Here is a 142,151-nt window from a genome sequence, read left to right as displayed (position 1 = left end):
TGTTACGACGATAACGCAGAAGAGAAGAAGAAGTGACAGTGAGGACACAAGAACAGGAAGTTGAGGCCACAAACTTCAGCACAAAAAGACGCGCAACACACACAATAGACACACAAGACGCGGTTTAAGTGGATTAAGACGACGACGAGGGCGACCTGTGAGGATGGACGAGGACATAAAGAAAGAAGGAAACGTTTACCTTCAGCACCACAGGTTTGGAAAGGTAACACATGCTAACTCAAAGCTAATGCTAAGATGGAAATAACAAAAAAAACCACATCAAAGCAAAAAAAAAACCAAACATGTTTCTGAACATTCTGATTCTTGACAATCATTTACAACAAAAGGCTTGTTTGCAGCAGCAATAGCATGATATTCTCGTAGTTTGCACATCTCCTTCCCTCTGAGATTCCACGTTTGAATCCTAACTGGCCTTCCTGTGTCGAGTTTTCTTCTATTTATTAGCATGATGGCTTAATTGAAGACCAACAAGTTGTGTCACTGATTGGGAATGGAAAAGTGACGTTGTCTATATGCGCTCTGATGTTGACAGGTGACCACTCACTTGTTTGTTCCAATTGTGATTTTGCAATTTTGACAGAATGAGCATTTATTGTGTTACATGGATTTTGTGTCTCCTTCATTTGTCATACTCATCAGATGGTCAAAAGGTTGAGACTGGTTGGGTGTTGTATTTCCTTAGTGCTACTCTACCATGCTGTTTTATGGGATTCCACAGGGTTCAATTCTATGGCCCCTGCTGTTCTCTCTGGGTTCCAGTTTGAGAACACATGGGATTTACATTCCTAACCATGCTTTTGGGAGTCAGATTGATATGCCACTGAAGAAAGAAAATGAAAGTGTTGCGTTTGTGTTACCCGGTTGACTTGGGCCCCTTGGCACACTTTGTGAAGGTAACATTCTCCAACTTGGCTTTTAAGTGGGAGAGTGATTTGAAATTGGATGGGCAATTTGTGCAGTAGTTCAGTCCATCTCTTTTCAATCCGGGCAGCTGGTAAAGGTTAAGCCTTTTCTTTCACACTACCACTTCAGTTATCCGTGCCTTCATCAACTCTCCACTGAATTATTTTATGTACTAGACTTTGGAGTAAGCCAGCCCTCTCTCAAACGTCTCCAGTTGATTCAAAATGCCGTTGCTTGCCTCTTAAGTAAGTGGGAGCACATACAATAACTTCTCTATGTGCCTCCCTCAAGTGGCTTCTTGTGCACTTTAAAGTTGTGAAGATTCTACTGACCAGTTGTTTTTGGAGGTAGCCAAGTCTCAAGACTGTATTGGGGTTATGCCATTGCTGGTCCCAGACGCTGCCCTTGTTTTAGTGTTCTTTTTGTTTTGATGTTGATGTTATGGTCTGTCATGCGGGTTACAACTGAACTTAGAGAAAAGGCATTTAAGTTTGGTGAAGTGATTTGTTTTCCAGTACGGCTGAACAATAATTACCATACATTTTCTGTTTCACAAGACCCAGAGGCAAATATTTAACATTTTGTTAAAAAAAACATTTTGTTAAAAAAATAGTAATTAAAAAAAAAATCATGGCAACCCTCCTACAAAGTTGTCAGTGGTTACATGGAAGAAATTATTCAACTCAAAAATATTTTTTGGAAGAATATTTTCTGTGGAGGCCCACTAATTGAAACACATTCTGATTAATATTGTGTTTGTGGAATATGAGTTAAGCAGCAAAATCCACCCCTTTTTAGCCATCTCAGGGGGCGGCCATTCTCACTTCTGTCGACTGAAAATGACATCACAGATGCTCAGGGCTCAGCTAACGACCAATCATGGCTCAGCTTCAGGGAACAGGCGTCCTTGCTCCGACGAAAATGATGCTGAAGAAAATTTGTCTCGACTGTAACCAGTCAACTTCAATCATTACCAAAGTGTGTTTTCAATTCAAAATCGACACCAATCAGGCCACAATCCAGATGACACCCCATTTTAACACTGCATCAGTGTTACATCTTAGACTACACAGGCTACCTTATTAGTAAGTAGTATTAATGCAACACCGACATTCTGTTTTTAACACTTTCCCTGAACTTTTAATTCGGGCCGATTTGCAGTGTTTGTTGCACCACTTCTGGCTTTTATAGCAGCTCGCGGTCTCAGAGGCATGGACCTAATGAGAGACAAACAGAACTCTTCATCAATCCTGCTCCGACTTTCTTTGATTGCTTTTGTCTCATTTCCAACTGACATCTCTCGTGCTGAAGCTATGATTGATGTCAGTCCACTTGGTGCAACAGCTCTCCAAGATGTGATCACTCCTGTTTAACTGCAGATCTAATCTGATGCAGGTGTTGGTTTTGCGAATGGAAATTTACTAGGTGATTCCATTTTTTTTTCTTCCTCAGAATTGAGTGATTCCATATTTTTTTTCCCATTGCTTGGTTTAAACAAGTAACTTGACTACCACATTTCTTCCTTGATTTTCCTTTCGTGTTTCTTAAAGCCAGAAAGTTTGCCATTTGAAATAACTTTAGTTTTGTGTCCTGTCAAAAATCTGCTTTTTTTTTTTACAAAAAACAACTGATGACAACAAAATGATGACAACAAACGAACATCCTCTGTGACTGGTGATTCCATAATTTCTGCCAGGTGTTGCACTTATTGAACAATAAAAGCTAACAAAACTAAGAGTGACCTTTGCCTTGAAGCTTGTTTGTGTGCGTGTGTGTGCAGAAGTGGAAGAGCATGTGGTGCGTGCTGTTCCGTGAAAGTTCTTCTTCCATCTCCCGTCTGGAATTGTGGGAAATCAAAGATGGCGGCAGTAGTGAGAAGAAGCAGAGAAGCGGACGCAAACACAGCAAGGTCTGTCCGGCTGTGTGCTTGTCCCGTAGCCGCGGTGAAGCGTCCCTCATTCATTAATGACGTCACCGCATCCATTGTCCACCCTTCAGGTGATCCGTCTGTCCGACCTGGTTCGCGTGAGCACCGAGATCCACGTGGAGGCGTGTCCCGCTGACTCTGCCCCCTTCCTGTTGGAGACTGTCGACAAGGTTGTGGTGCTGGCGGCCCGCGCTGACCATGTCAGCGACTGGGCCACAGCGCTGTGCCAGCTCGCCTTTCCTGTACGTTTTTCGGCTGTGCAGATTCGACTTAAATGTGCTACTTAGACACCTTCTCGAAATGTACGCGCTCTGGGTGGAGTGACCTGGAAATTGGGGTGTTCCCAGACAAATCCGGCGGTGCACGCATTCTCCCAGAGACTTAAGCATCTTTTCTCTCCGGAGGCTGTACCGGTACTAAGGTCTAGCGCCTCTCGAAGGTGAAAAATCATATTGCACGTGGCGGGGGTGGGGCGCATCTGTCCCAAATACACAAAAAGACTGCACAACAGCTGCATTTGTGCCCCTACTACATTACAACGACGACCAAACATTGACATATCGTATTAATCAGTGAAAATAAGGATCAGCTCTAGCCAGTGGACTTTTTTTTTTCGTGTGTGTGTGTATACACACACTAGGGATGGGAAAAAATATCATATTGTGATCGTTTTTTTGCTGATACCAAGTATCAATACGTTGATGAAGTATCGATACTTTCGCTACCTTATGTTATGTTATGTTTTGCACGTTCTATAACATACTTTTGGAACATTTGAGGTCCTTAAAGTTGAGCTTTATGAATGGAGTTTTATTCATTGCACTCCTGTGTATCAGGCACAGTTACTGGAGCAGTTTATGCACTTTTCAATCGTGATACTTGAATAAAGGTCAAATGGCTCTTGAAACCAACCAATTCAGGGTGTCCCCCCCCCTACTGCCCGAAAACAGCTGGGATAGGGTCCAGCGCGCCCCCCGACCCTTGTGAGGATAAGCGGTATCGATAATGGATGGATGGATGGATGGCTCTTAAAACAAAACTTTGGAAACACATGCCTCAGTTTAAAAAAATTAATATATATATATAATTTAGTATCGCAATACGTATTGGATCGCAACCCAAGTATCGGGTTACGTATCGGATTGGGACAAAAGTGTATCGTCCCAGCCCTAATAGAAATATATACACACACACACATACCGAGTGTATATATATACGCATTCTCCAGTACCATATGCTAATTATTATTGTTACTATTATTTTATCATGGTTGTGATTATGATTGGCTGCATGCAGGTGAGCTGGGACGAGCATAGCAAAAGCAGAGAACAACAGCAACAAAAACAAGAACAAGGTAAAGACCAAGAAGGAATGGAGGACAACGCTTTGTACAGCACCACCACCAACACAGGTACTGTGCGTGCGCGCGCGCGCGCGCTACTTTGTGCTTCAAAGTATGCAACAGGAAATGAGTTCTCCAGACAGTAAAGCCAGCTTTTGTTGTGATTGAAGCCAAATGTGGAGTCGATCAAACAAATATTAAAACAAGCATAACATACAGTGAACTATGTCGGCATCAAAGAAACGCATAACAAACGTGCAAGAAACGTAGCGTACATAAAGGAAACAGATGGAACACAGCGAGAACATCATACATATAAATATCACAAAACAAAGTACGTAAACTGTAACTAACAAACATACACGCATGTGTTAGACATTTACGGGTACATGCGTGTTTTGTGGATGTGATTGAAAAGCGGAGTGAAAACATCGCAAACACCTTACAGAAAGATTCCGAGGTATTCGTGCTTACCACGAGCCCCACCATGTTGCCTGCACGGAAAGTCTCAAATAAAATGCAGTCACAGTGGCCTCTTGGAGCTCAAGTCCGAGGGCGGCCACCTTGCGCTGCCACTGTTATTGAGAATTTCTCTTCCCTTTTCGCTGAAAGCGCTGTTATCAGTGCATGTTTTACGCCAAGGTCCCTGTATTGAGCAATGAGAGCCTCGCAAAGAACGAACGAACGAACGACAGTTCGGAGTATATTAGCTGAGTATCGTAAATTATGACTCAGGGGTGGGATTTACATTTCACAGCGACAGCATCCTATTAGTGGTGTGCAAATAAGATCAATTGGATGTTGTTGTTTTTTTATTCCTGATGGGCTTTGCTTTCATTTGATCATTTATGATGCAGGCGAATACTTGAGTAGTTCAATATACAGTACTGTATGTATACCTTGTGAGAGAACATTTGTGCATGTGGAGCTTCCCCCAGACTTATTTGTACAACCGTACACTACGAAACCGGGACAATCCGAGGGGGACAAATCCGACTACCCACCTTCCTCGAATGCAGGAACGGTTCTAGCTATAGCGAGTAGGCGGTACGCGTCCAGGTTATTTTTAGACGTGTGTAGTTGTCAGTAACTCTCTGAGCATTAACTCTAAAAAGATCACACAGGAAATGAGCAACTCAGACAGGAAGTCAATCTCTGTGTAACTGATGGCGTGTGGGTGTGTGTGTGTGTGTGGGTGTGTGTGGGCGGTTGATGGTGTGTGCGTGTGGGGGTGTGTGTGTGTTTGTGTTTTTGCATGTGTTTGTGTTTGGGCCCACGTTTTGTGTGTGTGTGTGCATATTTGCATTTACATGTGCGAGTGTATTAATGCAGGTGTGTGTGCGTGTATGTGCATCTGTAGGGCATGCCTTCCAGGTGCATGTGCGTAGAACTGCGTCATCTGAACGTTGCAGTTTAAAGGGGGGTGGCGTCCTAAGAGTGAGCGTGGACGCACTCCACCTGCTGGACAGTCAAGGCGTTACACTGATGTCTTGGCCATACAGATTCCTTCGCCGCTTTGGGCGGGACAAGGTTACACGCGCGCACACAGTAAAGCCAGCTCTGAAACACACACACGCACACACACACACACAAGTAGTGATGCATTCTGTATTTGTGTGGGTGTGTGTGTTTCAGAGCTGTTTCTCAGTGGAGGCGGGTCGTCGTTGTGCATCTGGTGAAGGCAATTTTGAGTTTGACACCAAAGAAGGTCACGCCCTGTTCCAAGCGGTGGAAGCGGCCATTAGCATTCAGCGTTCCCTTCAAAAGTCAGGAGACTTCCCCATGAGACGTGGCCCCTCCCGGAAGGGGAAGGTCAACCTGCCGCCCTTACCGCCCACCCCGCACACCCACAACTGGCCACCTTCGGCCGCTCGGGTCAGTATAATATGATGTCACAACATTATGACGTCATCACGTTACATGATCTTGAGATTTGTTGTTGATTGGTGTGTCAGGTGGGCGTGGCCTTGGCACAGACGGTGGTTGGGGTCAGCGGGTTGACGCTGGACGACAGCGGGGCCACGGCTTCCGTAAAATGTTGCCCCCGCACCTCTGAGCAGCCGTCCATGGACTCCACGTACTCACAGGTGTCCTTTCCCGCGAAGGGCACACCGCCCGGCACGCCGCCGTGCACGGCACCCCGCCGTCAGCAGGACGGTGAATACTCGGAGGTGACGCTGAATCCAACCCGCCTCTGCGACGAGGCCCCGGAGGGCCGCGCCACTGCGCCGCTCTATGGGAAAGCGGATCACATTTATGACGAGCCGCAAGTTGAGGACCCGTGGCCCCAGCAAGCCCCGCCCTCTGAATACGACATCCCTGAGGAGCTGAGGGGAGATGCGTGGAGGGTCATGGCCGCCCCCGCCGACCCTCGCAGTCACCTCTACGCCACCCCCAAACGGGGACGCGGGGCTCTTCATGTTGCAGTGCAAGAAGTGCCGAAAGAAGACCACAAGTTGTATAACAATGTGACGGCGGCGTGTCACCACGACGACAGTGACAACGACATCTGACCGTACCTTGATGGGCCGTGCACTATACAGTGGGAACCTTGACTTACAAGTTGACTCACTCATATTAAAAATCGCCCCCTATATAAATGATGGAAATGCCATTAATCTGTTACAGCACCGCCCACCCCAAAAAAATGTAACGTGTTTTTTTTTTTTTTAAAAAAAAGAAAAAAATTATTACTCTACACCAGGGGTCTCAAATGCAACTTATGTGGGGCTGCTGGAGATAAAGTCTGGGCGAGTCGTGGCTATATCAAATAGCCCACAAAAAAGGTTTTCCGAGTATTCCCTTTTTTCAATCTTGATTTATAACAGTTGAGAACGGTTCTTCAGAATATGAAGATTGGTAACCAGGTCATCTCGCTAATCTCCCTGGTACTTTGCATACTCCTCAGTATGTGTCGTTGAGTAATGACGTCTGCGTTGTTGAGCACTGCAACTTTTTCTGTGCATTTGAGATACGTCGGGTTGCCCCTGTGTGCAACATAAAACATTCCATCTAATGTTTTTCTTTAAAGTGTCTTTTCTCGACACCAACATTTCTCTTCACTACAGGTTTTGAAAGACATGACTGGAACTGGGTGAAAGGATAATTTTCGCTGAAAGATGCCATGAACCTGAGCTATGGTAACACATAAGGGATTAAGAAAACAACCGCATTTCGAGGCAATGGTTCAACATAGGGTGGACCTAAACGTTTGACTCCGCCCACACTGTTTCTAAACGCCTTTTTTTCTTTTGTTCAACTACAGTATTTCCTTGGTGGTTTTAATGATGCGCCGTCTTATGACATAATGCTTACTTTTTAACACTTTATTGAACATCAAGAATTACAAACTGTCAACCCTCAGTCAGTCGGGGCGGAGCTATGAACTGTGATGGAAGTGGGTCCACCCCACGTTGAGTCGTGCTCTGCAGGTCGCTGGATGATTTCCGAGACATTGTGCAAAGATGAGTGGTCAGAGATCCCTCTTTCTGTATTCTCCATCTTGTGAAACATCATACAAGAAGGTTAGGTTCTGTTTTTTTGGCAAAAAGAGGTTGAGCAAAATATTAACATCAGGGATGAAAATAATTGTCGCTCACATGATTTGATGGAAAATAATTATTTTTGAATGTGGGATTTTTTACCCCACTGAATAAATGCACTTGAAATGAAGATTGGATTTCCCTCTTGAAAAAAGGGTCCTATATCATTTTGACAAAAAAAAATAATTTATTAGAAGTGTTATGTCTTCTACCGTTATTTCAGGCAGGTATTGATGATGACGCAGGTTAGAGAAGAAAATATTTTAATCGGCTACGGAGCAGAGCAGTATAACATGGAACTCACATTTACATTACACAACGCACACGCGTTGCGTGATGACATCACACGCAACTACGCGATTCAATACACCAAAATGCATTACAATAAGCAAAAGAACACATCTTAACCAAAGGTGACAATATTTATGCTCATCCCTGATCGAAAAAGGTGGTGGAAACTTAAGTGTCTTTATCAAGACTTATCAAAACATGCCGGAAAAAAACAATCAGTAAGCTTCCTGCAAAAAAACAACAACAAAAAACAGCATAAAACATGTTTTTTTTTCAATAGAAAATGAATGTGTTTTTGTTCTTGCTGGTGTCAGCAAGAGCAGCGGCAAAAGCAAAGGAAAACAGCCAATATTTGAATAGCCAAAGCTTCGGTCACTGGACAACCCGCTTTATAACAGCATGTTGCTCTTGCTGGTGGCTGTGCCTCGTGGAGAGTGTACCCACTGACCAAAAGTTTGGCTTTTCAAATCTTGGCTGTTTTATTTTGCTTTTACTGTTAGGTTGCTCGCTGGTGACACCAGAACAACCAGCACAAAAACACAACAAAACAATGTTGGTCAATGCTGTTTATTTTTATTAGATTTTTTTTTTTTAGCAGGGCTATGCTTACTGCCTGCCTCCGAGTAAGGCACTATTCAAGAGATGAACGCTTGATTTGGAACCAAAAGCTGCACAAGGAACCATTTTGAATTTTGTCTTCAAAAGGATAATTTTGTTGTATTGTTCTAACTCATAATGACACTCTAAAACAATAGGGCCCGGTTTGTTGGAGCTCACCCATTCAACCTGAATCCTATCAATGTATTATCCAAACCGCGTATCCTCACTTTAAAATAAGCAATTGTGCCACCCAGTGGCCAATATTTTGTGTTCAAGTCTGCACACGAGTGCTGTCCAAGAAGTAATTAGAGAAATGGCAATAATGAATAGACAAATAAACAATTAAAATGAATATGAAGAAAACTACATATGAATTAATTAAACTAAATTATATGATTTTACTTTGTCCAATGACCCGTATTGTGACCAATTCAACAAAACAATGAAAATTAACTAGGAAAAAAAAATTTAACATGAATTTGATTATTATTGTGTTTAACTCATTAAAATGTCACTGTCACTCATTAACATTCAAACATTGGCTTTTATAATTTATTGATAACTCATTGAACGTTTTAAATGTGGTCAAATGTGACTGAGCTTGGTGGTCCCATTTTCTATCCATTTATTCAATTTTAAAGCCTTTTTGTTGAATGTATTTGAGTTTTGCCGTATAATTTATTGAAATGTTTTAATCCCTATATGAAATAAAATACAGTATTCATATTTTGTGTCCGTGTTTGAGATTTGTAACATCTAACAGTGTTTTATTATCTAAATTTGGTAACATTAATGGATGGTAACAATTACAAAATTAAGGGTCTTAGTAATTTTTATGAATTCGTGTGATATTGGAAAAATTAAACATTGGTGTAAAAATGCGATCAATTTATGATTTGAAACCTTTAAGGCAACCTGGGGGCAATTTGTGCATCCACTTTTTCACACTCAATACACTAATTCAATAATAAAAGGGTAAAATCCCCAGTAAGATTGATGTGTAGAGTTCAGGCCTATAAGTAGCGTTCAGAGACTGACTTATAAAAAGTAGGGGCGGGAGTACGAATATATTTTTACAACAGTTTTTGGAACGCTGACAGATGAAGATTAAGCCCACCTGACATTCAAATTCATTCAAATAATTGTGCAATGTTGCTCTAAAGTCACATGCAAAATTTTTGTGATGAAGATGAGATCATCAAAAAGTCCAGTGAGGTGCAAATTTGAGGTTGTCACTGCTTTCCATTGTAATTGAGATTGTATGAAATTACTGTATAACCTGACCTGTCCAAAGTACTGAGAGGCTCTTGCGCCTGTATATATCTTAGCACATCTGCAACATTTGTAAAATAAAAAATAAGACATTTTTGGATTTCAAACATATTTTCCTAAAGTATTTATTTGCTTAATTAGCATGGACACAACCATGATACAATTTAAGGACAACTCAAATTGAGCACTGTCACTTCATTAGTAACACAAGCACACTGTAGTGAGCTTTTTGTCTGTTCAACTAACTTCAATTACATTATTTGAAACGAACAGTAACAAAACAACCTTTCAAACTTGAATATCAAAACACACTATAAAGACTGTCATCCTGGAAAAAGAAGAATATTCAGTACTGGTTCAGATTCAGACAATTTTATAAATCCTACCAGATAGATAGATAGCTAGATAGATAGCTAGATAGATAGATAGCTAGATAGATAGCTAGATAGATAGATAGATAGATAGATAGATAGATAGATAGATAGATAGATAGATAGATAGATAGATAGATAGATGTACTGCTTATTTTTTAACAATAGTCAACATACTTTTAATAAATCTTATAAAGTGTCTTCGCACCATTTTACACCAGACGCTATCTCAAGACACCGAACACACTCATTGAAATGAATGAATGCTGAGATTATACTAACAAGCAATGGAATGATCAAAATTCTTTTTGATCTTGCAGTGATTAATACACAAGTAAATATGTAGAAAATCTTTGAAAAAGAATTCTGTTCCTAATGCTAAAATGTGAACCAGAGCCCAAATAAAAGCATGCTAGAGTATTTTGGCATCCCTGGAGCCAGGCTTAAGGATCTGAAGCGTGACGATGAGTTTGATGCTCTTACGGAACCACGGGTAGAAGAGCACATAGACGATGGGGTTCAGGCAAGAGTTAATGTGCGTCAGCCAGATTTCGAAAGCGGCCGAGGTGGCGTCCACCAAGGTGTCCTCGCCCGCCAAGGTGGGCACGTAGTAAGGAATGAAGCAAATCAGGAAGACCACCACCACGATCCCCAGAGTCCTGGCCGCCTTCAACTCGCTCTTCTTCACCATGCGCAGGGCCCCGCCGCCCACGCGCGAGTGCATTCCGCGCGCCTGGCTGACGGCGATCGCAAACACCCTCAAGTAGAGGATGACAATGACAAAGATGGGCAAGACGAAGGTGAACACCAGGTCCACCGTGCCCGCCGCTTTGCCGATGACGACCACGCACTCCCCCAGGCAGGAGATGGACCTGCCCGGCTCTCTCAGGTGGTCGTGGAGTAGCAACAGCCGGTAGACCAAAGAGCAGAGCCAGCACAGGCCCACCACGACCTGCACCTTCGTCTTGGTGACCCGGCTCAGGTAGGAGAGAGGCTCGCTGATGGCCACGAAGCGGTCCAACGAGATGAGCACCATGTTGGCCACCGAGGCCGATGTAATGACGTAGTCGGCCACATAGTACAGCGTGCACGCCACGTCGCCCAGGAGCCAGCAGGCCTCGATGTAGATGATCTCCACGGGCATGAGCAGGAGGCCCACCAGGAGGTCGGAGACAGACAAAGACAGCAGGAGGAGGTTGGTGGGTGTGTGCAGCTGCCTGGAGAGAGCAAGCGACATCATGAGGACGCCGTCCAATGCGAACAAACAACGAATGAAGCGTGCCTGAAGTACGAGATGGCGAAGATGACAAGCAGGTTGAGAGCCACGGTGAGGAGCGAGATAGAGGACAGCAGCGCGTAGATCAGCGTGGCCTGATTGGGCGGCTGCTTGGGCGTCCTGCACGAGGCATTGACTTGCGGGTAGCAGAGTTCCGACAACTCGCCGCTCTCCATCGCTAATCGAAAGGAAGCAGAAGGACTGAGGGGGTGGAGCCACACACCACTCTCTGGACATGTCGGGGTGTTAGTTTTAAGCACTTCAGGAAGCTCACGTGGTGGCATTCGTCCACTGATTGATGGATGAACGCCCGCCCTCTTCACGTCATCATCTTACATTCACTTTTTTTTTTTTCTTCATAGTGTAAAAGCCTGTTGACTTTGAACGATATGAGATGTCCCAAGTCACTGATGGTTGAACGGTCCACTTGGCTGACTTTCACGCAGGTGGCGTGGCATCAGTTCCCACGTATGCTTGCACCAAATCATTTTCACAAGCTCTAAAAACTGAAAGTCAGAAGAACGTTTTAGAGTGATGCTAGAGTAACTCCGGTCATCTCAATCGTGCAGTGAAAGGTGGTCATCTCAGCCTTTTTAGAGAGTTTTTTTCTCCTGGTCTTGGCTTGACAACAATATCAAACGTGTTTGATATTAACATGAGTCTTTCAGTCTTTGCGGTGAAGTGACACAACTAACAACCAATAGATGAGCACTAACAAAACCAGAAGCGGGAAACGTGGCAATCAATCACGAGAGCGGCATGGACGAAGGGGGAAACACCGGTGAAAAAGCGATGGAGCATGATGGGGGAAAAACATGCAGTGTGGGGAAAAAAATATGAGTTAAGCAGCAAAATCCACCCCTTGTTAGCCATCTCAGGGGGCGGCCATTTTGTCACTTCCGTTAACTGAAAATGACATCAGAACTGCTCGGGGCTCAGGTAACGACCAATCGCGGCTCAGCTTCAGAAAACAGGTCAGCCGTGATTGGTCGTTACCTGAGCCCTGAGCAGTTCTGATGTCATTTTCAGTCGACAGAAGAGACAAAATGGCGGCGCCCAGAGATGGCTAGAAACGGGTGGATTAACCCTTATTCCACAAATGCAATATTTATCAGAATGCCTTCTTTCAACTAGTGGGCTTGCATAGAACATATTCTTGAAGAAAATATGTTTGGGTTGACTTCCACTTTGAGATGTATAGATTGTTAAAAATAAAAGGATCAATTCGCAACGCCATGTTAACCATCTGCTGTAAACAAATCGGCATACGCACAATGCGTAACTTGACACGCTTGCGCCAAACATCATTGCGTATTGCGTTTGTGAATGGCTGCAGCACCTCACTAGCGCACAGGGACAAGCATGGCAGCGATACACATCGATGAGGACTTCCCGTTGCCCACGCAGCGTTAGGCTTTTCCGATCACTGTTTAATACACTTATTCCCGTCATACAAGCATAGACTCAAATTTGCAAAACCAGCTGTAAAAACTACAAAGCGATGGACTGTTGAAGCAAAGCTGGCACTACGGGAATGCTTGGACTGCACTGACTGGGGTGTCTTTGAAACTTCTACTGGCAGCCTGGGCGAGTACGCGACAGTGTAACATCATACTGTACATCAGTTTTCTGTGTATATCAACAAAGATCTGCCGCTCGTTCGACAATAACAAGCCATGGTTCACTGCCAAACTCAGTCAACTTAGAAAAGCAAAAGAGGCCGCCTTTGAAGTGGAGAGAGGGCACTGTACAAATGGGCCGGAACCCAGCTGACAAATGAAATGAAATTAACATTGCAAAGTGAAGCGATGCAGAAAGGCTGAAAAACACTTTTCTGCTAATGGCTCTGCGTTCGTGTGGAATGGCCTGGAATCAGTCACAAACTACAAGGAGACCATCCACCCCCCAAGCAGCGAACAATAAGGGACTGCCTGACGATTCAAACATGTTCTACTGCAGACTTGAAAAGGACACCTAAATCCCCTAGCCACCCCCGCCCGGCTGGATGGGGTACATCATCATCAACATGCACTATCGGCACCGGGGTCCCTCAAGGATGCGTCTTCTCTCCACTGCTCTTCTCCTTCTACACGAACGACTGCACCTCAACACGACCGTCTCTCTCAGGACATGAAAAGGGAGGCCGGCATCAACTCCATTCCGAAGAAGGCCCGGCAGAGGATGTACTTCCTGAGGCTGCTGAGGAAGTGCGGCCTGCCACAGTCGCTGTTGAGACAGTTCTACACAGCATTCCTCCATCACAGTCTGGTTTGGTGCTGCCACAAAAAAGGACAAAATCCTACTGCAACGGACAGTTAGGACTGCGGAAAAAAACCCCTCAGCACCCCCTACCCACTCTTGAGGACTTGCACACTTCAAGAACCAAGACTAGGGCACAGAAATTTTTCCTGGACCTCCCCATGCCCTGGTCACCACCACTTCCAGTTCCTCCCCTCGCCATTAATGCTCTAACTGGTTGATTGAAACCCTATAGTGTCACTTTGCAAATGTTTGCCAATTTTGCGCACCCCTGTGGGACAGTATAACCGCACGGATCATTGTAGCTTCGGCTCTCTACATACTTTTTGCTTTTACATTTTGCTTGGGGTTGTACTCGAAATGACAAAAACAGCACATCACACAAATAAAAATCTCCAGCGATTGTGATTGTGTTTTTAATGCGGTGCAGTGCTGTTGTTCGATTCAGCTTGTTTCATCTTAGGCAAGCTGGCTAACATGAAGCCCTTTAGTTTCTCAACATCACTTAGAAACATTAATCCATGCCTTTGTCACATCTTGGCTACTGATTACTGTAATGTACTGTAATGCACTTTATTTTGGAGTCAGCCAGTCCTCCTTCAAGCGTCTCCAGTTGGTCCATAATGCTGCTGCTCGCCTCCTAACTGGAGCACGGAAGAGGGGGCACTTAATGCCAATTCTGGCCTTGCTTCACTGGCTCCCAGTTCATTTCAGGGTTAATTTTAAGATGCTTCTTATTTGTCTTCAAATCTTTAAATGGCCTGGCCCCAGCATACCTCTTTGAGCTCCTCCACACCTGCGCACCTTCCCGGTGCCTCAGGACTGCGGACCAGGCGTTGCTCGCGGTGTGCTGAGGACTAAGCGGTGCCTCAGAGGGGCTCGGGCCTTCTGTTGCTGGTGTTCCCCTTTGGGATGACCTTCCATTAAATGTTAGGCAAGCCTCCTCGCTGTCCATTTTCAAAACTTGTTTGAAGACACGTTTTTATTCTTTGGCTTTCGACCTGAGGTGAGACTGGCATTTTTCTGCTGTTTCAAAGCGTCTACTGTAGATGTTTTAGTATCCTTAATTTGTGTTTTAACTTATTGCTTTCACTGTCTTTGCTGTTGTATCATTGCTATTGTGTAAAGTGCTTTGATACAGCTGAAGCTGTTAAGAGATGCGCTAAATAATGTTGTATTGTATTGTATTATTTTTTCACGCATTAAAAAAAAACAAAAATTGGTTGGTTGTTTCTGATGCCCCGAGCACCCACCAGACGGGGGCTTCCAGCGCTGTCCACTAGCAACGAACGTTGATGAAAGAACATCCCAAACTGGAAGGTTCATCCAGCTGTGCTTGATGGCTATACAGTTTGAAAAAGTTGACATCTGATAATCAGGCCTTTTGTAACGGTGATTGGAAGAGTGACTCCGGCTCGATTAAGGCCCCATTATCACTATGTGCAGCCCTATCTCAATGTACTGTAATGCTTGGAGGAGAAATGGATAGATAGGTAGTTACTGGCAGTACGAAGATAAGTACGCAGGGAAGTAAGGGTGGACAGATGGGTTGGCAGATGGACAGATAGATAGATAGATTTGTAGTCATTCATTCAATATGTATTTTTTTTAATAAATACATATTTATAACATTGCATGTTTTGGAAGAATAGAAAAAAATGAATGATTTGAAGAGGATGCACTAATGAGTGTACGCATGTGTACACGTGTCGTATGTAGGCTTTATAGTGTAGCAGTTGTTGTACCGATGTGCAAAGGTTATGTCACAAACGTCCGTGAGAGGAAGAACAAGCAGTTGTTTATTTTGTTTCATCATGTGCGGTGTGACTCTGCCACTCTCGCGCGCACGCGCACGCAATCACGCACACACAGGTTTCACACCTGCTCCATTTAGTGCCCTGTAATGATGTGGCTGCAATCAAAGGTGTGAAACAAACAGGTGTCATGATGCAAGCATTGCAATAACAAACAAGTCCAAGTTAGCACAACAAGTGTTCCTAATAACTCCCCAATCAACCACCTAAATGATGCATTCAACTTTAAACAAACACTAAAAGTTGAAATGTAGGTGCATTTGGTATTATCTGACATATTGTGTGAAGTTAAAGTACAGTAAAGTTATTTCAAAATGACACATTTACTGCTGAAATTACTTTCATCTTGCTGTACACCGCAAATTGTGAACAAGAAAAAAAACTGCTGAGTCCCATTCAAACTAATGTGTTTGTGAGCTTCCAAAAAAAAGTTCTACTATTATACTAGTATGCTGTCTCAGAAACAAGTGTGGAAATGTTACACCTTTTCCTGTAAAGAAAACAAAAGGCTTACAAGGCAGCCATTGATAGAGCAATGTACAGCATATACAGTACAATAAAATAAATAAAATACGACACAACACAACACAATACAATAGCATAAGTAATGTTATATTGTGGGCGGCACGGTGGACGACTGGTTAGCACGTCCGCCTCACAGTGCAGAGGTTGCGGGTACGATCGGGCCTGCGTGGGTTTTCTCCGGGTACTCCGGTTTCCTCCCACATTCCAAAAACATGCATGGTAGTTTAATTGATCACTCTAAATTGTCCCTAGGTGTGATTATGAGTGCGGATGTTTGTTTGTCTCTGTGTGCCCTGCGATTGGCTGTTCAGGGTGTACCCCGCCTACTGCCCGATGACTGCTAGGCTCCAAGCACGCCCGTGGCCTTTGTGAGGATAAGCGATATAGATAATGGATGGATAGATGGATGGATGTTATATTGTATATTATTATTATTATTGTATTATGTCAAATTGACATGTTTGTATTGTGGGTCCATCTTGAGGGCATCATCACATTTCATGAGGGTGCAAATGTGTTACGCAAATATATGGACCGAAGGTACAGTGTTTGCTATATGGATGTAAACACAATGGACAATGAATGTAACCAGTGTATTTATTGGATGTACTGTATCGTATTATATTACCAGTTAAAGCATCGTTAACCAACAGCAAACTAGTCCTAGCCATTATTTAAAAAAAAAAAAAAAAATCTTTCATCGTCCTTTCAAAGTGCTTACATCCTTACATCCCGCAGCCCCAAAAAAATATATATATAAACAGCGTCCGTGCACTCAGAAACATTATTTAAAGCTCATTAGCTGGCTAATTTCACATCCACTTTCCGGCAGGGAGTATCGTGAGAGGATTGAATTGTTTACAACAGTTTAACCAAGATAGCATTTAGCTGCCAACACAACCACCGTTGGTCACCAGACTACGAAGCGCGCCAGGGGATATTACGTGAATATTTAAGATTGTATCTGCAAAACTTTTTCATTATAATGCAATAAGTTTTCAGTTTTTATTGCGTTATTTCACAATAAAATATTTTTTGCAAAATAATGCAATGTTATTTTAAGAGGAGAACGAAAGACTTCTACTTCTGGGTTGTAGGTAGTAGCTTTATGTGTACGGCGGCGCTAGCAGAGATTTTTACGCTCTAGAGATGTCCCAGACAAGGACATACTTCGCATGCTAAGGGATAAGGTATGTACTAAATGTTAACACTTAGTTAACAAAACAAAATAGCTTTCCACCTTTTTTCCCACGCACCCATACATACCTTATCCCACAAAACAGGCTGGGCGTGTTTCTGTCAATCGTCAGTGAAATGGGCATCCCGTGGCGTAATCCATGGTATTACATGTGTTGAACCACTAGAGGGCAGACAGTACTAGACGCGGTTAGGGACGACAAACACCCACTTCCGTCCTTGCTTAGGTCCTTTTTTAAAAACTTCTCATCCTTTGTCCCCAAAATGGGCGTCCGTCCGTTCTGCCCATCTCTGTGTACTTGTATATTTTTTTTAATTAAGTCACAGAAAAATAGTGTCAAAGATATCACCAATGCCTATTCACCACAGTATTTGTTACCTAAATATTTACAAACAGTGTGATCAAGTTGTTTAACATTCTCACAAGATCCAAGTATTAACGCGATCGTGAATATAAAGTGTTTCTGGGAGTATAACAGACTTATCAAACCAGGTGTAAAAGAAGGTATCAATGACACAGGACACATAGGATGTCACCATGGCAGGAGGGTAATGTGCTCTGGTGTACAGTTTGACCCGGATCATCATCATCGTAAAGATTACTGGACTGAGCCAGCACTGATTAACACACACTCAAAACCACTTTCGGGTGACTTGGGCGGAGTAGCGTCAAAGGTCATAAATAGCCTCCTTGTAGCAGTCGTAGCACCCTAGGTGGAAATCACCAGGTAGTCCAGCAGTGAATATAAAAGTGCACATAGCAACAACAGGTAGTTTATGAAGAAAATACGGATGACCAGTGAGAGGAGAACAAATTTGTTGGGGTTGTGCAGTTCCTGTGGCGCAAAAAGAAAAAAAAGTTGTCAAAGTACCAGTAAACAAATACCATTGAAAACAATGATCGCTTGAAGTAAATAGTGACGATTAAGCCATATACGATGCAACAATGGGCATCTTAACTTTAGCAGTAGCAGTTTCCTACATTTTCAATTGTTTGAGGCAACCCGTAGATGTGGTAAAAGTTGCTCACTTCTTAAGTCCAGGCCATGGTGATGATAGAAGGACCTCCATCATCAATAGTTGTAGGCGCAGACCTCCGCCTCCTTCCTGCATGGTTGCACATCTGAAAAAAGTGCTTTAATCAGTGCCTGAGTTTAATGGCTTATTTTTGTTAATGGGTGCAAACTCAAAATTACCGGATTGCAAGAGTCTTCCCGTTGGACGCACAGCTCTACCCTGCAGTGCAGAAACATTTCATTGTTGCTGTCCGAGAATTTGAAGGCATTGAAGGAGAAGTAGTTGGATGCTCCTTCTCCATTGCCTTCAATCTTGATCGTTTCATCTGCAGGGTTGGGACATCTGCTCGGAAACAGTATCGCAGACATGACATGGACAGCCAGTCACGACATCTTTGTTGACATTCAGAGTGAGACTCACCCTCCGCTGATGAGGTCATATCGAAGACTTCCGTTTGAAGCTGACTGATTGGTGGCCCAGCATGACTCTGTCACCAAAGAAATTGTACTTCCACCCAGTCCATGTGCCTTGATCTCGACCCAGATCTTCTGATTTAGCTGGATCCCGGTGCTTAACTCTATGAATTGTGTTCTGTCAGGGTCGGTGTATGCCGCCATGGTTAAGGTGTAATTCCACTCTCCCGACGTGAAGTGTTTAATTACGGGGCTGAAAAGAAAAAGCAACAAAAAATAGGGTAGCTGGTTAACATATCTCATACACTGTAACTCAATTTAGGTAGCATAGATGCAACGGCACACCGGCCACTCACCTGTCTATCATTTTGATGGCCATGCCCTCGAGGTCTGGTTGGTCAAAATGGCAGGAAAAATCCATGACCAATTTGTTGGAACGGGTCACGACAGTTGAGATGTTAGGAGTCGCAATGATGTTTTGGTAGGTTATTTTGGTGCTGTTTGCCTACAGGGTCACATACAGTACGCACAGATTTTATTAGTACCTTTGTCAGCCGAGATACAACCAATCAAACGGTAGTAAAAGGAAAAGTGTGTTTTCTCCAGGGCTACACACCTTAATGACTGCGCCGCAAGTGTTGTCCCGAGTGAAGTTGAATTTCACCATGTGGCTTTCATTGTCTATGACACCTTTGCATTGCTCATCGTTAAGATGCAGCTTCGTGTAGTCGATGCCTTTCTCCGCCAAAAGGCAACAGAACATGTCGATCGATGCAGACGAATGGCTGCAAACCATTGGCTCACCTGAACATAGATTTGACAATAGTTCCTCAGCAAAAATTCCAAAACAATTGTCATTTGTTGTCGACGACATACCAAACTTGTCCATGGATCTGTAGTTGGAGGCGAAAATGGCTCGGCATAGGCAGTGGGTCTCTCCGTCGTAGCCTTCGCCACAGAACTCGTGTTCGCTACAGTACTTGTCTTGGCAGAGGGCCTGAGGACCAGCATCTGGATACAGTATCATGATGAAATCAATGTCATGAAACTCAATGTCATTAAACCATCGTTCCAGATAATCCCCACAACAGGTGAAAACCAAGCTAAATGGATGGGGTTCTTGTTAAAAACTAGAGCAATAATCCCCAAAAGTAAGAAGTTGATCTCGCCCGTATTTGACTGCCAAGAAATCTGTATAGACCTAGATCTCTTGCTGTGAGGAAACACGTTCTTACCGCATTTAGCCATTGACCTCCAGCCGTCAACAATGACATTGCTTTGGTTGTGGCAAGCTCGGACATAAGCCTCCATTAAGTTGCACTTGAGACCGTCCACTGCAGGATACTGGCACAAATTATTGACACAGGCTGATACAAACGGCTCTGGGTCAATGTGCACGTGGCACTGGGTGAAGGGATCTTGCCACATGAGATGACACCTGTTGTGTGTCAAGAAAGAAGCCATGGAAGATAGGCGTTATACTGGGAACTAATTGCTTGTCCAAGTGTAAGTCTAAACTCTAAACATCGGGTTTACCATTCAGTTGTAGCTTTGCAATTGATCATACGATCATCAGCTTCTTCGTGTTGCGTCTCACACCTGTGTGGGTATTTGACACCAAACACTGAGCAAGCAATCCATCCAGTTAAATTGTGCAGTGCCAGCTCACGAGGTTGTTGACGTACCCTGTGACGCTGTGTTCAGCGACTCTCTCTCGGTTAAAATCCAAAGAGGAGTTGCCACATAGTCCATGCACAGCAGCTCCATTTTCCCCTGTCGATATTGAGGGGAAAATATTAGTTAGGTCAGGCACAACATTTCCAACATGGTTCAGTGCTAAAAAATATTTCAGAAAAGGGAAGCTGTAGCAATGAATCTTCCAAAAACAGAAGATTTTGTGACTTACACACTTTCACTTTTATGACCATAGAGCTATCAATGAGAGTCATCAATGACCCATTCTCAGCTACCCTGGGATTAAAATTGGACGCAATCGATAATTCTCCTGATGCCTACCATAGACCACATAGGCTCGGTCTTCCACTCATGGGGAACTGCAACAGTTTTAGCAGATGTGAAACAAACACAATTTTTGTTAGTCAGGTCTGACAGCTGTTTCTAACAAATTTTAGGGTGCGGAATCTAAAACTGATCTCAGTTTTTCTCTGTCACATTAAATTTGTGAACTATAGGATCCCTGTTTGTTTAATAGATATGAAATAAATGTGTGTGTATGTAAATAAAACAGTAATATGAAAAAAAAAATTGTAAAAACTGCATAAAACGAAATAGAATTTACAACGGTATGGCCATGCTTACAAGGTTAAAGTTAGGTGGTGAAAGTTAACCCCCAATTAATTTTTTCCAGGATATGTTCTATGCAGGCCCACTAGTTGAAAAAAGGCATTCTGGTTGATATTGTGCTCGTGGAATATGAAAAATCCACATGTTTTTCGACATCTCAGGGGGCAGCCGTTTTGTCACTTCTGTCGACTAAAATGACATCGAAGTTGTTCAGGGCTCAGATAACGACCGATCATGGATCAGTTTCAGAAAACATGTGAGCTGTGATTGGTCGTTATCTTCAGTCGACAGAAGTGACAGAATGGCCACCCCCTGGGATGGCTAAAAGTGGGTGAATTTGGCTGCTTAACTTATATTCCACAAACACAATATTAATCAGAATGCTGTATTTCAACCAGTGGGCCTACATAGAACATATTCTGGAAAAAATATATTTGGGTTGTCCTGCTATTTGAGAGAAAATCCAGTACTAATCCTCTTAATTCCTGCTATGCTAGCATTTAATCATCATGCTTTCTACTTCTTGCAAATATTGATAAGATGTAAATGTAAGACGTAAATCTTTTTTCAGTCCATACCCATTAGGTGTATCTGTGCTGTGTTGCCATCAAAGAAGGTAGAAAGTGTATAATTGGAGCCTAATATTTTGGCAGTCACTCCGCTCTGGCTTTTGCAGAGTTCCACTCCGTGTATAACCTTCGCTGTAGCGCCGACTTCCTGCAGCTCGCCGTTGATCTTTAAACCATGAGAAGAACAAATATGAATAGGTCAGAAATCCACCATAAAGCAAATCATCTTGGTTGACGACAACAAAGGCCTTGGGTATTTGTGTCATCTATGTTCTCTCTTGCGTACTGTTAACCCATGTGTGTGATGAATCCTTAGTGTTTTGCATTCTTAATAGCTCAAAAGCATAATAGTGCAACGCTAAATAAAAATAAGCCTAGTTCTGATTTCAATTCAAGACTATGTATTACCGACTGTCACATTTCTGGATCCTTGACGTCCACTTACTTCGACTCTGCCACCTTGCAATAGCTTAACGAGAACATCTTGGCTGTCCAGATGCAGGATCACGTGGTCCAAGAAGCTGACATCTTTACGGCGTCGTTCCCGGAAAACTCCATGGATTCGGACACTTGGCATAGCGTCTGATGTAATTAGATTGTATCCACAGCGGCCAGGGACTGTGTTAACGCGGCCAATGAAATCAATGACGGTGGAGCCGGTCAGAGTGCACATGGTGTTGAAGGCACAACTGATGGAGTGGATACAGGCGCATACAGTGACAAACAATACCATCATTAGGCGGATGGAATATAAAGCAGCTGGCCGGTAGATTGATTTACCTGCCGTTGCCCTGGCAATGGTGCATGGGGGGACATTCACTAACTGCTGTAGTGACTCCATTTACATCGCAAGTCACCGTAGAGCAAATGTATGGGTCGCTTATGGTTGTATTGGTCATGTAAACAAAACCTGGGATTTGGTAAGGTCAGATCCATGTGAGGGAGTTATCGTGTACATATGGACCTGTTTGATCAGCTTACCTGCCATTCTGCATCCACTCATGTCCCTGATGATACCCATGCTCGTTTCATTGGTTGGAAATACGTGTTTCGAAACCGTTTGGCCATTTACCTGTATGTCTGCCACCTGTGACAAGGACCAAAGATATCCATGAAGAATATATCAGGTGTTAATTGAAACAAAGACTGATGAAAAACAGGTTTCTAAAAAGCGGGACAATGAGCCTTTCTTCAACTACCGTCAAACTTTCCTCACACTATTTAATCTGTGATGGGGTCAAGAATGTTCAAGTATGTTCTCAATTTGACACTTGAGTTTGAATGGACTCAGTTTCTCAGCAGCTAGCATCATTGAGACCAGTCTACAGAAACCCAAACTTGATCATGATCCCTCCAATTACTGCTTTCCCTCAGACAGTCTCCTGGCTCACCTTTGGAACTAAATATGCATACGTTCGACCTTGTTTATTATTATTTTTTTAAAACATAGCTAAAGTTGGCAGCTTCTTCTCCTATCCCCTTACAAGCTTACAGGCTCACCTCACATATTGAATAAGGTCATTAGGTAGTGATTTTGTTCATTTAGATAGTGATGGGAATACTTACAAGATCAATATTTGTGTACCCCGAATATGTCTTGATGGCCAAAATCGCTTGTTTTCCGAAGTTTCCTAGTTCAACTTGTTGAATCTGTTAACACACAATGTAAATTAAACACGTAAAAAACATAATAGTCTAAAAATAATAATAGTATAATAATATTAATCATTTTTTTGTCTGGTAAACTAAATAAGAGACCCACCTCAGAATGGTGACTGTTTTTCAAAGGTATAACGTTGACACATTGTCCCTTATGCTTCAGGCTTGGTAACATTTGATGGATGCCGGATCCGGTGGGGATTTCTTGCGTGAGTACAGACCAGTTGCCGTTGTCCGCTGTTCCTCCCGATACAAGTATGCAGTCGTTTTGGTCGGCAGCTTTATATGCGCCGGTGAAGCAAAGTGCAAATTTGCTATTGTTGAATGCCACCTGACATTACAGGATGAAAATGAGAAAGGAGGCTAGCATAAATGTTCAAGAAACAGCAGTTAGCGATGTCTTAGCCTAGCAAGTGCATTAGAATGTTATCCAGAGTTGCCATGTGGCAAACAGAAATGCTATTCTTCTTATGAGTCAATGTACCATTCACACCATTGTAAGTTGTTATTCAGCTAAATGTATATTGTTTAATATTCATCATAACTTTATCACAATGGGAACATTTCTTTATTTTCAAGCATAAACAGATTATGCTGCATCTTAATATATTTTCTGACAGTTTTTTTTTTTTTTTTTGCAGGAAAGATTTACTTGTGTAACTTAATGTTACGTACATATACTTTTTCATATTTGTGTCCATAGTACGTGATGGGACACGTGGTGATGTTTATCTCGCCAGAGCTGGTGAAAGTCTGGCTCATTGTAGCAGCGCCTGAACACAGGGACATTTTTTAAATATATTACTATAAGCATTACTGTAATACTTTTATACAGTTGCAAGATGTGTGTTCAAGTTGCGTCACCATCTTACCAAGAGTGCCAAGCACTGCCAGGTACAATATGAACATTTTGGAGGTCCACCCAGTCACTCACAACAAGCTGAAATAAACAAAATGCGTTTATTTGAACACTCATTTCAGGCACAAATGCTCCACATTGTCCTTATGAACGCCAGGATGAGGATTAGCCATCATTGGTTGGCGGGCCCTTCAAAACAGACACCCAACATTTAGTGTAATGAACTTTGTGTATTTCAAATATCATTGTAGACCGTTTTTGCAGTCCATCCATTTCCGAGACTGTTTATCCTCATTTGAGTCGTGGCTGAGCTAGAACCCATCCCAGCAGACTATTGGGAAAGAGGTGTGCTATACTCGAGTCACAGATTAATTGCAAGGCACATACAGTAATATTACTGTACACTAAAAAGTACGCAATCTTGGGTTGCACATGATTCAAATATATTGAAGGCAGAACAACCCCCACAGCCCCCCACCACCACACACACACACACACATGTTGAACTGATGTACATGTTTGAATTAAGTAAATCCAATGGATTTTATTTTCTTCAGTGTAGTACAAATACTTTGTTACTGTATTTAAGTCAAATTTTGATGTATCTGCATCCGGTACGTTACTTAGTTATTTACATTTGTGGCAACTTTCACCATTTCCTAAGTAAAAAAAAAAAAAAAAGTATACTTTCACATTTTCAAAACATTTCCTATATCTCACTATATATTCATTACTTGAAAATAAAAGATAAAATAAAATCCAAAGAAATGTTTTGTTGGCATGATTAAACTATCAAATTAGAGTTATTAACTTTTATTTGTAAATGAGAATCTGTGGGTTAATGTCACGCTTGTTTAATTTCTGACTTCTCATAGCAGCCCAAAGAGTCAATCCCAATTTAGGTGGAAAAAAGTAGATGCAATTTGATGTTCCTTAATCCTGTCTAAAATGCTCACTGAAACTGAAGCGGTCCACTTGTTGATGCTGGATGATCTCTACTCAAGTAAATTAACGTATCATTAGGAATATTGTGTGTGTGTGTGTTCTTACCTTCTCAGCTCAGTCTGTATGTTGTACTTTGCTCGGCTTCCTCTAAATCACTGTCTCTGTATCTGTCGTTCGTGTCTTTTTGTCACAGACAGATGCTAGGAAACTGTCTTGTGTCACTCAGCATTCCATTGCAAAAGTCATTGTCATTGTCATTGCTGTCTGGTGGTGAAGCTGCCAATTATGTCTGGAGTGGAAGGTGAAAACACATTTTCTTCAGCAGCACTTGTCACAAGTTGTAATCATTACGTAACTTGCATAATTACTGTATTTGATTGCGTGACTGCCAGTGTTGAGCAAGTTACTTCCAGGTAAATACTGTCAATTCAAGGTAATTTGTTATCTTACAATATTACTCTGAATTTGAATTTGTTAAACAACTTCTGCAATACTTTCGACATACTTTAATCAGAAAAACGACATAAATCTGTATAAAATGTACCTTTCGTCACACAGGTATGTGCTACTCAAGCTACAGAGCGTTCAAGCCACATATAGACATCCATCCATCCATTATCTATACCGCTTATCCTCACAAGGGTCGCGGGGCCTGCTGGAGCCTATCCCAGCTGTCTTCGGGCAGTGGGCGGGGGACACCTTGAATTGGTTGCCAGCCAATCGCAGGGCACACAAAGACAAACATCCACTCTCACAATCACACCTAGGGGCAATTTTAGAGAGTCCAATCAACTTACCATGCATGTTTTTGGAATGTGGGAGGAAACCGGAGTACCCGGAGAAAACCCACGCAGGCACGGGGAGAACATGCAAACTACACACAGGGAGGCCGGAGCCAGGATCGAACCCACGACCTCTGAACTGTGAGGCGGATGTGCTAACCAGTCGACCACCGTGCTGCCCACACATATAGACAGAGCTACCCAATTACTTGTCAGTCAATATAGGGCGCTAGAGCACCTCCCAACCACGCACGGTGGTCACCGCATTATTCTCCTTGAAGGCAAAAAGATTAAAACAATAATAATATTGGAATACAAATATTTCAAATTATATGTACAGTGGACTCTATTCGCGGCAGATAGGGGCCGGGCGATACTGTGGTCTTAATACATTTAGCTGGAAATGTTAAATCCATTTTAAAATGGAACCAACAACTACTGTGTACAGCAGAGATGGGAAATTCAGGTCCATAAAGTAAAAACCCTGCCACAGTTTGGATTTAGCCACAGGTGCTTCTACTCAACCGGCAGGTAAATGAGCTCAGTTGATTAGAAGCACCAGTGGCTCAAGACAAACAGTGGCAGGTTTTTTACTTTCCGGACCTGAATTTCCCATCTCTGCTCTATACACTATGTATGCACAGTTGCACTATGAATGCTATGAAATTATCCATAAATATACAAATAAATTGTTGTAAACATATTTCACTCTTTTCAGGTATCAAGCATTTTTTAATTCTGTCGAGGCGCGCCAGAAGCGGCGTCGTCGGCCGAAGAATGCAGCCATTGGAAAATGTAGCCTGTGAATTTGGACACAGAAAGATATAGAAGTGGGCATCTTTGTAAATGTATTGGTCCATTCATGGCTCAAACATCTGTTGTAAGTTTTGCCTTTTATCTCCTTATGAGAAAATAGCAAATTGTGCAAACTGAAACACTGAAAAGTTGGACATGTGAATTCAAATGTTCACCCTGAAATTCCATTTTTGCACAGTTCAAAAACAGTTCTGAATAACGAAGTCTGTGCTTTGCTTGTGCGTTTTGTATGAATAGCTGCAACGCCGCATGTTTCGAATGTCTTGACACAAAAGAAAGAACTCCTAAAGTGTTTAGGCTCTAATCTCAAGTGACACGTAGAATACAAAAGGCCAAGACAACAGTTGACAGTTCAATGAAGACTTGTACTTGCAGGGATCAGCTCCCACACATAGTTGAGTATAATATAAGTTCACATGCGAGATAACTTGTCCGCTGCTGCTGTCTCTGCTTAAAGGACCTCAGCATCAAAACAAACATTGGCATTTACTTCATACATTTATTCTGGACTCAAAAAGAAATAAGAAAAATACCCCTGCAAAATGACCCAATAATGATTTTAAAAGGGAAGTAAATCCCCCAAAATTCTATGTAGGGCCCACTAGTCGAAACATGGCATTCTGATTAATATTGTTTTTGTGGAATAGGAGTTAAGCAGAAAAATCCACCCGTCGACTGAAAATGACATCATAGTTGCTCAGGGCTCAGATAACGGCAAATCATGGATCAGCTTCAGAAAACAGGTGAACCCAGCCTCTGATGGATGAAGAATGACAGACCAGCAAAATTTAGTAAAATACACACTTCTGCTTATTATACTGAGCAGCCAGGAAAGAGAAGCAAATAATTTTGTTGCGACATTTTTATTTATAAAATATCTTTATTATTTTCAATTCTAGGATCGTTTCATAGGTCTCCTCTTTGTCATGACTTCCCTTCTGAGCTGCATAGCATCATTAAAAAAATAAATACAAAAAAAAAAACAGTTTGCCTAAACGGTGGCCTTGTTGTTGATGTTTTTTTTAAAAGGTTTTTGAGGGGGCTGTGTCCTAATCCTATTCCTCGTGGCCCTCCGCGCTGTTGGCCGTAGCACTACACTTCTTTTCCATTTGTTTTGTTTTTTTGTCTCGTAACCGCTGGCCCAACCGGCCGCAGCCCACCGGGTGAAGCCCGGTGCATGGTTTCAGTGCTGACATTGTGTTATTAAAGTGGAAGTCAACCAAAACATTTTTTCCCGAAGAATATGTTCTATGCAGGCCCACTAGTTGAAACACGGTATTCTAATGAATATTGCGTTTGCAGAATATGAGTTAAGCAGCATAACCCATTTTTTAGCCATCTCAGGGGGCGGCCATTTTGTCACTTCTGTCAACTGAAAATAACATCACAGTTGCTCAGGGATCAGTTAATGAACAATCATGGTTCAGCTTCAGAAAACAGGTGAGCTCTGATTGGTTGTTACCTGAACCCTGAGCGACTGTGATGTCATTTTCAGTCGACAGAAGTGACAAAATGGCCCCTCCCTGAGATGGCTAAAAAAAGTGGATTTCTCATATTTCACAAACACAATAATAATCAGAATGTCGTTTTTCAACTTGTGGGTCTGCATAGAACATATTCTTGAAAAAAAAATATGTTTGGGTTGACTTCCACGTTAACCCCATGAACACACTGTGCACGCCGAGATGGACATGATTTGACTGAGCTAAGAGCATCCACAGACAAATTGTATATTGGTTTGGAAAGTACAACGGTGTGATTTGCAGTTTCTTTGGCCCCCAAAGAATATTGACGTCAAAGTATGGGAGGATTATGATGATGAGGAGGAGAAAGAGGCGGAGCTATTGTCATATGTTATGGACCTACAGTATGAATATCATCACGCCAAAAGAGCAGTTTGAGTTGAGGGCCAACTCACCTTCTGCTCTCCTCGATGATGGCGATGCAAGAGGAACTGTGTTTCCCTCTCCTCGTCAACACTTCCTGCATGAAGGCGCAGCGTCCTCCCTCGGTCGCCGCCCTCTCCTACATGCTGCTGTCAGCCATCTCTCTGATCACCTTCACTCTGAACCTGCTGGTCATCATTTCCATCTCACACTTCAAGTGATGCATTGCGATTATTTTCATCTTGTACTTGTTCACGCTTTCTGTCCAAATCCGCACATTCTAAAAAGCGTTTACCTTTTTTAGGCAACTGCATACTCCCACAAACCTGCTGCTGCTTTCGCTGGCCGCCTCGGACTTCTCGGTGGCCTTCCTCATGTTGTTTCAGATTTTCCTTCTTGACGGTTGTTGGCTTTTTGGTGACCTGATGTGTGTGGTGTATTATCTTCTGGATTACGTGATAACGTCTGCCTCAATAGGCAGCATGGTGCTCATATCGATCGACCGCTACATGGCTATCTGTGACTCTCTGCATTATCCCATCAAAGTCACTCAAACGAGAGTTACAATCTGTGTTTTTCTGTGTTGGTCTGCTTCGTTACTTTTCCACTGCCTTTGTTATTTGGACTCTCTGAAACAACCCGGCAGGTTCAACACTTGTGTAGGCGAGTGTGTGATTGTGGTCACGTACGCCGTAGGAATGACAGATCTCTTTTTCTCCTTCATCGGCCCGCTCACTGTTATTTTGCTTCTGTATATGAGAGTGTTTGTGGTGGCTGTGTCTCAGGTGCGTGCCACGCGCTCCCGCGTGGGGATCAGCACATTGCATAAAACAACTATCAAGAGTTCTGAGCTGAAGGCTGCCGGGACCCTGGGCGTGGTGGTGGTGGTGTTTATTATGTGCATCATGCCATATTTCTGCATCGCCATCTCGGGCCAAGCTGTTATGCTCAATGCGTCGTCTGCAGCTTTTATCATCTGCTTGTTCTACTTCAACTCTTGCCTGAATCCGCTGATCTATGCTATTTTCTATCCCTGGTTCAGAAGGTCCATCAAGCTCATTGTGACACTGCAAATTCTGCAGCCTGATTCCAGCCAGGCCAACATAATGTAGACAAGCCAGCATACTTTCCACCCTTCATGCTGTGCAGAAGAGAATCATTTCTCTATTGTTTCAAATGTGAGTGATGACATTGTTTTGCCCTGAGAGTAATTGGTGTTTTAGTGATCGATTTAGTTTGGACTGCTGACAAACATGCATGATTTCAAACCTTCAAGCTTTCCATTTCAGAAAATATTCATCATTTAAAAGACCTGTACTGATTTGTCTTTGAAATGTATTGATTTTGTAGTGTTTTTGAATCAGTGTGGAGAAAAAAAACATGCACACAAAAAAAGGGTGAAAGCAACATCACAAGATGTGGTTTTTGGTGTCCCAAAGAATTGCAAAAAAAAAATGCCTGTAAGACAAATTTTGACTATGGCATGTTTTGATTGAATATTTTAGTCATGTCATTCTGTACTGTACAGTTCTGCCATGTCGAGAGTTAGAAATGCAAATGCATTCTATCTTGTAAAATACAGTTTTCATACTGTATTTTAAACTAAAATACTGTTTTTATAATATGCAATACTATGAAATTACTATGAAATTATTATTAAGTTTGACCGAGAAATGCTTTTTTATTATTCTGAAAACCTGATGTGCTAAAGAAAAAAAAGAGGGCAGACTCAGAATCAGAACAAAAAAAAGCATCTAGAAAAGTTCACTTGCGTCTATGATTAACACATTTTGTCAGATTTTTTTGACCAGTGTTTTATTAGATCAAAACTTGTAAAAAAAATAATAAATAAATAACATAGCACATCCATGTATGCTTTAAATCATTGTCGGAGAAAGAAAACTGACACATGGCGAAGTTACTTACTGATAATTAGTCAATTCTTTGCATGATGACACATTCTTGTCCACCGGAGTGTTAACATTTACTTATTTAGAAATAACTCACCACCTTAACATGGTGGAGGGGGTTGAATGACTGCTTCAGTTTGTGACTGATGCATGATGTGTTTAGTAAGGCAACACAGGTTATGCCAGACAGCTCAGAAAGGAAGTAAGTGATGGCAAAGAGGAGACCTATGATGACCATGCAATCGGAAATAATAAAGGTATTTTATGGCTAAACATATTGCAACAAAATTATTTGTTTTTTTTCCTGGCTACTCAGTATTAATTAGGCTAATAAAAGAACTAGAACAGAGTGTGGGTGTCCTCTATTCATTCGCAGCTAATAAGGGCCCAGCCTGACCACGATTAGCGAATTTTAAGTGGGGAAAAAATCTGGAAAAAAATGCAAATAACTGGGTGCGCAGACAAAATAAAAATGCAACTAAGCAGTGACTCAGGCTAAAAACATAAAAGTGACTAATAAATGGTCCATGAGTAAGTGTGGACAAAAAACCTGGGGAATTTGCAAAGTCAAACTGTGAATATGTGGGAGGCCACTGTGCACAGTAAAGTGTCCTGTATAAAAGACAGCGGTGTCCAAATTACAACCCGGGGGCCATTTGCGGCCTGCCATCCATTTTTCAGTGGGCTGCGGCATATGCTAAAAATTACATTTATCATGTCCTACATGGCTAGTTAGAAAAAAAAAGGTAGAGGAGGGCAGAGGTGCCACAACTATGTTCTATGCAGGCCCACTAGTTCAAACACGGCATTCTGATTAATATTGCGTTTGTGGAATATGGGTTCAAGCAGCAAAATCCACCCGTTTTTAGCCATCTCAGGGGTCGGCCATTTTGTCACTTTTGTCGACTGAAAATGACATCATAGTGGCTCAGGGCTCAGGTAACGACCAATCACGGCTCAGTTTCAGAAAACAGATAAGCTGTGATTGGTTGTTACCTGAGCCCTGAACAACTGTGATGTTATCTTCAGTCGACAAAAGAGACAAAATGGCGGCCCCCTGAGATGGCTAATAACGGATGGATTTCTCATATTCCACAAACACAATATTAATCAGAATGTCCATAAAAGTTCTACACTCTCATAGTAGAACAGAGCATAACACTCATGAGCCAATCACATTCATGTGCACTTCAGGGACCACTCGGAAAACATAAACTCTCAGAATACAAAGAAGCATTTCGAAAGAAGGCAGCTTTAAATCTCAGAAATGTGAATAAATTGGTTTGCCTCAGCTACTGAGGATGAGTAGAGAAGAGGGCTGTCTTGTTTTGTGTTCATAAAGTCAGTTTAAAGGAGGAACACACGACGTGCTGATGTCTCCAACTGACTCTATTTTAGAGTGGCAAGGTATGAATGTGGGTGCTCCTGTCAGAAAACACAGGCCCGTATTCCACTTGACACATTGGAATGTTGTGGTCTGCAACAACACAGACAAAGACTAACCTAGCAACATCATCCGATGCACATCCATTAGTTAATAATATGCCTAAAGATTACAATTCACTGTATTAAGCAATTAAACAGCCAAACAATATATACAATACACATTCACACATTTCATCACTAGAATAGTTAGCATACTAGCCGAAATATCGAACTAGTGTTCATCAACGTGACATCACTCACGAGAACACATCTAGGCTATTATGTACAGAAGTTACCTGACATGAACCTAAATGATTAAACTCACATTTTAACATTCACACACAACAACAAACGTGGTGAAACATGGGACATCTGCAACTTCTGAGTTTGCTGGCATGAACAAACTACTAGCTAGCTGTGTCGAAGGAGGACAAAGAAAAGAAACCACAGCTCTCGCTACCAACACTTAGCGCTCGAGGAGCGTTCAACACCTGGTCACAGTGTGGGACATCTCAGCACTACATCAAAACTCAATGAATTTATCAAATGCCAACAATTACTAGTAATAAAATGTGAGATTTCTAACATGAAGTATTTGTTAATAAAGCGTGTTTTACTCCGAATAACTTTTCACCACAATCCGATTCTGAAAGCCACGAAAAGTGAGGTGAAGTCTTGAGTCGGCACGTAGACGACCGAAGGACGATCCTCCAAAAGTAGCGGTAATAATAACAACATCCAGGGGGGTGGCAAACATAGATGCAAAGAAATATATTACAGAAATAGTGTAACGAATTGGGTGCATGTGAGCGAGGGTAGCGGAGGACGAAGAGGAGAGCTTGACTGAACGGTTGTCGTACTGTATTGGCGTCAGCTGCGGCCCAGAGTAGCCGGTTGGACTAATAAAAATGTTATAGTTAAAATACGTCTGTGTTCTTGGAAGACGCTACAATATATTTTAATGTTATGTGTATAATGTTAATTGATATTTTAATTTAATGTCATCGGCAGGCGCAAAGGACCCAATCACATCTGCTCCTCACACCAGCTTGCTGCAGGCTGCGGGCCGGATCCAATCAAATCAAATCAAATTTATTTATATCGCACTTTTCATACAAAAAGAATGCAACTCAAGTGCTGTCCAGTAAAAATGTCCAAAACACAACATAAAAAGGAAGACCCTCCCTCCCAACAAACCCAAAGATATATATCTGCCAGTACATCAGCACTCGCACCTACACACACACACACACACACACACACACACCCAACACATACACAAAAAGCACACAACCTGATAAACTTTGTTAAAAAAGAAATGACAAGGCACAGAGGAACCATATGAGGAAAGGGTACCCAAGGGGGGCTCGTTCACGCTGAGGGGAATGACAGCCCACGGGCCACAGGGAGTGCCTCCATCACAGACACCCCCGGCTCAGATTAGCCGGGCAGTCCCTACACTTGGTGTAGAGGTCCCGGGCAACTTGGACCTAAGAAGCCCCTGCGATGACGCCCCTCGGGGGAAGGGCAGCCACCCCCCCAACGCAGAGGCCCCCCCCATGAAGAAACACTGGAGCTAAAAGCTAACAACAACAGAAAGCAACAAAACTAAAAGACAAAACAATAATATAATCTAAGAACTAAAATCAGTATGATAAAATATGATTAAAAAAATAGTCCCCAATAAAAAGAAAAAGATAAATTAATAAGATTAATTAATAAGTTGCTTGAATTATTTTAAATGATTTAAAAGCCAAACTAAAAAGGTAGGTCTTGAGCGTCCTCTTAAAAATATTAACAGTCTCTGCGGACCTGACGTCCTCTGGCAGGCTATTCCAGAGTTGAAGACCAAAATGGCTGAATGCAGCCTTGCCATGGGTTTTGGTCCTCACCCTATGAGTAATTGAAAAAGGCCGGCACCAGAGGATCTCATGATCCGCGAGGGTTGGTATGGTAAAAGCAAATCAGACAAATAAGATGGCCCAAGACCATTAACACATTTATAAACTAAAAAAAAGTACCTTAAAATCGATCCTGAAGCACACGGGTAGCCAATGCAGTGATTTTAAAACTGGTGTAATGTGCTCCCGCCCTCTGGTTCTCGTCAGCACCCGAGCGGCTGAATTCTGGAGTAGTTGTAAAGAAAAGAAAGGATACTCTTTTTGGGGAGGCCAGAGAGCAGGGCATTACAATAATCGAAACGACAGGAAATAAAAGCATGCATCAGCACTTCCGTGTTAGCCTGAGAGAGAAACGGGCGGACTCTAGCGATGTTCTTAAGGTGATAGAAACCTATCTTGGTTACATTTTTAATATGAGGAATAAAACTGAACTCAGAGTCAAAGATGACGCCCGGGTTCTTCACACAGTCTGAGGGTTTAAAATCTTGTAGTTTTGGTAAAAGTTTCTCTCTCTGACCTTCAGGGCCGATAACTAAAACCTTAGTTTTGTCCTGATTGAGCTGTAGGAAATTCTCTGCCATCCATGACTTAATATCTAAAATGCAATTTAAAAGGGTATCAATGGGTCCTGTGTCATCAGGTAACACGTCAATATACAGCTGTGTGTCATCAGCTTGGCTGTGGAAGCTGACGTCGTGTCTCCTGATGACATCCCCAAGGGGAAGCATAGGACATCCCCAAGGGTAAGCATAGAAAGATTAAAAAGTATTGGGCATAAAATTGAACCTTGGGGAACCCCACATTTAATTTCATGGGTTCTCGAGGAACAAGCATCCATACTTACAAAGAAAGATCGGTCTGTGAGATAGGAATAAAACCAATTAAAAACAGTACCAGAGATTTTAGGTTTTTAAGTCTATTTAATAAAATTTGGTGATCTACTGTATCAAAAGCAGCGCTTAGATCCAGTAGCACCAAGACTGTGAGTTTTCTCACGTCTGCAGTATATCTAATATCATTTAAAATCCTTAAAAGAGCAGTCTCAGTACTGTGGTTCCTCCTAAAACCAGATTGATATTTCCCTAAAATATTATTTGTGTTTGAAAAGTGATTTAACTGGAGAAACACCAGTTTTTCTAAAATCTTACTTAAAAATGGTAAGTTGGATACAGGTCTGTAATTATTAAAAACGCTGGGGTCGGAGTTCCTCTTCTTCAGAAGGGGCTTCACCGCCGCCGTTTTAAAGGCGGCAGGGAAGACACCCGTCTGGAGAGAGCAATTGACTATGTTTAAAATTTGTTCCTCAAAGAATCCATAAAATGTCTTAAAAAGAAATGTGGGAATTGAATACAAAAGGCAGGTTGTTGGATTTACCTGGGAGAAAACTCGACCAAGTGTCCTTGCGTCAACCAGGGCAAAACTTTCCAGTGTTTCCTTTGGTAAATGTAATTGTCCAGGTTTACTGAAACTTATAGTGTGACAGGCTAAAAAAATGGATCTTATGTTATTGATTTTACTTCTGAAGTGGTCTGCAAAGTCCTCACAGAGAGCGTCTGTTGGCCTCTGTGGGGACTTGTTAAAATCAGAGCTAGTTAAAAGTTCAAAGGTGGAGAAGAGGAACCTGGGGTTGTTTCTATTAACTGTAATGAGGTTTGAGAAATAGGAAATTCTTGCCTGTTTGACTGTTTTATTGTAGCATTTTAGTTGTTCACATAATATTTCGTGGTGTACTGTAAGTTTACTCCTTCTCCACCTCCTTTCTGCACTCCTGCATTTTCTTTTTGAAATTGTGATTGAATTATTTCTCCACGGGGGTACAGTCTTTGCTTTTGCCGTTTTTATTAAAAGTGGAGCTACTGAGTCCAGGGCTGATTTCAGGTTCTGGTTAAAATTGTCAACAATAAGATCACAGGGTGCAGGTAAAATGTTGGCAGGAGTGCACTTTAAAATGTCGATAAAATTTGCAGCCACCTCAGAAGATAGGTAGTGTTTACTCACTGTTCTCACCGGGGCTGCCAGATGGTTAAAACCGGCGATGTTAAAATACACACTGTAATGGTCTGACACAGCCGGGTCAACAACAACAACTAATAATAAAGCAGTATCATCCCAGGGGCCGTAGAAAACCTTCTCGCGGGCCGGATGTGGCCCCGGGCCTTGACTTTGATATTTGCGATTTACAGCATAGCAAAGCATAACATCAGCCAATCACGTTTGTGTGCACTTCAGGGACCACTCTGAAAACATAAACTCTAAGAATATTACAAGTACCACATATAAATGTGTACATTACACACACACACACACACGCACAAACAAACACATTTGAAATATTTCTGTCACTGTTCTGAGGCCCTTTTGCATTGTTCTTTTTGTAGTGAATAAAAATACTATCTACTACAGAAAGAATGTTAATAACTTTAATTTAAAACATTTGATTTTCATCTCATGAGGATTTATTGTAATAAAAAAATACATTACATATGAACAGTATGTTGAATGTATATATCCGTCTTGTGTCTTTTATCTTTCTATTCCAACAACAATTTACAAAAAAATATGGCATATTTGGAGATCAAATTGCGATTAATTACGATCAATTATTTTTTAAGGTGTGATTAACTCTATTAAAATTTGTAATCGTTTGACAGCTCTAGTTTGGGTTGACTTTCTCTTTAACAAAAGCACATAAACACACTGCACGCCGAGATGGACATGATTTGACTGAGCTAAGAGCATCCACAGACAAATTGTATATTGGTTTGGAAAGTACAACGGTGTGATTTGCAGTTTCTTTGGCCCCCAAAGAATATTGACGTCAAAGTATGGAAGGATTATGATGATGAGGAGGAGAAAGAGGCGGAGCTATTGTCATATGTTATGGACCTACAGTATGAATATCGTCACGCCAAAAGAGCAGTTTGAGTTGAGGGCCAACTCACCTTCTGCTCTCCTCGATGATGGCGATGCAAGAGGAACTGTGTTTCCCTCTCCTCGTCAACACTTCCTGCATGAAGGCGCAGCGTCCTCCCTCGGTCGCCGCCCTCTCCTACATGCTGCTGTCAGCCATCTCTCTGATCACCTTCACTCTGAACCTGCTGGTCATCATTTCCATCTCACACTTCAAGTGATGCATTGCGATTATTTTCATCTTGTACTTGTTCACGCTTTCTGTCCAAATCCGCACATTCTAAAAAGCGTTTACCTTTTTTAGGCAACTGCATACTCCCACAAACCTGCTGCTGCTTTCGCTGGCCGCCTCGGACTTCTCGGTGGCCTTCCTCATGTTGTTTCAGATTTTCCTTCTTGACGGTTGTTGGCTTTTTGGTGACCTGATGTGTGTGGTGTATTATCTTCTGGATTACGTGATAACGTCTGCCTCAATAGGCAGCATGGTGCTCATATCGATCGACCGCTACATGGCTATCTGTGACTCTCTGCATTATCCCATCAAAGTCACTCAAACGAGAGTTACAATCTGTGTTTTTCTGTGTTGGTCTGCTTCGTTACTTTTCCACTGCCTTTGTTATTTGGACTCTCTGATACAACCCGGCAGGTTCAACACTTGTGTAGGTGAGTGTGTGATTGTGTTCACGTACGCCTTAGGAATGACAGATCTCTTTTTCTCCTTCATAGGCCCGCTCACTGTCATTGTGCTTCTGTATATGAGAGTGTTTGTGGTGGCTGTGTCTCATGTGCGTGCCACGCGCTCCTGCGTGGGGATCGGCACATTGCATAAAACAACTATCAAGAGTTCTGAGCTGAAGGCAGCCAGGACCCTGGGCGTGGTGGTGGTGGTGTTTATTATGTGCATCATGCCATATTTCTGCATCGCCATCTCGGGCCAGGGTGTTATTCTCAATGCGTCGTCTGCAGCTATTATCATCTGCTTGTTCTTCTTCAACTCCTGCCTGAATCCGCTGATCTATGCTATTTTCTATCCCTGGTTCAGAAGGTCCATCAAGCTCATTGTGACACTGCAAATTCTGCAGCCTGATTCCAGCCAGGCCAACATAATGTAGACAAGCCAGCATACTTTCCACCTTTCATGCTGTGCAGAAGAGAATCATTTCTCTATTGTGTTTCAAATGTGAGTGATGATATTGTTTTGTCTTGAGAGTTAATGGTGTTTTAGTGATTTCTATATCAGAAAATAGTCTTCATTTAAAAGACCTCAACTGATTTGTCTTTGAAATGTATTGATTTTGTAGTGTTATTGAATCAGTGTGGAGAAAAAAACATGCACACATAAAAAGTGTGAAAGCAACATCACAAGATGTTTTGCATCTGTTTTGATTGAATATTTTAGTCATGTCATCCTGTACTGTACGGTTCTGCCATGTGGAGGGTTAGAAATGCAGAAGATTGCTGTCAAATGCGTTCTATTTTATAAAATACCGAAGATTCCTCAGCAATATGACTGTTTTTATAATATGCATCCATCCATCCATTATCCATACCGCTTATCCTCACAAGGGTCGCGGGGCGTGCTGTAGCCTATCCCAGCTGTCTTCGGGGCAGTAGGCGGGGGACACCCTGAATTGGTTGCCAGCCAATCGCAGGGCACACAAAGACAAACATCCACTCTCACAATCACACCTAGGGGCAATTTTAGAGAGTCCAATCAACTTACCATGCATGTTTTTGGAATGTGGGAGGAAACCAGAGGACCCGGAGAAAAGCCACGCAGGCACGGGGAGAGCATGCAAACTCCACACAGGGAGGCCGGAGCCTCTTTATAATATTCAATACTATGAAATTACTTACTAGATTTGTTATCAATTTTGCCATTGCACCCCTTTCATTTTTACATATCATATACAGTACTCACTCAGAAACAATCGATCATCATGACATATTTTCAAAAAAGCAAATTAACAAACAAAACAAAACTCATGGTATATGTTCGCTGGCTGAGATGACCATTACACCTCTTAGTCATTGCCCGCCTTTCCAATAACCTGCATATTTTTAAATTATTAAACTGCTCAAAAGATAATTTTAATCTGAGATTTAGATCCTTATGTGTCCCTAAATGTCATTACTTTTTTCTCTAGCACACCATGTTTTGGAGCTATGTTCTTTCATTTTTTTATTTTTTTTTATTTTGACCAACAAACACTTTTTTAATTATTATTATGAAAACCTGATGTGCTAGAGAGAAAAAAACGAGGGCAGATTCAGAATCAGCACAAAAAATAATATGGAAAAGTTCACTTGCATCTATGATTAACACATTTTGTAAGATTTATTGACCAGTGTTTTATTATATTAAAAAGTTTTGGGTTTTTTTAAATGAAGACTATGTCCATTGTGGCACATTCGTGTATGCTTTAAATCATTGTCGGAGAAAGAAAACCTACACACGGCGGCATTCCTTACTGATCAGTAGTAAATTCTTTGCATGATGACACATTCTTGTCCACCAGAGTGTTAATATTTAGTTATTTAGGAATAACTCACCACCTTAACATGGTGGAGGAGGTTGAGTGACTGCTTGAGTGTGTGACTGTTGCATGATGTGTTTAGTAAGGCACAGGTTCTGGCAGACTTTTTTTTTTGTCATGCAATGCAACTCAGAAGGGGAGTAAGTGATGGCAAAGAGGAGACCTATGATGGCCATGGAATCGGAAATAATAAAGATATTTTATAAATAAAGATGTTGCAACGAAATTATTTGCTTTTCTTTCCTGGCTGCTCAGTCTTTATAAGACTAATAAAAGAACTAGTACAGAGTGTGGGCGTCCTCTATTCATTCGCAGCTAATAAGGACCAAGCCTGAACACGATTTGCAAATATTGCAGGAGAAGTGGAAAAAAAAATCTGGGGAAAAGAAATGCAAATAACCGGGGGAAGCTCTGGGGATGTGGCTAAAACCAAGCCCTGCCTACAGACAAATACTCTTTGCGTTTCGGTTTCGGGTGTCCCCCGCCTACTGCCCGATGACAGCTGCGATAGGCTCCAGCATGCCCGTGACCTTTGTGAGGACAAGCAGTATAGATAATGGATGGATGGATGATCTATGTACGCCCACTAGTTGAAACGCAGCATTCTGATTAATTTTGCGTTTGTGGAATATAAGTTAAGCAGCAAAATGCACTCGTTTTCAGCCATCTATGGGGGCGGCCATTTTGCCTTCTGTCGACTGAAAATGACATCACAACTGCTCACAACGACCAATCACGGCTGACCTGTCCTCTGAATCTGAGCCGTGATTGGTCGTTGTGAGCAGTTGTGATGTCATTTTCAGTCGACAGAAGACAAAATGGCTGCTCCCAGAGATGGCTAAAAACGAGTGGATTATTATCATTCCACCAATGCAATATTTATCAGAATGCCCTATTTCAACTAGTGGGCTTGCATAGAACATATTCTTGAAAAAAAATGTTTGCGTTGACTTCTCCTTTAAGCAGTAAAATCCATCCGTTTCTAGCCATCTCAGGGAGCGGCCATTTTGATGCTTGTTGTCACCTGAAAATGACATAAAAGTTGCTCAGGACTCAGCTAACGACCAATCATGGCTCAGCCTCAGCAAACAGTTAAGCCGTGATAGGTTGTTACCTGAGCCCTGAGCCACTGTGATGCTATTTCAGAAAAATGTTTCTTCAGTACACTGCTCTATCTGCTTGGCATAAATATTGACATATATAAAATGCACTTTTCAGAACTGTTTGTATTGTTAACTGCCATTTTTATATGTACATTCAAATGCCTGAGTGTACTGTATACTGTGTGGGATGATGTTTTTTTTCCTGGTTAACCAGTGTACTATGTACTTACTTTCACATCAGTAAAATGTAAGTAAACAATTTTACTTTTTTTTTTTTATTGAAATGAAAGCATTGGTTCCATCATATTGTGTTGCATTTCATGTGAAGGTGTTCAACATGATCCTATTATTATATTGCAGGGAACATTTAGAAAACCAGTCATCAAATACAGTGAAAGAAATTGAAAAGTAATAATGAATAATAATAATGAATAATAATGACAATAATAGCAATAATAATAATAAATTAAATAATTTTTAAAAAGTAGTTATGTTAAGTGGCCCAGTTTATAGGTAGATCACTGTGACATCCCCAGGCTCATTGTCTCATAAAGTGAAGTGCACATGGCCTTTTTTGAAAAAGAAGGTTGAACAAATTGAAAATATAGAAATACATTTAAATATAATAATAATGCATACAAAATACGATTATAAAATAAACATTTGGACTAATTGAATCATTGTAAGCAGAAAAATAAAACAAACATCACACCATGAAACACACAAGAAGTCACATGATTTCCCTCCTCACCAACACTCCTGATCACTACATCTGCTCATAAACCCACACAGATTTCCAGACAACCTAATTTGGTCCTTAGAGACCAAACTACTCGACCCATTAGACGTTAGCACAAACTTAAAAAAAAAAAAGCTAATGAGACCTCCTACACTGAATTGCCTTTGCATCCCTCTGACAAACGATTGTCACATGACACCTCATGGGAGACGTACCAATTAGAGGTGATAAAACAACACATCCAATACATGACCCCATCAAGCTATGTTAAACTTTCAAAAAGTAATGTATTAAAAGTATTAAAAGTAATTTAATACAATATTAGTTACTGTAAGATAGAAGTCTTCAGTAATGTTACAATATTAGTGATTTGAGTAACTTTCACCAAAACAGCATTGGAGTTCTAAAGTATGACATCCATCCATCCATCATCGATACCGCTTCTCCTCACAAGGGTTGCGGGGCGTGCTGGAGCCTATCCCAGCTGTCTTCGGGCAGTAGGCGGTGGACACCCTGAATTGGTTGCCAGCCAATCGCAGGGCACACAAAGACAAACATCCGCACTCACAATCACACCTAGCGGCAATTTAGAGAGTCCAATCAACTTACCATGCATGTTTTTAGAATATGGGAGGAAACCGGAGTACCCGGAGAAAACCCACGCAGGCACGGGGAGAACATGCAAACTCCACACAGGGAGGCCGGAGCCGGGATCGAACCCACGACCTCTGAACTGTGAGGCGGACATGCTCAGTCGACCGCCCCTAAAGTATGACATTTAACTTTAATATATCGGCAGGTGATTGTGTATCGGGTTAAAGCGTCTAGCTGACAGTCAAGAGGTTTCTGCGTTCAAATCTTGAGCCCTCAATGTGGGGTGTACATATTCACCCCATGCTTGTGTGGGTTTTCGCCGGCCTCCTCCAGCATTGCTAAAACATGCATGTGAGGTTTTTTAAAGACTCAAATTTGAACAATTATTTTGTAGGTAATTTCTAAATATTTATTCAGGTGAAAAAAATCCAAATAATGAACCACATATGTGATGTATGCAACATCTTACTGAAAAAACATACATAAATGACTGTATTGTTGTGTTTTAAAGAAATACAAATCTCAAAGTTTAGTCGGAGTTGCCGACGGACGGCTATTTAAAATCTTAGGCGTACCGGCCTATAGACGGGTCCTATTTTTTTCCCCCCTGGAAAAAAAGGAAAATGACGGACGATGGAGGGGTACCCACGCTGCAGACAGATGATGAATAACGGACGCTCAATCCTTAGTAAAACCAAAATCTGCCGATTTACCCGTGATGCCATTTTGTTATTCAAATTGACTTGCTAACATGACAAGCTAACATTTGCTAATATTTGGTAAGGTCTACTTTTGCAGATACTCTTGCATAATAATGTAACTTACCGGCTGTGACTCCATGGAAAATAAAAGATGGCTGCTGCTCGCGCTTCAGACAGCTTCTGTTCATCGAGCTTCCGCTCATTAAGGTTCCCGTGAGCGTCCAGGTAACCACACTGCATGCATACCCGTCTCAAAAAAACTACATCCATGTGAATCTGCCAGAAAAAACACAGATATCATAATTTCCCGCAGGCGTGTGGGGGGCCACGGGGAAGGACAGCGGGGTGGCCAGCCATTGACAAAGGGTGGCCATGGCCACCCATGGCCACCATGTAGCTCCGCCCCTAGTTTTGGGAAGGCAAGGATTCCGCTTGACACCAGCGATTTATATAACTTGCCAACAGTTAGCATGAAGTCATGGCCATCTTCTGAACTGTCACAATGAAAATTCAACATGGTGTTGCAGACAGTAGTGACAACACATGCTGTTCATGCAGAATTTCTGCATTCTATGTTCAGATGATGAGAAACGCCCTGACATTAAGGTACAAGCGTGACATTTGGAATTTCATGTTCTCATGGAGGGTGGGACGCTATTGTGCTTCTTAGTCCACCTTAGAGGTTTTGCGTTTCCTATTGTTGCCTATGCCTCCTCGTAAAAGCCCTCCCATTGACGCGCATATGGTCGGCTCATACTCTACTTTTTGGGACCTGAGACAGTGTAATCCTTCCATTTAGTTACACAGGCTCATTATTGTTTTTTCCTTTATTTGGCTGCGTGTCTGCTTGTGCGGTGCATGCGTGTGACGTGAAAATTATGTTCTTGACGCCGATTGTCTGTCGCCGACGAGGAACGGACTTGGCCCACGTGCGTCGGTCTGAAATACTGACGGCTGGGAACCTGGTGACAGACTGACGGTGCCCACCTCTGAAAATAATACACCGGCCATTTGGGAAAATTCACATTCGTAATTCACGATGGTCATCACGCCGCTGCATACAACTGACAGCTACAGTAGCCATCTTCTGAACTGCTATGATGAAAATACAACATGGCGTCGCAGACAGCAGTGACAGGTCACGCCGCTAGTGCAGATCTTCTGCATTCCACATGCACGGTGAGAAAAGACTTCTGACACTGAAGTACTTCAAGTGTGACATTTGGAATGTTTCCATTCTCGCAAATAGAGTGGGACGCTATTGTGCTTTTGAGTCGGGCGCTGATTAAAGGTTTTGAGTTTCCTATTGTTGCTGGTACATAGGTACCTCCTAAATGTCCTTCCAGCAATGAGCATCTTTCTATATTTAGCCCTTTTGTGACAATCTGGAATGACTGCAATGACTAATTCCAGCTGTTGTCAGCACGTACAGAACCTTAAATGAACTGAGACAGCAATCCATCAATTTACTATAGCACTTGTCCTTATTAGGAGCCTATCTTAGCTACATTTGGGCGAGAGCTGGGGTAGACCCTGGACTGGTCGATCGCAAGCCATTTTCAGGAACCTGAGACGATGTTAATCTTTAGTTCAGTTACGTATTCTTGTATTTTAGATGAACATTTTATTAAAATGACCCTTTATACTCACATTGGCATTCATATTTAGACCTTAAGTTGTAATAAGCCCCATTTATCTCAAGGGCTCCAGAGCCACCCGCAATAGACAAATGTTTGTGACTGAGACCAAAAACTTTTTAAACATAGTTTAAACATACTTTAAACATATTTAAAATTATCAAAGCACATTTTGAAGTATTTCTTAGCACCTATTGTCATTCTGTTAATGTCAAGAAATGGGAGCCTTTCTGTCATAAATAGTACGAGAGGTAAATCCCAAATTCATGGCTTGGGGCAAAAGAGAGTTGCAAAAAACATTTTTAACAGGTTTGGTTCAGGAGACAAGTTCTCAGTTAGCCAAATATCAAAACACGTAAAGGCAAAAAGACAAGGTGAATAAACCATTAGAGTCAGAGCTAATGTGAGTCAATGGCATGGAAAAAAATGCCGGATATGATGAAGTGCAACAAAAACTGGTGAAAGGAGAGAATGAGATATGAGGTGAAATACATGAGGCAATCAGGAGTAACAGACACAGGGGCAGGTGAGAGCAAGACAGGGGGGGTCAGGACATATATACACAAGCCATTTCTCAATTGGCATTCTTTTTTCCCCCCATATATTTATTGGTTTTTGTTATGCAGACAAAAAAAACCTACAGACAAAAACAAAAAGCATTGGCCCAAAAGAAAAATAGAATAACAACGATACTAGCATTTCAGAAACAAGTTATTTCAAAATGCACATTATCTTTTAACAAGAGTTGAGATTTGAAGTCCAACATAAGTTAAATGGGGTTCCCAAATCTTCAGAAAAAAACATGTCCTTATAATTCAATCTACAAGTCAGATAAGTCCAGGGATATGTAGTAGAAAATAATTTTATGACATTGTGTCTTTGAACGCATGCGCTCCAAAATCCAATTAAAAAGCAAACATTTTCAAACACAAAAAGTAATAATATAATTGCTTATGATATTCGTTGGTAACAGCTGAGTCATTATGCCCAAGCAAAAGATATCAGTCAATTTCTTGTCCAGTGGTAGACCAAAATTGTTGTATTTTTGGGCAAGAACAAAAAACGCTGTGTGAGGGTGCCATTTTACACTTTAAACACATTGGGGAGGTGTGAGCCTTAACCTCGGACACCCATTTTGTCTTTTAAAAAGGACTAACAAGGATGGAAGTGGTTTGTCCGTCCCTCTATTCGTCCCTAACCGGGTTACGAACTAACTTACGTGTTGTGTTGTGCTCTTTTAAAAAGAAAGACCACTGTTCTGCCTGCACAACACTTTTCATGTGCTTTCCCTGCAGTAACATTGCACAGGCATAGTCTGCCCTCTAGTGGTTCATCACATGTAATGCCATGGATGTGCCATTTCACTGACTGACAAACACACTCAACTTGTCTTCTGTGTGTAATCCAGGATAATGTATGAATTGGGCGTAGGAAAACGATGGATAGCAATTTTGTTTTGTTAAAGGCAATTTTGAGTTACCTCTTCACTTTGCATGCGAAGTATGTCTTTGTGTGGGACATCTTCAGACCGTAAAAATCACTGAGGTTCACTTAACCCGAAAACACTAACATTAAAATTAGTAACACCATCACTAACGTCGGGTACATTTAACCGGATACAATATCACATATGAACAAAGGTTTTCATCAATTTATGTAAAGGTAAGCCAAATTGGAAGTTGTCGTCTTTAATTTCCCAATACAAAATATCACCTATAAAAAAATGTGTGGGTAAAAATCACCTGACGTTAGTGTTCTAGGGTTAAACGACCCGGAAGCGGAGGTCTTTGGTTTCCTCCTAAAATAACCTTGCGTTATTTTGCAATAATTATTCTATTGTGAAATAACACAATAAAAACTGAAAACCTATTGCGTTTTAATGCAAACGTTTGGCAATAAAACGCAATTGTATTGCGTTATAAAGCAATCTTACATTTTTTTAAGATTCTCGTGACGACCCCTGGCGGGCTCCAGCCCCCTGGTGGGCTCTGGTTTATGAGTGGGACTGATGGAATGTAAGGACGAAAGCTCTTTAAAAGGACAAGGACGGACGGGGTCGGAGGACGATTAAGTTAATGAATAAGGACGGAGGACGGCTCAACTTCATGTAACCCACCTAAAAAGGGGTTAACTAATAATCTTTGTTCAATTTGAATCCTTATTTTTTCATGTTACGTTTGAATAATATTTTATTTTGAAAACTGGAAGCTTTATTTTGTAAAGAAACCGAAAGTAGTGCTCTGCAGTATTTATTATAGCTTAACATCGCTAGTACGAGCAGTGGCTTCTGATTTCATTTCTGTAAATGTAAAACAACAAAAAAGAACTTCGAGAATCGTCAAGGAAGCATTTATTGCTAGGCTTTCTAGCGGAAAATCCCCTTCCTCGGCCAGGTTTTTTTTTGATGCAAGAAAAACTTGAGAAGCTCCAGTCCTTCTACAAAGTGGACCAGTGATCCATTTGATGGCGAGCCTCCCATGACGAACTGTGAAAATCCACCATACAGCTTGACCAGCGGATCCTATGGTAGCATTGTGCCAATCTTGTTGACCAAGAACAACAAGGTCCCCTTCCTGGACATTTTCCCTGACCTTTGACTATTCCCCGTGACTTTTGACTTGACTAATTGGATCCTCAAAGAACAATTTATATAAGGAACAATTTTGAAAAAAACATTTTATTTTCATTTGACTTTTATTACTTATTGGGCCCTTTGGAGTTGCGCGCATGTTGTAAATTGTTTGCATAATTTGTAAAACTAAACTCACATTTTTGCAACATTAAACTTGTGTCACTCCGTTATTGCTTCAACTCTCAGCTCCTTACAAACCTAGCAGTGACGTGTACGTACTCTGAAGTGGGTTACATTCAGAAAACAGGTGAGCCGTGATTGGTCGTTACTTGAACCCTGAGCAACTGTGATTCAGTTGACAGAAAGTGGCAAAATGGCCGCCCCCTCTGATGGCTAAAAATGGGTGCATTTTACTCTTTAACTCATATTGCACGAATGCAATATTGATCACAATTTTGCGTTTTGACTAGTGGGGGCACATACAACATATTATAGCAAAGCCATTTTTGGGGTTGACTTCCACTTTAAGAACGTGCCTGGTAAACAAGCCTTCACCCTAGCTGCTACATTGCTAGCATGGCTTGTTCATATTGGGGTGTTGCAAAACACTAAAGTCGTTTCTTAATTTACGTTGTTGTCTGTTCTTATGTCCTTGTGATCTTGTGACATGTCATCAGTCACGGTCCTGTACGCATAAACCAAGAATGCATAGAGTACCTGGATGTTGATCTTGTCTGCTATCTTAAACCAAGGATGCATAGGTTGGTTACTTGTAAAGACTTGTCTTGGAAAATATCCCAAGATGCATTTCATGCTGCTATCAAAATGGCTGAAGAGAGGACTCAAGTTTTTATTTATTTCTGTCATCATTTTACAGAAATACATCAGAACCTGGGGGAGAGTTCACAAGTACACAGCGGTGTGCCGAAGGAAGACCATACTTGGCAATTTCACAAGACCGTATTCTGCATATTGATATTGAGAAACAGCTACAGACGTGAGTATTGTGCATAACCCCTTGACTCACAGCCGTATAATCTCTCTGCTCTATTTGGGAATGACTATTACCAGAGTTTACAGCAGGTGGGGACACTGAGATGCACAGGCAGGTGCAGGGGCTCAAGTGAGAAAAAGTGATGTCACTGTAATTTAATCACAAATAAATTCTTTCCAGGGACTTCGCCTCCCCCTACTGGTGAGTCTGAGTACTATCTTTTTTCTTCGTTTAGAAAATAGCTAGGTATAGGGTAGTTTGAAGTCACCTACTTTTCATGTGCGCAAAAGTATGTTGTACTTTCAGTTACCCCAAAACGTTGAAAATTGATAGAAATTCTCTGAAGTAAAAACTGCTTCAAAACAATGGTGCTGGGCATGACTGGAAAGGTCGATGTTTTATGAGATTTTATTGGAAATACGTCACACCCACTCCGTGCATGTAGTTTATAAGCCAAATAAATCCATAGTACACTCAATCAAATATAATTTGGAGAACATTTATTGTGCAGACATCAAAAGTCAAACTAAAATTCAAAACTCTTGTGAAAACAAGCAAACAACATTACTGATAAATTATAAATATTTCACCCTATATTAAGATACTTTGAGGCCTGCATTTCTGCTCAATGACGTGCACCATAACGGAAATGAATTAATTTCCCGTTCAATTTATCGTCTATGGTTTTCTCTCCAGAATCCAGACACTTGAAGGGCCGGTGGGGCCGGGATGGCCATGTTTTCACTAACAAGTTCATTTTTTCATATTTTTTGATCAGGAAAATGGAAAGAGTTGTCATTTTCTATTTTAGCAATACATTTGGGAGAAATTAGGAAATAAGTGACTCCGTGAATAACGCCCCTTGTTAATGAGGAGAATGGCCGCGCCCCCTACTGTTCTATCCTTGTTCGGTCGGAGTCACGGGAGTAACCGGTTACAAACTCTCCATTGGAAATCATTGTACTTTCATTGCTCATAACGTCCAAAAACGGTGATCAATTGACACCAAAATTTATGTGGACATCCTTACTAATGACCACTTCAACATATCAAAAGGATAAATCGCTCGCTGATTTATGAGAAAGAGGAAATGTGGAAGTGAGCATGAGCTACATAGATTTATGCTGGGACGAGCACACACTGCTTCTTTGCTTAGGACATTTACAGAGACTGAAGTGGGAATGAGTGGACGTGCACATTTATTTGGATGAGGAATGGCCACAGTTTTTCAACCGATAACACGCCGTGGAACGTAACAGCCAAAACGGTACGTTCCAATGCGGCCACACTCGGCTGTGTAGTCAGCTTCCTCGCTGGAAATTTTTGTTTGCTGAACATTGACGCATGTCCGCTGATAGTGTAGTGGTACACACGCCTGAGTTGTGTGCGGGCAGCGTGGGATCGATTCCCGCTCAGTGACAGTGTCTATGTGTGCCCTGCGACTGGCTGGCGACCAGTTCAGGGTGTAGTCTGCCTTCGCCCATTGACGGCTGGGATAGGCTCCAGCAACTCCCTGCGACCCTATATAGGATAAGCGGTTTGGAAGATGACATGACATGACATTGACGCTTGCTGGCAGCTGCAAACGGTGTCGAACAACACACGCGACTGCTTGGGAGGCAACCCCACGACATGAAGACACAGGCTAATGATCACCTCCACACGCTGCGCAGACTGTAAGGAGCTAATGTTGTTGTGCTAACGCCTTTTGTTTTAACAGCCTGAAGCTAGTTGTTGCTATTAGCCGTCCCGTTATCCTACCTTTTACCTACCATGGAATGGGGTGGGGGTATGAAGGTCCAATCTGCCTACCCTGATGCTCGCTGCAAGCCGTCGTTTCCCTCCTCGGAGTTGACACGTGTTTAGCCAGTCGGGGTTCGTGTGCGCATTCATGCTCTTGCCCGCTTCAGCCTGTGTAAGTGAAGAAGCAATTGCCACGTATTTTGTGGAGGTGATCATGATGAGATCACGTTTTATGTCAATAAATCCAAACTATTGTGCAGAACACTTTTATACTTTCACAGGTTGAAGTGGACAAGAGTAGTAATGTGCATTTGCATTTTGGTGGCAATCGGTCGCCATTTTAGACAACAGAACTGACAAAGCGAGCAATATTACCACGCTTGGCTCCCTCCCATGACGTGGACAGCTGAGACCGAAAACATAACATAAGACACGCCCCAAAAAGGGGCGGGGAAAATTGTCGTAAACCTAATCACAAAAAAAGTCCTTAAATCACTACAGAGTCTTTTGAGGTGGGCATTTTAGTACTGATGTCATTTTTACATACAAACCTTTTATATAAGTGCCAATGTTAAGCTCATCCAAATGTCACTTTAATAATTGTCCTGCTATTTTGGAGTGTTGGGCACGTCAATCCGTCAGTCATCTTACTGTCATTATTTCAGGCCTGCCTAACCCATGCAGGAACTCAGACAAGATATGGAGAGAAATGTGTTTATTCATTTGAAATCAAACAAAAAAAAGGATTTGAAATTCAAAAAAAATTGCAAACAAAAAGAATGGATTTGAAATAATATAAATATAAAAAATAATAAAAAACATTTGCAAACAATACTGTTATTTCCAAACTTTAAAAAAGTTTTATTATTTTTTTTCCAATAAAAAGAATAGTTCTCATGAAACTATACATTTTGTTTGCATACTCTGAAATTTTGGCTGCAAGTTTTGAAGTTTTATTCGGAACTCTTGACTTTCGGTTGAATAACTTCAGTATTGTGGGCGGGTCTGCCGCTGAACCACGTTAGAAGCCTCTTCATTGGTTAGCCAGGAATGAGGGTGTGACAACGTCCGTCCTCGCGCGAAAGTTCGAGGCCGTGGACAGTGGACACTACGTCAGTCGCCACCGGGGTAGTTGGTATGTTTATTCTTCTCTGTGTTGGTGTTATCTTAAAAGCAACCCTTAATCTGTCGTTTATCCAGTGCTTTGGCGTTGAGTATATATAAATGAATTTAACCTAATTAATTAGTAAATCTGAACCAATATTATACAGATATTTAGTAAATACAAACCAATTTCTTCAATATATAACAGATATTTAGAAAAATAGAAATTAATCTCACCTAATAAATTAGTCAATCTAAATACAATATATTCCAGATCTTTAGCAAATAGAAATTAATTTCACCTAATTAATTAGTAACTCTAAATCAAGATCATTCAGATATTTGATAAATAAATTGCATAGTGATAATTTGTATGTATAAATTATTTCCACAAAGTTAATTAGTAAATCTAAAAGGCTCAAATATTTCGTATATCTAAATAATTCTTTTTCAGATACCTAGTAAATAATAATTTAGTTAGTATTCCACGTGAAGTTCATTTGGATTCACTCAGCATGTGTGTATTATTAGGAAATCCAAAATATTTCAGCTATTGATTTCATGACTTATTATTCAACATTTTTGTTTGAATTTACTTAATTAAAGCAGTGGTTATTAATCAAAATTGAAGAAAGTAACATTTACTCAATTATAATAATTGTCACTCTGTTCCCTTAATTTTTTTATGTAGGTAATGGTCACGCTTTTTACAGTGAAGAATGGTAAGGTGTGGCGCGCCCATTTAAAGATTTAAAGACAACTAAAAGATTATTAAATCGAACTCTAAAATGCCAGTGAAGGCATGGCAGAACTGGAGTTGTGCTCCCTCCTTTGTGCTACAATTACGAGGCGAGCAGCAGCATTTTGGACCAACTGGAGATGCTTGGCTGACTCCAAAATGAAGTGCACCACAGTAATCCAGCCAAGATGTTACAAAGTCATGCATTATTGTTTCAAAGTGTTTTGTGAAAGGAGAGGCTTTAATTGAGTCAGTTGCCTAAGATTAAAAAATAAATAAATAAATAAAAAGAAGCTGGATTTAACAACAGCACCGATTTGCCAGTCCAATGTAAAATCACTATCCAATTTAAATCCAGAATTTGAGATTGTTGCCTTTAGATAAGATGCCAGGGCCCCCAAGTCAAACAGGGTGAGATGACTGGACTGAAGAAAGAAGAAATATTTTGAGATGATTCTGATAAGGGGATAACCAATGATACATCCAGACCTGGGGACCAAATGCACGGCCCATCACCGGGTTGCACTGTAGTTTGCATTTTCTTGAGTACTGAGCCATGTGACTTGCTGGATGCAGAGGAGTTGCAACTATCCTGCAACTGCATTTACCACATTGTACCACTAGATGTCAGGCTTTAACATGAAAAGGACAGTTAAACGGAAAAGAATGCATTGGTGTGCGTAATATAGCCACCAGGGAATTTGGGGATCAGTATTGGGATAACGGTCATGTAAGAATAGAATAGAATAGAATAGAATAGAATAGAATAGAATAGAATAGAATAGAATAGAATAGAATGATCAGGACTGATTTCAGTGTTTATCAGGACAGGAAATGGGGAAGAAGTGAATGCGCAGAACAGTGGATACACGTTCCCGTTTTTATTTATTTATTTATTTTCCCCGGGATCCCGTCTTGAGACATGAGTGGGTGAAATCCACGGTTGGAACATCGGAAGAGAGAGATTTGAGCTTCAAAATAAATTTGCGGCCATAAAATAATGGTCTTGGGCAAACAAAGAAGTTGATGAACTACACTCCGTCTCTAACTCACAGAATGACGTAAATTCCTTTAACCAATCAGGGGGGAATTATACGTCAAAATGAAAAGATATGACATTTATAGGTAAGGTAATCGGATCAAATTCAAGATAATTGTGAACGGGTTTGTAGTGACGGCGATTGTAATATTGAATTCTGCTGTGGCGGATTTCACCACACTTTTACTCTGAAAGCCTTACCCAGAAGTTGCTCACCGAGCTTAACCGCTAGCTTTTCGCAGCGTTAGCGGCGTTCGGGGCTACAGTCAGACTAGTCAGTGTGGCAAGCGGCTAAGGGGGAAAACGGGGTCCGAGGAGTCCGCGAAAACCGGGAACTAAACCGGTTGAAGCCTCGGCCCTTGTCCTGCGGGAGGTTCCCACCGCTCGTCTCCCGTCCTGGCTTTGGCTCCGGCTCCTTAAATCTGGGCTCAAATCTGTGCGGTAAGTAGCCGAATCCTCGTTCACCTTACCGCATCTGTGTGAGTGTTCGCTTCGTTGTTCTCCCCCTCTCTCCCCCTCTCTCTCTCTCGCTTTCTCTTTTTTTTTTATTTAATTAAAGTCTCCGCAGCGACTCAGTCGCTCTTCATGCTGCGCCAAAATTGGCGCTGTTCCTTTAAATAACATTTGTTGGTTAAAAAAAAAAAAAAAGCTAAAATATAAGATAATTAATCCTATTAGTGGCTGCATATGATACCCGCACCGCGTCCTCTGTGTACACATGCATGTAAAAATGGGGAAAGGGTGCTGGAGGGGATGTGGATGATAGCTGGAGACCTTCTTTATTTCCCATATATTTCAACGTCACATCCACGTTGCTTCCTACCCATGCACGCTCTTATACCAGTTGCCCAAAACGCCGCAAGGCCTTGCGATACGCAAATACACGCACACACCCACACCCACACACGCACGCACGCACAGTGGCTGAATTCGGATGCTCAGGATCGCCGTGGAGCCGCGACCGGCTGACAGCGCCTCTCCTGCCGGCCTGCTTTAGCCCTCCTGTCTCAGCCCGTTGAGCCAAGCAGGCGTGCAGGGGCGGACACTAGCAAGGCGTGGCACGCGTGAGGCATGACGCACAAATGGGCGTGCCTCCTCCTTCGACCCCCTCACACTCCTCCAACCCCGTTACAGTTGTCATTGAAATGTCTTACGCATGTGAACTGTAGTGCAGTAGATGTTGCTCTCAGTGTTACGTCAACAACATTAGCAGTCAGGGGCAGTGTATTTGGATCTGAAAGGGTAAAGTAATACCTATAGACTGCGGAGCTGCGTCAAAGTCCTGCAATCCTACACCTTAATCAATACACCCCTCATCCATGTGTGACTTTTGTTATGAAGATTCATGCCTTGTTTATGACGAAAGTTAGGAAAGTGTTGGGAAAAGGCCTTATCGTGCATTTGATAGGAGTGAAAGGAATTTCTTGGATCTGCACCAAATATGTAATGGTTGCTTCCTTCGACCGTGCTCCACCCATCTAAAAAAAAAATATTGAAAATATTACTACACCCATCAAAACATAAAGCTTGCATGTATGCATAAATGCCGTTACATTGTACCAACCTCATGTAGCTGCAAACTGAAAAATGATCAGATCAGTTGACAGCAAACATAACAACACAGATCACAGCATAGCACCTCTATTTGTTTGAACAGTTGTGCAAATTTTGGGTCCAATGACTGTTTTCAGCGAGGCAGAACAGCAAGCAACATACTACCGGCGCAAAATTTGAATTCGTAGACATGACCAGGTGCCCCGGACCTGCCACAAGTTAATGTGGTGATGAATTTTGTGCGCCCATGTTAACTGGATCTTTTGAAGCAAGTAAAGTGATCATGATCGATTTATTGAAAAAACAAAAAAAAGGAAAGTTCATACCAGCTACCCCACCAACTTACAGCGTGCCAAAATCAACAATGACATGAACAAGCATGCCTGCGTAGCTGTAGAATTGATGAAAGAATAACTACAATATTAACGTGTTTGAAGAAATATCGTAATTGGCTGTCTCTGTTGTTTGTCTGACTGATCGCATTGTTTTTAACCCATTCATATTACTTGATTGAATGATTGATTGATTGATTTTTATTCGATTAGCTTCAGTCAAAAACAGTAATTACAGAATTCCACAAGCAAACAAGGCCAACAGAAAAGGTGTTATGGTGAATCCGCAGCTTATCAAGCCTATGCCGTTTTTTCCATTGTTTTTTTTTTTTTTTTTTACAAAACAAAAATACTTTCACAAAAGAAAATGATACAAGTGCCATCACAAATTTAATCAACAAAAACATTTTTTCTTAAAAAAAAAAAAACTTGTTTAACAATAAATATAAATTATATATTTGTTTAGTTTTATCATCTTTTTTCTATTTATACATTTTCTTTTATGCTTGGTTCATATATTTATTCAGTACTTTCAGTTTATTTATTTATTTTAATTTAACCACACATTTTCAGATCATTTTCATAATAATTCCACAAATTTAAACTTCTAACAGACACAAACCAACTATTTGTTATTTTGAGTGTGGATTGTTAATTTAGGGTTGGTTTGAGATCTGATTCATTTTGAATAGAAATGCTTTCTTTAATACAGTTCAAAACAGAATCAGCAAAGGCTAATTAATCCATGGGCACAGTAATATGAATGAATCACAGAACACTAAACTATAAGCCAATTGTACTGTTTTCATTGAACCTATCGGCAGTATTATTTTTTTGTTTGCACTATTTTGGACTTGGGAGTGCTAACATTTCATTCTAACTTGAGATTTTCACAATAAATTTTATCCTAATTAATATTTTCTTTATTGCTGTTTATTTGATCAATTTTGCTTCTCTAAAGAAGTATATAATTAACATCTTCTGGTGTAGTACCCCAAAATGCTGTAGTGCATACCCTGCTTAAAGAGAAGTCAACCCAAACATTTTTTTTTTCAAGAATATGTTCTATGCAAGCCCACTAGTTGAAACAAGACATTCTGATAAATATTGTGTTTGTGGAATAAGAGTTAGTCCACCCGTTTTTAGCGATCTGAGGCCCCGGCCATTTTGTCACTTCTGTCGACTAAAAATGGCATCACAGCTGCTCAGGGCTCAGGTAATGACCAATCACAGTAACCTGTTTTCTAAAGATGAGCTATGATTGGTCGTTATCTGAGCCCTGAGCAACTGTGATGTTATTTTCAGTCAACATAAGTGACAAAATGGTCGCCCCCGAGATGTCTACAAATGGCTGGATTTTGCTGCTTAACTCATATTCCACTAACACAATATTAATCAGAATGCCGTGTTTCAACTAGTGGGACTGTTGGGAACATATTCTTGAAAAAAATGTGTTTGGGTTGATTTTCCCCCGTAAGAAACCTGGCCTTGATCAAGGTGTGCTGTCAAATTTTAGACCCATTTCCAAGCTGCCTTTTATTTCCAAAATTCTGGAAAATGTGGTGCACTCTCAGTTAAAATCTTTCTTGGATGAACATAGTGTCATGGTGCTTTTCCAGTCAGGCTTCAAGATGATGCATAGCACAGAGTCAGTACGTGTTTTTAATGATATCCTCCTGGCAAATGACACTGGAGACTATGTATGTCTTGTTTGTTGGATTTGATTGCAACATTTGATACAATGGACCACAGTATTCTTTAGGCTCGCAAGTGGGCATTAGTGGAAGCTCTCAAGAGTGGTTTGGATCCTATTTGGCTGACAGGACTTTTTCTGTTATCCTAGGTTCCTCTGAGTCCCGCTCTGCCCCTCTGTCCTATGGTGTTCCACAGGGTTCTATTTTGGGGCCCTTGCTGTTCTCGTTGTAGTTGCTGTCAATGGGTTCCATCCTTCGAAAACATGGTATTTCCTTCCACTGCTATGCGGATGACTGTCTAATCTACGTCCCGCTGAGCAAAAAAAACGCTTTATCCTTAGGACCACTTTTGTCCTGTCTGGAGGACATCAAAGCCTGGATGTCACTACATTTCTTAAATTTTAACGAAAAGAAAACAGAAATTATGGTGTTCGGTCCCTGTGGCTCTTCTACATCCCACCCTGTTGACCTGGGCCCACGTATCTAAAGCCAATAGTCTCGGACTTGGGTTTTAAAATGGACAGTTATCTTAAATTGGACCTGTAAAATCAGCGCTGTTGTAAAGTCCCGCTTCTTTCACCTTAGACAGCTGGCTAAGGTAAAGCCCCTCCTTTCCCATCAGCACTTAGAAACAGTAACCCATGCCTTTGTGATATCTCGGCTAGATTACTGTAATGCAGCTGTAGCTGTTGTGAAATGCACTGTATAAATAACGTTGTATTGTATTGGATTTGTAGAAATGATTAGTTTAGTAAATGATTGTTGATTAAAAATGTTTTGACCTTGAATTTTTTACCGTGATATATATACTGTTACCGTGAAGGGACGCAATTGACACCGTGAAATGAATTTTGGGCCATATCACCCAGCCGTAGTTGTTTGTCTACCGTTGTCGAGATCGGACTCTCTTCATCATCCCAGCATGCTTTGCGGCATCCAGTACTGACTTTTTCGGGCATATTCAGGACATTAATCATTATCGCTTGTGTGTTTATATTGACAGTAGTTTGTTGAATGTGTCTGTTGGGTTAAATTTGTGTTGTTGTCAACATGAAACTCAAACCATGACTTGTGCGATACAGCAGGGGACCCCAACCACCGGGCCGTGGACCGCTAATATTAAATGCACAAGTTAGTAAATGAGTAAAACAAATAGACGTATTGGGCACCACTCGCATCGCAAAAAGTCTCTTTCTGCTGATCAAAAGCACAAACCAGTCCAGTGTCTCTTGTATGGAATGCGAACACTGGACATTTTGAGAAAATTATTGGTCTTTTTAAAAATGTGTAAGGTTTTGGTTTACTAACAAGGGAAGTTTAAAATACCGTGTTAGGATGAGAGTACAGTTGCTCACACTGGGCCAGCACTTCTCCAACTTGGTCCATCGGAGGTGATGTGTAATAATTCGGCCAGACAGGAATCCCCTCGCCGCAGCAAAGTGGGGCATAACCCAGTCCCAGTAGTGTTAAGAGTTAACTGGAGTATAAAAATCCCCGCTGCCCTACTTTTTTAGTTCCAAGGCTGCTCGGCGACTGCGCCCGGCTAGCCTGCTCCTCTCGAGGCATTGGCCATCGCAAAGACGAGTTAAATGACAATTAAGCAGCGAGGTCACTGGACTGCCGGGGCTTGCTGCTTGGCTCATGCAGAAGCGGACTAATTTCAGGAATGATACTTTTAGAATTAGGAGGGGGGAGGTGTAAAACATCCTTCATGTTTGATTAGAACTTCAAAGAGGGATTTGGGGATTTCGAAATTTGCGGGATTTGCGGGGCTACCTGGTGCCGCGAGCACCATGCCAGTGACCCCTGGTTTACAGTACACTCGTGATTCACTATTTACTGATTTTGTTTTTTTTTGTGTGGATTTTTTCCTGTGCAACCAGTCCCCAAGTATTTGCTGAAAAACTCACCCATTTGCAGTTCTTGTGCATATGCTGAAACACACTAAGATGCTTCAAGGTGCAACCAAAGCTGGGTCTAAATAGGAATTGATGTCAAGGGAGTATGGTGAAGTGATTTATATTGACTGAGAGACAGGTTTTTGTATATTGGGGAGGAGCTACGTTAATTTGCATTGTTAGTGGAAGTTATGGCGAGTCTCTGCCCCATCTGCATATATACATTTCTGCATTTCTGGTGCATTTAAAAAAAAAAAATGAAATCATCATTAAGGTTTTACATTATATGTAGATGGCGTCAACAACGATTAGTGTTCCAGTAGACAGACAGGTGGTCGTCGCTCTATGTTTGCTCTCCAATTGAATGAAGAAACACTCCCGGACGCTGTTGGCGGTAATACAATTGACCTTCTTTAGGAATAAAGCTTGGTGGTATCTTTAGTTATTTGACTTTTCCACTCTTGCAAGCATAACGGTTGACCTCCAAGACAGTTTGACGCCTGCTTTGGGATTCAAACATCTGCTCTCGCAGTCCCATGACAGATGTGGCACTTCCTGTGGCAGCGCCGCATTCACGGGACAGTGGTTCATGCTGGTTCCGCCGGCTTCTCTGGTGGTCGTAATAGGTCAAAGCAGGTCACCGTCTGACGTTTTTGTCTCTATCACGCTCTCTTTCTGTCTTTGTGTCCACATCTCTCCCGTGTGGAAAAGTCATTCCTCCTCTTCCAGGAAATTCCTCTTCATCCCAGGGGTGAGGCTGAAGAAGAGGGTGTGAGCAGATATTAAGTACGGAGGGATGCTTTCCAAGGCTTAATTTCTGTTTTTAGGGACTTTCCTTTTGACAGATAAAGTCAAGAAAACTTGATTTTAATAACACATGGACAAAATGCTAAATGAATAAGGCAGCACAATTTTTCCCTCATGTCTTTATTGAACAGATACAAAACAAATCAGCACAAGATTCCTAATTCAAGATCCCAAGATTTCTAAAATTAAATTAAAAACAAAACAAAAGAAAGGCAGTCGATACAAATGTGTACATACAAAAACGGTCCTACCTTTAGTTTTGTTGAGTTACTAAACTAGTTAATTAACCCGTTTTTTTTTAATGAGCATTTGATTTCACCAAGTGTATGTAAAAAATCCTCAGAGATTATTCTCATTTTTTGTCATTTGAATTGCTAAACATGCATGTTAATATTTTATGAAATATTTAAAGGTATTATGCTGGTGTTCTATAGATACAGCTCGCCATTATGTTACTTCTATTCAATGTGTATTTCACTTGTTAACATTTCCGTAACCTTGTCAATCATGTTTGTCAATTAATTTTAGTGCTGACATAATTCTCAAGTCCAGACCTTTTATGCATGTGGCGATCAGCGCTCAGCCCAATCAAGTGTCCCTTTCAGGGTATAAAGGACTCTTAATTACCTGCGTGTGTTGGCATGTCATGAAGAGGAAGTGACCACCACGGCTATTTTTATTTATTTTTTAACTCAAAGGTACTCAGACAAATCTCAGTCAAATTGTTTATTTTATTTTAAAATATTGACTCTCAAAGTGGGTCAGCGTTTGAACATCCGGTTGGACCACCCTTTCTGAGAACCATCCTAATATTTTCAGGGAAAAATTAAAGTCTAACTTCACTCAAGTACAGCCTGACTGGAGCTCATTTAAGAGGATCAAAGTCTCGGTGTGCGTTTTGCTTTTTCTTTGCTTTTTGTGAATGTACACGTCTCATTCAAAGGAGAACTTAGAATCCAACATCACACGCAGCAACACTTATCAAAGTTAGGTTCATTGATTTTTACTTTTTACAGTATTTCACATGTATGACCATAAAACCATTAATGCGTAAGCCGCAGAATCTAACAAGATTCACCGTTTTTGCCCTAAAAGTTTTAACAAGCTTTTGCATATTACAGTGACTAACTTATTTTTGCACTTGGTGCTATGATAGGTAACAATGTCAAAGTGTGATTCATTAAAAAAACATTCACATTATTTCTCTGATATTGACAGTTTGACCCTGGAAAAGATTGTTTCCATTTTCAAACTTTCCTATGATGGAAAATTCAACCTTGAAGGTTCTTCTCCTGTACACCTGCAGGTGTGTGTGTGTGTTTTTTCTGGAAACCTTTCAGTTGTAACTCTAACTGTTCAGATTCGTCTTGCAAAATTCAATTCGTCACTAAGAGGAAACTATGCCGGCTCATAAAGACCAAACAAGCCTAACCTGCCCCACGTAGAATAATCGTTACATGTACGTTTATTTTCATTTGGCCTCCTATCGGGTTTGATTCAATGTGGCGGAAAAAATGGATTTCAACATAATACAAGTTTAGAGCATCAGCAGCACAAAAGACAACTTAAGTTAATATTGTTGTACAGATGTGAGGCCACAGTTTTTTGTTTTTGTTTGGCTTTACACATGATTGCCGTAGCAGCTGCAGTTTTTGCTTTTTAAAACTTGCATAATGTATCCTTCTTGCACTTCAAAAGAGTCTTGTGCGTGTGTGCGTGTGTGTGTGTGTGTGTGTGTGTGCGTGCTCGCGCATGTGTGTCTTGTTGCAGTTTTTTTGTGTTATTGTTGAAACAGGAATCTGGCGGGACAATGCAACGACTCAGCCTTGTTTGTGTGTGCTCATGACACACAAGCACACCATTAATGGGGTATCCAGATGAGGTCCTCCTGGTTTTTTTTCTGTTTATTGAATTTTGTCACCAAACCAAGCAGTTGAATTGATTTATTTTGAATGTAAAGTATTAGAGCATTTACGTTTGTGGGGTTGCACAGCTAATATTTTATACCGGGGAAGATCAAACCAGGGGCCAGAGGTGACTAGTGTTATCTTGTTGTTAGTCCAGAAGACATTCCACTCATCATGACACACAACCCAATAGTCAAGGCTTGTTTCTATTCCATCGCTGGGCTCTACTGTTGGTCCACTTCACCAAACGTTGCCCATCGATGTCGAGCGTGACCTTATCGCGTTTTGTGTTGACAATGAGCAAGAACACGCTGAGGGTTTAATTGTCTTTTCAAGACTGAATCTAATTCCAGACAGATGGAGCAGTGTTCTGTCTGCTCTCGCCCCTTGGAAAATTGGGTCTCATTTCTTCTTTTTTTATTCTTTTTTTATTTTCCCTCTGTGTTTTTCCTCTCTGCTCTAGCCAAGCCTCCCCCTCTTTCTCTCTTTCTCTGTCTTTCGGCCCGTATGGAGAACCAGGGGCAGGTTGTGCAGCTGGGAATCAGGCCTCTTTTGGCCAATGCTAACTGGAGACTTTATGAAAAAAAATGAAGCATCAACTGAAATCTTTCTTCAATATTAAAGACCCAATCACCAATGTGTTTTTGTTTTTACTCAGAAGAGCTGGACCACCAATTTTAGACCCCAAAGGTTTTGTTAGCATCATTAGCGGGCTAACCCAAAACTCAGAAGTCAGTTTCATCAAAATATCCGTACACATGGTTTGTGTCACTGACTTGTTCTTGGAAAGCTTAAAAAAATGCATCAGTGTTAGCTATCCAAGATAATTCACTTAATTTATTGTTCTTGTTGGCTTAGAGTATCCATCCATCTTCTATAGAGCTTATCCTCGCAGGTGTTGCGAGTGTGCCTGAGGTTATCCCACTTGACTTCAGTCGTGAGGCGAGATACAGGCTCAGGCGCAGTGGCTTGGAGTAGTTCTACTTAATGTTGACATTAAAAAGGAATTGTAGTCCATGTTTTGTCCCAACAAAAGAGACAAGAACTGACCAATTGTCTTAAACTGTTCTGTATGTTCTTTTAGTAATTTTAATTAGCTGTCTTATTTCTGTGCTTCTTATTTCTGTAAAAATATATATCTTTAGTTCTTTGTTTTCAAATGCTTTTAAAAGTTGGACGTTAATAACGCAAAGCACATTGTGTTACGATGCCTTGTGTATGAAATGTGTTATATAGATAATGCTACCTTGCCTAAACGATAACATTTTTTGTACAAGTGGTGTTACCAATTGTTACCAATTCTCGTCCAGACCGAGTAGAGGTGTAGATCAGGTTACAAAAGTCCAAAAGATTTACTCCTACGCCTACAAGCCTATTTTTTACCCACAAACAGTAGAGTGGGTATTAATCCACCTGGGCACTTTATATAGAACCCAGTGAAGCGGGATATTGGTGTGTCTGTGTACATGGCATCTGGCAATCAGATAGCACTAGCGTCTTGTGACGTAAAATACTGACAGTTGCTTAGAATAATGCATGTCGACTGACATAATGTTTATTTGTGCGATACTCTGACTTGTTTTTCAGTAATTCACTTTACTACAAGTACATTAAATGTTGACAGAATGATTTTCAAACCTTGGTCTTCTAGACATCCAATTGCTAAAACGTAGCTTTGTGTATTTTTATTTTCCATATCCGCAGCAAATATTCAAGATTTCTGAAACATTTGTTGAGCAAATGCAAATAGTTGAAATGCTGCAACACTAGTTGGCAGCAAGTCGCACTGTTGGGCCTGGACGTCTCTTTGTCAGCATTATTATTTCTTAAACTCTGTCAACATTAAAGCTGTCCAGCCTGATGCTCCTGCCAAAACTCAAGATGGGCCAAGAAGAACATCTGCTGGTCCTTGTGTCTCTGTAAAGAAGTATTTGAATCCTAGCCTCATAGTTTGTCTTTTAAGTGTCTAAACGATATATAAAAGTTGCTGAGCCAGAACGGTTAGGCCTGAGGTGTTGTTTTAACATGTGCGTCAGTTGAAGTAGGTCTGGAACAGTGGCTGTGTTCTCTGGCCGTTTACCTTTTGGGTTCCGCAACACATGCCCGTGCACGTGAACCAGTTCCAAATCAAACCGCGACGAGCTCCCGACGCTGGAGGAGATGGAAAGTGTGTGTCGGTAATGTCTCACTAGGAGTCTTGGCAAGCGCTTGTGTGGCGAGAGCGCCACCAAGCTTCAGTATGTACCAGGCTCCAATAGTGCAGGAATGACTGCTTCATTAAACTTATGTAATAAATAAACTTATGTAATGTAAATAATCAGCCACTAGAATCACGATGTTTAAGGATAATGCTTTTGTGGTTATATACAGCACTGTTGGACCAGCCTCATGTTGCATTAGTGCTAGCATTATTCCAAATGTCCCCGTACAACATGGTCTCAAAATGTAGGTGGGATTTCAATCTCACATTGTAGTGACACATGAAGTTGACACAGTAAATGACAATAGACGATATCTTTCTTCTTGAGGTGACTCTTTGCTACAGGAAGAACCCAGGCTTTTTTTGTCTTCTTGTAATCAACAAATTGCACTGTCTAGCTTCACCGCTTTAGGTGGAAAAAGTGGTTCATTACATATAGGTTATTTTCAGAGGTGGGCATTTCTTTAGACTGATATACGCCTGTTTTGCTGAGGATTGACGAATGACGGGGCTTTTAAAAAAAAAAAAAAACAACTTACTAAGCCCTGACGGAAGTGGGTTGTCGTCCGTCAGTGCAAGGTTCGTCACTGACTGCCGCCAGTTTTGCTGCTGTTTTTTGCGGGGTGGTGGTGGAGCTATGCGGACGGACGGACGGACGGCGGACAGAAAGACGTCTGACGGACTAACTGACAACTTAACGGACTGCCGAATTGATGATTACAATTCGTTTCATCTCTGAAAATGACGGACTGATGAACCCAGGCCGATGACTGATGACAAATAACGGACCAGCTAAATTTCCTAAAATGCCCACCTCCTTTTTTAAAAAAAATTTTTTTACATCCTCATCCTTCCCTGCAAAAAGCCCTACTGCTCAATCAATAGCTGTATTTCATCAAATAGTGGCCATCCCTTGAATAGACTCCATTTCCCATGGACCATATGCTTAAGGCATTTCTGGTGGAATCATCAAATGTTGTAATTTTCTGCTGTTAATTGTTAAAAGCTATTGGGATGACAACTGAATGAAAAATAACCTCTGATGTTAAATATGCAACCTCGGGCTATGCAATATATTCAATAGTTGGGTACAAGTAGGGCAGGACAATTAATGGAAATCCTTGCCCTAATCGAACAAAACTGATGCGTGTATGCAAGTTCTTGCGTTGTGAAAGCACCAAGATTGCCCCTGTTTTCCTTGTGGCAAGCGTGACGTGTTACTCTGTCCTCCCTCAGGTGCTAAAAATTTTAATTGACACTCCATTTCGAGTTTAGTGTAAAAATAAACACACAGCAAAAAGAATTACATACAAAATCAATGAATAATGAATAATCATGTTTGTTAATAGTGATTTCAATATCAATCAAAATAATTGTGATTGTCCTTTTTTTCATAATCGCCCAGCCCTACGTACAAGTACAATTAGCTACGGTTTTCAGTATTAACATAAAGGTTTATTTTTGTCTATTTTTGATTTAAAGCGACCCCGAACCTTGGGCATATTTTTACTTTTTGTGTATTCCACCATGGCAACAAAGTCACCATTGACCAAGTGTGTCCGTCTGCAACATATGTCCATGCAGTAAACACGGAAGTGTCCAAACAGGGTTCCGGGTGGCGCAAATATGGTTTTAAAATGATCAATTATAGTTTCCAGGCAGACATTTTTGTGGCAATTAATTTTTGTGGTCGACTTGGCCGAGTTAGCTGATTTATTATTATTTTTTCTATTTATTTATTTATTTATTTGTCTTTTTACCCCCCAGCCGTATTGATGATTGAGTCCTGTCATTAATATGTCATTTTTCACAGAACACAGCTATTTTGTCCCATCAGAAACCACTGCAGAATCCCCTGTGGTTCTGGAAGCCTCGTTAACATTAGCTTAAGATCAGGTTGTTTCTCTGAAAAGTGGTGTGCGCTGGTGAGTCTTTAGAACTTGTTGGAACTGGAGGCAATCTCACGGTGTTTAGCTGAGTCAGACCCCACGTCATCATCTGCACTCTCATTAAATCATTATCTCCATAACTCACTGTTAGTGTTTGTGTGCAAGCTCCAGTAGCAGTATACTCGGAGGACGCAGCAAAGAAAAATAAACACATTTAATACACATTCCATCTCTATTTGTTCCCACGTTTGTCTTGTGCGTCCTGGGTAGGCTCTGTCCCAGATGTCGTTTTTGGCCAACGTGGGCTAGAGTGGAAATTCATCCTGTGAGACTGAGATATTTGGCTTGGGTGTCACTGACTGCAAATCCAACCCTCAAACCACTTTCATGAACTTGGAGTTGTAAGAGGGTTTCGTTATTGGAGCATTTTGTGGGTGAAAATTTTCCACGTGGCCTCTAACACAGAGCAAAAAACATGTTTCCTCACATTTTCATCTTATGCAAGGTTAAACAACCGGCGGCCCACGGGCCACATATGAACATAATACACAAGACAATATGTAGTTCAGTTATTAGCGTTTCATGTTTTATGACGAGTCAACAAACTTTACTTCTGATTTCACAATATACAGTACATCAGTACAAAACTAACGTTTGTAATATTTTGTATACATGTTTATCCAACAGTCTATCGTGTGTCATGGCTTCGCAGTTTAAAGTCATTTGTGGATTATCCTTATCTTTTTTGTTCAACCAGATTTTCAGTACATACACATTCAGCACACGCACACACACACACACGTTGAAATCGGCGGAGAGAAAAATTGAAGACGCTTGCTTCAGGCTGCTGCTGCTCGTTTCTGTTGTTTGGTCGAACGCGGCTTCTGTCCATACATCGCGAATCAAATGCAAAGGGTCCCCCACTTACCAGCAGGTTAGTGGATTCAGAAGATTTGCTGAATTGATATTGCATTGTGGAGGGAGGTTGCTGAACTGATATTGAATTGCGAGGGGAAGTATTGCAATGCATTGACGAATCAATATTTGCAGGCCGTGGGTTTGATTGCCGCGGCCTACGGCTACCTGAAGACTAAACTGTCTCCTTGCTAGCCTGAATAAGGCCGGGGCTGTGGCCGGGGGAGGGGACGTCTACCACCTCTGTGCTCAAGCTTCTCAGTTACACGCAACACTCACACGTGCACACTCACTCACTGTGTGTATCCCCCAGGCTCAATGGAACTCATATTTCCCACCTATGTGCTGGTCAGTGAACACCACTACCACCAGACAGATGACTTCTTAGATCCACAAAGTCGTCATTTCTTTGCAGATGCGTCATTTTAGTTTTGCAGATGACACACTTTCTCCTTAATTCTGATTCCTCTGTAACTCTTTTGTGTTGAAACGAAAGCCAAGTCTATATAAACACGGGTATTTTTGTCTTTTTTTCTATGCATTTAGGAAAAAATGGACAAGATCCCAGTGTGGCTGTGCTGATCATAGCACCATGTATTGCTTTTCACTTAAATCTTTCAAAATATTTGCTGTTGTGGTGCTTTTTTAAATTATTTGGGTAAATATGTTTTTTTTTTTAATGAAGTGTGTTAAAGTCCACATGCAGAAATCTTTTTTCTTAAATGTGCCTCTTTTTTTCTGTCATGATTTTCTTCAAATTTCTGCTTTGGCTAAAATTGGCACCTACTAGTTCCAATATGTTGCAGAACACGCACTGTATGTTGTATCTGACTGCACTGAATAGCCTATTTGAACTGTGAAATAATTTGAGACCTGGAATACACAGATAAAATAAATTATTATGATTCATTATTAAGGAAACTGTGACACCGCTTGTTTGTTTAGGTGTGGAAAAAAATGTTGTTCATATCACTTTCTGTTCAACAGCAAAATAGAAGCCATCAAGGAACGAATTTTCTGCTATGTGACAAAAACCAAAAGCACAAATTTGAGCTTTTACCCTTCAGCAGTGTGTATACTAAGCCAAGTTAGCAAAGAAGTTGTTTAGCCTTGAAAAGAACACATCTAATCGCATCCAGATGAAATGATGGGAAAAAACAAAATAATTTCAAGATGTTCACAGCTAATGATATGAGACCTCACAATGTATTCAGCAAAGTTCAGCAAATCAACCTGTTCGCTAAGAACCCTGAGAAGTTCATTTTAAACATTCAAGTATAAATGTAACGAGACAACAGGCAACCATAACTTTGGCATAGAAGTCATTTGACCGTCCCCCACAAAAAGAGCAAATGTGCAACTATCAGCAGATTTGTAGAGGGATTAGCCAATTCTTCCAAATGTTTTCTTGTAACTATGACTCATGATTTTTTTAGGAAGCATTGTGAAGGTGTCACAAACACAGTGCTAATACTGAAACTAGACTCCTAAGACTGAAACTAGACTCCAAAAGGAGCCCATGTAGTAGGGCTGCTCGAAAAAAATATTAATCACGATTATTTTGGTGATAGTTGAAATTACGATTATTCAAACAATTATTTTTTGCTACAAAACAAGAACAGGTTAAAACATGTACAAAATATTAAGACAAAATTCTTTGAAACGCTACAATAATTTAAGTTCGTCTTGGACCCAACAACATTTATTGAATTAATTATTTAAAGAAAAAATTTTAAGTGCAAATGCTTGGCGTAAAATGCCAATTTTGACAGAATAGTACAGATGCTATTCATCTATACATTTAGACCTTTGTCTGGAGCCTTTTTTGTTTTGTTTTTAAAGTAACATTTACACATAGTAAGCAAAGTTTAAGTAATTTGCTTCTGATCAATTATAAATTTTATATGCTGATTGGGTCAAACTAATTTAAATGTTGACTGTTACATAATAGTACGTAAGCAATTTGAAACAAAAATGAAGACAAAAAATTTCACTTCATATTATAGACTACACAAGAAACTTAACTTAAGTCACAGTAATAATGTTTAGCATAGTTTCTATTTTTGTGCTAGTAAAAGTAGTGTATATTTGCATAAGATATGTTATTTAAAATAAATCCCTCGTGCTGATTGCGGACGATGCCAAATCTAACTCGGTGTTTTCTTGCTTTGGTGTATCATAACATCATTGTAAAACACGTGTGCGCATGCCTCAAAACAACTCAAAATTAGTATTAATAATCGTTTTTATACAATTATGCCAATTTTGTAATCGTGGACTGTAATAATCGAAATCGTAATTGAATTTCGATTAAGTGCACAGCCCTACCATGTAGCACAATCAGTTGTCAAGTAGTGTTGACTCGTGTATGGTGCATTTTACTACTTTGACCGTTAGGATCACTCACTCACAATCGGTGGAAAGCTGCTGTGATCGGCCTAATCATTTTAGGCAATCCTTGTTTGTGTGTGTGTTGTATAATAGCAGTCTGTGTTGCTGACTTATGGTTGATGTGACGCATTATATCACCTCCATTCGTGTATGGACCCCAAAAAAATGAGGAAAGAAAAGGTCAGAAACAATTTTACGACTGAGTCGGTCCGGATGACATTTTGACAAAATGAGTTGTGACGGTTCAATGAAGCATAACTGATTTCTGCTGAGTCAGCAAATAACGAGCTGGAAACTGATCAAAGGCTTGCAGCCCAGTCCTGAGGCTTTTGACTTCGGGGGTAGAGATGTTTTCTGTCACACGGAGGATCCTACACTCTCCTTTTCTGAGGGAATTCCATCGAGGGTCCGAGGGAAGGTTGGCGACATGGAATCCGAGAGGGTTGTTTTCAAAGCCTTAACGCTAGAGGCAGCTGCCTGGATTTGTACCATCAATGCCTTTTCTGGAAGACAAGTAGGGGGTGGCTTGTTTCAGCCAACTGTGAACAGAAACTTTATTGGTTGTAGAAGTTAGAAAAACAGATGTAAGAAGTTATGGGAGGCCATGGCGAAGCAAAGTTTTGCAGGGACTACTTGACAGCGGTTCTGGCTCATCCGGAAGGAAATGTCAAGCTAGGAAATGCTTCTGTTGTCTTCATTAGTGGTGCTAGCTCATCCAGATGGAGCTCGGAGTAAACCATCTTTGTATTGGAAACTCAGTTAAAGGTGTGCCTTCTGATTTTTACCCAACCTGCCCTCAGTTATTCACCCACCGTTTGTTGACGGGATCTGCCAAAAACTAAGCATACAAGATTAGAACCAATCCAAATATCAGGCTGCTGTTGTGTCTTGCACACAGGTTATTTAAACTCTTCAATCCGACTGAACTATGGGGGTTACGTGGGCCTGGATCTCAGCCAGGGAAACATCTATAATTTGCCACGGGTGTATTTCTCTTAGTTTAGAGGAAGCCTTTATTAGCCCCTTGAGGGGAAATCCACATTTTTTTACATTGGCTATAACTAGACACATCCTTCGGAAGTGATGGTGAAAGACTGGTTGCAAAAGCCGAAGTGCCCCCTAAACTTTTGCAGGATTACCTTGCTCACAGGGCGGCTCCTTGGGGTGGCACAGGAAGCTAAGTGGCACCTCTTCTTTCCATTCTTAACTCCTGATTAGGACTGGGTCACCAACGTGCCCACAACCATCACGTAGCCCTCCCAAGGACCACATGAGTAGCCCGCGGGCCATTTCTAAAAACTGAAATTGCGACTTCCAAGGAAAGTTGTTGACGCAATCTTTTGAAAATGTAAACATTTGCAAAGTTTTATAGAAATAGTGTTTTGCATCGATAGTTTACTACCTTGTTAAATCCCTACATCCATCCCGGTCACGGTTGCAGGGTGCTAGACCCCATCCTAGCTGAATTTGGGCAAAAGGTGGACTCCACTCTGAATTGGTCGCCAGTCAGTCGCAGGGCTCATAGGATATGGACACGGACAATTATTCACACTCACGTTCACGTCACTGATTGGGAATTGAGCCTATGCTGCCTGCACCGAAGTCAAGCAAAGTAACACTACACCACCAACGACTTTTTGTTTAATTAATATTAATGATAATTAATATTATCAGAAATCATTATCAGGTTTTTCACATAGATGAGTTGGTGCCATCTCCGGTACAAATTCAATCGGGGAGGTGTGGTCTAAGGCTGTATTACTTCTTATTCTTCTGTATTCTAAACACGGTGTCATAAAACACGGTTGTTGGTTGGCTTTCCTTTTCAATGTGGTGTGTCGCTGAAAAAATGGAGGATACCCAGTGGGATACACTGAGGTTGACCTTGCTGTTGTCGTTCCGCGGTGGACCTTATCTGACTCGGAGCCACTCCCTCAATCATGCCCCGGGTCATGCCACCCTTCGTCAGAGTGCCCATTGGAGTCGCTCCATCCGTTGACATTTATCAAACATTTACTTTTGTATGACCCGCCTTGCTTTGTTTGCACAATGACGTTACATACAGAGAGCCATTAATGTTGTTGGTTATTTTTAGGTGACTCACATCCAGTCGGCGCAGCATGAAGGGAGCACACGGACACACACTAGTGCCACCTGCTGACTATGCATTTGTTGTGTGGACAGCTGCTTGAAGAGAGGTGTTGAGCAAAATGTATATCTGCTACATTCTCACTTTATTTGAATGGGAAACCTAGTAGATCTTTTTTTTTTTCCCCTTATGAATATTTATGTACTGGCCTATAAAATTCCAAAGCCAGCTGTCAGAAGAAATGCCCTTCAGCCACTAGACTTGACAGACTGCTGTGGTGTCCTACAAAAGAAATATGATCACATAATATTAATAATCCCCCTCTCTTCTGTGTGTTTGTCTGCAGGCTGACTGGATTGGTCCAAGCTGTGCTGTTGCAGAAGCTGGCCTTGCAAGAGAAAAAAAGGTAATGAGCGCCAAGTGCCCTACGCCACGCCATCACCTGCTGGTTAAATTGTTATATTGAGTGTATTCGGTTGTATTTTTAATTATGTGACGCCCGTGGCTCTTCCGCCATTTTTTCCCCCAGCACCACAGGGACTCTGTTTACATGCAGTCAATATTCGGGTTGAGGTCAAAATTCCGATTTCTGAAACATTTGGAATAACCCGTTTACTTGAATGAGCGTACAGAGTTGCTCCGGCATTTGAATTAGCCACTGTGAACAGGCGACGCACGGCATCGTGACTCAAAAGGACGTCATTTCCGCTTGTTGTCAATAAAAACCTTGATATTCAGGATTCCTTGTGGTTGAGCATACACAGAATGTCCCGATCATGTCTATATTTTGCGCTGGCAGTTTCTTTGCCTATTTCGCCCCCAGCCTCCTCCTTCCCCATCCACCTCTTATCACTAATGGTAAGTAGAGCATCTTATGCTTTTATTTGGATGTTTTTTCAATTTTTCTGATACTATTTTGATGTAAATTTCGACTTTAACGGTGAAATCTGACATACGCGAAAATTCGGGTTATATCGCCACTCGTTCGTAAATCGAGGACTTGCTGTATGCTATATAAATAAAGCTGGCTTGCCTTGCTTTGCCTTGCCTCTCCTGTCTCTACTATGTGAGCATCAGCCAGTTTTAAACTCCCTTCCCTTCCCCTCGGGGTACAGAATAGATCATGCAAAAAAACAACAGACGTGAACATTGATTTAAGGCAGCATGTAAAGCAGCAAAGCGGCATGAATGGGATTTGAGTGCATGGAAGGGAATCATTTGACTCATCAGCTGACGGAAGCATGATCAAGACTCCAAACTCGTGTCCCAAAAGTGGCTGTGATAGTTCGATTTTAAACTTCCCACATTGTAAATAGCCTGTCAGGTGACTGGAGCATGCTATCATGATGGCAGTGAAGCATTTGGGAGGCGTAAAAAAGACACTTAAGTGTATTAATCATCTTGCAAATACACCATTGTAAAGAAACGTAACTTGAAATTTTCAAAAGGAGCTTTGCTTTCACGATTACAATTAGGTGATGCTTAAATGAAACACTACTGGGTTACAGCCAGCAGAGGTGCTGTTGATTCAGTCTCAACTAGTTTGCTCTCTAAAGAACAACATAATGTCAACTGTGGGAAGTTGAGCTACATCTTTGCAAACCTGCTACTGTACAAATAACCATTAAAAAAGATGAAATCTTAGTCCATTTTCCATATTGCTAATCAAGGAAATGTAGTCAGATACACATCCCTTAATATTAATTAGCAGTCATTCATGATTAATCAGTACCAGACATTTTTAGTCCCTCTTTTACCCAAACGTTTGAAAAAAAATGGAAAAAATATATAAATGCATTCCTAGGATTAAATGGCAAGACTGTGAAAAGACATATAAATGTCTTTGGGATTAAATGAGTTAATTTGAGATAAACTATATAGTGCGGTTGTGTGTAATTGCAATTCATCGCTGTCACATTTAACATCAATCATTTTGTCATAACTGAATTGTACACTTTCAACCACAACACAATGGATACAATACATTATGTTCACAACTATGTCGTCTGTCTGCGTTTTGGAAATCTTGTGGACAAATGAGTTTGGAGCTGAAATGTAAACGTGATGTACGCCTCAATTTTGTGTGTGCGTGTACTCCCATGTCAGCCAGAATGCTTAAAAATACACACTGTATGTACACGGGTTGCTTGTTTGAGGTTCAAGGGTGTGTTTGCATGTTTTTTTTTTTCATTTTACAGGAGGAGCCTCATGCGTTTGGCTAAGATGAAATTCAATTGAAGTCGAGTCTATTTGTATTTGAGGGGCAGCATAACATTCTCGTCTCTTTGTTTTGTGTTATCCATTAAGATCACGTGTTTGGCTTTTTCTGTTGGAACTAGCCATTGAAAATATCTTCAACCGCTGTTCCAAGTAGACCAAATGGTGTAGCCTCGACTGCCAACAAAAGGTCACAATTACAAAGTCAGGAAGTACAAGGCTCACTGTACTAAGTAGTATTTTGATCCTCCTTGCTCTAAAACCACCTAATTGTAGCATTCGCCAGTGTTTTCCACAAGCACACTCTGACGCACTTTTGAGGGCTAACATGCTGAGCAAACTACTTTGAGTGTTCTCTTGAATATAACAGTTACCATCCCATCTTCATTTTTAAGTTCAAATTCACCCAACAAATAAGTAGTTTATTTAATGAGTGAATGAGGTTGAATGCTCCAGATGCAGGCATCAAACAAATTTAACAGATGTGACAAAATAAGGTTAAGGTCGAAATCCCGGTTTCTGAAACATTTGGAATAACCCGTCTACACGCGTGAGCACACAGTAACAGAAACGTACCGATAAGGTCATGACGCAAATAGAATTAATTTTTCCTTCTTACTTTTGAGTGTCAATAAAACGCATTATATTCATGTCACTCACCACAGTAATGAAAGAGTCGGTTTCCTCCAAGCTCCAAAAGTATGATTGTGTGCTGCATCTCACTTTCGCCATGTTTTACAGTATATTACAGCTGGGAGTGACAAACAACTTGAAGTAAGAACGTTTAGCCTCTTATTTGCAGAAAGTGTACACACCCGTTCTGGGGGGGGAAACGTAACAAGATGTACTGTCTTTGAAAACAAGGTACAATCTTAACCGCGCAACTCTATTAGATACCCTTGACGATTGTAGTAACGCTGTAAAACTGACGATGCGATGACTACTGCAATATAAATATTGTGCACGGATGTAGAATGATGAAGAAACAGTATGTGGCACAGCTCTACTTTGTACAAAGCAAATATATTCCAACATGAACAAACGATCGAGGACAAAGTACAGAATGTCCACATATTGACTAGTGAAAACCGTGTCGTGTGTCTAACCAAGTGACCAGCTAATGCTCGCCCGTGTTATTCACAAGCTAACGCGAACGTATATGATTAATACGTGATGTAATAATCAATAATAACATGACTCGGTAAAGAAATTCTTTGCCGACACTTTTAAATATCGATTTTTATTCATAAAAATCTGGCGGGAAGTCAATCACGGAATGCAATTGTGCTGACATTCCCAAAGACATTTGTTATATTTGTGAGGGATAGGGACTGAACCCCGCCACAAATAGTGAAAATCTGCAAAGAACTGACGCAACCCCAAAACCATTGCCTATCGAGGCCACATGATATTAGACCGATTATCGGCAGTGTCGATTATCTGTGCCGTTATTTGACATTTTGATGAATATCGTTTTAAAAAATATATATATATGAAGGCCCATAACAGATGATTGTAAAACTGGATTAACTTCAGGGAGTTTTTCATTCATTTGTTTATAAATTTAAATGACTTACCTGTATGAGATGCTGGTGACACTGGGAACAGGAAACTCACTGCACTTTTTGTTTTTGTTTGAAATTAAAACAAAAATAAGTGAAAGTTTAACATTTTGATTATCTTGACATTTTGCTGTAGAAAAGTTACGGCTGCTACAATTTATACTTTACTTAGTTTAGGTTTTCATTTAACTTAAGACATACTGATGACCCGAGGAGCTCCCTGCACTGTTAGGTTTTTAAAACAAAGCTGTCTGTTGTCTTTTTTGTCTACACTTTAAAGAAAAACCATCAACATGTTGAACATTTGAAAAGTTATTTTAACAAACATTTTAACAACAGTCATTTCAACAAAGTTAAGAGTTGGCTTTTTTTTCATTTTGACACCAATATTTTCCCTTTCATTGCAAATTGATATCAGCTCCGGTTATTTGCCTCCTTGACTATATTTTTTTTAGGTACCGACACTGAATGGCAAGAACAAAGTTGATCTGGCAATTTTAGGGCTTTGGCGATAGCATTAGAGCCATAACAGTCATAGCAACTGTAGCCTCTATCACACTTCCCATAAAAGACAGCTTTTTCTCATGACTCTGTTCTGTGTCAAAGGTACCAAAACAGAATTGGGGTTGAGGATGACAAATCAATTTGGCGGCTTTGAACGTGACATCAGAGCCGTAACATAGGCCAGACAGCGCCTCTGTGTGAGGAAATTTTCAATCCTGGTATCAATACTAGTGTTGTAGTCAAGAAGGCCACACCAACCGAGACAAAGACATTATTGAGACTAGAGAGTATCGACACTGAGAATAAAGACCAAGACTGTATATATCAAAGAAAAATCACAAAAAACGGTTGTTTTTGAATTAATACGAGTAACCAAATCTAGTGGCATTCACCTGCATTCTGCGGTTTCTCAGTGGCCACTGAACTGTTTTTTTCTTTTCGACAGGAAGTTTAGAACATCAATTTTAACAAAAAGAAAATACACATTACAGTGCAAATCTTTAGTTTAATTTTTCAGCTTTGCTCAAGATCAGCAACATGAGCTGACAAACAATGCAACAATGCTTAGAGTAATATGTCGGGATGTATTATACTGGCCTGGGCAAGGTGCACACACCCAACACATCCTACTGCCCAATGATTTAATGCATGAAGTCATTCTTTTCATTCTATTGAAGTGTTATTTAAGTGCATGTTTTTATAATGTACAATTCTGCAGAGTGCTATTTTTCCAGATCAAAAACACATTATAAACATATTTGTTGGTCTCATTTTTTAGGGGTTTGGAAAGGTTTAATGGCATTTCCATTCATACAATGACGATTTGAGATACAATTGTTTTGCTTTAATCCAATTGTACATGGAATGCATGTACAAATGCAAAAATCCTGATGATGTCCGATGTCCACTGCCATGCATATCTAATTATGTAGTCCCTGCCAACCAAATTTAGCTATGCATGCTAACAAAGGCCACACAAGAAGGAGAATGCTTTGTGGAGTCAACACTTTGTCAGCGGGCCCATCATTTTACGTCCTCACCGCCGCCTTTTTTTTTTTTTTTTTTTTTTTTTCTGCCGCAGCCAAAATAGCAGGCCGAAACCTGGCACATGCATCTTGTTTTGTTTCATGTTACATAGCAGCTCAGCACCCATGAGATCAGTCTCACAAACACAATAGGTGGTAATTTGGGCAACAAATACGGCATGGATACAAACATCCATGCTAGTGTCTTGTTAAGTGCGCTAGTGTGTGTGATTGTGCAAGGACTTGCTGAGCAATCAGAATGATAACGCAGGAGGAAAAAGCTCCAGGCATCGATCTTAGCTAGAGGAGTGTGCGGAAGTGAGGGATCTGCTTGTCTCTCCTTGCCTCCCTCTGGATTTATCTCCCCTCCTCGCATTGAGTAAGAAGCAGGGCAAAGGAGGAAGAGGAAATGATGTCATCCTCCCATGCTCAGTCTCAAGGGTAGTGATATCATTGTTGATGGATCCACAGGCTTTCATTTCCTCTGCTTCTACTGCTCCCCTTCCATTGTTTTCTCTGATACAGGTCCGTTAAATCACAACACCACTATCACGAATCCGTCAAGGCCCTTTTGTGACGTAGTGGCGAAATTGTACAGTATAACAATTATCAATTAGAAGCCAGGAAGGCAGCTGTAGGGATAGCCAAAGTTTAAAACTCCCATCCCTTTTTGTTGAAAACAGTTATAACACATTTCTACTAACCATATTCATGAGAGATGTAAGTTAACATTTCTAGACTAATTTGTTGTACTGATTCTGAATTTGCCCTTGTTTTTTTCTAGCACATCAGGTTTTCATAATAATAGTAAATGTAATACATATTGTAATTATGAAGAAAAATTAAATCAATGAAAAAGAGATGGCAAATTTTAGGGTCCGAAAATGCAGAACTGCAATAACAAAAACGAGGGAGTGACACTGTGGCCCAGACTGAGTGTGCTGGTGAAACAATGTATAAATATCATCCAGTTTAAAAATAAATACAAACACATGATCTTTTCCAAAATATGAGGGCAGAATACTTATCAGGGCTGGGCATTTTACAAAAGATTCCCGGTGCGGGCGGCACAGTGGTCGACGGGTTAGCACGTCCGCCTCACAGTTCAGAGGTCATGGGTTCGATCCCGGCTCCGGCCTCCCTGTATGGAGCTTGCATGTTCTTCCCGTGCCTGCGTGGGTTTTCTCCGGGTACTCCGGTTTCATCCCACATTCCAAAAACATGCATGGTAAATTGATTGGACACTCTAAATCGTCCCCAGGTATGATTGTGAGTGCGGGTGTTTGTTTTTCTCTGCGATTGGCTGGCTACTAATTCGGGTGTCCCCCGCCTACTGCCCAAAGACAGCTGCGATAGGCTCCAGCAAGCCCGTGACCCTTGTGAGGAGAAGTGGTATGGATAATGGATGGATGGATGGATTCCCGGTCCGTTTATCACCCTCCATTTGTAGCAGGGGTACCTTTTCGCCGTGCGTTTATCGTCTACAAAATGTTTAAAGGCTTTAAAACAACAAATTTAAGATGACATTTGAAGAGCAAACACTTGATGTTTATTGAATAAAGGGACGGAAATTACAATATCCTTTTAAATTTGATTAATCAATTAATTGAAAAAAAAACAATCGACAAATGAATTGAGTATTAAAATAATTGTTAATTCCAGCTCAAAATAAATCTGCAAATACATGCCGTATTTTACGGATTTTAAACCGCATCTTTATATAAGCTGCACCTATCTATGTTGAAAAAAAAAGATATTTACTGCATTTACAGAACGATTTAGAACTGTAAATGTACATGTATGTACCTGAACAGATTCTATTCTAACAGTGCCTTTTAACACAGCAGCAACTTTGCTGATTCAAACAAAACAGAACCAAGAGAAAATAAAGTACTTATCTTCATTTCACTGCCTGCTGCCACTCCAGTTTATCAACTCTACTTCCACATACCACATAATTCATAACCTTGTGCATAGCGCCCTCGCCTGTTGAACTCCTCCACCTGCACTCACATCCTGTTCATGGCAATTGTATTTTATATTAAATGTAATTCCGAAATAGCCAAAAATCCACAGAATAGCCACACCTTTATATAAGCCGCATGCTTTAAAACCTAGAAGAAGAAAAAAAATATATACATATATATTACTAATTATTATTAATTTACTATAGTACTGTTAAAAAAATAGGGTTATAAGGAAGGAGTAGCAGTAAATACGTTTTACTTCTTCCTCCTCCTTTTCAAATATGTACAATCCAATTATATTTCATGTCAGTTTAATGTTGTCGGTTTAGTTGTTCTTATGTCATTTCCACACGTTTGTAATAAAGAATTCATTAATTCATTCATGTCATCTATATATGTTTGCAAGAATTAGCCTCAGTTGGGTGGATACACACAGACATGTGCCGCTTATGAGTTCCTTCTTAAAGTCAAATTAACTCTGGCTCTACTGCAAAGCCTCTGATTTCGGGAAAACCCAAAGTGAAAGAGCTTTGTACAATCTAATAATTACTTGAAGTAAAAAAAGAAATCAATTTGTCCTCTGCATTCCATGTTAGTTCCAATTGTACAGCAAGACAGTAAAAAACAATACCAGCTTTTACAAGTAGTGTGAAAGGGAGTAGAGATACTCCCTTTACAAAGATAATCACGTTGTCTCAGTCCGACATGGTATCAGAGCCAGTCGTAGTAGGTACGACTTCCCATCCAAGATGGCATTCTCTGAGTCGCTAGTCTGTGTGAAAGGTGCCCACACGTAGTGGCGATAAAAGCCTTTTGACAGTTTCAGAGGTGATATCAGAGCCACGTAACCAACAAGTATTTTATATATCTGATAGTGGGGTGCTATATGAAAGCTGACACAGCTCTGGAAATAATCTCCAAAGAATCCCCCATTCTTTTGAAAAGGCACAGGCAGATAGTGCTGGATTTTCTGTTATGGCATTGATTCAGAAATTTTGCAGGGTCCCTGTCTGAAAAAGGCAATGTCATTGAATCTAAGATGATGTTTATTGACAAAGGACAACATTTGTGATAAATATATTTGTACAACTAATTGATGAAAATGTAAGAATTAAAATAGCCGCAAGAACAAGGCACAAAATGGTCTTTAACCAATTAAGCCCGGGAGCGCATAACCGCGTTTCTACCACTAGAGCCGGGAGCGCTGTTGCGTGTTTCTACCTTTCAAACTCGGGAGCGGATACGTCACCGTCCTTTTTTAATTAAATTCTCCGTCTCTTAGCCAATTTAATCAATCAGAATATACACGTGACGGTGTCGCGAGACCACGGAGGATGTCGTGGAATTTTTTCGAGCCGTAGGTAGGCTAATGGCGGATGCCGTGGGTCGCTCTGATTAAAGTAAGTAACGGCAGTGATATGTAGACGACGTGCACGACCAATGGAACCAGTCGAACGTGATATGATATGGTTTGTAGACAATTACGATATTGACGTCTTTGTAACAGAATAGAGGATAGTTTTTAGAATTAAGATAGTGCTTCTCTTGCACTGACACGTTATTTTTACATCTTCGATCGAAACACTAAATAATAATAAATTTTGCCTGTGTGAAAGCCACATGTCTAAGCTCTTTAATTCTTTTGGAGTCATGTTTCTGTCATCTACAGGGGCTGAGATATTAATCATTTTGTAAGTGTTGAATTTCTGGGAGAACTTCAGGTTTTCAAGGGTAATTCCAAAGGCGACCTTAGGTTTTGGGGAGCTGTTGCGAAAGGCGCTTTAGGCCTTAATGGGTTAAGGGAAGCATGTGCTTTCATTTAAGGTTAACTTTTGGGTTTGCATCCATTTAAACTGTCTGTATTCCCTTGATTATTCTCTAAACTTGCATTATGGCCCCACTCCAAAAATCCCACCCGGCAAACCTAAAAATATGGCATGGGCGTGATGGCCTGATATAGAGCGGTGGGAGCAGATCGTCGAGCATACTGAAGGGACTTCAAAAGCTTTTTCGGTTTAGTTGTGGCACCATGAGGCCGGCCGGGTCAGGCTTTGCGCTATGCTATGCTGCGGGCAGCTAGAAGCCGCCTGGTCCAGATGCATGCGTCTACAGATGTTGGAGTCCTGCCTTCTCTCTGGCCTAAAAATATATCCAGTAACACTGTATGAGCATCTGTCAGTTTCCTTCTGCTACAGAACAGCTGCTATCAAAGTCCGTAATTAACTCTGTGTGAAATGTCAAAGCTCACGGCCTGGAGGTGAGGACCACTTCCTGCCTGTTGCAGTGTAAAGTGTTGAAAGCGTGCCAGGTTGAAGTCTTATTAACCCTCTCGCCTGCGCCTGTCACAAAACACAATGGACTTTTCCCGATTATATATTTTCCTATATGATAGTGTTGCTGGTGTTGTTTTTTTAAATGCTACTGCTATAGTGCTTTTAGAACAAATAATAATTCAAGTACATCCTTATTAAGTGCAATAGTCTTTTGCAATTCTTAAAGATATTGAACATTGGCCTTGATCAATAAAACATCTTTGATAAAAGACAAATAGAAAGTACTTGGGCTCTGTTAAAAAAATGCAATCAAACAAATATTAACACAAGTCATACAATTACGTACTGTACTACATGTGGTGGCAGACTTAAATGAAGTATTAACTCATTGTCATCTTCTTCACCCTGAAAATATATCAGATTTTTATTCAATAAACAAGTCCAGATTTCACACTACGTACATTTGTGACTAAATTTAGAGTAGACAAGATCATGATTTCAGTACAGCATTCACTTTGCTGGTTACCCTTGAGATTTTTGTCATGAAAAATAGGTAGCTTGGCCCATGAAAGTTTATTTTTCCAACTATTCTAATCAATACTCCGCTAAATAAAAGCCCAAATAAGTAAATCTTATAATCGGGGGTCTCCAGTCCAGTCTTTGTGAGCCCCTATCCAGCCTGTTTTATATGCTACCCTGTTTTCCAACTTTCAACACACCTGATTCAAATGATGAGGATCGTTATGCTCGCTTGCTGATGAGCTGATCATTTGTATCAGGTGTGTTGGAACACGCTTGACGTTGTCATTGTGCAAAGTGAAAGTGTCATTTCTTTTTCGTTTCCCCTTTCTTCTTTGTTGCCGTCTTCTTCCCGAAGAAGCAGCACGGTCGCCGGAGGTAATCATGGCTTAACTTTCTCTTTGCACAATAACATCAACAAAGTCCTTTGGATGATGAAATGCAACGCGGGATTCTAGTTAAAGGAAGCTGTTTTAAGACAAACTTAAGACAAAACAAAGAAACACTTTCACATTTTATTTGTCGATGTTTTGTCGTCGTTGTCATGCTTACCGGGCGACTGAGCGCGCTCCGCTCACAACTTCTGAACACAGCCGTTTACTATCGGCTTATCCGGCTCGACTCTGACTAACTGAACGACACATTTGAACAACGTTATGAGTTTCTGAACCGAATATTGTTCAAAAGTGCTGTTTGAGTCAACTCATCTCTTTGAAACAACACATCTTATATATGACTGCCGATATGGCTGTATTTTTAATTTTAATTTTTTGATGAATACTCTGTGAAAACCCGCGATGCACTGAGGCCGCAAAACTCGAACCATGAAGTGACGAAGGATTACTGTATAATATATTTTGGGTGACTTAGTTTGGGGGGGGCACAACATTTATTTGAGTGGGCGAGGCCCCCTCATGCCCCTGCCTTGACCCGGCCCTGGCAGAACCCCGCATACTAGTGTGCAATGGAAGCTGTCCAGTTCAGTTGATCCCGCCCCCAATCCCACCCAATTTCATTGGTGCCTGTTTGTAATGGAGCCCAGGCCAGACTGGATAAGTGAGGTCGGCGTGATACGCTGCCAGGCCATTCTGGGACCTGTAATGAAAAAGTGGAATGTTCACTACCACCACCTGCAGATCTGGAGTGGAACAACTTCAGTGGCGCGCTTTTAGGATTGTACAATTTGCTGTTCTTAATCATTCTTCTGCCAAGTTTCCATCCATCCTATCTAAACCGCTTATTTGTGTGGAAAAGTTGAAGCGAAAGGTTGCTTCAGTTTCGTTGGCGTGGTTCCCGCTTGTTATGTCATTTACAAATGAACAGGATGAAAGTTGAATAGGAGTGGTCGTTGCGTGTGTGTATAAAGCAAATATCTGCTGCAACCACACACCATTTTTTTTTAAATGGTGTAATTGCAAAGTAATGAAGAAATTAATGTAAAAAATATTTAAATAGAAAAAAAAAACAATAATGTGAGTAGAATATGAAATGTGTTGAGTGGAACTGTGCTGGATAGTTTAAAAAAAAAAAAAAAAGAAGAGGGGGTTGTGGAAAGAAGGGTGGGAGGATGATTGCATGGTTTCAGTTTGTCAGACAGGACGAGTGTGGCTTCTAGAGCATAGTAATTGCTGTTTACTTTGCACAAGCACGCGCACACACACACACACACACACGTATAGGTCTTCAGGACGACTTGCTGTCTCAGCTCTGTTTGACAGAAAATGTTGTGTTTTTGGCCTGCTCCGGAGTCAAGAATGTGCGGCTAAACATCAGTTAACCATCCGACGTCTTGTGTTTGTTTTACTCCAGGTTTGATTTGTTGTACTGTATATACATTTGACTATGAGTTGAATTAAGCAGGAAAGGAGTGACTGGAGTGGCTTGCATGCAGCTATGATGTAATGATAACTTGCACCAAACAGAAACGTGCTACAGTGGCTTATTGCAAGTCTTAAATTGAAATCTGCAGTGCAGCAAAGAAGACTCTTCAACAAAATTTTTCCCCCACACTCTTTGCTAAAATAAGAAAGAGAGAGAGAGGCCACATGAAAAGAACAGTATGACATTGCAACTTTAAATCCTCAATAAGCAAAGTGGGGATTTTCTTACTTTGTAGCTATTTCGGGGATTTCCAATTTGGGTGCTGTGGCACATGCATGTGCCGTAGGCGATTTTCATTCGAATGATCCAATTTGACCAAAAATGTCTGAAAATTATTAATGAATCACAAATATAGCTCGGTCCATCTTTGTCAACAACCTCTAGTGACAGAACAATACTATAATGCTTCCACCTGTTGCTATTGATACAACAGAGTCATTCACGGCTAAGTCAGCAGCCTTGTGTTGAGTCAGACCCACATTTCACACGAGTTAATCAATGCGTGATTAAATTGAGATAAACTTACTATTATTTCAGTATTCTTTTTTTTTGTGACATTTTGGGGGTGTTCCAGATTTTTCTAATGTAAAAGGAGTGGAGTGCCTTGGCTCCATAGAACCTGGGAAACAACTGCTCTATCATGCTTTTTATTTAGTCTTAGTTTCTGCTTTTTATGGTTTATTTCACTATATTTCATACATCTGAAGTCTACTTTTCTTTTTTACTTGCACGTATAACTTTGTATCGCCTCTTTTACCATCTTTATTACATGACACGCTTACTCGACCGTAATTCTTTTTTTTTTGGACGGTGTCAGCTTTTCCGTTACCTTGAATGGGCGCCGTTGTGCAAACAGTAAATTGTCGTACAAGACTGCAGCTGGGGGAGTTCCTGTCGTCGCACAAGCTCACACAGGGCGGCCCTGTGCTCAGGCCTCGAAAATGACAGAGCAGCCAATCCACAAGGATCTAATTGTAGCGCCGCACTCCTCGGCCGTGTGTGCGTGTTCTTCAATGTATTTGTTTGTGGCTCAGCGCGATCCTGCTCTCTAATCTCATGTGTGTGTTGGCTCCCCTGCAGAGAGGGGCGACGATAAAGCTGTAGCCCAGAAATAGCGCTTTGTGCTGGGGTCACTGCCTGCTGGGTGGAGATCAGGTGGAGACAGAGCGGAAACGTTTTGAGAGGGATCATGTAAAAGGCAAATTAAATATAGCAAGTCTTAAATTACTGTTCAGCTTCAATCCTCTACATTTACTTCATTTTCTGCCAGTTTGATCAATTTAATCATTTATATACCCATCAATTAAGCTGCTATGAAGATTGACTGGGGAACGTAGTGTGACTAGTACATGCTTACAGCCACTGGATGGCGCTGTCAGCACTTATTCAGCTTTGTGGTATTGCTCACCAAATCTTTTCTTTTGTTACCTTTCCCAAGGAAGTTTGGGGAAACTTTGACCAGCGTCTTTTTGGTCTATCTAGGCCTTAAATCACCTCTCTCATAGAGTAACTCTGTCAAATGTTATTGTCATGTATCTTATTCCCCGTTGAGTCAAGTTGACCTTCTTTAAGCTATTGTGATCCAAGATCGTCGTTGTCCACTAGTCGAGTTCGCAGGTGATGTATGTTTCTCTTTTCTTCTCCTCAGATGGACCAGCTGTCCGACGAGGAGGTGGAGGTCAGAGAAGGGGAGGAAGAGGAGGACAGCGATAAGGAGGATCAGGATCTGGATAAGATGTTTGGAGCCTGGCTGGGAGAACTGGATAAACTCACGCAGGTACACACGCTGACCTAAACAAACCTCGTCGACTTTACTTTTCCTTCGTGTGACACGCATTTCCTGGCTTTGTTGAACTATCCAGAGCTTAGATGATGGCCGCCCGGAGCGCCCCCCTCAGCGTAAGGCGCCCCTCAGACAGGAGACCAACATGGCCAACTTCTCCTACAGATTCTCCATCTACAACATCAATGGTCAGAATACCACACATGAGTGAAGGTGCTCTTTTGAGTTCTTTTTGAATGTCTAACCCAGGTGCTGTTCTTTCTGGTTGCAGAGGCGTTGAATCAAGGGGAAAATGTCGATCTGGACGCCCTCATGGCGGACCTCAGCTCTATTGAACAGGAGCTCAGCACTGTCAACCCCAAACAGAACAGCAGCATGGCACGACTTGGACTCACCGATACAAAGGTACGCCTACTCTTCTGACTCTGGATCATGCCTGGAGATGTTTGTAATCTCCAGCTGAATAGTCTAATTAAAAGTTACAGATCTCATTATGATACAATATAACACACATTTCTACATCAATACACACCCAGTGATTAGCCACGGGCTAATCACCCAGTGGCTAATCACTGGGTGTGTTATTCACTGAGGGAAAATAAACACCTCCCTCAAATAAGAAAGAAAGAAAGAAATTTCCCACATGAAAAAGTGTGTTCGTTTTGATTGTCAGTTCACACTCACATTCATTCAAGAGTTAACCGCTATCTGAACTGTCGCTAACCAGAACAGCAGCACTGTAGTCTCTCAGATTAATGAATGCATGGAGTCTTCCCGCGTGTTGTAAATGAGTTCCCGGCGCAGTCTGCTTCGATTCTTGCTGTTTCAATTCATTTCTCTAAAAGCCATTTTTAAACTTTGAAAGGTTTCTGTGATATGTTCACAATTAAATATATAGCATATGAAAATGAGATAAATGATGCATGTACTCTCACTCACTATCTTGCTCTCTCCAAATAAGAGGTGAAGTGTGCTTGCTTCAAGCTGTTTGTCTCTCACTGTTGAAGTTTGGTGTAAAATTGATACATACTCTGAATAATAATTAATTAAATGTATATTTAAACACCAAAATGTTCAACATAACCACACAATTTAGTCTCAGAAAAGCATGCTGCCTCAATACTAAATGGATAGATGGCCTACTAGAAATTAGCAGTTAGGGTACGGTAACGGGCCCCGGTGATACGGTTATTCTAAATCTTCAAACAACTGCTATGTTAACACACAGAACAGCATTCCAGAATATCACTTTCGATAAATAAATCCCTCAATGGAATAGATGCCTCCACACATCTGCAGTTAAGTACATAAAACCCCTGTCACAATTTGTGAAAATACGGTATCCTCACAAAGGCAGAGCTTTTTAGTCTTCTCTCCTTTTTGTCTAGGTTCATCAGAAGCCCCCAGCAGGGCGCAGTAGCAAGCAGCAATCAGCGGGGGGAAGCGGCGACCGCGGTGTCAGTGGCGGCGGCAGCAGCGGGGCAAGCAGCAGCAGCAGCAGCACGAGGGCCTCGCCTGCCGGCACCATCAGGGTTGCCCCTGGGCAACAAGGGAGGCAGGCGCTGGCGTCTAACTTTAGCCTGGATGATATCACAGCCCAGCTCGAGAAGGTGCGTTGTTAGTATCGGTGTGAAGAGTTCTAAGAAAAAAAGTGTTTATGGAAAAAGCAAAACAGTTGAGGCAAAATTCCATTGCTCTTCGAGATGCTTCCCATGCCTGCATTTGTTTAAAGGCAATACTGGACAGGGATTTAAAGATAGCTACCTCGCAGAAAGATGAGAACATTTATCCCCGGTGTCAGTCACAAGGCCAAGGCCAAACTCATTAAGCAGATTAGTTTATTTGTCCACTTGATGAAAAAAATGAATGAACATCCAGTAAGTCATGTTCAGTGGTGCTGACTGAGATGCCTCTGGTCAGACATCTAGATTATTTACCATCTCTGCCTTCCCATCAGGCATCAATGAGCATGGACGAAGCTGCCCGTCAAAGCTCCTCCCACTCGCTTGGCTCGACCTCCACGTCGGCCTCGGTGCGGCGCCCGGCATCCAGCCAGCGGCAGCATCGGCGCACGGGATCGGTCGGCACCGTCAGCGAGCATGAGGTAAACTTGACTTTGATGCTAAGGTTTCCTTCCTTCTATTTTTGTGCGGTATACAAATATATATGCATAGAACGGGTGGGACAAAATATACTGTAGTTGTTATGATCAAGTTATCTCTTCTGATTTATCATCACAACTTGGATATACAACTGGATTAAATGTCAGTGTTGTGCCTGTCCAATGTCGGATTTTTTAAACAGTAATGATAACATAATTTGACATGACAGCTTTTCATGTCTTTCCTTTTTGTTTGAGAAAGATACGAGAGGCTCAATTATTTGATTTATTCATGATGACTGTCCTTCCTCAATTACATGGTTGATTAACAAAAAAAGTATTTATGCTTTTTCTACAATTAATGTGAACTATAACCTCTACAACTTGATTTAAAAAATCTTATGGTGTGTACACCCTGTTATTAGCAGGAACGTGGCTGTGCTCAGAATGAACCAGTAACATTCAAGCTCATGTTAAACGGGACTCAACTGCCACCATTTAAAGGGCCTGTCATTACCCCAAATAAAGTTAATATGCTCACTGGGCTTTGTTTCTGGAATGTTTTGCTTTCTAAGCAGAAGCCTGAAGCCTTTTGGCTAGCACTGACTGCTTTTTTTGAACCGTTCTTAATTCCCTCCAAAGTGACAAAGGCTCCAGTTCCAGCTAAAGAAAAATGGCCCCGTAGCTAAGATACGTTTTCCATCTTGCCACGTTACCTCAAAGATAAATGAAGATGAGAGATTGTCATGTGGTATGTGCAAAACAGTACTGTACTTGCCAGAAATTTCTGCAGCTTTTTCACTGGTACTGTTGGCCTCCTGGCAGCCCCTGACCAGTTTGATCCTCATCTTTTCATTCATTTTGGAATGACATTCAGTTCTTGGCAATATCAGTGTTATATTTTCATGGAATTAGTTGTATTGCTTGTTTAAGGAATATCCACACTTTTAAATGATTCTTTATTTATCGAGAAATTGAAGAAACTGTGTTAAATAAATGTCAATGAGAAAAAAATATCAGCTCCACCTTTTCCAGGATCCTAAGCAATAATCTGTATGAAGAGGTATTGATTAGATGAGCACTTTTGTCTGGCATCAGCTAGACAGCAAAGTAGTTGATTGCATTAACAGCATCTCAGAAAAGTAGTGTACTCAATTTTGCCTGAATTGATCCCACCCAATCAACAGTGATGTCATGTCATTTCCTAGTAATGATGCAGAGTAAATCCCTTGTAGGTGCGATCTGTCATCCACTCTTCGCGCTCCTCCATCACATCAGCCTCAGGAACGTCTGTCAACTCTGCCTCCTCGATGGATTCCCTGGACAACGTTCTCCTTGCCAGCAACTCTGACGGCCACCCTGCTTCAGCCCCGCACCCGGCCAATGGTACCGGCCAGAGTCGGGACAGCACAGAGGTAAACTCACACTTAACAACCAAGTTTGACCAATGCTAACATTCTACCTCCGTGTTATTTTAGCCCACTGGGCCCCAGTGATAGCCTGCTGTAGGCACCTGTTGTCTGCACAGGATTAAACTGAGCCTGCTTTCCTTTTTAAAGAGATTATATTTGACATATCGGCTGAAATCATACACACAGTTTCAGACCCAATATCCAGGAAGTGCATGTTTTTAAGGATTGAAATCAATCTGCATTAAAATTCATATTTTAGAGACAATCATCCGACTGCTTGCTGGGATATTGGGGTTGTCCAGTAGATACAGACAAGCATAATATTATTCATCACCGTCATTAGTATCTATACAAAAACATCTTTCTGATAGGATGCTCTTGGTCCATGAAGGTCTTATTGAGATGTAAAGTTTAAGCCCTGTATGTAGCGTAACCTTGGGGCACAGAACATGCGTACACACTCACGCATATTCACATGTGCGCGCACACACACATGCCTAATCGTGTGTGCATGCGTATGACCTAAATATTAGTAGTATGCTAATGCTCCCGATAAAATGATTTCTAGAGATGAAGCACACAAGGTTTAGAAAGATGAGGCAGATCAAAAATAGAAAATGTGTATTTGTATGTGTACTATACATTTGTGTATATATTTCAAATACTATATCCTATTATTATTATTATTATTATTATTATTATTATCTGTTATAGACCCCCTTAAATGGGGCTGCAACTATCGATTATTTTAATAATGGGTAGGTGTGGAAAAGCGAGTACAGTATCGAATCCAAATATTTTTACTCGGATAAGAATGAAATCCTGTAATACATTTGTGTACTGTGACTTGAGGAGAGCCGTGTGGGGAGTGCGCATGCATCATGTGACGGCAAGCGGCTTCGTCAAGCTGTTAACCCGGAAGCGGGTTCCTTTTGACATAACTGGTTGTGTGCGTATGTGAAGAGTTATTAGTCAGCTAACGAGCTTTAAATGAACTGTTCAGCAGTACGGTATAAATGAAGCCCAATGTGGGCACTGGACAATATATCAAATCTCTGTCGAACACCGTCACGCCTGGCAAAATAATAAAAGCCGGTTGCTCCAGAAAGAATTTCTTCTCAGCTAGTTAGCTTTAGCTTTAGCTTTAGCTTTAGGATGCTGTTGATAACTGCCATTATGCAGGATTTTATTTGTATGGCACCAACAGGCGCAATAACTTAGATTTGGGTGATAATGTAGATGCACTGGTATGTAAGTGCACTCCTTTTAAAATATTAATCACATTTGATTTTTCATCGGTTGGATGTGGGGGGTTTTTCTGTAGGAGTGAGGTGGGAATTGAAGTTATTATAAATGGCGAGTGGAGATTGCTGATGCGAGTCCATACATACTGTAGTTTGAGAACATTCGTAAGTATAGTATTTTCAGTCACTCCCATTTGCCTTTCCCATCTTTGATGTTTGAAACATCGAAACTTGGTGTGGTTTCCTGTAATTTGTCATTATGATAATAGTTTTTACATACAGTGTGTATGTGTAGTATTTTCCCCCCACAGGTTTCCTTGCTTTTGCTGCCGTCTGCCGCTTCACCGCACAGCTTCCTGCTAAAGCCAGACGCCACATTCATTCACCAGGATTCTGTCTTGTCTGTGTGTCTGTCTCTCTCTCTCTCTCTCCTTCAAGCACTCCTATCTGGACAGGGAAACCTCTCTGATTCTGAGAAACATAGCAGGGAAACCTTCACACCTGCTGACCAAGGTGACCCCGGCCCCCACCTTCCATCCCTCACTGCATGCTCACCCTCTCTTTGCCTTGCCTATCCTGGCCAGTCCTTTACATTATTTTCTTTCGCATGCAGTTCCAGTTTTAATTCTTCTTCGAGTCATTGCCACTTTGCATGATTCTTTCCTCTCCTTCTTTATGACTTCAAAAGGAATTTGGTTTGTGTGCATTCCAAACACGAGACTTGCAGAAGTGCAATCACACAAATTGTGTAAAGTTACGCAATCCAGCGTAATGCTACAAGAATAAATGCTACATGCTAGAGATCAAGCCCCAATAGATATCAACTTGTGGCGCCTCTTGTTGTCTCAACAAAAAGATGATATGCTCTCATTGACATTTTGCCTGTCACCATATATGTGTGTCAGTGGTTCAACATCAGATATTGTGTGCAATGTAGAAACATACAGTACCACCAAACAATTCAGAGCATTCAACTTTAGAGCTTCTACTGTATTTAACTTTTTCTGCAAGATTTCTTAGAAGATATCCTGGACTGAAATGCAGTGATATCTTTGTATCTCTTTACAGTGTCAATTCAAATAGCATCCCTCTTTTCCTGACCTTCAGTTTACAGCACCTCCAAGTAATAACAACAACTTAAAAAGTTAGTTTTTAGTAGGTGTTGATTTCAGCAGAACTATCTCTTGTTCTTGTGTGATTGTGCTTTAAGGAAGCCTCAAATACATGAGTAAGATGTTTGTGAGAATGTTTGTCATGTTGGTTGTTTTAATGACTTCTTTGAGGCAAGGCCAGGTAAGTGACTGTGACCGATTCTGTGTCTGCTATTGCCTTCAAGTCCTGTGGATTGAACCAAAATAAGATGAAGATTTTCCCCTTTTAAGATGCACAATGGGCTGAAGCATCAAACTGGGGGTCTTACCAAAGTTTAAATGTTGCAGCATAATGTTGTTTAATGTCATACTCATAACCTTAGGAGAATGAAGTAACAGGCGGTTTGAGTCACAGTTGGAAGACAAAGTTGCCATTAAAAAAAAGGTGTGAAACAAGTAATGTTCCAAGATTACAGTTGACAGCACATTACAAGAAGTCATTCCAAGGAAAAAAGTCATGAGATAGTACGCATGTTAAAGAAAAACTTTGCGTATCTATCTATCCATCAGCCTGAGCGAGTTGTGTAGCAGTAATATTTGGGAGGCGGCCAGTTGCAGTCATGGAGCTCAGTAGGCGAACCGAACACAGATCAATGCAGTTCATAAGAACAACCTGCCGATTAATTGTTCTCGTTTAAAAGCGGATCGTTTTTGCTGTTGCGCTCCGGGTGAACTGGCTTTGGCAGGCCTGTCGCATTGCCGTCACTGTTTTATCTTTTCTCTCGATAAAATAGATAAATGTCTCTGGCATCGTTTAGACACTCGGCTGCTCTCTAGCTTAAGCCGCAGGCATCTTAATAGTGAAGGTTAAGGTTTTTTTCATCCGTTTGTGTGAGTGTGTGTTGGCCGAGTGCACGGAGGCTCGATAATCCTCTTTGCAGCCGAGGGGAGTGATTGCTAGGACCATCATATGAAAACATGTGCATGCACACAGCAGTTGGCTGGCATCAAGCGTCTCCTTTGGGCTTTTGAGCTTTGGCTGTCAAGTCCTCTTCTACACCATTTCCACAGCCTTATCTTCTATCGTGTGCTTTACTTCACATCATCACTTCGGCCTCACTGATCCAAGTTAGCTATGTACTTCCTCAGCATTGATGGATCCTGAATTTTTTTTTTTTTTTTTTTAGAGCCTGCATAATTCTGGCACCAGACATCTGTCTGAGCCTTGTGGCTTCAAATTAAGTGAATATCGTCAGATTTACTCATTCACTGCCATTGACGAATTTACTTGTCTTTTCACAGTCAATCCCAGGAATTTATATTTTTTTTAATTTTTTTCAAACGTTACGGTAAAAGAGGGTCTGAAAATGTCTGACAGTGAATGAGTTAATAGCAGCTGCTATTGGATTTAAAGTCAACTTTATTGATCCAAAATAACCATGATTTGGTGTTTCTTCCTGACAAGGTTATAAATCAGTGTTGGCATGTACATTTATGTGAAAAACACTTATCTCCATTTTTTTTCTTCTTATTTTTATCTGAATCATGTTTCCGTGTTAAAGAAATCACATTAAAGTGAAAATTAATAAAAGTTTCCAAAATTGGAGATAAGTGTTTTTCACAGTGTTTAGTTTTTGACAAGCCATAAACCGACTTCCTCAAAACATGATTTTTGTGTTGTAATATTACAACAATCGTGTAGGCTCTGCATAGTATGACTAAAAAAAATTTTCTTAAATAATATCTCTGCCATCATTTTTTTATTGTGTGGTCCTACTTCATAATTAGCCATTTTAATTGCTAAAAGTATGGCAAGTGTCAAGATTTAGGCATACTACTACTTTTGATTTTTTATTTATTTTTTTTATCTGTCAATCTTGTCTCAAATTTAGATCCACGATTGGTCCAAGATTTGAGTGGTAGGTCCACTAAGAACCGTTAGGATTCAATGCACAATTATTCAGTTTTATCCATGCAGTGCTGACTTGTCTCAAAGTGTAATTATCTGCACTAATTTGAAGACCGCTGTATAAGTATGTTATATCTCATATAGCACTGTTTCTATGTCAGTATTATGCTTTGTCATCATTACTGCCATTCTCTCTCCTTCATACGCACACAAATGCCGGCCCACTTGTGATGCATCTATGCAAATCATGGCTCAAAGGAACACTGGAACATGTGACTTCAAAGTAGTAAAGTGATTCTAATTTAAGTGACTCACTAATATAGGTCAAGTGCATATCCAAAGAGGGAAAAAGATGTGCGTGGCAAGCTCGCAATGATGACAGTAATAGGAGGAAAACTGCTCAATTAAATACATTCATCCTCTTCATCTCGTATTAGTCTGCTACAATCGGAATAATGTACTTTAGCCAAACTGAAAAAACACTTGGCTAACATAAAATACTTACAAGCTAATCAAGCATAAAATACTGTTACCTAACTGCCATTTTTAACATCTCAAAATATTTTGTTCTCATCCACATTATAATTACACTGTTATTTTTAGTAGTCATGTCACATATAATCTCCAGTCAGTGTTTTCGGAAAATAGCTGATGTTGTATGTTTTTTTTTTTGTCAAATGGGGATGAAATAAATATCTTATTGGACTTTCTGTTATGTAAGACAAAGAGTGTTCTCAGTATTACAACACAACTGTTAATGCTAATTGGGAGATCTAAATTTAAATAACCTTTACCACATATTTTACAACTACTCTATGTAATGACATCACTTGGCAACACTAACCCTGTCTAAAGCTAAATAACCTCAATGTAGCATTGTAATGATGAAATTCAGTGTTGGGCCAAGTGTGTTGTACAGTGTACAAGTTGAGATCATTTCTTCATGTTAAGTTTCTACATTACACATCACTCTCACCTGATGGCGTCCTCGCATCTCCAAAACCATCACTTTTCAGGAAATCCAAAAGACGGCATGTTAGTTGAATCATTAACGCTGCATCATCAGAGAGTGCACGCCACTTTAAATACTTTAGATTGTTCAATAACTTCTAAAAATAACAAACCCACGGGGAATTGACCTGTATTTGTGGAAATATGTGAAATTAACCAAATTTGGACGGATGAGGTTTCCATCCCAGATTGACTAATTCATTCATTTCATACAATACTTCTATTATTGTATAGTACTTTATTATTTATTGACCTTCGTGTCTCAGCACAGACATAAAAATAGCTGTTTATTAGAAACATGCAGTATTAGAACTAGTAAGACTTGCACATGCAAAAGAACATTGTTTTCTCATGTTAAAAACAGTGAAGCATAGCTTGCAATATTAGCATAGGACACTTTTGGATGCTGTGTATAATGACAAGGAAACAACTTATGGCACCTAATATAAGATATTATGTGTTTAAACCAAAACTGCGTATCGCCTAACCCCCACCGAGTTCCCGTCTGCATATTTAAAGGACCCATGTGGTCCCAGTCCGTCACTCGTCGCCGACAGCCAATCGGTGTCGAAAATAATCTTCACATCACACGCAAGCGCCACACGAGCAGACACGCCGCCAAAAAAAAGAAGAAATATCAAACAAACAAACTGACACACACGCACAGCGTGGTGGTCGGGGAAATAAAAACAATATGCGGCACATGTCATTGCGTATGTGGGACCACAAGGCGCACAACAGTTTTTATTTTATTTATTTTCCTTACTCGGCCGCGTGTCAGGAGTGCGGCACCTGCGTGTTTTGTAGTACAGGTTAAATCCGTTCTCTACGCCGTTTGGCTGACTCCGACCGACTGGAACTTGGTGTCGGTTAGGTGATGCCCAGCTCTGGTTTAAACAATAAGAATATTACATCGAATGAACAATTAATCAGCAAACTATTTTCTTGTTAGCGTTAGAGTTATAGGTCAAACCTCCTGGCTGATTTCCAATTGCAGGTCTGTTTAAGCAAGTAGACTTTCTCTCCAGAGTCCCGTCCCATTAATTTGCCTGCTCATAATTTGTAGTCTCTTTTGTAAAAAAATAAAATAAAAATGCCTCCATGTGAAATACACTTAACTATAAACGTGCAGTAGACGCGATTATTTTAACGCAACCCACTCCGAGGTAGCTGGCGTAAGAAAACCATTGTAAGGGAGGATGGCTGCCTGACCGTTGCCCCTCCTCCTCCTTCACCACCGCCGACCGGCGTCTGCTCATGCACTCTCAGTCTCTCTTTACTCGGGAAGAGAGATGTGACAGGATAAGGTAGCTTCTTTTTCAGCTTTCCGCCTGATGATCCAGCCGTCGGTCGACATCCTTTCACGCTTCTCTTAGCTTGCTCGACCCGAGAGTTGCAGTTAGCCGGCAGCTAGCCTACAAATGGTAGAGGGCACGTTACGTACCGTACGTGTTTTGATCTTATTTTTGGACCCCAGGTGTTGTCATCCTCTGTTTTATATCGAACGTCTTTATGAGTTGACAGGTTTTTCTTGTAATTAGCTTGAATCAAAGTGACGTTATTATTGTTTATCGTAAAAGAGAGTGTCGTGCCTCCGAAATGTCCTCCTCCGCGCGGACATCGTCAGTTAGTAAATGCAAATGTGTTCAGTACATGTGCGCAGTGCATCTTTGAGCACTCGACCAGTATTCCGCCTCTCATAGTCGCTAATGCCTTTATGATATTGAGGATGAAGCTGCCATGACAACTCTTGATTCCCTTTTATCTCAGCGAGCTATTGTGACTTTTGCCTCACGTTTGTGTTTGACGAAGCTAAGTGACGTGAGTGGATATGTCGCGACACAAGTTTGAAATACACGGGGAAAACGAGTACAGAATTCTGGAGGTGTGTTCTTCAATTCTCCAGCATGATTGGATGCTAACGCAGACACAGAATCGTTGACCGAAAACTGACAAAAGCAATGAATTCCTGCTGGAAGAATCAGGTAACGATACGCTGAATTGTAGGCATTTAGGTGTGCAGTAGGTCATTTGTTTGCAGCAACTGACCGCGTGTGGATGTGTGTGCGTGCGTGCATACAGGAGGAGCAGGCTGCCAAGATGAAAGCGGACAACATCAGAGTCGCCCTGGAGAAGATAAAAGAGGCCCAGGTGAAAAAGGTGAGGTCCTTTGCAACTGCTGTTCACAACATTAGTAGCAGTATTCTCCCACTACTCGTGGGTACCTTGCCACCAATCGTGAAAATCTGAATAATTTTCACCGTCCCTTAACTGGTTGTAGTTGGTTATAGAAGCCACAAAATGTGGAAGAGAACTTCTTTTGTCAAAAATTAAACTTCTTAACTCACTTCAACATAGTTCCTTGGCAGCAAGATGATAGCAAAGCCCTACTTTGGTCTAAATGAAGCTCCTTAACTTATGTCAACATATTTCCTTGGCACAAAGATGCCACAAGATGGTGTAAAAGCTTTACTTAAATTGCATTGGCCTCAGCATTAAAAAACAGTTGAATTTGGGAATGCCAAAGTGCTTTTCTGCAGGTGTTCACTCTAGTGCAAAGTTTTGAGCACTACTACTAATTATTAAACAATTTATTACTGTCACTTTTTTTCCAGGCCTACAAGTACCATTTAGGCCACCGTTTTGCGTGCACGAGAGCATGTATGTGTGTGTGTGTTTCTGGCACGTGTCCAGCCGACCAGGGTATGTGGGTCAGGTCAGGAATACTCCACAATGAAAAGAGCTGGTCGATAACAGCTGGGATCATGTGCACAGTGCACACACATACAACACTCAGCATAATGACCATTGCGAATGAAATCCCAATCCCACAGAGAATGTTAGAGCAATGCTGGATTAACTGCCTGGATTTTCGACACGTGTCTCATACAAAAACACAAAGCCTCTGCTAACTTTTTTGTGTATATTAAGTGTATTTATCCTGCCTAGAAATTTCGGCAAACATATCCCTATGGGAATTAAGGGTAAAAAGAGACAGAGTTAAACGTTTGCTATTGTAAAAACTTTATTAACTCTACATGCTATGTTTTAAGTTAAATGCATTCATCTGGTGTAAATGTAACAAAATTAAGAAAAACACTTAATTTTTTTGCAATGCAATTTGATAATGCATGAATGGAGTATGACATCTAAAAAAAACTTGGGAAGCATAGATTTAGGTATACATTTCATTCTTTGTGCCATTCATGCATGCATGCCGTTCTATTTCCTGGTCTTGTCCACACCGACCATTCTGTGGTAGCATCACAAAGCAAAAATGAAAAAACTAAAAATGATATGCATTACTTATGTTTGCCCGCTGTCCTCATTTACTGAATGTCAAATGCTGACGAGGCCGCACAATCTGCTTGTGCAGCTGCATCACGTTGCAAGCTTGTTATAAAATTTTGGTGCCGTCTTGAGCTAAATAAGGCAACATTGAACTAAAATGTTGTATACTGTTACAGAGCTTTGTGTCAAATGTTTAGTTTTATATCCATATTAAAGATTCAAGTGATGATGAAAGGGCCTGTAGACCCCTCAAAAGTTGTACACCAGACGTGTAACATAAAACAGGTTATAAAAACTTTCAAGGAAATCTCAGCTGTCATTGCGTCTGTACATTTCGTTTGGTCAAGCATTGCATTGTATAAATGGGGGGGGGGATAAGTAATTTTGGCTTTGTTTCTTAGCTTGTTTGCCTTCTTTAACTCATTCAGTACCAGGTTTTTTCAGACTTTATGTGAAATGACATTGAGATAGAATGAGGTTTAATGTTAAAGATTGTTAAATTATTTACCAAAGTGTGGCCTTCTTGACCTTGGTGCGAAATCATCTGTGACGTCCTTGTATGATGTCGGCCTTCCTTCTGACTTTAAACAAGGCAGTTCATGCTTGAAAACCCAAACTCCAATATGATTGAGTTAAAACGCTCTTACAAAGAAGAACGGACCAAAATCCCTCCACAGCAATGCAAAGAACTCAAAAGCTGTTATTGCAAGTGCTTCGTTTCAGTTACTGCTGGCAAGAGTGGCACAACCATTAGATTCAGTGGCAATAACCTTTTTCAAATAGCACCATATAGGTTTACATATTGTTTCCTGTTAATACAATCCTCATTTCTAAACTGCACTATGTATTTACATTAATTGTCTTTGTGAGACATTACGATTAGGTTCATGATCTGAAACATTTAAATGTGATACACAGGATGTGCAAAAAAAACAAACAAACAGTAAATGGGCAAATACTTTCTCATGACGCTGTATAAGGAGTTTGCCCTTTGAAGAGGCCCAGAGTGGTTTCATAATAGTATTGATGTATGATGATTGTCTTCACAGTTGGTGATTCGCGTTCATTTGTCGGACGAGAGCTCAAAGACCATGATGGTGGACGAGAGGCAAACCGTCAGACAGGTACAACTCCCGTTAGAATCACTCCTCCTAGCATGACACTCAGGCAGTTTCAGTAATTGACATATAGGTTTATAGAATTGTATTATTGGTCATGTGATCAGAATAAGTAGAGAATTTCCTGCGCCTCAGGTTCTGGACAGTTTACTGGAGAAGTCCCACTGTGGTTACAGTCCAGACTGGTCGCTGGTGGAAACCATTAATGAACTGCAAATGGGTAATTAAATGCACCCAAACCACACCACCTCTTGGTTTTTTTTAAAATTCCCAACTAAATTAGTTATACTAAAAATCTATCCATTAGCAAACGTCAATTTCATTTCGAACATGTTCAAATTTTGTGTGTCCTTATTCATCCTTTTGATATTAACATTGGGCAAAATTGCCACTCTTTATTTTTGATACAACGTTTTTGTCTTAATAGATTGAATGTAATTCAAAAGTGAGCTAAACAGTTTCATTTAAGCAGATCTTATTCTTTTTTTATACATTACTACTATGCGCTACTCTTACAGTCTCCTAAACAATTAAAGGATCCCATTGGGATACATGGGTGTTGCATTAGCCATGCATTTTTATCTTGTCAAATATCAAGAAAGTGTTGTCACTGGTACAGTAGCAAGTTGTCCCAGTGTGCTTAAACGTAGAATCAGCGAGTAGTACAAAGACTGCATGCACTCAGATATTCAGCAACAAACATGAGTACACACTCTGCTCGAGGGGATGGATGGGAGCAATGTATTTTGCGGGCACACATTTACACACTGTACAATCAGCTTCAATTCCACTTAACAGTCTTGGACACACACACACACACACACACATGCAATCTTTATGTAGGTCCTGTGTGGTGATGCGTGTGATGTAACCCACATCTTGAGGGCTCTACCAGCCATTCAGCATTGTTGTATAAAAAAAAAAAAAAAGAAGGGACAAGGTAAAATTGCACCTTAACTCATTCACTGCCAGACATTTTTAAACCCTCTTTTACCCAAACGTTTGAAAAGAATTGAAAAATGTTTAAATGCGTTCGTGGGATTGAATGGCTAGATTTTGAAGTAAATTCGTCAATGTCAGTGAATGAGTTAATAGTGGAAACAAACCTCTGAAAATTCACTTGAACATGAAGGCTGTATGCCGACTAACTGGTGACTCTTAATGAAATTAGCGACTGACTAAGAGTCATATCCTTTCCCACGGCATAAACACTGTCCACACAAACACGCTAGCTATACAGAGACACACACAAATTCCAGCAGAAACCCTGCTGTGTGTCCTGTGGCGAGAGAGGCACTCACTTCCTATCACATCGTAACCCCTGACCTCTCCCTGCTTCTCCTACAGGAAATGAATCCAAGTAATTATTTTGTTACCACATTTCCTGGTGCAGACATTTGTTGGTGTTGTTTTTGTGTGTCAAATCGGGAAAACTGCTTCATCTTCCTCAACATTCAAACACCATCTCATGCAAGTGGGACAACAAGCAATGAGCTGAGCTTTTAGTACGTTGCGGCCGTATTTTTTTCCTTACTGGTTGAAAAGGCTTTTTAGTGCTTTACAATGATACATTGTAGGATATCATTATAACGATAAACAGTATGTTCCGACTGATTTCTTACAAAACATCTCATTGATACCTTTTGAATGTAGAACATGTCTTTCCTTCCATTCAAAACACAAAAAGTCAATTTGAAAAACTAAAATCCCACCTAAAAATGGGAAATATATTTTCTTGGAAAGCAACAATTTGTGTATGAACATGAACGTAAAGTGGATGTTTTCCATTAATTCTTCTCACTTGTTTGTGTAAAAACGCACTCTACTACAGTTGTACATTTGTAGGGGGAAAAAAAGTGCTGGTCATAATCATTGTCACACTTTTACTGTAGTATAACGGCCACACTGAAAAGAAAAGAAAAACTAACATGGAAATAAAGTCGCACTACCATGAGAATAAGGTCTCACTTTTACAAGTAAATTTTAATAATAACTTTTTTAGAGTTAAGTCTTTTTCTATACAAAAGTTGTGTTGTTACCAGAATAACGTTTTTTTTGGGGTGGGGGTTCTGAAATATGGCTACAGAAAAGTTGGGACCTTGTGTAAAACGTAGATAACAATACAATGCTTTGCAAATCCTTTTCACGTATGTTGTTTTGAATATAATACAAAGACAAAATATTTAATGTTCAAACTGATGAAAGTTAAAGTATTGTCTCATTTTGAATTTGTTGCCCGCAAGCACGTACGATAAAAGTTGGCACAGTGGCAAAAAAAAGACTGCGAAAGTTGGGGAATGCTATTAAAAAAAATGCCTGTTTGGAACATTGCACAGGAAAACAAGGGTTAATTGGAAACAGGTGAGTGTCGTGATTTTGTGTAAAGGCTCCAAAAGGCTGTTGTTCACAAGCAAGAATTGAGTTAGGTTGACCATTTTGTAAATAACTGCGTGAGCAAATAGTCCAACAATTTAAGAACAATATTTCTCAATGTAAAATTGCAAGGAATTTTGGGACTTGTTAATCTACAGTCCTTAACATCAAATCAGATTCAGAGAATCTGCAGCAATTTTTGCATGCAAATGACAAGCCCAAAAACCATCATTGTGTCCATCATGTCCATGACACTTTGCATCATTGTGGAAAGGATATTGCCACGTGGGCTGGGGAACAATCTACAAATGCAAGTTAAAGCAATACAACGACCATGAAAAGAGAAAGACACCGTTAACACCCAAAACTGTCGTCTTCTCTCGGCCCGAGCTTATCTGACATGAACTTATGTAAATAGGAAATGTGTATTGTGGTCTGACGAGTTCACATTTCAAATTGTTTTTGGTAATCGTGGATGTCAATTGTTGATATAGCCAATCAGATCAGTGTAACAGCCGGTTTAAATATTCTTTTATATATTTGTACGTCGGAAACGCTTTGCAGAACGCATCTTTGAGGATCACGAGAACCTGGTGGAAAACCTGCTGAACTGGACAAGAGACAGCCAGAACCGCCTCATGTTCACTGAACGCATTGAGAAGTATGCGCTGTTCAAGAACCCACAGGTAATTCACCTGATTGGCTTTACCACCACCGCCCTTCCCCCCTCCAAGAAAATCAAACATGTTTTAATGGATGAAACTGCAATGTAAAAGTTCTGTCATGTGTGTGGTTTTTTTTTTTTTGAATGATGCAGAATTATCTGTTGGGGCGGAAGGAGACGTGCGAGATGGCTGAGCGGAACAAAGAGGCCCTGTTGGAGGTTAGTTGATCTTGCATGCAGCTGCATCCCTAAACGCATCGTGAATATGAAAACTTCACCATTAACCGACGATAAAAGTGTTTGAAAAAGACTAGTGTGAAGAAGCATCGGCAGCAAGGGTGATCCTTTGCTTGCTGACCATTTCCTGTTTTGTGTCTGCGTGTCAGGAGTGTTTCGGCGGCAGCTCAGTGTCAGTCCCGGAGATGGAGGGCGTTCTGTGGCTGAAAGAGGATGGAAAAAAGTCCTGGAAGAAACGCTACTTCCTATTGAGAGCCTCTGGTATCTACTACGTCCCCAAAGGCAAAGCCAAGGTTTGCGTGCGTGTGCACGTGTGTGAACTTGAAATAATGAAATGTTTCCAAAAAAAAAAAAAAAAAAAGATTATGATGCACATGTTTTCGTCTTTGCAGTCGTCCAGAGACCTGGTGTGTTTTCTCCAATTGGACCATGTGAACGTCTACCACGGCCAAGATTACAAGAGCAAGTACAAGGCTCCTACCGACTTCTGCATGGTGCTTAAGGTACATGCATAATCCATCATACTTTTTGACAGTATGGCTTACAACGCACACTGGTGGTCTCTGACCAATTCAACCCATTAAGACCTAAAGCGCCTTTCTCAACAGCTCCCCAAAACCGTCGGTCGCCTTTGGAATTACCCTTGAAAACCTGAAGTTCTCCCAGAAATTCAAAATAATGATAAATAAATAAATAATTCCAAACGAATTAAAGAGCTTAGACATGTGGTTTTCACACAGGCAGAATTTATTATTATTTCCTGTTTCAATCGAAGATGTAAAAATAACATGTCAGTGCAAGAGAAGCACTATTTTAATTAAAAAAAACTGTCCTCTTACAAAGTTACAAAGACGTCAATATCGTAATTGTCTACAAACCATATCATATCACGTTCGACTGGTTCCACTGGTCGTGCACGTCGTCTATACATCACTGCCGTTACTTACTTTTAATCAGAGCTCCCGGCGATCGACGGCGTCCGCCATTAGCCTACCCACGGCTCGAAAAAATTCCACGACATCCTCCGCGGTCTCGCGACAACGCCACGTGTATATTCTGATGCATTAAGTTGGCTAAGAGACGGAAAATTTGATCAAAAAAGGACGGTGACGTATCCGCTCCCCGGGTTTGAAAGGTAGAAAGACGCAACAACAACGCGGTTATGCGCTCCCGGGCTTAATAGGTTGAGTGAAAGTGAAAGCCTAAAATGTGTGATATAGCAACCAGTTGTTGTTTTTTTTGTCAGTTGTGGTAAAATATACATATTACTTAATCATCAAAAATAACAAAATGACAAAATCCAAAGTCATTTTCTTAAACTATTGCTGTGTGAAAATGTGGTCAAATGCTCTGTCTATCCAACTTCTATCCCGTTTGTTGTGAACTTATCTTGAATTGTAAAGAATGTAAAACATTATTGAAATAACATGAAGTTATACAATATTGAGCCCTTAGTTTCCCACTCCCAGTAGTCAGATTTGGTGAATGAGAGGTCTTAAATGTTTAAAATTGTAAGACAGTTTTTTAAGGACATTGATCATCCCATGCCCTGCAGATACCCCTCTTGAGTATGTAAGTGTTTATTTTTGTATTGTCGGGGTGGCAGCACGCCAAGCATCGTGATCAAGCCTCTTCCAGAAATGTATACATTTATGTGTTTATATAGCACCCTCAAATCCAGAAGAAGTCTCAGTACATCAAGTATCTATGCTGCGACGACGTCAGAACACTCCAGCAATGGGTCAACAGTATTCGCATCGCCAAGGTAACGACGTCAGAAAGTTTGGGTCACATTATGTCAAATGACCCTGACTGGCTTGTCCTTTGAATGGGACGAATAAACAACAATGGCATCAAGTCTTGAATTTTTGTTTTCTTGCTCTTCCAGTATGGCAAGCAGCTATACATCAATTTTCAGGAGGCCATGAGGAGGACAGAGGCCGCCTACGACTGGTCTTCGCTCTCCTCCTCCTCCATCAAGTCGGGCTCTTCCTCCTCCAGTCTTCCAGGTGACTTTTGTCTTCATCAATGTCAACTTAGGGGCATCACACATGGCCACAGTCCAAATTTCTCAGAATGAGGCGAAATATTATTAAGGCAGAGATATTTTGTAAATGTATTTTGGTCAGCAATAAACTTGATTCTATGTCTACATGTCAAGAGTCTCAGTCCACCCACTCCAGCCAATCGGACAGTGGCGTGTCAGAGATGACATCAGGCCACGCCCGCTCCCAGAGTGTTGTCAGCTCCATCTTCTCTGATGCATGGAGGAGGGGAACGCAAGGAGAGGTGCGACAACATCCAAAACAAACACACACACACACACAAGCACTCTTCCGACTCCTTTCCTTGTTCTTTGTCGGAGCACAATTCCCATGTTTCCCCTCTGCTTTCCTGCCAGCGGTCAAAGGTGAAAGGGCTCGTGGCAGTGCCACTGTGTGCCGGTGGCAGAGGCAGCAGAGGTTAGACAGGAAGTAGTTTGAGCGTGTACATATAGTTGTGTAATTTAAAAAAAAAAAAAAAGTTCAGTCCGCATGATATCAAACATCGATACAGTACCCTCCAGCGCAGTGGAACAGCGCTAATACCGCTTGAAATTTGTGGTGTGATTGCGCAAGCTAACAGTCAGGAACCTAGAAATTGCCCCCCCAAGTGGCTGCGACGGGTACATGGATGGTGTGCTGAGAGTGGCACTGTCTGAGATACTAAGCTTTATAAAAGCGGGCTCACTTTGCACGTTGTTGTGATGGAATCTAAATATTTAAATGGAGCGCCCCGCATAAGCTCTCTTTGTACTCACTTGGAAATGCCCCAATTTAGTGGAATGCAGTGGTTATAGTTTCCTGTTCTGCCTGCACTTGGCGCATTATTGACATGGCTTGCTGTTTTGACTTACTGCATTTTGTTTCGGATAGGTTGCTACAAAATACAATAATGGTAGTTTGTCACTCTTTTCTTTTTCCCCATGTTTCTTTTCCCACCTTCCCATGTGTTTTTTTTGGTCCTGCACTTTTGTTCTATGCAGATAATGAAGATGGATGCCATCAGTAGGCCCATCCCCTTGCAGATCCCCACCGTCTCCTCCCAGCACCTCCCGCTTTCCCAGCCTCAGACGCTGCCCTCCCGAAGCAGCTACACAGACGGGATGGCTCCGTCCGACGATTCTTCATCTTTGCCCGTGGTCGAAAGTGAGGCCCACCAGGCGGCTTCTGCGGCCGCCTATGTCAAGTACAGCACGCTGGCTCGCCTGCAGAACCAGAACCAGTCCAGAGCGCAGCCGGCCGCAGCCGCCCCGCTGCCCGGCTACAACACTCTCCCGGCCGCTTACGGTGCCACCTCCCCGTCGCCTCCGTCCCCCCCGCCCCCTCCTCCACCCGCAGCACCGGTTCCTGGCTCCGCCGTGGCCGTGCTGAAATTCGGCGTGCCCGGTCCCTCGGCTCCGACTCCTCCACCATCGGAAGATGAGTTGCACGAACCCTCATACCTTCCGCCTCCGCCACCGGAGATCCTGGAAAGCAACGAGTTTCCCCCGCCCGTAGACCCCACACTGGATCACCACACTCAACTGTCCAACGCTGGCCTCCAGCAGTTCCTGGCGCAGAAGTTTCCCAACATGGTGTATGACTTTAACCCAGCTATGTCTGCGGAATCTTCTCCCCCTCCACCTCCGGCCGATCTCTCGACCCCTGCTGCCCTGCGGCCCTTATCCCCCAACGCCCCGCCTCCAGCACCACCCAAAACCTTCACTTGTGGATTTCCTCCCCAAACTGCACGAAAACCCGCAGGTCCCTCTTCACTCCCACTGGCGCTATCGCCGATGTCCCCGACACCGCCCGCCAGCAGTCACGGTCCTGTAAAGAAGCAGCAGAGTTTCTCGACCGGCCACTCCCCTAATCAGCCACCCCCCACGCTCCCCAAGCAGCACAGCCTCTCCTCCAAAACCCTCGTCCTGTCCCCCTCTTCTTCCTCTTCATCTGTCTCCATGGCTACCTCGTCATTGGTCAAGCAAATTGTCAATCAGTTCCCAGGAAATGCCGCTCCCTCCCCTCTTCCCTCCTCAAACTCCATGGAAGGATCGAAGTTGGGCGCCCCTCAGTCCCCCCCAGCAGTCAAGGTGAAACCAAAATGGCAGCCAGGCGGCACTGTTGCTCCCCAGTCCCCAGAATTCCCCCCACCTCCTCCTGATGGATCCCTTGCCGAATTCCCCCCTCCGCCTTCCTCAAGGACGGGCTCCCCCATAAAAAAGTCACCTTCTACTTCGTCCACTGGCTCCGCCAAGCGGGGGCCTCCGCCGACCCCGCAGAGGGCCTCCTCCGTGCGCTCCAACTCGGGCGAGGCTCCGGACGACAGGCCCAAGAAAGTCGAGAGCCTGCTCAGCAAATTTGGACAAGCGGGTACGTCCTCTAGCTCCTCGTCAGCGACCGGCTCGCCCTCCAAGGACTCCTCTGCACTTCCCACGCCACTTCCCAAGCCGGGGAAGCTGAATTTGGCCAACCTCCCGTTGGCGCTCCAGGGCCTCCAATCAGGCCAGCACCACCAGTCCTCTTCAGAATTCCCTTCGCCACCACCCCCGCCGCCACTTTCCCAACCGCAACACCTGGAGTCCTCCCCCGACTACTTCCCGCCCCCGCCAAGTGACTCTGAGCTCTTTCCCCCTCCGCCCCACCCATCCGAGTTCCATCAGCCGCCGAAGGTGGCCGTGGTCAACCCCCAGCCTCAGAAGCAGCAGCAGCAGCAGCAGCAGCAGCAGCAGCCGCTGTCGTCGTCGTGGAAGCAAGGCTCCCTGAAAAAGGGAGCCGTGGCGCCACCGACGCTAAACCGGCGGTCCAGCAACACGAGCCCGTACGACACGATGCCGACGTCACTGCCGCTCTCGCCGCCACCCCTCTCACAGACTCCACCGCCCCCCCTGACCTCCTACTCCTCCTCCCCCGTGCCCCCCACCTCACCCAAATCCGCTGGACCGAGCACCCTGACGCTTAAGACTCACTTCCTGGAGGACCTTAACCGCACTCTGAAGAGGAAGTCTGTTTCCCGCCACGGGTCGCTTACCTCCTCCCACCTCATCCCCTCCTCCAAGATGGAGCCCGTGGCCACCATGGACGACATGGCCCTCCTCCCGCCTCCGCCGCCCGAGCTCCTGCAGCAGCAGCAGGCGGCCCGCGGGCACACGCAAACGCTGTCCCGTCACCACGCGCACTCCCAGTCCGCCAAACACAGCGCCAACATCTCAGGCTATGCAACGCTCCGGCGAGGACCGCCTCCCGCACCGCCAAAACGGGACCAAAGCACCAAACTGACTGGCGAGTGGTAGAGGACAAACAGACTTTGGAACTATTTATCATCTCCCCGCGGTGGAATCATCTTCCGTCTTGAGTTGTGCGACTCTTCCTTTATCCTGAAGATGCGGTCGGACCAAAATCCAGCCAAAGTAGTGATTTCATTGGTCCAATCAAACCACACACGTGAAAGGAAGAAGGCGGGTCACTTCGGACTGGAACCCAATGAACACAAACAGGAAGCAGATTTGGTTCTGACCGCAATTGACTTGACCCAATACGCATTATCATTAAAATTATTGTTTGTCTCATTACAAGTATAAACTATTCAGCCAAGAAACATACAGTATATACACAAATACAGTATGTCTGTATTGTATGTGCTTATGTATATACCTTACGTGTATACCGGCAAACTCCAAAAACAAACTTTTTTCACAATATCTGATCAGCTTTGCATTTAAAATTTAAAAATGTGTATTGTTTGAGAGGTTTTGATAATTAAAGAAACATGAAAGCTGGTACCCAAATGGACCCGCAGCAATGATGAAGAATGCAGGGCGGTGTAATGAGTTGTGTTTATAGTTAATGTATGTTGTGGACTGGGAGGAGGGTGAGGGCCATTTCAGTTCAAACCTTTTGTGTGTTTTTATATAAGATTATTTAATGCTGGAAAGATGTTATTACCACATAATTATTATTTGAAGTTTTAAAGAAGGTGTCAAAAAGTTTCATTTGATGTCAAAAGTGTTATCTTGCTTAAACTGTCTGTTCAAATGATAACTTGTAATTTCATCATTTCTTCACACTTAGTATCCTATCATCACCCTCTTGATAATGGCCTAAGTCATGTTTTGATTTTTTTTTTTGGGGGGGGGACACTCAGTCAAAAAACTGACTTAGGTTGACTTATTATTTAAACATCTCACGGTGCTGGCCACCTGCTAAAATTAGCTGCATCATTGGTTAAACAGATTTTAGAACTGAAATACTTTTTTATATATATATATATATATATATATATATATAGTCAGTATTTGGTTAAGTTTTTTTGTGTTTTCTTAAAAAGAAAAAAAGACTAACTTGGGCCGTTATTTTAGGAAGGTGGGGATATATGACCAAATGCATGCTCGACTATGTAGATTAGGGAGCTATGCAGTATGTCACATTGCAGCGGGTGGCATTCCAAAGAATCCAACCTGAACTATGTGACTTTTATGTAAGATTTGGACTCCTCAACAAAAACCTCCATACATTGAAGCTCAGTTCTTAGAAAACCAATCAGTGACTTTACTAATCAATCTGGCAATAAAATACACTATTCTTAAAAGGTCTCTCCTTTTTTTAGACACCTGCCGCAATTATTAGCCTGCTACATTGACCATTGAACAAATAAACAATTTAGGGATCATGCTTTTCATTGGGCATGAATGATTTATGAAAGTCTAAAATTACACATAGCATATTTCTTCCAATGCTACCTACCACTGTAAAAAACTTGCTCCAATTCATTTCTGAGCGCATTGTCCATTTGAACAAATTAGAACTGCCCCCGAAATACCTCCACATCTAAAAAAGTCTCTAAACCTTTTTTTTTTATTGTTGGGCAGCGATGATGAGAGTATTTAATATGATGGTACTGTATTATAAAATTACATTTGTACAAATAAAGGCCGACACCAAAAATGTTATTATATAAAAAAAAGAATAATAATAAATGAAAGCAATTTAAAGAAATGCTAGATAATACAATTTATAAAACAATTCCAATTTAAGTAATTTTCTGTTTTGAAAGTCTATATTTTAAAAAAAACGAATTTGGAGAGCTTTTTAGGGATGGATGATGACATACATTACTTAAATAGTATTATATTGTACTAAACGGCCTACACCTAATGGTCACTTGGTACTCTATTCAGCTGCAACACCTACAGCCACTTACATATGGTATGTTGTCACATGTATTGCTGGTATTGCGCTGAAAACTTGCCTCAAAAACGGCATTTCTGTTTACCCGTAAACCTTGCATCGTCAAAGAGAGTAAGCCACTTTCAACACTTTCTATTGGTCAAAAATTTGTCAGAATAAATATTAAGCACACACGTGGACTGACCAATAGTATAGATTTGTGAAAAATTAAATTTACCTAATTTTAACATGGGGTTTTGGGTCTGACACCAGTGATAATAAAAGGCCATTTAAAACAGTCAAATTGACAAATACAAAATAATTGTCTAGTAACTTACACTTATGTAAGTCACAAACCACAATATACATAATGTATTTGCACTGCTAAAAATTATTGACCAAACAGGATTTATTTATGATAAGGTTCATATGAACTAGGGTCACTGTTATTCATAGTCACAAACTACTGCACTATGTACTTGCATTCAAAAGGTTTATTGACAAAACAATAATAGCTGTTCAATTATGATAAAATGCTGGAACAAGGTTCATGCGTGTTGAAATTAAGCATGTTTTTTTTATGTGCATTGAGGGGAATAGAGTGGAATCAAACTGGGATGCTTTCACTTTTTGAGTTCTTGGTCCGTCAAAGAAGACAACAGCACAGAAAGAGAAAACACATTTAAGGAGATGTCACCAATTGCAATTGGCAGTACATTATCTATCGTCAATGACAAAGGGTGGGAAAACGACGATTACATTTGAATCGTTGTCCGATGAACAGTGTATTTCCGAATGTTTTTCCCAAAAAGAAAACCCCAAATGTGGACATACATGCTTTCCATTGGACAACGACGATAATGCGATGGTCATGAAGTCATAAAACGCAATTACCAGAACATCGATCCACTGGGCCTCGATGTATATGTAGAGAGCCCGTTTGTCGGTCCGGAGAACCATTACATTCTCCCCTTGCAGCCTCCTCATCGTTGTTTCTCCATCTGCGATAAAAATCTGCAAAGACATTGCAAGGTGGATCAGAAAAGAACCAACGGCTAGACCTATCTAAAGCAGGCTACACGCATACCGACTATCTGGCCTAAAATTTCAGCATTTGCGCTCCTTTCTGATTAAAGTCAGCAAAGGCTCGATTCTCAGTTAATATCGTTTATAAAGCTTTTCTGGACACTCGAGTGATTTTTCCTTGCTGTTCCGCTTACAAACAATTGCAAATGTTGAACCTGTTCAAATTTCTGATAGAAAATCTTGATGCCTGTGATCAACAGCAGAGTTGAGCTAAGTGTCGGTGACTGTGAGTTGAAATGCAACGACAAGCAATTAGCAAGGTTGCAGGACACGAATACAAGAGCAAATGGTCATGATAAATTTTTGTAACGTCTCCTAAGTCATTTATGTAGCTTCGGAATTCACCTATTTGTTTTTTTTGTTGTTTTTTTACCTATCCTCATTTAATCACTTTTACTTTGTCAGGCCAAAGCAATCATATGACATCTCAGTGCCAAGGAACTCAAGAACTCACTTAGCTAGACAAAAGTAGCGCTTTGCCACCATCTTGTCACCATCGTCTGTGGTGTGCTGTGTTCATTCAGACATCAAGAGTCCACCACACTGACTCGCAATTTAATAATTGGCTGAAATGTTCAAAGTCTGTCCGCGTGTAGCCCGCTTAGGACTGAACAGACCGTCTGGACTCGATCCGGCAATCGTTCAGGGGTTCGGTCCCTTGAACAGCTGCATGCGACTGAAGGACCTCGACTTCCTGGTTCCCCGTGCTGACCTTCTAGAAGGTGCACTGCAAGGCAAGCAAATATCAGCAGGTCTCCCGGAGGGCAACACAACAATTTGTGTTGGCGGCACACCTTGTCCAGGAAGTCCTGGCTCGCCAGTCAAGCCAGGATGTCCCGCCAAACCTGGGTGACCCATCTTTCCGGGCGGCCCAATTGATCCCTTCAAACCCTTCACGGATCAAGACCAAAACCACATGTAAAAGATTTAAAGACAATGTTGTAAGTTTCACCAACGTTCTTAGTTTGAATCTACCATGGTTCCTCTGCCACCCGGCTCTCCTCTGGAGCCCTGCACTCCATTGGGACCTGGCTTCCCCCACAGGCCACTGTCACCCTGAGAAGACAATGTTTGAACTTTCTGAACAACAAAGATATTAATTGCAGTGGACCCTCGAGACCCAGAACGATGCACCAGTGCAACATCTAAGAGCTGGAACTAAACTAAACCTTCAAACAGCGATGATTTGTTTGATGAGCAATTCAGAAAATCAGTTCTCACCAGGGTCAGGTTTAACACATGATATTGTTTTTAGCAGTTAACTGGCTGTATCACTTGTTCTTGCTCTTAACAACACTAAATGTATACTCGAAACAACAATTGCGAAAGTTGAAGTTGGCGCAATTCACGTTCTGGTCCGAAAGGTCCGATGTGTTTGGAACCGAATCCATGGTACTACCTTCTCGCCACACATCCCCGCGATGCCTGGCTCACCCTGTGCATATGAGACACACATTTTCATTAGTCACACAAATATGACCTCATCCATGTCCATGGAATGTTCTCCCATAAACTTTGTAGCTTGTCTATGGACAGAGGAAACAAACTGGAACGTTTTGGCACACAGATGGCTGGAACCCCAGCTGACCAGGTACCAGAAATAGTTTTGATATTGGCAAACAAGTGAAATCGTGCCCAGTGGGTACCATGCAGTAAGAAAGTAAGTCAGGAATCAGTATTATGTTACTCACAGTATCACCTCTGGGGCCTGTGTCTCCTTTCAAGCCTTTATCCCCCTGGAATGACGTAAATAAACAATATAATTACATATATTTACACTCGACACAAATATAAACGCAACACTTTTGTTTTTGCTCCCATTTTTTATGAGCTGAACTCAAAGGTCTAAAAAAAAATTCCACATACACGATATCACCATTCCTCTCAATTTGTTCACAAACCAGTCTAAATGTGTGATAGGGAGCACTTCTCCTTTGCCGAGATAATCCGTCCCACCTCGCAGGTGTGCCTTATCAAGGTGCTGATTAGACGCCATGATTAGTGCACAGGTGTGCCTTAGACTGCCCACAATAATGAGATGGATTATCTCAGCTAAGGAGAAGTGCTCACGATTGTGAGCAATATTTGAGAGAAATTATGATATTGTTTATATGGAAAACGTTTTAGACCTTTGAGTTCATCTTATTAAAAATGGGAGCAAAAACAAGTGTTACATTTATATTTTTGTTGAGTGTGTGTATAATGTCAATTTCTGCTTAAAATGAGACATTTAGCTGGGCACTTACCCGCAATCCCAGTCGTCCTATATTTCCCTGTTTAAAAAAAAAATAAAACATCAAACAAAAACAAACTTTGGAGACGCTTTCTGTGGTGTAGCGACGTTGCCTTCACAGCGAAAAATGTAACTGCATAATAAACTCACCATTTCACACATTTGACATCAGTGAAAGAGCAAAATGTGCCACTTGTTTACGATGTACAGGCTACTATTCTCAATTCAGAATTATTTTACTTTTGTAGCGAGCTAGCCAAAGGCATCGTGGTGGACTGAAAGGTTACGATGTATTTTCTTCATCCAATATCGACGAACATGTGTAACTAATTGGTGGCATTTTTACTCTTGCAGTGACCACCAAAGTTGAGGATTGAACCCACGCCGCCATCTTGGGAGCTCAGAGCACTAACAAATGCACTCGTTTTTAGCCATCTCTGGGGGCGGCCATTTTGTCTTCTCTCTGACTGAAAATGACATCGCAACTGCTCACAACGACCAATCACGGCTAGGATTCAGAAAACAGGTCAGCCGTGATTGGTTGTTGTGAGCAGTTGCGATGTCATTTTCAGTCGACAGAAGACAAAATGGCCGCCACCAGAGATGGCTGAAAACGAGTGCATTTTGCTGTTTAACTTATATTCCACAAACGCAAAATTAATCAGAATGCCGTGTTTCAACTAGTGGGCCTGCTGGGAACATATTCTTGAAAAAAATATGCTTGGGTTGATTTCCGCTTTAAGGTATTCCTTAACTCACTTCCATATCGTTCCTTGACATCAAGATGGCGCCAAAGGAATACTTCTATATGAACAACTTGGCAGACAACTTTCATGTATACAACATACCTTCATCATGCACGGTGGTCCTATTTCTCCCTTGAGGCCCCTCCAGCCTCGGTAGCCTTTCTCTCCCTGCAATAAATTTACACGGCTTGTTAACGCAACCTGCAGTACACCGTGGGAGCAGAATTGTTTGCGCATCACGTTGGAGGATACCTGTTGGCCACTCGGTCCAATCGACCCTGTTTTTCCCGCTGCTCCCTCTGCACCCATAACACCCGCTTGACCCTGAAACATGCATAACACGCTTGTTTCTGATGTTACAAATATGCGTGCGCGTGCGCGCATCTACCTTTGGTCCCCTGACTCCTCGGCAGCCCTTTAGATAGGAGCACAAATCACACACAATTACAATGACAGACCACTAAATAAAAATGACGATATGTTTAATCCAATGCGATACTACTGCATAATGTTTTAAACAACAAAGAGTTTAAATCGTCTATTCTTATTGCAAGTTAACAATGACATCAAGCAATCAATCACATTTTATTTAAATAGCACTTTTCACACATAAAAAAATGCAATTCAAAGTGCTGTGCACATCCAAAATACAACATAAAAAGAACACCCGCCCCCTCCCTCCCAACATAAACGAAGACATATATCCACAAACACACCTGCACTCACACACAAAACACACACGTACACACAACCTGATAAACTGTTTTAAAAAAAAGACATGGCAAGGCACAGAGATACCGGATGAGGAAGGGGTACCCAAGGGGAGCTCATTCACGCTGAGAGGAATGACAGCCCACGGCCACCATCACACAGACCCCCGGCCCAGATAACCGGGTAGGCCCTACATATAGTGCAGAGGCCCCCGGTCACACGGGCCTCCGGGAGGACGCCCCCCGCCGGATTGCCAGCCACACTTCCCAGCGCGGAGGCCCCCCGTGAGGAAACACTGGAGCTAAATGTAAAAACGACCAAAAATAACAAAGTGAAAAGACATAACAATAAAAGAAGCTAAGAACTAAAAACAGTAAGATTAGATAAAAAATAGTCCTAGATCAAAAGAGAAAGAGAAATGATTTCAAAGCCAAACGAAAAAGGTATGTTTTGAGCCTCCCCTTAAAAATATCAACATTATCTGCGGACCTGACGTCCTCTGGCAGGCTATTCCAAAGTTGAGGACCAAAATGGCTGAATGCAGCCAAAGAAAAATCGAAAGGCCGGTGCCAGAGGACCTCAGGATCCATGAGGGCTTTTATGATAAAAGCAGGTCAGATAGATAAGATGGCCCAAGCCTGTTAAGACATTTAAAAACTAATAAAAGAACTTTCAAATAAATCCTGAAAGACACGGGGAGCCAATGCAGCAATTTTAAAACCGGTGTAATGTGCTCCTGCCCTCTGGTTCTTGTCAGTACCCGAGCGGTTGAATTCTGAAGTAATTGTTGGGTGGAAATATTCCTTTTGGGGAGGCCAGAGAGCAGGGCATTACAATAATAATGTCGAAACGACAGGAAATAAAAGCATGCATCAGCACCTCCGTGTTAGCCTGAGAGAGAAACGGGCGGACTCTGGCTATATTCTTGAGATGATAAAAAAACAATCTTAGTTACATTTTTAATGTGAAGAATAAAATTGAGCTCAGAGTCAAAAATGACATGAATTGTAATGTTCTAAAAAATTATCATGAATAGAGTAGAATAATGATTGTTTGTATACAATGTTAAGCAGTATATTAAAATAAAATAATATGCAATCATAAAGTAAATGTATATGAACTACATAAAAATGTTCTAAACGATGCTATGAATATTTATATAACAATCTCACTCATAAAAATTATACTACATAAATTGATTTTTTTTTTTTAAAAGGGAAGGCAACCCAAACATTTTATTTACAAGAATATGTTGTATGCAGCCCCACTAGTTGAAACAGGTTCATTCTGATTAATATTGTGTTTGTGGAACATGAGTTTAGCAGTAAAATCCATCGAAGGGAGCTGCCATTTTGTCCATTTCATTGAGCTGCCATGTTGATGCTTGTTGTCACCTGAAAATGACATCGAAGTTGCTCAGGGCTCAAATAACGACCAATCATGGCTCAGCTTCAGAAAACAGGTGAGCCATGATTGGTCGTTACCTGGGCCCTGGGCAACTGTGATGTCATTTATGTCATTTTCGGTCAACATCAAGTGACAAAATGGATGGACAAAACCTGTTGGATTTTACTGCTTAACTCATATTCCAAAAACGCAATTGTAATCAAAATGCCGTGTTTAGACTTGTGAAGGCGCATTGAACTTATTACTGTAAAGAACAGTTTTTGGGTTGACTTCCGCTTTAATTGTCAAGCAACAATAAGTGTGAGAGTAAAACAAAGATGAATATTTGTGATGGTGTATGCATGGACAGCAGTGGAGGAGGTGACTGTGTATATTTGAAAGAAAAATGATGTAGAACATTATGGTTAATGAGCGTGAGTGGGGAAACAAAAATAAAAACCAAACAACAATCATACTATTATCAAATAAAAACATAAACCAAAAAGAAAAAAAACAAAACGGAAAAAACACTCAAGTTTCAAGTTTAGATAAATATTTAATGTAAAGAAAAGAAAGTAATGAACAATCAAGAAATTATTTTGGGTTTTAGACCAGTGCTCCTCCCATGCTTAAATTGAGAGGGGAGGGAGAGCACCACCAGGCACCAGTCCAATATAATAATGATAATAATAATTATTATTATTAGTAGTAGTATTAGTATTACATAATAATATTATTATTATTGTTATTGTTATTATTATTATAATTATAAAAAAATTAAATAATAATAATGATTTAATGATAATAATAATTATTAGTAGTAGTATTACATAATAATGATAATAATAATAATTATTATTATTATTATTGTTATAAAAATAATAATTAAAATAATAATAATAATTTAATTATAATAATTATTATTAGTAGTAGTGTTAGTATTCGTATCACATAATAATAATTATTATTATTATTATTATTATTATTATTATCATTATTAAAAAAAATAATAATCAAAATAATAATAATAATAATTTAATGACTAAACATGAATAATGTTCTAATCAATGATGTTCTAATATTCTTTTTAGAATATAAATTTTGAAGATAAATGTTACTAGATATAGTAGTGGACCAATTACTAGAGAGTATAAAAAGTTTGCATTTAATTTTAATTTCTTTGCCTGTTCTATTTTATGTTTCCATTTTTTTAAATACTGAAAAATGACTTGCCTTCTCTCCTTTAGGGCCTGTGATGTGTTCTCGTATATCAACCTCAACAAACAAACATAATTATTTGGCCATCCGTCAACAAACATATACTCACTTTTCAGAAAAATTAGGTACGCTTGCACGTTCCAATGACTGCATGACCTCAAATTTTGCAATATTAAGGCTCACTTTTTATTGAGACTGTCAGAGATTGTGTTCAAAACTGTGATTAGAGTCTGCACTGCAGCTGCTTCATTCATTCTGATTCCACTTAGAACGTGCGTGTGTACCTAATCAAGTGACCATTTTGTGTGACTGTTACTATCAATTCTGCTCTTCGCTGGAGTGGAGGAAAGAGAGGAGGAGGAAGAGGAGGAAGAATGAAAACATCACATGACTTGACCGGCAATGAGAAAACCCCTGCACACAAAGACAACACAATCCAGATTAACATCGAGTGAGTTTAATTTACTTCATGTGTGAAAAAGTGTGGCGTGTACTACTAACTGCTGGAAGAGACTGGTCGATTTGCCTGGAGGAGCAAGGTGGTCCATCCCAGAAACAACTGGAGCAACAGCTTCATCCTGTCATATCACCAAATATTAGGAATCTATGTATCTCCTAGTATGCTATAGTGCAGTTGTACACACATTACAATCGCACAATGATACATTAAACACATTCTGACGAGTGGCTCCGTCAAAAGTGGGCGGTGTTGTAAAGGTAGTTTTTTTTTTTTTTATGGGGGGTAGCGTACTTTATAAAGTGATCCGCTAAGTGTATTGAGCAAGTCAATCCAAATGCAATTGAATCTTATCAAAAATAGACAAATAATAAATAGACGGTGGCATTACCTTGCATTGAGGTCCTGTTGTAGAAGCTCTCCTTTCCCCGACGTTCTCCGACTTGGAAGTGTGCAGAAATGCAGTACAGGACCTGGCATCTGTTTTTGCAGACATAATCACATCGTTGGGCCAAACACACACACAAGCAGAGACAAAGAGGATGAAGCTGCAGCTTGTTTCTTTAAAAGCATACAAATCGTGATTCGTCCTGTGCTGTATTTAATGCGCATGCTATCACTCAGGTCTCAGTTCAAGTGTTGTGCCACATTAAGCATTTTAAAGAAGTGAAGAATAAGATACATCAAATTCGATACAGTGGGCACCTTTCGATATGAGTTTAATTTGTTGGGTGACCAATGGTCAAAACTCAAAACACTTCATCTCAAATCATCTTTCCCTGTCAAAATAAACGAAAGATTCATTATGTTCCAGCACCACCCCCCTACTAAAAATGCTTGTAATTCCCCTAAAAAAAATAAATTGTTGGAATTATTTTTTTAAATAAGGAAACTGTCACTCTACAATATTGTATTTCATAAATTCAAAATATGTAAATAGAATGTAAAGAAGTCTTTCGCTTCAATTCAAAAGACATGGTGCTACTCCCTCTGGTGTGCACACCTTGGCCACCTGGGGGCAGTGTAATATATGGCTATACAGGCAAAACTCCATAAACCACAGTAATATTGGCTATTCTTCGCAGATTAAATAGAATATAAGCCTGTAAGCATTGGTATAATGCCCATCTACTGTAAATGTGTTGCTCCACCATTTGTGTTCACACATCAGTCCCTTAAAGCGGAAGTCAATGCAAATATTTTTTTGTCAAGAATATGTTCTATGCAAGCCCACTAGTTGAAACAAGGCATTCTGATAAATATTGCGTTTGTGGAATAAGTGTTAATCCACTCGTTTTTAGCCATCTCCGGGGGCGGCCATTTTGTCTTCTGTCGACTGAAAATGACATCACAACTGCTCACAACGACCACTCACGGCTCAGATTCAGAAAACAGGTCAGGCGTGACCTCATTTACCTACTGGAGCAATTCGGGGTTCAGTATCTTGCTCAAGGATACTTTGAAACGGTCACAATGGCCGGGAATCGAACTCACAACCTCTGGGTTGGGTGACGACCACCCTCTACCACTAGCTTCAAGGGGCGATAAGCGAGAAACTCACCGTGGCATGGAAGCCTCGCTGTGGCCGGACTAAATCCGTCAAGGACCACGGCAGACTATACAATACATTTTTATTTGTATAGCGCATTTCAGATGTCTGACTGTCCAGGAAAATCCGTAAGCATCAATTCTGGTTCAGTCCAAACTGAACTGAGATCTTAGGGATGGCCAAGCTGACTGAAAGATGGGACCGAAGAATGTTGATGGCAAAGCAGAATCTCAAGAGGATGGACATTTCCAGAACACTTGCGACTCGTTTCCAGGCTGATCCCGAGAACTTGCATCGCAGATTGTTAATTCAAGACGAAACACGGTTTCACCACTCTGAACCTGAGTCGAAACATCAAAGCACGCAGTGGAATAACTTTAGTGACTGGAAACGAGTTGCATTAAGTACATTGGCAGTGGCATTACATTTGGGACTTTGGGAGAAATTGATAAAAATAACATGAGAAAATATGTTATCGTAAGTGTAAGAAGTAACAAATCTAATTGATTTTTAACTTCTGTAAAAGCCTGTTTTACTTTTCTCTATAACAAATGAGGATTTTTTTTTACGTTTTAGTTTAACATTAAATGCATTTTCATACTCTTAATGCCCTATGAATTATTCTTTAATCATGGAATCATTTCATTTTCATATACGTACCATTTAAAGTGAAACTACGAGAATAAGCGTGCAGCAACTAACCCTCACTCAAGCACACCTGGGTAGGAAAGCTGATTTCAAAACAATTCACCTTGCTCCTCATACACATATTTGATTGGCTGTATTGATTTCAATTTATTCATCTTTCTTTTTGACTTGAACTTAAGAGTTAAAAGTAATTCGTTTGAATACAATTACGGCATATTGAAGGTGAACTTTCAAGTGTTTTGGCGCCCCCTGGAGTCCACGGTGCCCTTAGCATCTGCACAGCATCTGCCTGTATCGCCCAAAGAGTGATGCTGACCAAAAACAGTCCATTCAACACTTTCCCTTCAAAACACATTCAGTCCAATATTTTTATTTGAAGTACTTAAAGGGTTCAAATAAACAAAAAAAACATGTGCAGACTATTATGTGCATGTAACACATTAAACCAAACAAAAAATCTAAAGTGTTTCTACATAATATACACATTGTAAACATTCTACAAACAGGCACATGAGGAATAAGGTGTATGTACAGTTGGAACATGGGTGTATCTGAGTCACAGTTCAAGTTGGTGCATCTGCTTTTGATGATGCAGCTAAAAGTTTAAAAAGCTTAGAATAAAATCATCCAAATGATCGCACTTTTTAGTCAGCAAATTTTAGGCTGAGTTTAAAAAGAGGGGGCAAAGGGGCTCAAACTTCATGGTGCATTCAGGGGTGCTTGTTGACGGGGGCGAGGCGGCTCTGCATCTCAAGCATGACCCGCCTCATCAGAAGCGTCAGGTGCTCGTGCATGTCAAACAGCTGCTGAGGCGAGCATCCGCTCAGGTGGGGCGGCGTCACGGCACAGTCGAGGGCGTCCAGTCGGGCCAGGAGACCCTCGGCATCTGCCGATGGTTCCTCGGGTGCTCCAGACGCACTCGAGTCCGGCGTTGCCTCAGACCGCTCTTCCTCCAATTTGGCAGGAGTTGGCTCATCGGTCAACTCTGTGATTGCAAACAGATATGTTGAAGGAGAAAGAGAGAAAACCAAAAAAAAAAAAAAAATCAATAAGTGCTGTACATTGTCACCATAGGCGTGAGGAAGCTTTTTTCTTTTTACTCATTTCTGATATATTACCACAATTTGATTAAATGTTAAATCCGTTTTAAATACCAAAGCTTGTGTGTAAATTCTTAGTTTTACGCAAAATGAATGGCTTGCAACTTGTAATCGTGATGGGCAGAAGAATTAGATGCTATTCCACTAGATGGCGAAAAGTCAATTTCAAGTGTGTATCCACCTGCAAAAATTCATTGAACAGAATAATTTCCCGCTGATCAAGCACATTTTTGAAAAATCATTATTTCAGGATACATTCCTACTCGGGGTGGGAGCGATAATCGTTTTTTCGATGCATTGTTCGTTTTATTAAAAAGATTCTGCACCAATTCAGTTATATTAATAATCTATATTTAAAGCATACATTCAAAAAAAAAAAAAAAAGATGCGCAAGCGATTGGTTTGTACGTCAGACGTAGGTTTGTACGTGGAGCCGATCCCAGCTGCCTTCGGATAGTAGGCGGGGTACACCATGAACTGGTTGCGAGCCAATCGCAGGGCAAATTGTAATATTACTTAAAATAAGATATACTACATCAGGTGCTACATTAGGTTAAATAAAAGCAGCGTTCATTGCCAAGTTGCACAGTAATATCAATCAGATGAAATTTAAATGTGTTTTTAGAAATTTTTTGTTATTGTTATGTTGAAGTTACAGACATTTGTTACAACAAATGCTGCCATTGGCACATTTTGAAATTTTTTGTTGACGCATGTAAACGAGGTTGCCTTGCCACTTTAATAAAAGTCAAAGTGTGAAACATAAATCCTTGCTCTTCCTTGAGTTACGCAATTGTTTTAAAAAAGGTACCAGTGTTTTAGATTAACTATAAAATGTAAGCCATTGTAGTGATGCATCGTAATCGGATTGAATCGTGAGGTACCCATAGATTCCCACCCCTAATTCCTGCCATTTTGTGTCGTAGTGTGCCGTGAGATCTTTAAGACATGCCTTTTTTACATTTTTGATTGAAACAGTAAATAAACTCAGGCCTGTGTGAAAGCCACATTTCTAAGATCTCAAATTCTTTTGGAATTATGACGGGCTGAGATCTCAATTATTTTGTAGGTGTTGAATTTCTGGGAGAAGTTTTCAAGGGTGATTGTAAAGTAGCTCTTAAGTTTTTGGGAGATGTTTCTTTCGCCAGGCGCTTTAGGCCTTAATGGGTTAAAGCAAAAAAAAAAAAAAAAAACTAATTTGATTGAAAACTTTTTATACTTAAAATGACTGCGGTCAATTAACTCATTCACTGACAGCCATTTTCAGACCCTCTTTTAACCCAAAGTTTGAAAAAAATATATAAATAAATTCCTGGGATTGAAAGGTTGTACTGTGAAAAAACAAGTAAACTTGCCAATGGCAAGTGAATGAGTTAACCAAACTTTTGGAGTGCAGTGCGGCGCACAAGGAATATTTTTTAACAATACAAAATAAATAAACGTTCCTGCATATTGGCAACGGAGTTCTCCAAGCCCTGTGTAAAGAATTTGTTGCACAAGTACTTAAACTGTCGCGTACACACACCTAGCATGTCGGCGGGTTTCTCCTCTTCATCCTGGTTTGGCGTGCCGCTCGTCTCCTCTGGATCAGAAGTCATCATTTCCATCTCCACGAAGCTCTTCAGCTCGTCGACACCCCGGCCTTTCCGCTGGAGGAGCATAGCTCGTGCGTCAACACACACAAAGAGACCCAGAGTGGGTAAAATAAGGCGAAAAAGTCTCCAGCTACCTGCTGCTCGTAGGACTTGAGGGCTTTCTTGACATTAGAAATCTTGGGCGAGTGAATAGGGAGAGTCTTAATTTCACTGGGAGTCAGAGCACTGAGGTCGCCGACCGTTTTGATGTTGCGCGCTCGCACGAGCTGCCCAAAACCGCGGGACCTGCAAGGATGACAACAAGCACAACAAATAATACCTAAGCATTGATTCTTTGAGTAATTCTAATGAATAACCAAGGACATTTCTTTACAGTGGAAGTCAACCCAAACATTTTTTTTTTCCAAGAATATGTTCTATGCAAGCCCACTAATTGAAACAGGGCATTCCGATAAATATTGCGTTTGTGGAATAAGAGTTAAAGCACTCGTTTTTAGCCATCTCTGGGGGCGGCCATTTTGTCTTCTGTCGACCGAATATGACAACTGCTCACAACGACCAATCACGGCTCAGATTCAGAAAACAGGTCGGCCGTGATTGGTCATTGTGAGCAATTGTCATTTTTAGTCGACAGAAGACAAAATGGCCGCCCCCAGAGAAGGCTAAAAACGAGTGGACAAAACAACACTTATTCCACAAACGTAACATTTATCAGAATGCCCGGTTTCAACTAGTGGGCATGCATAGAACGTATTCTTGAAAAACAAATGTTTGCGTTGACTTCTCTTTTAAGTGCTAATGCTGAGCTTCTGTTGAGTTTTCCCAACTCATCTGTACTCACCAAATGCTGGACGATATCTGAGGCAGCACCGTTTCGACGGGTGCGGAGCATCCGACCAGGGCGGGATAGATACAGTTTTTGGAAACGGGCCGAGGCTCCTGACTCATCTCAGAAATCTTGAGGAAAAGTAGCAAAAAGTTCAATGCGCAGCTGACCAGCACGACTGTTGGCCTCCAAGCTAATATGTTGCACAAGTTCAAAACGGGTGAACATACCAGGCATTTTTTGGAGCTCCTGAAATTTGGACTGTTAAGATTCCTGGGACTCAAGGTCAGCGCACCCTTTGTTGGCGTTGAGACAAACTAAAACGGGGGGGGGGATATCATCGTGTCAAATACCATTCAAAAAAGAAAACATCTTGAAGAATTATTGTGAGTTAAAGTCAGTTGGCAACACTCGTACTTTGGGCTGGGGCAGGTTGCCGAGTCTGGCTCTTCTGGGGGAGCTCGTTCTGACAGCAGGACTACGCCGATCAATATCATCCGCTGTCTCCTGCTGTTGAATGGGATTAGCAAAAGACACGCGCCGGGACTGCAAAGTAAGACGGCTCAGTTAGACCGACAGAAAAGCAAGTTAATTCCAGTTACTGAAAGGTTACCAACCTTGATGAGAGGTGAGGGTGTCTCCTCCTCCACATGTCTCTTCTGGCCTTTTTTGAGGATGCTGGTTGAGGGGGAGGCTGAAGGCGACCAGGTTCCTTTGTTCCTGTTACTACACGGGCTCTGGACCAAGTCTGGCATCAACTCGGCCTCCAGGTCCTTCAGCTTTGCCGGAGAATCCTGGGAGATAGCGCTCATTGTTGATTCAGTGGTACAAACATCACTTTGAGCAGCTTCTGGTTTGCCATCTGTGTTGGACGTCTGGGTTCTGTCTTCTTCTTGGCATTCTCTTGAAGGTACCCCCTCATCTTTAACGCCCTCACGTAGAGGTATATGGTCTTCCAAGACCTGGCGTGACGGCTTCTCAATATTGGCGACAGAACGCTGCGCAGCCTTTGAAAGCTCATCTACGATGCTCGAACACTCTTCTTGCTTTAGTGCAAGATCGCAACTCTGAGTTTCTTCCACTGGATCAACTCTGTCTTCTTCACTGACAGAATTACAACGTTTTGTAAGTCCCACAGCTGTCGATGTGGTCTCCTCCGGTGAGGACTCTGAGACCCGTTTTGCCTCCTCAGGGGCAGTCTGCGTGTCTGCAGTAAAAGCCTCAGAAGACAAGCCCTCCTGATTCTGCTCAATAACAGCGCCTTTTGACGCCAACATTCCAGATGATTCCATGTCCCCGGTGTCACTCTCTTGCGAAGAAGCAGAGTTTGCTTTTGTTCGAGAGAGTTTCTGCCTTCCCCTCCTCTTGCTAGGTGACGAGCCGAGCGAGACCTGGTTCTGTGTAATTTCAGGCTCCTGTGCAGCAATGGCGACATCCATTTGGCTTTCTTCACAGTTGTCAGAGATTTCCGGCGGGTCCGAAATTGTTGAATGTAGGATTTTGGGGGAATCCTCCTGTCCTTGAGCAGGTTCCACCATTTCTGGATCCTCTGAATTCTTCTTTGCTACAATAAGGTCTATGTTGTCAGACTTGCTGGTGACGGGACTTGCTGATTTCCGCCTTTTTGTAGTCAGGGAACATTTTTCTTTGGCCTCTGCCAATTCAGATTCTAATGACTCTGTGCTGGCTGTGAACACTTTGGAAGAACTTCGTTTTGATCTCCTGCCTTGAGAAGACCTGGATCCTGCAACATCTGAAGACTGGGAGCTTTCTGGGGTGGAAGTAGGACTAGACTTGGACTGATTCTCATGTTCCTTGCTCCTCCTTGTCTGAACTGTCTCTCTAGCTTCTGCTGGACTATTTTGTTGAGAATGAGACTTAGTCTGCTTCTTGGACAAGGCCTTTGGTTCACTCAAAACCTCTGTTGCCTGTGAAGATGACTTACTTCGTCTTCGTCTATGTCGCGGCGGAGGCGGACTACCGGTGGATGTTGGCGCGATCTCTTGTGACTCTTGACTAAGTTCAGTTTCTGGCTCATCTTTGGCTACCTCCTCCCGATCACTAAGAATGCATTCTGCCGTGTTTACTCCTTCTTGGATCGTGTCACAAATTGAAGAAGCAATAATCTCAGAATCTTTTTCCTGTTTCTTGCCTTGTTCTACAACTTCAATTTCTTGCGATTGGCCATCAGTTTTAGGTAAGACCGTGGGCATTTGAGAACCTGACTTATTTTCGTCCTTTTTCATTTGTTCAAGTAGCTTATACAAGACAGTTTGGCTCGATTCTACAGGTTCGGGCAAAACCTGTGACTGGGAATGACCTCGTTTCAAATTTGTATTCAATACCTTTGAATGCCTGCCACGTTTTTGCTGTACCTTGCTTCCAGTAACAGACCCAGCCTCCGATTGTGAGTCTGTTTGACTGGACATTGGTTGAAGCTTAAGAACCTCCTCAGATTCTGAAAGGGATTTGGAAGTTTTGCAACTCCTTCCCTGTGGCTGACTTTCAGTATTACACTGAGTGTCTGATTGCAACTCAATGTGACCAGATACATTCCCAGACATCATCTCTGGATTCATGAGATCCTCCTCCTTTGGCCCCAATACGGATTTGGCAGGCAAGTCATGTTCTCTCTCTGATTCCTGAGGGGCCAGAGTGTGTGATTGTACGTTGGTTTCACTGTAAGTTTTCCCTGACAACTTAAGACCCTCCTCTTTAGACTCCGATGGAGAACTGCAAAGTCTGTCACAATTCTGCTGTGACTTGTTTTCAGAAACAGCCACATTGTCTGATTGACTGGACATTTTTTCAGACATCGAGTCCGGCTTAAGATCAACCTCTTTGGGGTCCTGTAAACAATTGGAAGGCTGACTGCCATTCTCCTGTGAGTTGCCTTCAGAATCAGTCTGAGTGTCTGGATATGTGTCCGCTTGACTGGACAGTTTCTCTGACTGTTCTGTACCCCTCCGAACTTCCTCTTTGGGCTCCAATAAGGATTTGGAAGGTCGACCTCGTTTTCGCAGCGGCTTTTTTTCCAAATCAGAGGGAGTGTCTGATTGCAGCTCATGTTGACTGGACACTATCTCAAAACCAGGCTTTGGGTTCTTAAGACCATCTTCCTTGACCTCCTGTAAGGGTCTGCTGCATCTGCGCTGTGACTGGCCTTCAGAATCAGACTGAGTGTCTGATTTTAACTTCGTTTGACTGGGCATTTTTTTACGCTTCATAGCCTCGGTCTCTGGCAAGGACTTTTGAGGTCGGCCACGCTTTGGCTGTGACTGGCTTTCAGATTCAGACAGCAAGTCCCTTTGACTTGAGTCTTGCGATCTAGGTCTTTTTTTTTCAGCTTCATGGAAGAAATTCCCTGAACTGCTGAACAGCTTGCCCTTCCTGTGTGATAAAACTGGAGACTTAGTATGACTTGAGGAACTGCTGTCACGCTGAGACCTCAGCCGTATTCTACCACTGGCTACCTTGCTTCTCGTATTGGGTCTGTTCTGTGGGGTACTTGAATCAATCGGCCGTTCTCCTGGGAGTAGATGTTTAGTGTGCTTACGGTATCTTCGCTTAACCGGAGGTGTCAAAACCTCGGACAACTGCGAATCATCCCCAGTCTCTTGAGAATCCTCCTCTGCATTTGAGCTTCTTGTGTCATCTGAAGTGGAAGTCACTGTGGTACTCTCCACGACCACATTTTCAGTCTGAGTGTCTGGGATGACATCATCGACTTCTGATTCATTACTCGTAAGCCTGTCAGTCAGCCTTACAGGCTCAACTTTCCTCTCACTGTCTAATTTGGGCCTTTGCGGTGACGCTTGGTCACTTACTGGACACTTTGACAGTTCCTGTGAGGACAGCGGAGAATTTTGATCAAAGGGTTTCTGGGAAACCTCTGGGGAGGTGGTGTTTGAGTCCTGGCAACCAGAAGTCTTCACAAGAGGACCTGTGAACAAGGATGAAGTGCTGGGGCTCGCAGACTTTCTTTCAATATATTTCTCCAACGTAATGAAGGATTGACGGCGGCTGCCACCACTGGACTTCTGGGGTGTTCCAGAGACTAAATCTGAAGAGCTTGAGATGTTAGGACTGATGTTTTTTGCATCTTGTGTGTCCTTATCTTCTACTCTGCCATTACATCTGGCATCTTCCTCCATGGAAACATCCATTGACTCTGGAATAATTTCCTGCTCCTCCTTTGCTGACTCGTTTTCCAAGGCGTTTGAGCTTGCAAAGTCTGGAGTCTCCTCCGGGTGAACGTCAGCAACTTCATTTGTCTCCTGCGGTATCTGCAAGAAAACATTCAATTGACAGTTTTAAAAGTCCTTTACATCCATATGAAGTAGGGACATCATGGAAATGTAGTTACATATGTAACTGTCATTTTAATCAAAGAAAATGTGATGAAAAAAAAGGACAAGATGCATGTCGTAATTGGTTGACTGTTTCTTTACCTCAGCTGACGCTTCCGTGGCAACTTTGTCAGCTTCCTCAGTTGGTAATTTGCTGGAAAAGAAAAAAATAAATACATAGACAAATTCTGCTTTCGACAGTCTTTTTGAAACCTTTACAGGCGGTCCTTGGGTTACGAACGAGTTCCATCTTTACGCTGGCGACATAATCCACATTTCCACATAAATCGGAATTAACACTTTAATATCCCCTAAATCCCCCAAAAATGGATAAATATCCAATGTTCGTCTGTGTCTCGCCTTTCTCCGACCTTCTGATGATGTCCAGCTCCGTTTCCATTGTAATGGCTTTCCTCTTGGCTGGACCAGCATCGCTCGAATATTATGCTTTCTTTTTTAGACACACACTATGGGGCTGGAGACAAAATAACGGACGAGACTCGGGCGTCGTAAAGTCGTAACGACATAGGTCAAGTACCGCTTAACTCGAGGACCGCCTATACTTTGTTTCAGGTCAAACATTTAATTTTGCACTTACAGAGAATCTTCTTGGCTCTGCGTGTACTGCGTGAAAACTGTAGTATCCAAAGACGCATCAAGGTTGTTGTACATGGCAGGTATGTCAACCCTACGTCACAAAGAATATATTTTAATAACGTATGTAGACTTAAAACAAAAAACAATGACATCTGTATGAGACATGGAATGGAATTAATGACAAACTGTACCTTTTAGTCCTTTTAACCTCCTTCTGGTGTTCTGTTAATACTCTCTCCTTTATTTCAGGGGGAATGAAGACAAAGTCAACAGAGGCCTCCTCATCCAGTACTTCCCTGCGAGGAACCTTGGGGGAGCCAAAGTCCAGTTTTGTCTGCCAAAGGAAATTTGGTAATGCTCAAACAAAAGGATAAGAAGGAAGCTTAGACGCAACTTCAGACTTGATTTACGACTTACAGAAACAGGTTTGGGGGTCCTCGAGGAGCTTTGGTCACTCAGCTCAGCCCGCTCTACAAGCAGAGAGTCCCTCTTCCCAGTAGAGGAAACTGGCACACCACTGAGTTTGGTTTCTAACTGGGAACTCTCGCTCTGAAGAAACAAACTGCAGGTAAGAGAAACAATAGGAGAGAAGAGTAAAAAAATATAGGGTAGGGTGGGGTGGACTCAAGATGACTCACGGAACACTGCACACTGAGCTCGTCGGCCACACTGACCGTCTCAAAGCCAGGAAGAATGATGGGAGTCTTTTGCTTCACTTGGCTCAGAACCGGTCTGTAAAGAAACCCCATAAACACAAATTGCAGTTACCTGGACCAAGCCTCAGGTGCAGCGAATGGTTCCAAAAGTAACCTGGATGACAATGATTGCCAGATCACGAAATGAGGTGGTAGTTTTCACCTGAGCTCATCTGGGTAGATCAGGCTGACTGTGTTAGCGAAGGTGGAATTCCAAAAGTGGGTGACTGCCGTGCGGTGCTGCTTGTTCTTGTGTGGGAATAGCACACAGAGCAACGGTGAAAGCAGAGCCAGAAGATCATTGTCATTGGCCAAGTTGGAGCGGCTCTGAATGCAGCAGAAGACCTCACCCAGAAGTTTCTCCATCTGCAGGGATAAACCATTAATTCTACAACTTAAACTTTCAGATAAGACAAAGAGAACCCACTTTGGTAAGAATCTGCGTCGTAAATCTGGGTGGCTCGCAGGTTGCTTGCTTGTACAGTCCAACGAGAGGTGGAATGAGGGTGGTCAGAGCCTCGTTGAAAGCATTTGCTAACACCAGATTGGTGAAGAGGGCAGACAAGACTGAGAGCAGTGCCGTGCCTGTGGTTTCTGATGGAACATTGTCCCCTGCCAGGTAAACATCCAGACACTGAACTAGCAGGGAATGGAAGGTGGACAGGTTGCCAAGAGCCTTGCTTCTCTTTCTGGTCCAGTTTACTGGAGTGTGAGGAGCTGCAGAAAGAGGAAGTTGAAATTGGTTGTTGGCGAGGAGCCAGTTTGCTATTACAAGAAAAAAGTGTAAACTAAATTCTCCAAAGTGAAAATAGGTACACTTCCTACTGATCTATTCCACCGTATCAGATCTGCTCCACTATAACAGATCAGACAATAGTTTGTGCATTTTATTAATTTTGTAATCGGCGGTAAAGTCATAATTCATCGATCCGATCGATAATGTCACTGATCATATCCGCGAATTGAGACACTATAGCCGCGTTGTTTCCCACATGTACATAGCCGCCACAGACTAAATCTTTTTTAAATGTCTCTGTTCTCCTGAAGTTGCAGTTTGACCGCCACTGGTCATTTTTGGCACTACCTGTGAATTTGTAACCATTGTATTATATTAACTTTCTTTTGTTGTGCAGAGACTGTGCCGCTCTGCTAAGTGGTGGTTGAGTAAGTCTGCTAATGTATACACGTAACACTTTGCCATGTGGTATAATCCTGAAAATACTTCAGTTATTTGAGGTACTACTGTATCAAATATATTGATGTTTAAGTTTGAGAATCGATCATAGACGTATCAGAGGCATCGACAGCTCAAACCATATTGATCCTCTCACACGACACTCCAGCAGGTGTAATGGCCGTCTTGTCACAACACACTCTGTGCTCTTTTTGTTGCCTTGGTGTGAAATAAATCTACAGGTTCGTCATTGAAACAATTATGAAAACTTTCAAACTAAAGTATTTACATGATGTATATTTATGTATTGCATGTTGTGAAAGTAGCTACATTACTAAATCACTACGTTACTAAAATTCAAGTTGCGATAGATCGTTAAACATTTCACTCCCACCCTTTCCTTACTAAAATTTGTTAAATATGGGCAAAAATATTTGAGAACAATTGTATTCATACTGTGTAAACAATTATATGCAGTAAGTAAACATTTATTCAAATATTTGTGCCATCTGTTGATCGGATAGGTGATATTTTTCTTTATTTAACTCGCTGATTGATGCTAATCAAGTAAAGTCTGAAAACGAGTGGACTTACACTTTAATTTCTGCTGGAACTGTGGCGTGTAGGGAGAGAAGTCCACACATTCCACCATGACTTGAAGGATGCAGGCAAACGCTGTCAGCGTGGATGGAACCTGAATCAACAAACAATGGTTGGTAAGAAACTTAAGTGTAAGTCCACTTGTAAAAGGTACCTTGTACACACAAATTAATTAGGTGTGGGTTTAAAAACATCAAATCTTTTAAACTCATGCGTATATTTTTTCGAGGGGTGAAACGAATCCTTGAGTAATTCAAGTACCTGGACTCAAAAAAATAAATTCGAGGCATTTTTTTCCTACCGCGAGTACCTACTTATTTACGCGTGCACTGTCACGAAGAAGTCAAGCCAACCGCAGCAACAATTGACTAAAATTTATTTTAATATATACACAGTCAACAATAATGATGACGACAAAGCTTTGAAGTTAAGTCTTATGATCATTCTTTCACGTTTAACTTTACTGCAGGCTAGACCGGTATGAAAATTGCCTAAAAAAGATGTTTATTTCCCAAACAGCCATTCCAGCCTCGTACAACCAGGTGAAATAGGACATTGTGAAGAGATACGACATCTCATTGTACTCTGCCACTACAGGTGTGTTAATATTTGTTGAAGTGCATTAAAAAAAAAAAGCCTGAGTCATGTTTATTTGATATTTTTTTTTTTTTTTTTTTTTTTAAAATCGCTGCAGTTTCTGTAAAAATGTATCATCCGCAAAACTTGTTGTCGTGCCGTCCCACAGAATGTTCCCCACAAAGTCTGACAGCTTGGGTGTCAACACATTATTACTACAAATAAGACTGGTTTGATAATGTTATTCTAAAGTAACATTATAGTCACTTAACAATAAAGACTTTCATACAAATTAATTTGTTCAAAGACTGGTGAAAAAAATAAATAAATAAAAGATTGAGCCAGTGAGTGGTGCATTGGCGCTTTCTGCCTGCATTGTGCTGAGTTGCTATTTATTTATGTCTGTACATATTTTCTCACAATACTGGGTCTCTGCTTAGCAATGTGTGAACAGATGTGTCTCAAGCTACGCTTAGCAAAATTTAGTTTTCTTGGATTTTTAACACAAATCAGTTTCCATTTCCAGCTTTCACATATATTGTATTTTTTTTATTTGTATTTTTTTTTTTTAAATGTGGACGACAACGGTATAAATGCGCTTACTGTGAGGGTATCTTGACTCAGTGTGGCGGCCATTTTAACACAGAGCTCCTCACAGCAGATGTTCTCCTCGGCGGTAACCACCAGAGCCGAACAGCGCGCGAACACCTTGTACAGTTTGGACCAAGTAGAGAGCATGGACTTCTGGGCCGCCTGTGAAGGAGAGAATCTAACTTGACAAAACTCTCAAAGCAGATTGTGTGATGCAATCATATTTGCAAATGCAAACCTGCTGCTGAGGTGAACCACTCAGCAGGTGAGTGACAGGGAACATCAGGGCTGAGTGCATGGCACTGAAGTTGTGCTCCAAGGCGTCCCCTTGGTTGACTTCATTAGACTGCAATGACATTTTCAGGATTTGAAATCAACAGTGCTTGCTGTCTCTCTCAAATGTTTATGTGTGTATAATGTTTATGTACAGCTATTACATCACTGCTGACAGTTAATATAACTATTTCATTTCCCACTGCATCTATATATAATTAGGGTTGGGTGATATAACTATATGTATCACGGCGCCGATAGAAATGAGTCAACCATGTCATTTTTGTACTATCATGCCAATCGTCAATTGTCACCTGCAGCAAAATGCATAATAAGATTGTCAGAAAAGCTTGGCTGCGCAATCTTATGCCATGCAGCAGCCACCCGGTGGCAGACTGAAGAATAAGAGGAAGTGAATCATAAATAGTTATCCTACATTACAGATCTACCATGCACTATCCAATCTAAGAGTCAATGAAAATTAATAAATAAGGTGGGTGAATGCAAATAACCAATACGTACTATTGCCACGGGAAAGAATAATCTGAAGGTGACTAAAACCTGGATGCTAATGTGCTTATCAAATACACCAGACAGATATAAGGCACATTAAATGAGGTAAATAGGCACGGATGACATATTAGGATTGCGATGCCACGAAGCCTCCAACACATGGAAGAGACACAATGGCCACAAGACGCCTGCCCATATCAGGAACTAACCAATCAGAGGAAAGCTGTTTTCCATATTAAATTAAGGAGAGCAGAGACCCCATCAAAGCAAAGCTCATTAATGAAATTATTAAATTAGTTATCTACACCCGTGGTGAAATGCTTTGAGATGATACAAATATTAATTGTCTACTGCCTTATTTTTTACAATGGCAATTTGCATGTACTCTAGGATATTTTCAGGAGTGATCAGATGAATTGCAATCAATTTCAATGTCACTCTTTGCCATGAAGTCATTTTGTCTGAGGAATCCCCTTTCCGATTGTTTGGGGGATTGTGTGGAGAAGAAAACGTGAGCGCCATCGGTCCTGTGTCATGCCAACAGTAAGGCGTCCAGAAACCATTCATGTGTGGGTTTGAATCTTGAATTCAATTTTTTGAATTTTAAAAAAGTTGGACCTTGAAAATTTTTTCCAGTGTACCTGTGTGATTGTGTCTGTGAGCGGGGCGACCACGACGCTCCATATCCTCAACAGGTGCTCCTTGCTCTGCATCGAGGCAGTGCTGCGGCCAGCGGCGCCCAACACTGCTTCAGCGAAAGCTAGCGGGGAGGTGGGGCCCGACAGGCTGCAGCTCACAAGTGTCTGGAGGCATTGATAAAACCTGCGCACACAAAGAAATTAAATGTTTCCTGTGGGAAAACAGAAGTATACATATCTGAAAACAGTGGCTCTCAAAATTTTACACCTAAAAAAAAAAAAAAAAAAAAAGCATGGTTCTCCAAGTATCACCATAATCGCCGTCGGATCATGTGGAAAGTCATTACAGGTATCACAAACTACAACACCTAGGACTAGACAAAGCCTTGAAAATATGACACATGACCGTTGCATGCAGCCAAACTGCAATTATTAGCGGTGAAACGAACAATTCAATTACATCATTTAAAAGAACCAGACTCTGAACTCACCTGGCATCTTTGATGTAGGCCCCCAACATGTTGCTGTCAAAGAGGAGCAGAATGAGGAAGAGTGCTGGCGTTCCCTAAGAAGAAACAACAAGGCTCAGTCATCTCCAAGATGGAATTTGTGAGGAGGAGGAGGAGGGCCTTCTGCTCACATTCAGAACGTCCATCTTGCCTACTTGGTACGAGGCAGAGCCAAGGACACGCGGGGAGATGCCTTTAACGGTGCTCTCGAAGAGAACCTGAAGAAAACAAGAAGTAAATACAGTGAGCGCCTTGCCCATTTGCTATTATCAAATTCACCTATTCACATTTTTTCCCTGTGGAAGCTATCACCCACTCACAGAATGTCAGTATATTTCTGGGGTCTTTCTCTAATTTGCGACAAGATGGCGTAAAAGCCCTGGCTAATCAAATTGCAGTCATTGGTGTCAAGCAAGTATGTTGAAGCAATACATCGACTAATCAGGTAGTTATGGAGAGTCTTTCCTGCATGCGCCACGTGCTTCTGGTGCATGTTTTTCCAAGATCAAATAATGTCACACATTTGTTTTTAAAACGGAAGTCAAGGCAAAAAAAATGATTTGCAATAATATGTTCTTTGCAACTCCTCTAGTCAAAACAAAGTACTTTCCCAACTCTGCTTTGAAAGCCCATCCCTTAAGATAAAGGACGTCACTCCTACCAGCACTTTATCCGCAGGAAGAGTTTGTGAGCAAACAACATTCTGCAGGGCTTGAAGCATGAGGGTCAGAACCTCGCAGCCGTGTCGGTCCTTTTTACTTCCTGCGGACACAGAGCCATCAGCAAACACAAACAAGCCGAGAGTCACGTGAGAGATGAAGAGTGGTCATCATCATTGGGAAAGAACCCCTCAGCGGTTGTTTCTCATCAAAGTCACGCAAACAATTGAGTGCTCGGACTTAAACTGATGACGGTGGCAGTGAGTTGGGCAGGAGGCAAGGGGCGTGGTCTCTCCATCTGCCTCCGTGATGATGTGAAACCCAGACCCAATCAGGAGTGCTCTATGTGCCACCACGTGGGAGGGAACTATGGCTTTAAGAACCCTCCCCCAAGTGTGGCGGCCACAACAGCATTAAGATATGAATCAGGAATGTCCAAACTTGTTCCGCAGAGTAGGGATGAGTCAATCAAACTTTTTTGGTAAACGGTGACAAGTACGTTTTGGGTTTTGCGACTCGGCTCTGCTGATACACAGTCCCGATCTGATAGCTCGGCAAAGCATAAAGAAAAGAAAAATAAATTGTCTCAAATTAATATAGAAATATAAATACAGGCATGTACGTACATAAATTCATATATATTGTACACAGTATATGTATATATTATATGGGCCATTCCACCAAATCGGTGCCAATAGTTTTTTCTAACACTCAAAATAAACTTAAGGTTCACTTTATTTTGCTCTTTTTTAGGGGGAATAGGGTGTGTTTAAATCGATCTGGGGACACACTTTGGACATCCCTCACAGAATAAAAAATATTTAGAATTTACTCTAACAGTAACTACTTTCGACAAACAACAACAATTCATACTTACCAGACTCAATGGTCAGCGTGACATAATGCACAAGATGATCCCATAAAAGTGCCAAAAGGGCATCTGTGGAAATATTAATAGATATATAAGTCAGACAAAGTTATGAATGTGAATTCCAGAGATGGGCATTTTACTAAGTTTTGCTGATCCGCCAACTGGTCATCCGTCATCTGCCAGGCTACCCGCCCGTCATTCGTCAGTCCGTCATTTTTGGTGACGAACCGAATTGTAATAGTCTCAGTTCATCAGAAGTCAGTCACTCAGTCAAGAAACGAAGAAGAAGAAGAAAGAAACAGTGAGCCACACCTGGGGCATCCTTGCCGACATTGTTGAAGCCATCTTTGATGCTGGAGATGAGCACAGCAGCGTGTTTGCTGAAGGAGGAAGTAGCACTCAACAGGGGATGCCTCAAAGGCTCTGGAACCACAAAAAAAGTATTTTGCGGCAGAGTGTAGCGGCTGCTACTAATACATTCATTATTTCAAGTAGTAAAAGTAGAGTGGAGCACTCACCCAGAGTAAGAACCAGCTTGCTTTTGGTCGCCGTGGCGACCACCTCAGGTCCCAGGAAGTAGTGGAGCAGCATTTCCAGGCCCAGCAATTTGATAGAGGGGAAGGAGGAGGGGAGCTGCATGCTGGAGTTCAGGTTCAGTCGCGACGTATTCGGTGTCAGGCTGCTGAAGGATGGTGGGCCTGCTGGGACAAAAAACTGCCAATGTTCAAAGCCATAAGAAAAAAAATTTCATGAAAAATGACCTGATCGGCATATTCGATCAAAGCCTTTTATTGCTGATCAAAGAATCCGATCATCCGCAGCTCATGCGGTGTCCTGTGTGTAGTTTGCGTCGCGAAAAGGTACCTCGCGAGGGGGGCATGGCCACAAGTTTCAACACTGCCAATTTAATACGACATTTGAAGAACAAGATATTGCAAGACAATGGCGAGTTTACGAGGCTCACTGCACTGAAGCAGCAGCAACAATGAAACGGCAGCTAACGTAGCCCATGCTGACCAACCCAAACCCATATCAGCGCGACAGGCAAAAGGCAAGGCAAATAACCAGGAAAATAATGAAATTTATCGGACTTGATGACCAACCGTTCTCGATGGTGGAAGACACCGGATTTCGCCGTCTGCTCGCCCACTTCGAGCCTCGCTAGCTACGTGCTACCGGGACGCAAATACTTCACAGACGTAGCTCCACCAGAGAGTGTATTGTTGCATCGAAAGTTTCCTAAAAGAATTGCCTATTATCCTGTTTAAGTTTTACAAGTGTTAAATGGAGCTCGGATGTCAGTCCTGTGTCGATGTTGAGTCTAACAAGGGAGTTTTTCACTCGCGTACTGCTTTTAAAGACAATGTTCGAACAACGAGGCATATGTATTCCAAAATGTGTTATGCATGATGCCTTTTTTCTCATTGACAAATGCACAAGATAGTTTGTCTGTGCACAAGACAAGAAACCAAGTTCCTGAGTCGTTTCAATTTAGGAACTCATTGAATAGTTTATTTGAGTGAAGCATGCATGTGACTATTTTTTCTACTTTGATTATATTCTGAACCATGCAATATTTAGGTGGCATGTTATTTATTTGACTTTTTGCGACTGCTGATTCTTTTGATCTGTTGAAAACTGTGTTAATAAAAGCTGGATTTTCAATTATCTTTGTGACTGAGTATTGTGCCAGCAACAGTTTTGTATTTCTCCATGTTTTTGAAAATATATATAGATTTTTGTCAAAATTACGGCAATACTATGGATGTTTTTTTCTGATGATATTGCATAATAGCAGTCACCATAAATAAATGGAAAAATATACAGATATTCCATGTGATCAGAATCGCTATCGGCCGACCTCACTCATGTGCATGATCGGTATCGGTGTCATAAAACCTGATCGGAATATCCCTAATATACATATACACACACACACAGACACACATCTTAAAAACCATCGTGCCTGCCTACCCAAGTGTTTTAAGTTTTTTTTCACAGCGAGATTGTCTGACAGAAGGATAAGATTTGACTGCAATATTAATTTAAAAAATGGCCAACAGGTAGCAGCGGGCGTATGATCAGCCAGGATCATGTTTTGGAGGAGATGTCATAGCAGGAGGGGAAGAGGCTTGCAAAAGGCAGAAAGAGCATGGAGACAGTAGAGATGGATGAAGCAAAACAGCAGACCCTCAAAGATTGCTCTTTGTTCGGAAAAAAGCCTCCTCTTCTAAACATGATAACAGCGATTGAGTGGCTTTGGTGGAAAGAACTAGTGTTGTTCCAATACCACTTTTTGGCCCCGATACCGATTCCGCTACCTGGCTGTGCAGTATCGGCCGATGGCGATACCTCTCCGTTTGAAAAAAATCCAAAATAAGCGCAATTTTTTTTTGTAATCCTAAACAATTGTACACTCACTTGGATGTAAAATTATTCATATTTAAATCATCACTTGCAAAGTATCTGTAGTAACATATACACACAAAATACATATGTTGAATAAACAGCCTATTTTCATAGCTCTTCGTGAGAGTGAGACATGGGATACATACTGTAATCACATGAATGCAAATTTGTAATAAAGAAAGGTGCAGCATTTGTACTTCTAAAATATATTCAGCGATTCTAACCGACACCCCAATGCGTGACGTCACATTTGTATGCTGCCAGAGGTGCAGGCGGTCGAGTAAGTGAGATAACAGAAGTCCGTTATGTGTTTCTAAAAATGGTTAACACCCATGCTGTTTATGTTTGCTCTAATCGGTCAAGTAGAAATTTTATTTTGTGATACCGGCAGTGGGTCAAATTAACCGGAGGCAAAAACGAAGTTGTTTGAAAGCAGATGCGCACAATGGCTGTCAAATCTTCAACGTGACCACTTACCACCATCACAACATACAAAGTAATGATCTGATGACTTTGTATGAGTTATTGTTTTCTTTTTACTTTTCATTCAAGATTTACTTCGCACTGCTGTTCACCAATCAGTTAATTATATAGGTATATACATTTCATATACGTTAATGCAACATTATAGAAGATTTTGCTGAGCGATGAGTTGTAAATAAACTTGTCTCTTTGTTAGCAGTTAGCAAGCTAGGGTGAGCTCGAAAAGCTTGCAGGCTCTTGATAGCATCAAAGTCCCCCCAAGCAACCGCCTCCAATGTGGCGATGTATGTCCTTATAGCGACCTTTTTTACCAAACTCGACATAAGTAGACCGATCACCAATAACGCTAATAATGGATAAGGCTTCTCCTCGTATTTTCCTCCCGCATGCGGCTCTCAAATATGCGCTGCGGTCAAATAATGATGCCAGTATCGATAACCGGCATCTGCGTTTTATTTGTTAGTCCCTGCCGATCCGATACCAGCGTTTTAATGCGGTGTCGGGATACCACCCGACACCAGTATCCGTATCGGAACAACACTAGAAAGAACCAAATCAAAAATCAACTCTAAATTTTGATAGGAAGATAATAACGTTGCTTGTGTTGTTTTGGGCAGGTCACAGAGTGCGGGCGGGCTCGATATGGCCCCCGGACCGTATTTTGCCATGCTATGCTCCATGGTCCTAACTGGAGTCAACTAGGAAGTGTGCCAAAGATAGGGAAGGCCAAGTACAAGTATGTACAACGGCCACAGCGACATAAAGGCCTAGCTCAAGTCACCTATCCAATTATGGGTGGCAAAGAGGCCTAATCTATTGTGTGTGTGCTTCTCCCAACAGACAAGCTAAAAGCTTTTGCTGAGGTCAAACCAAGGTTTTGAACGTACCCGATTTGGGTGTGCTGGGTGTTGCAACTCCATTTTGACCCCTGGTGCCCGGGGCCGAGGTGGCTTCAGATCCAATGGCGCACTGTAGCAATGGGAGTGACACCTGAGGAGACAGCAACCAGTAATTACTACTTTTAAAGCAGCACTGAGTCTAATGCAAAATGGAGACTTGAGATCAACAACAAAAAAAAGTTAATCTACCAAATCAAAGTGGGGCGACAGATTGGGGCCAAGTTGGACCACTAGGTACCACCACACCTCCACCTTGGTAAGCATCAACGCCTCGGTACGGATATTGATCGACATGAGGGGCTGCATGAGAAGCTTCATGCGCTTTGCGTTGCAAAGGATGTCTGAGAGAAACAAGATGGCAGTTAGAGGAGGTCAAAAGGAACCGTCAAAAGCAACAAACAGGAGGAAGACGCTCACCTGGATTGAGAGCAAAATTATCGATCAAACTCTTCCAGGCGATAAAAGCAATTTTCTTGACAGTGGGAGAAGAGCTGCGAAAGCCCAGCTCTTCCAGATGGAGCAACGAGTTGATAAAGGGACCTCCTCGGTGGAGCAACTGAGGAGCAAACATGAAGTGTTAAGAGTTTCCAGTCAAATTACACTCCACAAACATCACTAATTAATGGTGGGATGACTTTTACTAAGACATGCAATACCACCGATGTGCTGCAGTAAAGTAAATCCTCGCCAGTTATTGAATCACAATCCTCCAATTTCTGTGTAGATGTAGGATCATAACTTAAAAATGATGTTTACATTGTAAATCATAATCATTATTCCTGGCGGGTCCGTTTTTAGTGTTTAATTGTTATTTTATATAGTTCTAAATTTCTTGTACTGTTGAATAAAAATGTTTGAAATTAATGAAATAAAATGTTCATAAAATGTTTAATCTACAATTATCTTTGTTGTCAGTAGCAGTGCTTTAATAGTGTTGAGCAGTTTTCCCTTTTTTTTTTTTAACAAGTTTATCATTGGTGGAGGTCAAACAAACTTAAAAGCCTGCAGGTATAGTATCGAAGTCAAAATTTTGGTACCGTGACAACGCTAGTCTATGGTAGCACTGTAAGGTGCAAGTACAAGAATTGTATTAATAGCATTAAAAAAAAAAAAAAAAAAAAAAAAAAAAAAGAACAAGCGTACCTTGCCTAGAAGTTTGACAAATAATGGCCAAAGCTTGAGGACATTCATTTCATTTTTGGACATGAAAAGCTTCTGTAGCTCCGGAATCAATTTCTGTGAAGACAAACAAAACCTGGATGAATCATCTTACCAGTAAGCACAACTTGAAACATTTGGAGGACGATTGCCCACCGTAGACATCAAGGGTTCGACGATGGCAGCCACTTCCATCTGTTTTTGCAGCAGCAAAGGCAGGCCCATCTCCATGGCAGCCGCCGCCCGCAGGCGCACTTTGGAGGCCGAGTGCACCACCAGGGGAATGACGAGCTTGGCCCAGCACGCGGCGCACTCGCCCATCTCAGCTGGAACCTGCTCCAGAAGCCTAGAAGCACCCGAACACAGTATCGTCAAACCGATTCAATTTCTCCTTGAGAAATTAAAGAACACCTGTGGTAGAGGGGCATGCCATTTGTATGGCTTTAAATGAGAAAAATCTACGCGCCTGAATATATCGATCTCTTTTTTTTTGGTGTATGGTACTGAAACAACCAGTACGGTATCAATTCCTGTAAGAGCGATGCCGACACGTTACACACTGGCTTTCAACGGCAGCCTGCTCAGGTCATTAGTCAGGTCAGGTTAACTGCAGCCTCTGTTACATTTTGCAAAGTAAATAAATCCTATACACCCGTGATTCTAATGGAATGGAGAAACATGTACAAGAACAATAAAAGTTACCTGACGACTACATTCAAAGCCTCATTCTCCATGACAACCGACTGCACTTCGCCTTTGCTCCAAACGTTCTCCAGCGTACTCAGTATGGATGACACCTGCAGATCAATAAAATAATGAGTATAGTGCTTTGCCGGAAAGCACCGCCATTATTTGTGTCTGTGCTCACCTTTTTGCCCACCAGATTGGCAGGGAAGCTCTGTTTGGACATGACCCATAAGGCCCTGGTGCAGGTGTTCTTCTCCGCCGACTTGGCCACCACGGAGCAAAGTGCGGACAGGATTTCTGTGGTGAAGGTTTCTGGAAAACAGGAACATACAGTGACGTCTTGACTTCAAGTTTGATTTGTTCCGTGTCCACATCCTTAACTAGAAGCACCTCTCAAATTATCTTTCCCTACTGAAATGAAAGGTAAGGCCATAAAGGAGTATTAGGGCCTTAATTTGTCAAATTTGAATGCCAGTTTTGATTAGAAAAAAAAGGAAAAGAACTTCACATACCAGACACTCCAGAGACAACATGCGAATGGTAGACACAAAAGCCCAAAGCTTGTAGGGCGGCTTGACTCAGTTCAGCATGCGGGCTGCTTACATGACTCTGTAGACAACACCAGGTGGCAGCCGTTCACTAGCAAGCATAGCTGTCGAAGGAGAACTTTCTGCTTTTAAAATAAAGACTTACCAAGATGGCATTACCCAAGCGGGAAAAGTGCTTCGTGACGGCAGGAAGAAACTGGCGGCCTTCCTCTCCACTGAGCCGGCTGCAAAATAAATATATATACATTACAAAAAAAACAAACATTTTTTTAAAGTGGTGGGGAGATAAGGAGTAAACAGATATGATGAACAAGAACTCGACGAGACCTACTTGGCAATGGTGAGGTAGGCATCAGTCTGCTCGGGGCGTCCAGCGGTGCTGTCCTCCAGACACTCCAGCAAGGGGACGATGCTGAAGCTGCTTGGAGGCTCCGCCGACGCCATCATCGTTACTTGCCGCTACACGGCCTTCATGAAGAGGATGGCGGGAAAAAAAACAAACAAACAACAACACTAATTTTGTAACCAACCAAAACGCTTGGGGGGGGATATGAGACTTCAGTACATGTTTAGCTATTTTGTGTTCATAATGTCATTATCGAAGTTAGTGAAAGAAAAGAAGATATTGTTTAGTTTGTCATTCTTGATTACATGTGTAGAAGACAGTCTATCATCTAAGCACTTCCTAAAGCCTGTAACAAAGTTCTAAGGCAGTGAAGATCCTCACAAGTCCGACGTTTGTAACAAAAGTATCTTTGGCAGTTTGAAGACTGTATTTTCTGCCAGCTTAAAACAAGGATGGATCAATTGGAGATTTGTGAAGACATGGCTGTGAAAATATCCCAAGATGCATTTTGTGCTGCTATCCAAATGGCAGAGGACATGTTTACAATTCCCCCTCTCCAAGCCCTTTCATCATGTCATGAAAATACATCAGAGCCAGGGGAAGTACACATGTAAACAGCTGTTTCAAGAGACTAGCATTCTTAGGAAGTCTTGAGTACGTACGATATTGAGAAACGGCTTTTTATTTTATTTCTCTTGCTATGACTCAGCAGGGTGCACTCGCTTGTTATTTGGGCAGCTCCATTAAGCCCCCACTGTTATTTTGTATCGCAAGTACTAAATCATGACAACTTTTCATCCTAAATTTAATTTTGGATCCAAGGATGGATTTACATTTTAAGTCCAAACGTCCAATTCTGATTTAATACCAACATCTACAGTAATTTCAACGTTCACTTCAAGTGGCATCCGTGCTGGCTGTGTTTAGACCAACAGACCACACAAAACAATCCGCATGCGCAGACGTCCAAGGTCGAAACTCCACAGATGTCAACATCAGCCAGTGACAAGTTACACAGAAATAGACAATGATAAATTATTATTGGACATATTAAACGGTGCAAGGTGCTCTGTTTTATTTTGACCTTGCTGTGTAAATGCAACCAAAACATTTTTATAAAATGTGCTCTCTCCCACCCCCCAACTACTCTTCAACTCAATTTTATCCTAGCAGGGGTGTCATTGCTCGATGGATTCAACACATGAAGAAAATGGCCACGATTCTAAACATCAACACGCCTCACCCACATAAAAACAAACCTCTAAAAGACTTAGTGAGGGCACAAAAAAATGACAAATAATACATCAGAGTTGAATGTGGAGATGCCTTCGCGATTTCCATCGCTGCAAACAAAGTAAATCATCCATTACCTGAACCGCTATATTATCCCTCATAGAAAAAATTGTCACCTGGCGCACTTGTCTTTACAGATGTTTAGTGACCAAAACTATGAAAGTTAATTAGCTCACGTAAGTTAGCACAGTTAGCAGGAACGCTACAAACATACGCCAGCTTGACTAACAACTACTACTGGCTTACCTATACGTGTCTGACAGAACACGAATGTACACAAAATAAGAAAAAAAATTAACATATTACAATACAATAGAACACAACATTGGTACATACGCCACACGCAGCACGGAACCACTTCTCACCTCTCTCTCTCTTTAAGCGACGTTAGCCGCAGAAATGACGCACCGTCAAAATCAGCAAGGAGAGCAGCCGAGCGCTTCGAGGTTTCAGCGTGTGATGTGCTTCAAATGTCGGCTTGTTCTTGTTAAAGGAGACTCGGCCTTCGCTTGCGTATAAAATATACAGCGCCTTGTTGTCCTACTGCCCCGCGAAATAGCTGGCGCCAAAGCACCACGCATACGTCAAAATTACCTTTGACCCCACTTGTGTCACATCCGGTCCCACCCACTTTTCACCTTTTAAGGACCACGAGGAACAGTCCGCGTTTCCGGTGCAATAAAAGCAAGTCAATACTTAATTCCTGTTAAAAAGAGATATGTCCATTTTTTGGACGTATTTTGATAACAAAAATGGAGATACTTTCTAGATGTATATAGCCAGCTTTCTCTTCATTTATTTGGGATCATCTAATCAAATCAATAAATCAAACACATTTCAATTATATTTGGAAAAATAATTATCAAGGAAAGGGGATGCAGTGACATCATTTGAAGAAGATGGACTAAATGTTATTGATTACGAAGCAATGAATGGTATGATGAAACTTAAGTGTTTGCAACAAAGAGATTTTTTTATTAAGGTGTGATTTTTGTATTTCTAAGATGCCCGTTAAATTGTCCACGAATCACCAGCAGGTCCCTTTGTATTGGAAATTGATACAGTATATAATCATAACTTTACTCTACATTCTGTTCTTATATTGAACAACAGATATGTTCTAGCGAGAAGATAATCTTTGTTTTACCGTGATTGGGTAGAGAAAGGTATTTGGTCGATTCTGCATATAATTTACATAACAGGAGAATTTCTTACTTATGAGGCTTTGGTTGCTAAATTTGATTTAAGATGTACTAAACAAAAATACGCAGTGGTAATTTGAGCAATACCACATGCTATGGTAAATATGGTAAAAGGAATGTTGATTTATGATGAAGAATACCGATGATTCCATCACTTGTTATAGATTAGGTTCATTTTGTTGATAAAAGGTGTACTAATAAATTCTTACAAGGTAGCCTTACATCAAAAATATTTCCTTATTT

At 41.4% G+C, this 142,151-nt stretch overlaps 8 protein-coding genes across 19 annotated transcripts in view; 4 read left to right on the top strand and 4 right to left on the bottom strand.

Moving 5' to 3' along the window:
* Positions 1-7,209, top strand: part of dok2 (docking protein 2) — a 7,245-nt gene extending 36 nt beyond the window's left edge. Inside the window, exons 1-7 of one of the 2 annotated variants that reach the window (XM_086052335.1) lie at positions 1-223; positions 2,705-2,833; positions 2,923-3,093; positions 4,148-4,262; positions 5,554-5,723; positions 5,829-6,068; positions 6,149-7,209. The exon at positions 1-223 is cut by the window's left edge and continues 36 nt beyond it. In XM_086052335.1, the coding sequence (XP_085908461.1) occupies positions 164-223; positions 2,705-2,833; positions 2,923-3,093; positions 4,148-4,262; positions 5,554-5,723; positions 5,829-6,068; positions 6,149-6,706 (1,443 nt within the window). In that variant the 5' untranslated portion in view covers positions 1-163 and the 3' untranslated portion in view covers positions 6,707-7,209. Of the gene's footprint in view, positions 224-2,704; positions 2,834-2,922; positions 3,094-4,147; positions 4,263-5,553; positions 5,742-5,828; positions 6,069-6,148 lie in introns of both variants that reach the window. The other variant, XM_086052334.1, reaches the window with a different exon arrangement.
* Positions 7,210-10,681: 3,472 nt separating this feature from the next.
* On the bottom strand, positions 10,682-11,721 carry LOC147136167 (trace amine-associated receptor 13c-like). Of its 2 annotated transcripts, none has more exons than XM_086051507.1 (2): positions 11,552-11,721; positions 10,682-11,486 (listed from the first exon to the last, which is right to left on the bottom strand). In XM_086051507.1, the coding sequence occupies exons 1-2, from the start codon at positions 11,719-11,721 to the stop codon at positions 10,682-10,684; spliced, it is 975 nt and encodes a 324-aa protein (XP_085907633.1). The 2 variants fall into 2 exon arrangements, with proteins under 2 accessions (XP_085907633.1, XP_085907634.1); XM_086051508.1 differs by having other exon boundaries at positions 11,651-11,721.
* A 6,302-nt stretch (positions 11,722-18,023) lies between these two features.
* Positions 18,024-24,064, bottom strand: LOC147136166 (alpha-tectorin-like). Its single transcript, XM_086052144.1, has 17 exons — positions 23,978-24,064; positions 23,406-23,633; positions 23,210-23,293; positions 22,625-22,730; positions 22,424-22,553; positions 22,089-22,332; positions 21,653-21,809; positions 20,456-20,543; positions 20,307-20,369; positions 20,006-20,208; positions 19,647-19,781; positions 19,387-19,574; positions 19,127-19,275; positions 18,778-19,023; positions 18,537-18,699; positions 18,371-18,463; positions 18,024-18,176 (listed from the first exon to the last, which is right to left on the bottom strand). Exons 1-16 carry the CDS (start codon positions 24,062-24,064, stop codon positions 18,374-18,376), a joined length of 2,361 nt encoding a protein of 786 aa, XP_085908270.1. The 3' UTR covers positions 18,024-18,176; positions 18,371-18,373.
* On the top strand, positions 21,233-29,702 carry LOC147136165 (trace amine-associated receptor 4-like). Of its 3 annotated transcripts, XM_086051076.1 has the most exons (3): positions 21,233-21,241; positions 28,656-28,807; positions 28,895-29,702. In XM_086051076.1, exons 2-3 carry the CDS (start codon positions 28,692-28,694, stop codon positions 29,700-29,702), a joined length of 924 nt encoding a protein of 307 aa, XP_085907202.1. In that variant the 5' UTR covers positions 21,233-21,241; positions 28,656-28,691. The 3 variants fall into 3 exon arrangements, with proteins under 3 accessions (XP_085907202.1, XP_085907201.1, XP_085907203.1); XM_086051075.1 differs by lacking the exon at positions 21,233-21,241 and having other exon boundaries at positions 28,638-28,807; XM_086051077.1 differs by lacking the exon at positions 21,233-21,241 and having other exon boundaries at positions 28,659-28,713; positions 28,894-29,702.
* A 4,969-nt stretch (positions 29,703-34,671) lies between these two features.
* On the top strand, positions 34,672-37,848 carry LOC147136164 (trace amine-associated receptor 4-like). Of its 3 annotated transcripts, XM_086051073.1 has the most exons (3): positions 34,672-34,686; positions 36,802-36,953; positions 37,041-37,848. In XM_086051073.1, exons 2-3 carry the CDS (start codon positions 36,838-36,840, stop codon positions 37,846-37,848), a joined length of 924 nt encoding a protein of 307 aa, XP_085907199.1. In that variant the 5' UTR covers positions 34,672-34,686; positions 36,802-36,837. The 3 variants fall into 3 exon arrangements, with proteins under 3 accessions (XP_085907199.1, XP_085907197.1, XP_085907198.1); XM_086051071.1 differs by lacking the exon at positions 34,672-34,686 and having other exon boundaries at positions 36,784-36,953; XM_086051072.1 differs by lacking the exon at positions 34,672-34,686 and having other exon boundaries at positions 36,787-36,859; positions 37,040-37,848.
* A 14,524-nt stretch (positions 37,849-52,372) lies between these two features.
* Positions 52,373-106,158, top strand: raph1a (Ras association (RalGDS/AF-6) and pleckstrin homology domains 1a). Of its 2 annotated transcripts, XM_086051891.1 has the most exons (20): positions 52,373-52,679; positions 70,261-70,320; positions 83,511-83,639; positions 83,725-83,833; positions 83,917-84,050; positions 85,034-85,255; positions 85,603-85,749; positions 86,982-87,161; positions 88,841-88,915; positions 94,496-94,573; positions 96,754-96,828; positions 96,958-97,042; positions 99,760-99,881; positions 100,013-100,078; positions 100,246-100,389; positions 100,489-100,599; positions 101,763-101,861; positions 101,985-102,105; positions 102,258-102,385; positions 103,122-106,158. In XM_086051891.1, the coding sequence occupies exons 3-20, from the start codon at positions 83,511-83,513 to the stop codon at positions 105,408-105,410; spliced, it is 4,314 nt and encodes a 1,437-aa protein (XP_085908017.1). In that variant the 5' UTR covers positions 52,373-52,679; positions 70,261-70,320; the 3' UTR covers positions 105,411-106,158. The 2 variants fall into 2 exon arrangements, with proteins under 2 accessions (XP_085908017.1, XP_085908018.1); XM_086051892.1 differs by lacking the exon at positions 88,841-88,915.
* Positions 106,159-107,762: 1,604 nt separating this feature from the next.
* LOC147136162 (uncharacterized) lies at positions 107,763-111,858 on the bottom strand. Of its 4 annotated transcripts, XM_086051982.1 has the most exons (11): positions 111,737-111,858; positions 111,601-111,672; positions 111,451-111,516; positions 110,616-110,642; positions 110,061-110,105; positions 109,769-109,804; positions 109,345-109,425; positions 109,164-109,260; positions 108,987-109,096; positions 108,178-108,297; positions 107,763-107,920 (listed from the first exon to the last, which is right to left on the bottom strand). In XM_086051982.1, exons 2-11 carry the CDS (start codon positions 111,655-111,657, stop codon positions 107,891-107,893), a joined length of 669 nt encoding a protein of 222 aa, XP_085908108.1. In that variant the 5' UTR covers positions 111,658-111,672; positions 111,737-111,858; the 3' UTR covers positions 107,763-107,890. The 4 variants fall into 4 exon arrangements, with proteins under 4 accessions (XP_085908108.1, XP_085908106.1, XP_085908107.1 ...); XM_086051980.1 differs by lacking the exon at positions 107,763-107,920 and having other exon boundaries at positions 107,935-108,297; XM_086051981.1 differs by lacking the exons at positions 107,763-107,920; positions 111,451-111,516; positions 111,601-111,672; positions 111,737-111,858 and adding an exon at positions 110,753-110,846 and having other exon boundaries at positions 107,935-108,297.
* Positions 111,859-117,671: 5,813 nt separating this feature from the next.
* rif1 (replication timing regulatory factor 1) lies at positions 117,672-141,283 on the bottom strand. Of its 2 annotated transcripts, none has more exons than XM_086052091.1 (35): positions 141,072-141,283; positions 139,399-139,535; positions 139,213-139,291; positions 139,032-139,128; positions 138,701-138,831; positions 138,535-138,629; positions 137,989-138,178; positions 137,818-137,910; positions 137,092-137,230; positions 136,864-137,015; positions 136,663-136,765; positions 133,402-133,581; positions 133,196-133,306; positions 132,890-132,952; positions 132,015-132,115; positions 131,485-131,571; positions 131,336-131,409; positions 130,848-131,028; positions 129,659-129,766; positions 129,433-129,582; positions 128,248-128,347; positions 126,907-127,196; positions 126,643-126,845; positions 126,423-126,516; positions 126,202-126,333; positions 125,976-126,118; positions 125,786-125,875; positions 125,290-125,341; positions 121,456-125,124; positions 121,256-121,384; positions 121,069-121,155; positions 120,854-120,969; positions 120,147-120,297; positions 119,943-120,066; positions 117,672-118,302 (listed from the first exon to the last, which is right to left on the bottom strand). In XM_086052091.1, the coding sequence occupies exons 2-35, from the start codon at positions 139,512-139,514 to the stop codon at positions 118,028-118,030; spliced, it is 7,905 nt and encodes a 2,634-aa protein (XP_085908217.1). In that variant the 5' UTR covers positions 139,515-139,535; positions 141,072-141,283; the 3' UTR covers positions 117,672-118,027. The 2 variants fall into 2 exon arrangements, with proteins under 2 accessions (XP_085908217.1, XP_085908218.1); XM_086052092.1 differs by having other exon boundaries at positions 141,115-141,283.
* Positions 141,284-142,151: the final 868 nt, after the last annotated feature.

Source organism: Filicampus tigris, chromosome 14 (assembly GCF_054856515.1).
Source record: "Filicampus tigris isolate MCC_2025a chromosome 14, RoL_Ftig_1.0, whole genome shotgun sequence".
Classification (NCBI taxonomy): Eukaryota; Metazoa; Chordata; class Actinopteri; order Syngnathiformes; family Syngnathidae; genus Filicampus; species Filicampus tigris.
The sequence above is the reverse complement of the archived record's forward strand: the minus strand, read 5'-3'. Positions and strand labels throughout refer to the sequence as shown.

Excerpts from the sequence above, each read along its gene's own strand:
- LOC147136166 (XM_086052144.1), bottom strand. The coding sequence starts at position 24,064 with ATGAGCCAGACTTTCACCAGCTCTGGCGAGATAAACATCACCACGTGT. Across the intron at positions 22,333-22,423 it reads CATTGCCAGGGCAACGGCAG|TTGTGCCTTCAACACCATGT; the intron begins GTAAATCAATCT and ends CCACTCCATCAG. Across the intron at positions 20,544-21,652 it reads AGCACAGATACACCTAATGG|GGGAAAATGGAGCTGCTGTG; the intron begins GTATGGACTGAA and ends CAATATCGACAG.
- raph1a (XM_086051891.1), top strand. The coding sequence starts at position 83,511 with ATGGACCAGCTGTCCGACGAGGAGGTGGAGGTCAGAGAAGGGGAGGAA. Across the intron at positions 87,162-88,840 it reads AGAGTCGGGACAGCACAGAG|CACTCCTATCTGGACAGGGA; the intron begins GTAAACTCACAC and ends CTCTCCTTCAAG. Across the intron at positions 97,043-99,759 it reads CATTAATGAACTGCAAATGG|AACGCATCTTTGAGGATCAC; the intron begins GTAATTAAATGC and ends AACGCTTTGCAG.
- rif1 (XM_086052091.1), bottom strand. The coding sequence starts at position 139,514 with ATGATGGCGTCGGCGGAGCCTCCAAGCAGCTTCAGCATCGTCCCCTTG. Across the intron at positions 125,125-125,289 it reads CCACGGAAGCGTCAGCTGAG|ATACCGCAGGAGACAAATGA; the intron begins GTAAAGAAACAG and ends GTTTTCTTGCAG. Across the intron at positions 120,298-120,853 it reads CAGATATCGTCCAGCATTTG|GTCCCGCGGTTTTGGGCAGC; the intron begins GTGAGTACAGAT and ends TCATCCTTGCAG.
- LOC147136164 (XM_086051071.1), top strand. The coding sequence starts at position 36,784 with ATGATGGCGATGCAAGAGGAACTGTGTTTCCCTCTCCTCGTCAACACT. Across the intron at positions 36,954-37,040 it reads ATTTCCATCTCACACTTCAA|GCAACTGCATACTCCCACAA; the intron begins GTGATGCATTGC and ends TACCTTTTTTAG.
- LOC147136165 (XM_086051075.1), top strand. The coding sequence starts at position 28,638 with ATGATGGCGATGCAAGAGGAACTGTGTTTCCCTCTCCTCGTCAACACT. Across the intron at positions 28,808-28,894 it reads ATTTCCATCTCACACTTCAA|GCAACTGCATACTCCCACAA; the intron begins GTGATGCATTGC and ends TACCTTTTTTAG.
- LOC147136162 (XM_086051980.1), bottom strand. The coding sequence starts at position 111,657 with ATGGGTGCAGAGGGAGCAGCGGGAAAAACAGGGTCGATTGGACCGAGT. Across the intron at positions 109,426-109,768 it reads CGGGGATGTGTGGCGAGAAG|GGTGACAGTGGCCTGTGGGG; the intron begins GTAGTACCATGG and ends TTGTCTTCTCAG. Across the intron at positions 109,261-109,344 it reads CGGGTGGCAGAGGAACCATG|GGTTTGAAGGGATCAATTGG; the intron begins GTAGATTCAAAC and ends TGATCCGTGAAG.
- LOC147136167 (XM_086051507.1), bottom strand. The coding sequence starts at position 11,721 with ATGGAGAGCGGCGAGTTGTCGGAACTCTGCTACCCGCAAGTCAATGCC. Across the intron at positions 11,487-11,551 it reads TTCGCCATCTCGTACTTCAG|GCAGCTGCACACACCCACCA; the intron begins GCACGCTTCATT and ends TGCTCTCTCCAG.